The sequence below is a fragment of the Podarcis tiliguerta genome (assembly GCF_965153285.1).
Source record: "Podarcis tiliguerta genome assembly, chromosome: 3".
In the NCBI taxonomy this organism is placed as follows: Eukaryota; Metazoa; Chordata; class Lepidosauria; order Squamata; family Lacertidae; genus Podarcis; species Podarcis tiliguerta.
The window spans coordinates 73,725,755-73,869,933 of NC_139536.1; the positions used below are offsets into that span (position 1 = coordinate 73,725,755).

The window sequence follows — 144,179 nt, forward strand, 5'->3', positions numbered from 1 at the left end:
AGTCAGTCAAGTCCACATTTTGCACTGGAAGTGAACCAACTTGATTTGCAGAATATGCTTTTCTTTATCTGCCTTTCTCAAGGCCTGCTTTAGGGAGAAGGATGCCATTTTTGAGGCATTTGCATTTAGCACTGGATCCCGGTATGCACTGCAGTATGTTAAATACACCCACTTAGCGCCGAGTCGCTGTGAAAGGACTCACAATGAAATGCAATTCATAAGCACTCCAGATTTTGTAAGGTGAGCCTTGATTTCATTTGTCACTTTGTTCCACTTTGGAAAATGAAGGAAAAGCCTTAACCCTTTCCACATCGGATGCTCTTTTATATAAGGGGGAGTAAAAAGCAACAACGCTGTTTCAAAATCTAACCCTGGTGCACAGCACTGGGATTATATCTTCAGGGGATAAGTAACAGCATGGTGGTTTTTGAAAAACAGCCCTCGCCAAATCCCTGTCCAAATAAAAATATTTCTTCTTTCTGAAATTTATAAAACTATTTTCTCTCTTTTAAAAAGATCACTGTGGTATACAATAAATGAAATATAACAATAGCATAAAATACAACAGAAACAGTCAATGCCTGTTTAATATCTAGGGGACAAGTGTTTTATAAAGACAACGCTATAACCCTGAAGCTGCTACCCATGTGACCACAAGCATGCACCACTACTAAGAAGGTGTTATGGGCTGGCTGGAGGCCAAGGAGCCCCAAAGGAAGAAAGCTCAGAGCCCGGGATTGGTGGTAGGACAATGATGAGTAGTCAGAAGGAGAAGAAGGAGCAGACTGGGGGGGGGGGAGGAGTTGGAAGCTGAAGAGGTAACTAGGTTTAGTGAGCAGGAAGAGTCTGTGGCAGAGAGTAGTCCAGAAGCAGAGACAGAAATAGAGAATGGGGGAGGGGCAAGAGGCAGAGATGAGTCAGGCTGCTGAAGAAGCTGCTGCTGTGACCAGCTCCCCTCCCCACCCCCCCGTCACCCAGAAACAGAAGAGGTATGAAGTGGGAGGGAGCAAAGACAGGCACGGCGACAGAACCTCATATTGCTTGGGAAGAACCTGGGGGAGGAGGAGACTTAGACAATGGTGGGGAGGCGGTGTCCTTCAGTCTCCACAACTGCTTCATAGGGGCAAGCTCTACTGAGACAATTTGCAGTGCTCACTAGGCCTGGCTTTCTGAGTCAACTTCTTTCCTTGAATAAAGAGTTAAGTACACTGATGCTGTGTGATGTACTGCTGCCATGCTCCTGGCACCTGCTCCTGGCAGAAGTCTTCTTCTGTTGACTTCAGTGACTGAATGGGAAAAGGTGGCCTTTTATGTATCCCAGTCATGAGTTGTTTAGGACTTTATAACCTAATAAAATAACCTTAAACTTGGCAAGTTCACATCTGTTTGTTGACTCGTGTATCACTTGCAAGAGAAGGAAAAAGATGACCTCCTTCCTCTTTCATGAAACTGCAAACCTCTCTAGTGTTCTCTGCCAGTCTGGAGAAAACCTTCATAGTTCTAAATATGCAGTTTGAATATTACAGCTAAGCATAATGTGTCAGTTCGGTCCCAGTATCTCCCATCAGTCACATACAAGGAATAGATGGATAGAGAACGGAAGCTATGCTGCTGCCCTCCCCTTTTAAAAAAACAACAAGCTTTGTACTCTCATGCAGAAGCTACCAAGAAAACACTGCATCTAAATATAAAATAAAGGTTTGTTTGTTTTTTAAAAAGGGTTCATAAAAAAGGCAGGTCACAGCCATAGGAAAGGAGCAGCTATTCTGGTGTTTGGTATTTTAGAAAGATATTACTGTATGAAGTGCTCTTACACTGGCCTTCTAGAGTAGAAGACTCCAGAGACTTCACAGAACCTCCCGTTCATAAAATAGTGCAGTTGTGTACAGAGAAGTTGTGACAACCATCATTAACGATGTCGCAATGTCTAATGCATGCCAGTGACACTTCCACCATTATGTACCACAAAGTAGTCACGAGAGGAACAAATGCTTCCCCATCTGGGTGAAACTTTGCATTTTTTGATACAAAATGTTGCAGTTTGATTTCTTTGAATATGTGAAATGCCTGCAGTGCAAACGAAGCCTTGATGGAGAATGTGAGATCTGTGTGAAACAATAAGAAACGGGATGTAGAGCTTATGCAGAGCCAACTGGCACAGAGCGTAATGCACGTCTGCAAAGCATTTTGAGGATGAAATCACTTGCATTTGCTGGGACCTTGGTGCTACTGTTACAGCAGATGAATCTCAAGAGGTGTCCAGAGCACTGTCGAGTCTGTTGGATAAGTTTCAGTTAATAAGGCTTGAGGATGTGGATGTGCTTGGATCAATCAAGGTGACCACTTGCACTCTGGACTCTTGCCCCTCTTGGGTAATAGAAACAAGCAGGGAAGGGACAGCTGGCTAGGCCAGAGAGGTGATTAATGCCTCATTTCAACAGTAGGTTGGTCCTTGCCTGCCTGAAGGAGGCAGTGGTAACACCACTCCTCAGGAAACCCTCCCTGGATTTGGAAAATCTAAGTAATCACTAGCAAGTGGCCAACCTCCCTTTCTTGAGCAAGGTTCTTGAGTGGTCGGTTGTGGACCAGATCCAGGTGCTCTTGGAGGAAACTGATTTTCTAGATCCATTTCAATAGGGGTTAAGGCCCAGTTTTGGCACAGCAACTGTTTCGATCAACCTGTATGATGACCTCTATTAGGAGAGATACAAGGGCTTTCTATACCATCAACCATGGTATCCTTCTGGAGTGGCTTTCTGAGTTGAGGGTGGGTGGCACCATTTTGCAGTGGTTCTGGTCTTATTTGGTTGGTAGTTCCAGAGAGTGGTGCTTAGGAACCTTCAATGTGGGGTTCCTCAGGGCTCAATTTTATCCCCCACGCTATTTAACATCTACATGAAACTGCTGAGTGGGGTCATCTGGAGTTTGGGAGTATGATGTCAGCAATATGCTGATGAGACACAGCTCCTTTACATCTGCAGGTATAACAGTGGATGTACTGGACCACTCTCTTTCCTTGGTAATGGACTAGATGAGAGCCAATAAACTGAAGCTCAATACAGATAAACTGAGACATGGTTAGTGGGTGGTTCCCTAACCTGCTCATGCTGAGGTTACACTCCCTTTGAAGAAGCGGGTCTGCAGCTTGGGGGTCTTTCTGGGTCCATTATTGTTGTTTGAGACTAAGGTGGCCTTGGTGGCATGGAGTGCCTTCCAGCAGCTTAGGCTGTTGGCTCAGCTGTGCCCCTATCTGGACACAAGCAAACATAATTCACAATTGGTGGTTTTGTACATATATTGCCTTTAAACCTGGGCACTTTTTGCCCTAAAGTTCAAGAAACATGAACTGTCTCTACTTTAAATATTCTGGTGGATCTGTATGTCAAATTGAGAGCATAAACGAACACATCAGAGGTAGGGTTCCATTGGTGTAAATGGTCCAGGATCATTCAATGCACAGTGGTGTGCTCACAGCTTTTCTGTAGCAATGCTATGTGTTTAGGATGAGAATAGGAGGCAAAATAGGGTTTGGGCTCACTTGTCACAGGGCCTTTGTTGAAATTAGTCAATGTACCCAGTTTACAATTGTAAAGCAGGAATCACACACACACACACACACACACACACACACACACACCTCTCTTCTGAATGTTGCTCCAATCTTTTGCTTTCATTCAATAGGACCTCCTGAAACTAAATCAGAACACAGCTACAGGTCCTAGTGATGAGTATAATACAGGGTGAATTCCTCCCACGGACTCAAAATGGGGTGGGTGGGTTTTGAGTCCTATACCAGAAAAACTGCCAATATAGTTAAATAGATTTTGAAAAAATTAGAAAGAGGGGGAAGGAAGATTAGTTTTTATATAAATCATGTGAGTCACTTACCTGCATACAGACACACAAAATTGATCAAGGTCACTCACTGAGCATGCAATTTGTAAACTCTGCCATGTAAGTTAAGAAGCTGAATCCCAATTCATGTGCGGGCACAATGAAATATTTATAAGGGTGAGCAGACAAATATTCATGTAGGGAAAACATGGGGTATAGACTAATGTTGATATTCAGATTGTGTGTGTGTGTTTCTTATGGTCAGATTCTACTTGGGTTTTTCCACTTGGACTTATTTTAAATGGCTCATATTTATACGTAACAGCTTTATATTTATGTTCTGCCTGGTTTGCAGCTGAATTTAAAATGTCATCTTGAATTTTCAACACATGCTGATTGAGTCAGGTGGCAATCTTTCCCTAAGAAAATCCCATTCTGAGTAACACTAAGACTACTGAGAATGTTGTTCTAACTTTTTAATATGTAACACTGTGTTGTCGGTTCCCCCCTGCCCCCCCGTAGTGTGTACCCTAATATATTTCAATAACTTCACTGGTAATGTGGTTTATCAAGAGAATTTCAATGAATATCCTGCCCAGATTTTCTGCTCATGTTATGTGTGATGCTCCAGTAACTTTAATAGAGTTATGCATTTTTCACCCAATACTAGCACTCTGGCCTTTGCTCCCTTCCTGATCCTTCAGATTACAGAGACTGAAATAAATCTGTGCCTCGCAGCGCCATGTATCATGAAGCGAAGTGAGGCAAACAGTAGAAGAAGTAGCCAAAAAAAGAGTTGCATTCTTTTGAATGTTGTATAGTTTTGTAAAGCAACAAACCAAAATACATAGGCAGCCTGCTGTATGGATTTGTGCAGCAACAGCTACAGAGACTTCTTACGCAAATCAAGAAGGGCACAGATCTGATCAGCTCCCATAATCAGACCTTTCACCTGCTGCAAGTGTTTGCACTGATGCCATTCGCCACTACATGTAGCGCTGGGGTCAGTGGTAGATAAAGGGAACCGCCAATTGTGATGCTGTCTGTGAAGGAGAGGGAATGGCTGCCGTGGTTGGAAGGGAAGGCAGCACTTTCCACTGCCTCAGTGTCCTGTGCTCCTAGAGAGCTTCTTGGACATTGCTGGACTTGTGGGCAAAGCCTCACAGTGTGAGGCCGGGATTTCTGGCCATTGTATGGCGGTGTGTCAGATTTGTAGCCTTTTTCTGCACTGGTGAGCAGTGTGATCTGTGTTCTACCAACAACATATGGTAACCCAAGACTGAGGCTCATTGCTCTCTTGGGTTTCTTTCACATCCTCCTGAGTAACCGGAGAATAGGCATGTTTTTCACCCTTATTGGACCTAACATTTCTACATCTCAGTAGTCATTTGCATATAATAACACTCTGCTAGTGGGACAGAGCGGGAGGTAGAGAAGTAAGCCCCATGGCTGATGAGTTTAGCCACCTGTCTGAATGCTATAAGCACAGGGACTGAACAATTTCCCCAGGGCTGGGAGATTTCCGTATTCAGCCTACTGGTAGGGCAGGGTAGGAGGTGCCCAGAAGATCTGGGGGGCTGTTGGAGAAGGGGCATGCCCTCAGACTAGCCAATGCCTCAAAAACCAATGCTTACATTTCACTGGTTACTTCCACACGAAACATTTAAAGCACAATTAACGCACATGGCTTCCCCTTAAGAATCCTGGCACCCTGAACAAACTACAGTTTCCTGGATTCTTTGGGAATAGTGATGTGCTTTAAATGTATGGTGTGGATCTGCCCTCAGTGCATTGTTCCTACAATGGAAAGGTGAGCTATACATAATTGAAATAATTAAATACAATTTCTCCTCTATGCTTCAGTCATTGGACTGAAACTTCAAATCCATTTAAAACCTAACAGGGAATATACTATTGTGTTTTGCATGAATCAAGTGGCAGGCAAAATAAATACTGCCAATTTTCCCATCATTCTTAGGGATATTCCCTCCCCCCCCCCCACACATTGTGCCCTGAATTGCATTCAAAATATTGAATGCAACTTGAGGTTTTTGTAACAATTTGGGCTTAATGATCTCAAAATGTAGTTCGTATAATAGTGTTCCATCGTTTAAGAACAAGGTAAAGTGATGCAGTTCCTACTGACTTTGGCAATGGTGGGTTCAAAAGAGACATTTGCACAAATCCTTGAATCTTTGTTCCAGTTCATAAAGTTGGCCTGCCTCCATGTCTGCTCCAGACAGTGAGATCATACGGTTTATTGTCTGAACATCCTCCCACATTAATATTACGTTGTTCGTTCTCACTATAGTACTTGATCTACTATGAATTTTTAAGTGTTCTATGCATTAGCCACAACAAAGGATGTATATATTATGGACTGTAAAATTGCACATCAGCAAACTTGAGTGCTACTTAACCAAAGAAAGGTGAAAGAAGAAAATATAACATACTTATTTACCTAACTTCCTAGTGAATTTAGTGCTATGAGTTTGGGTTTTTAAGCTGGGTGCCAGACCCTTCTAAACCCTGGATCCAGCAAGTGTCAGAATTCAATCAAGGCTTCTAATTCTTGGAATAGCCAGGCTAGCCTTCTGGTGAGGTGATAACTTAATGGGGATTAAGGGGCTCAGTGCTAGATGGCAAATGGGTAGGGCCCCTTCCCTCCACAGATAAAGCCAGAGTTTAGAGCAGAAGGTTTGGGGGAGTGTTGTGACCTAGAGATGGGGCAGCAAGTTGGAGAGAGAGTCAGAGCAACATTTGAAAGCAATGTTTGAATCCAAGGCTGCAACTATGGGAGAAATTATGTTAAAGAGTATTTAGATATTGGTGGGGGTTGGATAAATATTAGCAAGAAAACTTTTTGGTCATTTAGCATTCTATTTACGTGTAAGTGGACAACGTTCTCTTTCTAAGCATTTGAAATAATAGAGATGCATTCAGAGGTCCAAAATCTACTTAGAAGCCCTTGAAACAAAGAAGTGGACTTTAACATATTGTGGCAGAACTGAACTGCATAACTACAAGGCAGTAAATGGTCTTAAGTGGAACATAAATAAATAAAGCCACAGCATACAGCTCATGTTGGTTTTTTGCTTAAGGATGGATTTCACCTTGAGTGAGCATTAAATACAAGCAAAGAAATTTAGGCAGCTGAACACACTTGAATACATCCTAGTTTCAGCAGATTCCAGCTAAACTCTACTGACATTCTTTTTAAATCCAAACAGTATCCTCACAAACCCCTTGCAGGGCCCTGCTGGTATTTTACAGCACAATCCTATGCATATTGGCTTGGAAGTAAGTTCTGGTGAGATCCATGAGGCTTACACTCAAGTAAGGCTGCAATCCTAATGCCATTTACCTAGGAGGTAGCTCCATGGGACTTTCTTCTGAGTAGACCAGACTAGGAGAATATCAAGATCCCCACTGTATTAGACAAAAACCTTATCTCACCCAGTATCATGTTTTCCACATTGGCCAACCAGATATCTATGTGAAGCCCACAAGCAGGGCATGAATTGCCCCTAATATTACTTTGACTACTGTGAGGTACCACTTTAGGCATATCATCAGAGTGATGGGCCTGGCCATATAAATCAAGATGGCCAAACTCATGGCAAAATAATCTGTACTGTTGAAGAAAGACTTGGGTAATATCATGCTAACCCTTGGGCTTAACGGCACCTTTGTCTTTCTTCAACCAGAAGGGCATTCCCCAGGAGATTTGTGTGCGCTCAGTGACACTTACTTCCAAAGAAACATGCTAAGGATAAGATTTAGAGTATTTTCCCACCAGCTATTTTTCACGCTATAAGAGACAAACTATTAGCATCAGAGGGTGGTTTTGAAAGAAGTAGAATGGTTTCAAGGTGGGAAGAAAGAAGGCGAGGATTTCAGGTAGGATTCTCTCCCACACCTTCCTGGAGCTACTGGGGATTGAACCTGGGAACTTCTGCATGCAAAGGCAGGTGTTCTACCACTGAGCTACAGCCCTTCCCCAGTTACAGTAACTATGAAGATTTGTATTCAAGGTGAATGTTCCATCAGTGCAAGGGTTTCTCCTTGTGCAGTGAAGCATTCTCATCCTCCACCTGTGCAACCCTACCTACACTTGTTCTGGGTATCCTCTCAACCGTCTGGAGCAGATGTGGGGATGGTGTAGAGAAGGAGAGTAGGGGAAATAAAACAATAGGATCTTGGATTTTTTCTGGGAGACATGCACCACATTGAAATAGAAGTGGTTGTTAATAATAAAGCTTTTTATGTATATTCATTTAAGCAGTGTTCAATATGGGGTGGTATGTCATACAGCTGCTTCTTAGGTGAATCTATAACCGTCTGACTTCTTTTCAAGCCTAGATAGCTGTGTCTGGCCTATCTGCCTTGCTTCTTCCCATCTTGAAACCATTCCAATTCTTTCAAAACTACCCCAATTACTTCCTCCCCCAGCTCATTTTGGACACTGCATATAATTGTTTATTACTGTCTAGTACCTTTGAGGGGCTATGTAGAAGATTCAGCTAAGATCACATGCACCTCAAATTCATTTTTTATTGAGAGGGAAATGTAATTCAATGTAAACCATTTTGTCTTGGACAATATGTCAAGTAAGCCTTGACATGGCTAAGAACAGGCAATATAAGTTCTGCAAATATACATGAGCACTGTTTAGATATTTTGCACAGCAGCCTAATAACAAAAAACTTATTTTATTGTACATCCAGTATTGACTTTTATCTGTACTCCCTTTGTGGCCTTTAAACTTTTCAGAAGAATTTTTTTTCCACAATGAAAAATAACCAAAAGGCCTTTCATTCATGAAAATATGAGCGGCATCTGAAAGTCTGGAATATGTAGGAGTAATGTCCTGTTGCTCTATTTGCTTTTTGAAATATCCCATTTAACCCATTTTCCTACTGAATAGAAGGAAGCATGTCCAGAAAACCATGGAAGATATGGAGCCATATTTTGAATGCCTGAACAACTAAGCACTGGATGTCAACGATTCAATGACAACTTTAGAGTTTAAGTTATTACACTAGGTGTAAGTTATTAAACACTAGGCAAACACATAGACTTGCGCACATTTTACTAATCTGATGTGTCATGTATTGCCCTGACATTGCATATTAAATAGACATGTGACAAGATGGGGATAGGCTGGGAGGGCTCCTGAGCATACAGTGGTACCTCGGGTTATGTACTTAATTCGTTCCGGAGGTCTGTACTTAACCTGAAACTATTCTTAAACCGGAGGAACCACTTTACCTAATGGGGCCACCTGCTGCTGCCGCGACACCGGAGCACAATTTGTGTTCTCATCCTGAAGCAAAGTTCTTAACCTGAAGCAATCTTTCTGGGTTAGCGGAGTCTGTAACCTGAAGCGTATGTAACCTGAAGCGTATGTAACCCGAGGTACCACTGTATACAATCAATGCAGACAGAAAAAAATGAATATCAGATACTGCAGAAGATATCACTGCATCCCACTTTTTGTAAACGTTAGTTGCGGTTTTATAATTATATATATATTAGGTAAAGGTAAAGGGACCCCTGACCGTTAGGTCCAGCCGCAGACGACTCTGGGGTTGCGGCGCTCATCTCCCTTTATTGGCCAAGGGAGCCAGCGTACAGTTTCCGGGTCATGTGGCCAGCATGACTAAGCAGTTTATGGCAACCAGAGCAGTGCACAGAAACGTTGTTTACCTTCCCGCTGGGGCGGTACCTATTTATCTACTTGCACTTTGACGTGCTTTCTTACTGCTAGGTTGGCAGGAGCAGGGACCGAGCAACAGGAGCTCACCCCGTCATGGGGATTCGAACCGCCGACCTTCTGATCAGCAAGCCCTGTGGTTTAGTTAATGCAGTTAATTAGTATATATTAATTAACTGTTTGTATTGCAATATTACCCCTACATATGAAAAGCACTGACTGAAAACTGTTGCCTTTAGGTAAGTCACATGTTAAAAATCTTGACACATTGGATATTTGATTAATTGATATTTGATTTTGTATTGTGATTTGATAGGGATATAATGAGGTGTATTTTGGATTTTTGTAATTGGAAACTAATAAAAATTATTGTAAAATAAAATAAAATCTTGGCACAGGATATATAAATATAAAGTTTGATCATAATATTAATTGGCCCAGTAACTGAAGAAGTTGGTCTATATCAACTTTTTGGAGGGGATTTTAGAGAATAGCCTACCACCGTTCCAACAAGCCGGATAGTTTCAAATGAAATTCAGTGACAGAAATTCATGAAAGATACCAGCTTTGCACTAGTGCAAAACACTTTCACTTGCATAAGGGCACAGCACCTGATTTTGCTGGTTTTGCACTATACAGCCTTATGTGGTTCAGGATCCAAATAACTCAAGGACTACCTTTTCCCACATGAGCCAACATGAACCTGGAACGTCTTACCTGACACCGTCCTCTGTGTGCCCCCTCTGAGGGAGTGTGAAGGGTTTCAGCACAAGAATGGGCCTTTTCATTGGTGGATCCCCACTTGTAGAATACCCTACTCATGGAGGCATGCCTGGTGCCAAATCAACAATTTTTAGGCAAGAGCTTTTCTTTTTACGCAAGCTTTTGGCCCATCTTTTGTGGGGGTTTGTTGTTGTAGACTTTCCTTTTTTATATATACTATGGATGTGTTTTTAGGTTTTTGATCTTGGTTTGGTTTTTTTAATAGTTGGCTTTAATGTCTGTATGATCTTGTAAGTCGCTTTGGGTCATGTTTGTGTTTGGGGGAAGGCTACTAAAAATGCAGTAAAGCAACAGTGGCCCTTCAAAAGTACAAGGAGGAAGATGACATCTGGGCTGTGTGAGGAGAATTCCATTTTATTTTGCAGTGGAGGCAGCAATGGTACATGGTTAAGAAATGCTACCTCCTGTTCAAAGGCAACCTTTGTCTCAAAATCTTTGAATTGCAAAGATTGGCCTCCTGACAGATCAGTTTGGGGGCAATATTGTGTACACCCAAAGCATCACTGCTGGTATGTATATTTTATTTGCCTTGACTGACACCTGCAGTTTGGCATCTGCCGTCTTCATGACTGTACTCTTCTCTCTCCATCCCTCCTGCCCAGAAATGCTGCAAAGTCATTCCTTAAAGGTATTGTGTGAAGATCAAGATGCTATGAGCCATGATGGAAAAGTTGTGTTGCCTGCACAGAGACATGTTGTGTAGTTATTTCTTTCAGGTGTCAGCATGTAGAACTTTTGCACTGCTTAATTCCACTTTGGGGGTACACCAACTTTGGTTCACAAGTACATTGCCTGACATATATAATAATTTGCCAGGATAACATTTGGTGGAGGATTATCGGCTTTGGCTCTCCATTCTAGTTTTAGCAACAAAAACCCAGCTTATGTTTAAACTGCGGTGAGTATCAATCCCTCTTTGCAGGGGCTCTGAAGTAGAAATGTGCAGCTGCGCTCCAGGCCCCCAAACCCCAGCATAACCTTTGGCATTCCAAGGTATCTCTGCATGTGTGGAGTTCCACAGCTGTTACTGAGGTTCTTTCACAAGGGCAAGCCTTAAGGGCTGGAAGGAACATTGACCAATCCTATCTCACAACAAGCGCAGCATTTCAGAACCTAACAGCTCCCTATGCTGCAGATTACCAAGCCACTGAAACATGTACAAAACCCACATTGGTATGCATACCCAGCATAGATCTCCCCAGAGGACGTCCATCTTCACAGTGCTCCCTGTACATCAGTTTTGCTCCAGGTGGACCCTTCTCATGGTCATGCTGTGTGTCTGCCTGAGCTCTTGATTGCTTGTTGCATAAAAGGTTCCCTTCTACAGTACAGAATGTGTGTTGCGGAGGGTGGGTGCGGGTATCGGCAGTACTGCATACCTAGTCCTGTGTCTGCTTGTCTGCATGGAGACCACCTGCCCCTTGCCTTCACATGCATGTCAAACCATTCTTCCTAAATCACATCACAGGTACTATGAAGATTCATCTATTGTTAAGTGAATAAACCATCTTCCCAGTTTCCTTTGTTAGTCCACTTCTGCACTGGACTCCATTGGACCATGCCACCTTGCTTGCTCATTGACTTTCTGAAGTCCAACCTGTCCTCACAAAGTGTCCCTGGACTGTCACATTTGTTCATATGAAAAGCCTTGCATATTTTGAGGCTCACCGTCAGTTGTATAGTCTGAGCACTGAGAGGCGCAGCCAGTTCTATTTGTCACATAATTTCACAAACACCAAATTGGATGAGACATTTAAAATATATATCTGCCAAATCTGAACTATTAATGGGATTTTTCATCTCCTCCTGATGTTGGTCTTGACAAGCCAAAGAATTAAATGAAAAATAGACTTGGCACTGACAAAGAGTTAGAAAAGACAATGTTTTTTGGTAGGTTTTTTTTTAAGAGTTAAAGGGAAAATATTAGATTGAACTTTATTCCTTTGACTGTAGGGGGAAAGTATTGATATTGCATTTCCCCACCCTTTACTGGGATTGATTATCACTTTTGCTATGGTTGTTTTGAACAGTTCCCTCAGACCCATACTACATGTTACACCTAGAGATCTGCAACTGATACTTTCCTTCTGAGTGCAGCTGTGAGAAAGACAAGGCTGATAATTTGATCAGGAAAGTGTGCAGGGGTGAGTGGCATTAAACCAGTTTCCCCCTGCACAATTTTCCTGACCTAAATTATCCCCAACGAGCTGCTATTTGCTGTGTGTTTGTGTGTGTGTGTGTGTGTATGTAACACAGGGACTTGATCATGAAGCAAATAGGTGTTGGAGAAGGTGGCAAATAGATTGGAAATATAGTGTTGGTTGCTGCTTTCCAAATTAAATTAGCATCCCTTTCCCAAGGCTGCAATTTTTGTGTGGGGAAGGAACCCATTTGAAGATAAGTCCTGGATTTCTCAGGGCAATATGTAGCTTGGCCCACAATGCCAATAATGTCATTTGTGAGATCATTTTAAATTCACAGTGCTCCTCCCATTGCTCTATGGGATTGACATATGTATTTTTTACAATGTAGTATCTCTTATTTTCCAAGACTTACAATATTTTTTTTCACTGAGCAAACACGACTCTCAGTATTTTGTGGTTATGCCCATATCAGATCTAGCTCTGGTGCACCCAAAGCTGAACAAGTCATTTTGCCATCTGAGGTAGAAAATGTTACAGGTGCCTTTTAACATTTTTACTCCATGGAAATAAAAATGCAACAATAAATGGTAGGTATGGATTTGCTGAGCTTTCATGACATCCAAAACCATCAGCTTCCTAATCAGCCATCACTTTCTGCCTAATAGTAGTACTGGCCCTGCTCTCCTTTCTGTATCTTGTTCTCCATTTGCACAATAATTTCTGTTTAATAATAACAGTAATATGTAAAAATCAGTATACCTGAGTAGATCAATGAAGTTTCGATATATTGGTTGCTTTAGTAATCCACTGCCATTGCCATTTTGTTTGTGCTGGAATTTTATAATGTTTTGGTTTTACTATATGATTTTGAAATTTTTGCTTTGGAACTTTTTGGTGAAGGCCATGTTATAAATTTAAGTTTTTTAAAAAGAGTAATCGCTCTTGTAATTGCTGACACATTGAATACAGCCAGGTTTCAAAGTGGGTGCAAAGCAAAGAGGAAATGTATGAAGTGACAGAGAAATCCTTGCCCTTTCTTTGCTTAATGCTTTTCCTCACAGCTGCGGAAGACTTAAATTAACACCATCCTGTTTTGTCCTGATTAAGCAGTCCTTCTGGTACATTTCAGGTATTTTCACACTTACATTTACACACAATAATGAAGGGTTAGGCAAGTTCATGAATACTCTCTCGCCACCTAAAGAAGCTTCAGCTTAATAACACTTTCAAAATTACGTGCGGCAGAGTGGATGTTAAAAAGATGGTAACAGGAACTGATAGCGTGCTGCTATTATGCCATTGCCATGGACTAGCAAAGATTATAACAAGGTATAATTGTTGCTTGCTCATTTGTTTGAACTCAAGCAAACTATATCAAATGGCATCTAATTATACCCATCGAATACCATTACAGAAGGCAGCATACGCAGCGGTTGCTCAGTGTAAACAAAGGCCCATATTCGAGGTGTAAACAGACAAGAAGTTGTTGCTGCTGCTAATTAGCTTGGCATTTTGGTGCTTACAACATCAGAAGCAAATTGCACGAAAATTTGTTTGGAGCCCGAGCACACAGTTTACTGCAGCTCCATCTGGTGCATGCCCTCTGATTACCCAGAGTGTTTGGCTGGTGGACTGAAGGACCCCATTTGATAGTGGGCCAAGTTGAAAGGTCTACTGGTGGTAAAACAATGGCCAGCCTTTTACAAGTGGGTCATTGTTGCCAAACAATAAAGCTTTCTGGCTGATTTGAATGTCAACAATTCAGAAAAGTTGATGTTTTGGAGCCATCAAATAAAATGTTTTTTGTGAAACAGTTTATTATTTCAGGGGTAATTATTTGAATCATTCATGGCAAAGGATGTTTACTAATGAGAGCTTGGCGGCTGCAAATTCCAAAGAGACTGAATGCTCTTTGTGCTGACAAAGAGGCCCAAATCACAAGAGAGCAACTGACTGGACAAATCATTCATCTATGCAAATGCCAGCTGAAATGGTCAGATGCATTTATTACCCTCCTCATTATAGTAAACAAGGCAGGAATCGTGACTGGCAGTTATCAACTTGCCCTGAAGTATGATTTGTTCTCCTACTACTATTTAAATGAGAGGAAAAAAGGCAGGCCACCAGGGACTTTGTCGGTGTATAAAAGAGTAAATGTCACATAGCCCAGTGCTTAAAGACTCTTGATTGACAAATGTTTTATTTGACATATCAAACAATGATGGTTTTCATATCAAACAGCCCACATTTCTGAGCCAGAACTTAACCCCTTGCAGGGTGATCTAATACGAAAGTGGGGCCTACAAAGTAGGGAGTTACAATGAAAATAGACGCAAACAATTCCACTCCTAAGGAACTAAAAATATATTGTACATCAAGTGACAGGAAGGACAAAATGTTTTTATCACAGCGCATGCACGCACACATCACACAAACTACAGTGCAAAATATTGGATTTTTCCCCCTCCCAGTGGCTCCGAGTGACCTACTTGCATTCTGTCGCTGTGATGTTGCTATTTAATGGTGGAAGAGCTAACTAGTAAAGAACTGATAAAGTCAGAATAAAAATTTGCTCCTTTGGGAGAAAGGGTGGGAAAGAAATAGAATAAAAATAAACATTCAAATTAAAGTCTAATGCAACTCGTATTATCTCAAGGTGAAATTGCTTTTTCAAGCAAGGCTAAGGCTCCCATGTGTGAAGATTAAGGCCCTTGCAGCCAGTTCAGCACTTCATTTATGAAGCATACAGGATTTGGCCTAAAAGCCCCTCTGCTGGTGCCATGTTACATGTGGCTGACTCCCTTGTCAAAGACATTGCCAAAACAGATGCCGTTTGTGTCACTGCTCTTGTGTGTCTTCCCAGCCCTTGCTTGGCATACCACTGCTATGAAAAACGGTAAATCCCATCCTGCCTCCTGCAATGGTTTCTTATTGGCAATTCTAACTCACTGAGGCTAGCTTCCCCCCCCCCCCCAAAAAAAGAGAAAGATTTGGAGGGTGTGGATGTCATGTGTGATTCAAATCACATCTTCCAGTAATCATGTTCTAGCACTTTACCTCCTGGTACCAACAGAGCTCTGGTTTTTCTGCAAGCCTGTCCAATAGAGTGGGATAGCATCTGCAGTTCAATGATGCTACTTAGGCTGCAGTTCTCCTGGACCATTGTCAGATGACCTTCTTGTCCACTAAGTTCTAACTGTAAAACTTGCTCCTGTCTGAGTACATTGTCTCTAGAATGATGATGCTAAGCCCCTGCTTCCTTTTTCTTGACCTCTGCCTAGGATCTTGGTGTCTGCCTGGTTCTGACTCCCTGATCTGACCCCTCTAAGCCTCGTTTGCTGCACTGGAACCCAACTCCTGCATCTTTTGCATTATATTTCTGCCTCTGTTCCTCTCAGACAGCCTGCTCTACGCAGTCTCAGCCCTGAAACCTTTCCTCTGATGAGACCTGACAGAAGGACATAGGGTGTAGAGTTATGCTTCAGTTGTATACGTCAATGCTTGTGTGTCTTGCAGCTTAAAATAGCTCTTTGCCATGTCAGACTTGGCAATTTTCAACGCTAAGTAACACGAACCATTTTAGGAAATGTGACACAGCAGATAAGAGCCTGGACCTCTTTTTGCCTGCCTTATGAAGGAAACAAAGCTGGGGGAAAAACGGAATTGCCATGAAGCTAGTGAGGCTGCACTTATTACATCAAAATATTTAGCTGATGGGTTAGTACAGAGGAGGGGAACTGTTATTTCTATCAAGGCCCAAGAAAGAAAGAAAAACAGTCAGGACCTGCACAGTGTTATTACTTAATTGCATAAATTAATTTTTACAATCCAGAAATAAATAAATAATAAATATTTGTATTGTCTCGGAAGCTACTGTTGCCATCTCCTGAAACTCTGCAAACTCAGCGCTTCTGGGATCCACTGACCAAGAGGAACAATTCTATGGCTATCCCTGGAGAGCAAAGTGAGCGAAGACACAGATCTGCTTTCAAGGAGACAGGAAACAGAGTGAGAAGGATGGGTACGGGAGGATTGGACACTGCTGCTGAAAACTGTACGGATAGCCTTCCAGCAACAGCACCCAGCCATCTCCGCCTCTGGTCACTGCGGTGGATACACAACTGCGGGTGTCTGCAAGGGATTTTCATATGGTGGAGTTAATGTTGCCAGCCTTCATGTCATGTTTCTTCTTTGTAATGCAGAGTTGGTCTGCCAGTGGGTCTGGTGCCTGAATCTAGCTCCTCACAGAGCACATCCTTTGGGATTCTGTCATCTTCCATTCTGTGCACATGACCAGGGCAGTGTGGATGTCACTGAAACAGGAGTGCAAACATGCTGGGAATGAGAGCACACCTTTGTCTGAGACTCTGTCCTGCCATGGGATGCCCAAAATCTTCCTGATGGAGCGCATGTGAAAGGTGTTGTGAATCCCACCATGTGGAACTGAGGAGAACCTATGAGAGCTTGCCTGCCTTCAGTCCCCTCATCACAGCCTTTTTCCTGGCTGTACCCAGATAACAAGAGCTTCTGCATACCCAAAAGTGTGTACAGTGGTACCTCGGGTTACATACGCTTCAGGTTACACACTCTGCTAACCCAGAAATAGTGCTTCAGGTTAAGAACTTTGCTTCAGGATAAGAACAGAAAACGGGCTCCGACGGCACGGCAGCAGCAGGAGGCCCAATTAGCTAAAGTGGTGCTTCAGGTTAAGTACAGTTTCAGGCTAAGAACGGACCTCCAGAACAAATTAAGTACTTAAGCTGAGGTACCACTGTACTGAAAAGTGAAAAGGACACATTCCAGCCAGGCAAAAACACCTGTAACCTGGGGCGAGGCCTAAGGTTTCCTCCCTCTCTGCACCAACCCCAACAACCACGGCTTCCAAATGTCCAGAAATCTTATAATTCTAATTCTGGATCTTGTGCTGTTAAAGTTTCTGCACACACCAACTATTACCTCAGCTAAGATAGCCCAGTCACACTTTGGCTTTCTCCTTCAGCTCCATATCTCTCAGGGAACCTGAGCTCCCTGAGTGGTGAAGGAAGATGCAAGCAAGCTGGCCAAGCTGTCTGCCATTGATGCTCCTCCATGGGGGTTGAGAACAAGGGTAGAAGATGTGCTTTGCAGGTGATCGCTTCAGAGCCCAGAGCATCTGAGTGCCAGACCCCTTCTGGGATGTTGCTTCAACAAAGTTGGAGAAGCCAGAAGTGGGAAATGTGAGCGAGCGGCTGCCTGCATCATCCCACAGCTCTAGTGAGCAAGCCCTATGACTCCTCTAAGGGAGGAAGGGAAGATGAGCAAAAGGCTCATTTCCCAAGCAGCATCCAGAGAGCAGCACCTAACCAGACCAAAAAGCAATAGGAGAGCTATTTGCTTTTCTTGCTCCTTCAGTATTACGCTTTTGAAAGGAAGGTGGGGGATATATATTGTATAAGGACAGAACCCGTTTAATGGTTTTAAGAAGGCAGCTGCTTAATCTTGGACTAAGAACCAAGTAAGGCTAAGTAATAAGCGTTATTAATAGCCCTAATTGCAGTTCATTAGTATATACCAAATCAAAACCAGTGACAAGAAGAAATGAACATTTAAAGACCTATTACTCCAGACAAGATTCGGTCTCTTAGTTAATGGGTTTATAATGATTTGATTGGGATAAAAGTTAAACTCAATCAAACAGGAATCTATAACGATGCTGAAGTTGGTTACTAGTTTCCAGTTCTGTACTGCTCAGAAGTTCCAAACCCTAAGGGAGAAAGTTCATGTATCCATGAACGCAGAAGTTTATATGTCCCCAAATCCTAAACTAATTGTTGGGTTGCCCTATCTCATGTATCTTTATGATCGGAAGATATTTGATCCCAATGATAATGTTACTTACTCAAAATTAACACCTTTGTTAGACAGGATCCAGTGGCATCTCACAGAGGACCCTGCCCCCTTTGCTTGAGTGTATGATTTGCTGTGGTCCTGATATATATTGGTGTGGGCACCCCACAATTTTTGTCAACATATTTTAACATATTTGGTGTGCATAGATACACCTTGAGTGTGCCATGCATCCACAAGATTCAGCAAAAACAACTCCCTAGTCATAAAGGCTGCCTTTGAATTATCACCAACTAATGATATGCCCTGGTTGGATAGTGTTCTCGAAGCTACCAGCATGAGTTTGACCAAACTGCAGGAGGCAGTGGAAGACAGAAGTGCTCTGGTCCATGGGGTCACGTCTAAAAGCATCCTGGTGGCCAACCAGATGCCCATGGCAAGCCTGGAAGCTGGACATTAGTGCAACAACACTCTGCCCACCTCTAATTCCCAGCAACTGGTATTCAGAGACATAATGCTTCTGGCAGTGGATGCAGAATATAGCCATCATGGCTCATAGCTGTTGTATAGTTCTTTTATCACCTTTTTCTTCCTAAAATTCCTGTGAGGTAGGTGAGACTTTGAGACAGTTACCTGTACAAACCCATTCAGAAAGATTCACAAGTGAGTAGGAATTCTGGATTTAGGCCTAATTGATCCCAAACCAACATTTAAATCAGTGGACCATGCTAGCTTTACTCACAGTATTTGCAGGGGAGGGGGGATATTGTGTGATTTGTGTTTTTATCTTGTATTTTTATGCTGTGAGCCGCCCTGAGATCTTCAAATAAAGGGTGGCATACAAATTTAATAAATAATAAATAAATGCTATTTTTATATGGACTTTGATTTTCTTATTTGTTGAATCACCTGAAATAGAAGGGACAATTAAGTAGAAAGGAGAAACCCTTCAAATAGCCCTCAGACTAATTCCTCGAGTCAAGCTCCCCATCCATGCATCATTTAGATGTTTTAGATTACAAGTCTCACCAGGCCTGGCTAACATGGTATATAGTCCAAAACATCTAAAGCCTGGGAAGACTACCTTAAACAATCTAAAACTGTAGTCAACGTGAAGATATTAATGCCAGACTTTTTATTATTCTAAAATGTTCCAGGAACAGCATCCAAATTTACATAGCCATTTATTTCTATGGTAGCTGGAATTCATGCTAATTGTACATTAATTCCTGGGATGAATAATTGAGATATCAGACGCAACACCTCAAAAACAAAACAAAAAAAACAGCCCTTAAATCTTGTTTAGTACTCAAAGTAACAAGTTCTAAGCCATGAGTTAATCAAGAAAACTATACATAGGTCTTCATTAGCATACCAGGAATCAATCCACAAATGATAAAATCACAGAACATGCAGACTTAATGGTGCATAATTCAATCATGCTTAACTCATTCTGAACACATCAGTATCTTCAGGTTTCATAGAAATGGTAATTTTGTAGATGGGGTATAACAATCATCTGCCTCAGGGGAAACATTCCATATACTTATGTTTTGAGAAGGTTTGTTTTAATTTTCTTGATATTTATAGGGTATGAGTGGATGTGTACATTCAGTCCATAGGAGCCAACTTCCAGGGACTTCAGCCCCCACAATAAAATATTTGAGGGGACCGGACTCCCACAAAGTTGATGGGCATTTCCATTCAAATGGTATGTGTGCCCTGTGTCATGTGATCAGTTATGGGGGGTGGGGCTTCCCTGGGCTCCCACAATATTTTATTCAAGTTGGCACCCCTGATTCCGCCTAAGGCCTTCCATAGTTCTGTTACAAAGAGAAGTTAACAACTACTAATTGGAACATATTATTATTATGACTCATGTTAAGTAAGACAGAACCAGGGAGTCAATCTGAATTAGAATAGGACATGTAAACTCAGTCTGAACCTTTATTTCCCCTCCCTCTCAAAAATTGGAACAGAAAGTGATCTGAAGTTCTAGGCTGAACTGAAATAAGAATTGAACTTAAAATGAATAATTCAGGATACCCCTTCATAATCAGAATATAATTGGGGGGAAACTGACACAGTAATTCAGTGACTAGGTCCAAAAATAATGAATCGAGCCAATGGCTGGGAATTTTGCCCAGACTTCTGCACTTCCCCCTTTGATGACTGTAGGAAATTCCAGGTATTTAATTCCTCAAAGGATAGCTGTGCAGGCTACTTCTTGTTCTTTGTTCTACTCCTATGCTCTCCCTCTGGGCTGCATGTAGCCTGAATCCCTTTTACCACGCCTTCCAAAGGCAGAGAATAAGCAAAATATTGATTTCAGTGGTGGCTGTTCCTTGCAACTACCAGTCTCCTGGAGGCACTGGAGCATCAGCAGTTTCTGGACAGAATGAACCCCTGTTCATTCTGCATAAAGGTAAAGGTAAAGGGACCCCTGGCCATTAGGTCCAGTCGTGACTGACTCTGGGGTTGTGGCGAACCAGAGCAGCGCATGGAAACGCCGTTTACCTTCCCACTGGAGCTTTCGAACTGCTAGGTTGGCAGGAGCAGGGACCAAGCAACGGGAGCTCACCTCGTCACGGGGATTCGAACCGCCGACCTTCTGATCAGCAAGTCCTAGGCTCTGTGGTTTAACCCATAGCGCCACCCTGCCACCAAAAAGCTGAGTTGTCATTAGTCATCCATGGCCATATCCTGCAGCTGTCTGCCTGACGGATGGCCATGACACCCACCCCATCAGACATTTAGACATTAAACTGAACTTGATAAAGGCATCGTCTTCTCTCTGCTTATCTACCACTAGTTTTGTACCCAGCATAAAGCCTTGTGCCAAGCTGCAAATGTTATGTCAGGCCGTTGGCACATGGGCAGCATCCCTTGCCAGTCAGAAATAGTGCCTATTTTCCCTCTCAAAAAGCTAGGCCCGTTTGGTCTCTGTTTTGTGTCAGGTTGCTTTATATAATTCAATCCTTTTTTACAGTTGCGCCGTTGCTGATATCAACATTATCCACAGCTAAGGATGAATCAAGGCTCTGGGTATGGGCAGTCAAAAAGAGCAGGGTGCCTTCTGAGGCCTTGAGGCACAGAATCGAAGACTGCACAAAATGTGGATTTCAAAATAAATTGCAGTGGCAATGCAACATGAAGCGTAGCTGAGGAAATAGTTGAATGGCTGCTTAATGTAGTTACGAAATCCAATATTTGGATTGTGCAGGATTGGAGGGCAAGGACAAACTATCCAGAGAGCAGCCCAGAAAAGGCGATAAAAGGCCAAGGGAAAAGCTTAAAGCTCCTAGAAGAGGGGGGGGGGGGGTGCATTGCCACGGCTGCCCAAGCACGGCAAAACCCGTCACAAAACGTTTAAGAAACGCTGTTTGGGAGAGCTCTGCAAACGAAGTCCAGCCTGGGCTCCAGCTGCCAGCAGATGAACTGAGCGGGAAGGAGGAGCGAGCGAGCCAAACCCTGCCCTCCCGGAGCCCCGCCCGGCGTCATGGCGCGTCGCGTGAGCTGCGCCCGCCAGCTTCAAAGATGGCGGCGGTAGCTTCGGCGCCGGTCGCGAACGTGTCCCGCTGCCCAGAGCTGGCTCGGGCAGCGGAGCGAAGATTATCTGAACAGTAAGCATGAAAATGGGTGGGCAGCCTTTTCCTTTCTGGCCGAGGGCGAGGCTGGAGCCAGCACCTGGCGGCCGCCCCCTGTTGCTCAGAGGTCTGCCCTGGTAGCTTGCATGGGGGTTTTGGAAGCCAGGGGCGAGGGCTTCGAGGCCACTAGTTGTCTTATCTCTGGCCGCATCAGAAGACTTGAGAAAAGGCCAACGGATGGCAGAGTCCCCCTCCCCCCTCTCTTTTGCAAATAATGCAGTGTTTTTCCCTTGGCGGAATAAATCCCTTTTGCGAAGGAGCTCTTTTTAATTCCACAGCGGACAAGATCTTGGCGAAGGAATAAGTTATTTGTGATTGTTAACACGTGTCTCCAAAACTACCTTGTGATTAGGTTTTCAATAAGGCCTACCCTTGAGTCCTCATGATTTAAAAATTGCGTGTAGTTTTTCCCTATTGGAGGTCATTCCTGCGTTTATTTTAAATGATGTGGCAGTGCTTTATTATTATTATTGAGCTGCAAGTGTGTGTGAGAGGGAGAGAGGTTAGGCTTCCGGGAAAGCAATAGAGTAGGAGTGGTTAGAAGCAGGTCGGGATCTACACGCAGCGTTTAGGGGTGGTGATTTATAGTAGATCACCAAAGGTTACCTCCTTGACATTTGGCAACAGCAGGAAAGGTTTTCATTAGGCTTCTGTAGTGAAGAAAACATAAGGTAGCCAGGAGTGGACTTTGTGTTAAAAGGACTGTTAGCTTTATTCAATTCTGATACTGTAAACGAACCCTTAGTTTCCAGATGTGCTCAAAAGACACTCTGTTCTTTAATGGTGTGCCATTTGCACTTTACTGGTTGAATTTCTAGTAAACAACAACAACCAACAAACCCAAACTACTGTAGATCCAAGAAGCCTGAAAACCTGCCCCACCCTGCAGTAGCATGAGTGAGATGGTTGTGCAAAGCCTTGAATTTGATGAGGTTTGGAATGAATGCAGGGAGTGAGAGAATACCAATGGAGAGAAGTGGAAAAGGCAGTGACAAAGTGTTGGGAGGAAGATAATTTCAGCAGTTACTTTGTACCGTGTGGAGAACAAAGACATGGTAAATGGTCTATGAAGAAGAGGTTGAAGTTGTGCAAATGACACATGTTAGGGACAGTTCTACAGGACCTGAACATACAGGAATGTTTTGAATTGTTGAAATTGAGAAGAAACTAATGTCTCGGGATGGGGGGGAACAGATATAGTGAGGATTTAGTAGCCTTTAATTTAGATTGATAGGGGAATTTATAAGGGGAAACGGGAAGTTCAGGCTCTTCTTATTTGATCCTCGCAACAACCCCGTCAAGTTGGTTCGGCTGAGAGACAGTGACTGTCCCAAAGTCAGCCACTGAGTTTTATAACTGAATTGGGGTTTTGAACTCGAGTATCACAGGTTACAGTCTGACACCTTAACCACTATACCATACCTTATTACAAGTAATCAAATAACTTCCACTGGGTTGAATCTGAACTCTTGGGCGATGTCCAACTCACTTTCTCTATAGCATGTTCCGGAGGGGAAAACAAGGTGTAAATAAGAGACATTTGTGGGAGTCATTTTGGAGGCTTTGACATTTCCTAGTAGAAGTGGCCCTCCAGCAGAGTGGGTTACTGGCAAGTGTACTGTTTTGCATGATGCACGTTATGTAAAATAAATAAAGCATCTAGTTTGAAGCAGAAGATGATGGAGTAGACTGTTGGCACTGGTGAAATCTCTGCTCAGCTACTGAATGGAGTGCAAGCATCCCAGTTGCTGGATATCAGGTGGGAGAGTTCTCTTGCGCTCATGCCTGGATTGTGAAGTTTGCACCGGGGTTTTGCTTGGCTACTGTGAAAACAGAAAATACCCTGAACTACAGAGGTTTTGGGTGCAGTGGGCTCATCTTATGTTCTTGAGCATGAACAGATAAATTTGTAGAACAGTGGAGTTTTACTCGTCATTCTGGAGCTGTCAAAACAAAAAAAGTTCTCTCTGAGAAAATAGATTAAATATCTTTTAAAAATTTATAGCGTTGAAATGAATTAAGCTATCTCTACCTTCTTGGCTTTGTTTTCCAGCAAAATAAATAGTTTGCCTTTGAAATGCAGGCAACATTTAGGTTTGTGTTGTGCATGTTCGAGTAAATGTCTGTTACACAAATACTGCATCTATTTTAAGAAGTATTTCATCATCCCTGTTGCAGATTCAACAGGTTATAGGCACTTCTCTTTGCCGCTGAAGATAAACAGCTAAGAGCAGAGACAAGGAGATTAATTTGGGGGTCATCTTGGCTCATAAGTCTGTACATAAGTATATTTGTCAAGGTTAATACAATTCTGGGATTACTAAGGCACTTTGAACACATAACTTTTTGTTCTTTTTATTAAAATGTAGCTTCATTCCCTCCTTATGTTAATGTAGTAATTATGTATTTGAAACTAATATTATGTATAAATTATCTTTTTTAAGTGCTTCAATTATATTAACATTGCTTTAAGTTAATATTTCTGGGCAATGGCAAAGCAATTTTTATTCATTTATCTTTTATACTTTTATTTTGGGGTACAAAATTTTAATTAAATTTATTGTATATTGAATTTATAAAGTGTTTTTTAATTTTTTCTAGGTTTTGATTTACTAAGTGTGACTCTATTGGGTGTTTGAAATGTGTGACAACTTGATATATTTGTTCAGTATGGCCTCCATTCTGTGCATCTCATATTTATATACTTTGCCTGCTTTCAGATGCAAATTCTCCTCCTCCTCCTCCTTCTGCTTCTTCTAATAACGCACACTTCACCCTAAGGTCCCAAGGTGGACTACAATATGAAAACACCATATTGAAAACAGCTTTTAAAAACTGACAATTACAAAATTAAGGTGAATCCTAAAAATATACACCTCGTGTGTCAAAACATGGTGTGTGACATTGGGGATGCACTGCAAGATCTGGTTAGCACAGAAGATGCTTTCAAAATTAAAGTTACCCATGAAAGGAACTCTTGCAGAGCATGTTAACTAATGCCATCAGTAGGGTGTATTTGGTCAGCTGCATTATTCTTACCTCAAAAGATGCTGATTTCTAATATAAGACATTTACATTAGCAAAGAGATTCATGCGGAACAATAGACTTGCTTGCTTTAATTCAATAATGTGTGGAGAATAGTTATTTCTAGAGTCAGACATAAATAAAAAGAGGATGGGGTTTCGGTACCTTTTAATAGTTACATAGAAGGGGGATTTCAGCAGATGTAGCTTGCCGTGAAGCCTGTTAGCATTTACTGCAACAATTATAGCATCTCTCTAATTTTGGGGGTTTTATTCATGCTTTTGGCAGATTTGATCAATGTAGCCTAATGTCATTTGGACCACAGTGATCTGCTACTCCATATGGTGAATGAGGTGTGAGATTGCAGGGCAGCATAGCTATATAACCTGTCCATGTTCGGTGATGCTGCCTTTTCATGCAAAATGATGTTATTTTGAGTACAGCGGCCAAGGTTATGATTATGAAATTAATTGGATGCCTTTTCACTATTACTACTGCAAAAAATGAAGTGAAAACTAAGATTTGTCTGCAAGCTTTGTTTTTAAGGCAACATGAGACATTTTGTTAGACAATAATATTTTAATGAAACTTTTACTAACTTGTTTTTCCCAAATGTTGCAGTGGCAACTTAAGGCTGGCCAACTCAAACTAGTAAAAGCAATTTTGTTTCTTGAATAGTTTTCGTATTGACTGTTCTTTGTTTTTGTTTTGATTTAGGTGCCTGTTGGTTTTTCCAAACGTCCCACAAAGAAGCAATGCATGTCTCTTGAGGATCCCTGACCTTTAGCAACTTGATAATAGCTATCTGGATATCACCAGCATTTCCCATGTTAACAGTTCTGAGCATGTTTTACTACATTTGCCTTCGACGCCGAGCCAGGACAGCTACAAGGGGCGAACCTATGAACAATCGGAGAGCTATTGAATCAAACAGAGCCTTACCTATCAATGTCGAAGTGGTCCAGTATGCCAAAGAAGTGTTGGATTTCAGTTCCCATTATGGTAGTGAAAACAGCATGTCATACACCATGTGGAATTTGGCTGGAACTCCTAATGTGTACCCTAGCTCTGGTGACTTCACGCAGACTGCTGTATTTCGAACTTACGGAACATGGTGGGAAGTCTGTCCTAGCGCACGGTCACCTTTCACAAGGACACCACCCAATTTCCATAGTCATGACTATGTAGAGCTTGCTTTTGATGAACCAGTTTATCCCACCGCAATACATGTCCTGGAAACCTATCACCCTGGTGCTGTTGTTAGGATTTTGGCATGTTCTGCAAGTCCTTATTCCCAAACGCTGCCTGCTGAAGTAAGGTAATTCAACTTATTAATTTACTTTTCATTTCCTTGAAATGAGATGTGATACACACACACACACGCAAATTTATTAATGAAAGAGTAGGGGAACACAACACAAAGAGAGTGGGGGAAGAAAACAAAACAGTCAGCTCATATTCACAATACAATAAACATAAGTAAGGTAAAGGTAAAGGTACCCCTGCCCGTACGGGCCAGTCTTGACAGACTCTAGGGTTGTGCGCCCATCTCACTCAAGAGGCCGGGGGCCAGCGCTGTCCGGAGACACTTCCGGGTCACGTGGCCAGCGTTACATCGCTGCTCTGGCGAGCCAGAGCCGCACACGGAACGCCGTTTACCTTCCCGCTAGTAAGCGGTCCTTATTTATCTACTTGCCCCCGGGGGTGCTTTCGAACTGCTAGGTTGGCAGGCACTGGGACCGAGCAACAGGAGCGCACCCCGCCGCGGGGATTCGAACCGCCGACCTTTCGATCGGCAAGCCCTAGGCGCTGAGGCTTTTACCCACAGCGCCACCCGCGTCCCTTTAAACATAAGTACATCAATCTTAATTTACACATACAGTGCAACATATGCCCTCCAAATGTCCGAATAGGTATCCAGACAAAGTTGATGTTTAGTCACCATGCTTTGAAGGGTTGTTTTTTTTTAAGCAATATGTATGTAGACATGTTTCATACAGGGTCCAATGATGCTGAGACCCACCAACAAGGTGTGGGGTTAGCGGAACAGAGGACACAAACCCTTCCTTGGCTGGTCTTCAACAGGTCCTGAAGATTATAAGAAGATCTCTGTAGGAAGATCCACCTACTCCCTCTTCTTTATTTCCCCAGTGACTAACCAGTTGCCTCCATAAAGCCCACCATCAGGTCTTTAAGGCAATAAACTTTTCCAGCAAATGATATTCAGTGTCCCATACCATATCTGAACATGGAGCTTCCATATAACCATTATCCCAAATAGCTTTTGGGGCCAGGGTAGAATTAGGCAATGATAGTCCTGTAATCTTCTGTCTTAGGTGGCATCTCAATATATTCAGCATGTGACCTATAGTTGTTGTGCTGTAAAAACTTCTCTGCTGCTATAGGTGACAAGGAGCTGAACAGTAGCTCTTAAGAATGACAACATTGCATCACATGTTATTATTCATCATTATTTACTAAATTTGAACACCATCCTTCATCCATAGATCTCAAGGCAGAAGAACTTTGGATTTCAACATAATCTTCTCAACCTAATGGTGGGCATTTGTGTGTTACCATAGTGGACTACCAATGGCTTCTTCATTATAAAGCCAGTCCTTGGGCAAAATACTCTTGAAATGGCTTCAGAATTCCATCTTTTTGAGCTATCACAATATCTTTAAAGTTTTATTTCCAAAATAGTGGATTGCATAAACTGGGCATGTACTAGTTGGCATCCCAAGGAGACCATTTCTTCTTCATCAAGGCTCAGAAAAATCTTCTGCCATAAAATGTGTGCTGTCTGTACAGCCATTGTTGGTTATCACTTCATCTGCAATTACCTTCAATTTTTTAAATAGCCCCTTTAATTGTTCACTTATTGAAATGCATGTTCACTGTGCATTCTCAGTTTTCCCTCCTAAACCTGTGTAAATTGTGCTATATTAAGAAGAAATCAACATCGGAGTCAGTGAATAATGTTAGTATATTATCTAACCTTTTTATTTTGTGAGATACTTATTAAGTTTTATGAGATAGAAGAGTTAAGAGTATTTTATATCAGCCCCCTTTTAGTCTTCTTCATGCTGTATTTTTTATCAACTTAATTTCATTACCAATACTAAAAAATTTTTTTTTGTCTAATAATGGTGTTACATGTATATTTTTATTTTTGTAGATGGGAAATCCTTTGGTCAGAGCCACCCACCAAGGTAAATTCACCTCAGGCACGTCGGTTTGCACCTAGTATCAAACGGATAAACTTTCCTACAAACCTAATTCGTCTAGAAGTGAATAGTTCTCTTCTTGATTACTACACTGAGTTGGATGCAGTAGTACTACATGGTTTGAGAGAGAGGCCTGTGCTTTCTCTTAATACGTCATTGATTGATATGAATGATCTGGATGATGATGATGAAGAAGAAGATGGAGAGCAAGACAGCTGCAGCATGGACATCCTTAATAAGCAGTTTAGTGCGGTTGCCTTCAAGGAATGGACAACTAATGGATACTTTGATAAATTGCCTTATGAGGTAAAGGAGTGGGGATTCTTACTTTAAAGCAGAATTGCCATAACCAATTAGGATACAAGGGTACAAGATAGCTTCATATCCATGATTAGTAATGGCTTCACTCATAGTCCTTTGGAATCTGCCCATAATTTTTAAAAACAAAATCCCATTTTCTTGATATGTTTTAAATAAATGATGAGTTCTTCTCAAAGTGGTATTAAACAAATCCAAATAATATTTTGTAAAAATACCAAAATCCAACAAAAAGCTAGCTGAAATTCTGTTGTTAATGGAACTCCACCCCCGCCCCCAATGAAAATAGCTTTCTTCTTTTGTTCTGTTACGGAAAATAACCTTTGCAAGCATAGTTTATCCTTGCTGGTTATACTATGCAAAATAATTTTTGAAATTATTCAAATACAATGCTTGTTGTATACAATGTTTGTTGTACAGTATTGATTATGGAGAAAACTGATTGATAGATATTCATACTAAACCAAATCAAGGGGATGTATATTTTCCCCCCTTGTAAAGAGAAAGGTAGTCACTCTAAATCAGGGGTCACTGAGGTTTACCTTGCCTGGGCCGGTTCACTCCAACAGAGATCCCTCCATGGGCCGAATTGCGTGCAGACATGTTTTCGGCGCCTGCACATGTGCAGATGTGATTTCTGGTTTAGCGCAGCATGTGGGGGCTCGGTGAGCGACTCGGTTTGGGGGCAGCTCGTGGGCCAGTTAAACGACCCCCTTGGGCCGCTTGTGGCCCACGGGCCTTAGGTTGCTGACCCCTGCTCCAAATCCCTGCCATTTGTTAAGGCTATAACACCAGTCTCACTTTGGGAACTATTACTCTTCAATTTCTTCCTTTTCTTTATACAAGTCTTAGAAATATTTCAAAATTCCCTCCACAGTTCTTTTCTTTTATGTAAACTGACTTTTAAAAGAAAAGCCGTCAGAAACGGACAACAGCTGCCATTTTTCTTCAGTAATGCATAATAACCACAGTGGTTTGAAAGAGACTCTGCATGTTATAGGATTAGTTTTTAAAAGCGGATATTCAACAGCATTCTGGGAGTCGTTCTGAACACATCATGTCTCCTCACTTATTCATTATAGTATCAAATTGTGCTTTATGCTAGGGCGCACGTGCGCACACACACACACACAGAGCAAATTTCTGACAAGACACCAGACTCTAAAGTAGTAATGATTAATGGCTATTAGCCTGTAGGCTTGGAAGCTGTTATCTTTGTTTAATCAAAAGCAAAAAAAGTACTTCAGTTACATCTTAATGTCATAATCTTACTGACATTTCATTATACCCTTTTCATTTCAGGTATCATGAAGTGTAATTTTAGTCTAAAGTGGGATTAACTTTTCTGGTGTTGATACTGACATGTTAAAAGATTTTTTTATCTCTAACGCAGAGTTAGTGATGTGTAGATTATCAGATACATTAAAAATGAAATTAGTTAAAGGGGACATTATTGAGTTTTTCATATCCTTATTAACCATGCTATAGTAGAGAAATATGAGAAGCATAATTTTGTTCTCTTTAAAAGAACACTATTTTCCTTTTAAACCTTCCTTTACAATTTTCACTGCAATAGCAAGGAATGTCGTCAGTTTAGCAGTCTGAAAATTCACTTTGTACTTCTTTGACTAGCTGGTGTGTGGGCTCACAAATAACAGCATACAAAGCATTTCAGCCTCATCCTATTTTTGTAACAAACAAAAAATACTAACAGTGCAATCTACGTGAACCACAATAACACATAGTATGGAAGAAAACTTGCCCCTTGCACAGGACTGACTTGATTCCTACTCCATCACCAGCGCAGCTATTGGATATTATGCTGTCATTGTAAAATAAGTCAGTCTGCAATTCTGAAAATCCTATATTTCTGTTTTGCTTACAATACAACGAAAACCATCATGTATCTCTGACAGCATTTGGAGCAAACAGTTCAGTGTGGATTTTGGTTCTTTTATATTAATGTCAAACTTGATTTTTCTGTTCATATGAACTTGAGTTGTTATACTTGACTCTTGTTTTGGCTATGTGACAAAATATAAGTCATGTGGCTAAATTCTGAATAACTAGTAGAATATTTCTAATATTTATATCCCATGTATCTTAATTTATAGGGTTTCAAGAGATCTAACTTTTATTTTATTTTATTTATTTTATATCCCACCCTTCATCCAAAGATCTCAGGGCATTTGCATTTTTTGGTGGACACAATCAAGCCCCATTTAGTTCAATGGAAGGGAGTTAACAATGTGCTTCACTCTCTGATAGAAATTAAAAAGAACATAATCATGCCAAATAATGAAATAGCTGATTTTGTATGTTTGTGTTGGGCAAGCTGTGTGTGTGTGTGTGTGTGTGTGTGAGAGAGAGAGAGAGAGAGAGAGAGAGAGAGAGAAGGACTCAACTGATGTTGTTTTTTTAATCTTGAAAGCAGAAATACCTTCTGTTATGTTAATGCATGGTTTTAAAAACCCTTAAAGAGAGAAAAGCAGGTGGTTTTTTTAAAATGAAGTTTAATCATGTAAAGTATTTTAAAAAGCAAGGTAGAGAGGAACAAAAGAAGCACTAAATAGAAAAATTACTAGGAACAGGAAATGTTTTTCTCCTTAAGTGTATTCAGTTTTTTAAAATCAGTGAACTAATGGGATATATCATCAAATGCAGTGGAAATTGTAATTTTAAGGACAGTGGTGTGATGTTCTTTTCTGTGTTTTCAATTCAGCTTATCCAGTTGATTTTGAGTCACCTTGCAGTCCCAGATCTGTGTAGACTATCGCAGACATGTAAGCTACTTTATCAGCACTGCTGTGATCCTCTACAGTACATTCACCTCAGTTTGCAACCTTATTGGGCAAGAATAAACGACACAGCTCTAGAATACCTACAGTCTCGCTGTATCCTTGTCCAGTGGCTGAATTTATCTTGGACTGGAAACAGAGGAACCATTTCTCTATCTGCTTTTAGCAGGTCAGTGCTCTGAATCATGATGTATCACATATTTGAGAATCATCCCCATACCCCTGCTTGCCACTCCTTTCAGGTAGGACAGGAAACCACCTCTTGTTTCTTTTTCACATGGCCCTAATCCAGCAACAGTAATTCAAACTCGGTTTCTACACATGGATTTGCAGCAGCAGAGGGGGAATGGAATTTGACACATAACTACATTTCTAACAACTGGCTTTTGTGTGTGTCAGAGGCAGTGTTGCTCTCTCCTTGGAGTGAAGGTTGAGGGTAAGTTCAGCCTAATTCTCTGCAGTCTCTGCCATTTTATCCCATATCATTTCCCTCCCACCTGTCAAACAGTTGGCCACTAAACCCGTATTTGACAATGGTAGAGATGTAAGTGGACCCATAACTAAAGCAGCGAGGCCTGTGACTTGCCACTGCTGTGTTTATGGATCCCTATATCATGGCAACAATTACCTATCTGAGAGAAATGAGGAATGTTTACTGGGTCAGAGAAGGTAGGCTTCACTGAAGAATTGGGAACATAATATCATTTCTAAAAGATTAGCAGTAACAGAGAAGCTAGCGAGAAGAGTTCCATAATATCGCAGTTCCACATATTAGTGCCAGGATTTGGGTGGGTTTTGATCTTGCTCAGCCTTTTGTGATAGGCAATCTAGCCAGGACAGCAGAACTTGAGTTCCCAACCTTTAACCCAGTCAAGCAAAATACTGGCTTTCATATTAGTTTTGATTCATATACCTTTATTTACAGATATTCAACATCATTTATACAACATCCTCATGGTCAGTTCAATAATAGTAGTAGCCTCGCGCCCTTGGAGCTTCTCTACTAGATTGGGAAGTCAGGTTAAGGAATTACGATGACCCAAGATGCTTATAGACAGAGCAGAAAAATATTATTTGATGCTTAGTGGAGAATGGAAACCCATGAAAGACTGGGCTATAATCGTTTGTATGGTACTGATTTAAAAGTGTGGTTTGCTATTTTTAACCTAATTTTTTAATATTAGCAAATTTTATGTCAGACATATTTTTTTAAAAAAGGAATTGTTCATCTAGAAGTTATTGGGCTGGATGTAGACCTACCTTTTGCAAATGAAAGACACGTGGAAGGGCTCAATGGGAGAAGGGAGCAGAAGCAATTCCCTCCCCCTTTCCCCTGCAGTTCCCCACATCACCTCCCATATGGTTTCTGAAGGTCCCTCAGCCTGCTGGTCCAGGTTTTCAAGGTCTATATGGGCAGAGCTCCTCTTGTGGCTAGCCTACATCCAGTCCATTGGTTGAACACTGTTAGGCTGCAATCCTCAGCCCATCTTATTACAGTATATTGATGCTTGTGGACCCATGAGTAAGTTGTCCAGGGTTTTAGTTTTTAGGTAGAAAAAAAATCAAGAGGTAGCTTTGCCTAGTATCTCTATCCTTTGGGGGCCAAACTTTAGATTATGCTTATAGTCCTTTAAAGATATAGCTGGGTAGCTATTTGTTTATATTTCTGAAAATGTTGAGTATCAGTAGAATATGTATTAACTCCAAGGAAATAGAACAGATTAGAATAGTGATCTAAGAAATCTGACAAGCAAAGGATATATTACCATGAGAGGACAGAATGCTTCAGGCATGTGAACAACCTGAGGCAAAGCTGAAGGTAATTTAACTTATTGATAATGTCCATCTCCTTAGGGCTATATAAGAATGTCATCATGTTTTACTTTTGAGAATTACTAAGTTTGCTAAACTTCTGTGCTTGAGCTAAAAAGGGAGTTTGGGAAATACTGATTGGGACAATAAATCAAATTTAGTAAGATATATTTGGATAAGTTTATATTGCTCTGTCAGTGAAAGCATGGCATGTGAATCGAGAAAATGGTGCGCATAATCATATTATATACGGATAATTCTGATTTGGCATCAGAAGAGCAGTAGAGTTTTTAACACTGCTTGCTAATGTCAATTGTAGCAGGATAAGGTTTGTGCTGCTGCAGAATATTTGAGTGTATTAGGAGCAAGAAATTATATTTTAAAGAAATTATACTTTAAAAGTTGAGATTTCAATCCCTTTCTTACATGTAACATTGTAAATTGTGAAGACAATGAAACAAATCTATTTACATTTATTCTGTGTGGGGGTTTTTTTGGGGGAGTGAAAATTAAAGGAATGCTTATGTAAGAATTTGTCTAGGATGTTCACATTACTTGAATAAAGTTGGCTTGGTGTCTTATGGTCTTAAATTTTGCAGTACAATAATGTTACAAAAATTAGCCTCTACAGTATGCTTCTTATGTATGTAAAATGTGTATGAAATAATGTGATGCCAAAATTCTAGGGTTTGATGTGTTTCAAAATTTCAATTGCATGGTATAATTGATACTAATAATATTTAATGAAAAAAATCTATGTTAGCACTTCTAGAGGATTCTTCTTCTGATCAATGGAAAACTGCATTAGAATAAATTCAGTAATAAATACAGATCCTAAGAAAATTTGCTTTTACTCTATGTGAATGTGATCTGGTCTGCAAATAAGCTTAGATGTGTACGAGCCTTGTGCCTGTACTCACTTGTCCCGACATTGTCCCTTCCTTACTGACACAATTAATCTAGAGACCGTAGTTTCTGCCATCATCATTCTCTTGTTTCCCGGGTTGTGTACACACCATATTTTAAGGCACATTTTCCTCCAAAACACCCTGGGAACTGTAGCCTAACTCTCACAGAACTAGAATTCCCAAAACACATTTTTAAAAACTACAGTTCCCAGGATTCCTGAGGGGGGTGCTTTAAATGTGCAGTGTGCATGCAGTTTGGGTCTCCCTGACACTTCTGTCCCTCGCAGAGGCAAGCATATCAGTGCATTTAGGCTTAGGGCACATGCTATGCTGTGAGGATATATGGGAAACCTTTGGAACACAAATAACTGCATCACAAGTTACAAAATGCTTTCAGAGGAAACATTTTGGTGTAGAAATTAACTTAAAACCCAAGCGTGAACCCAGTGACCTGTAATGTGTGATGATTACATGTCTGTGTGGTTATTTGCATATACTGTCAAACCTCGGCTGTCGAACGTAATCTGTTCAGGAAGACCGTTCGACTTCCAAAACGTTCGACAACCGAGGCGTGGCTTCTGATTGGTTGCAAGAGTTTCTTGTACTCACGCGGAAGCCATGTCGGACGTTCGGGTTCCGAAAGACGTTCGAAAACCGGAGCATTTCTGGGTTTTTAGCATTCAGGAGCTGAAACGTTCGAAAACGGAGCCGTTTGAGAACCGAGGCTTGATTGTACATACATCAGAAGCTACAATTGAATTCCCACAGTATGCACACATTGCAGCATTTCTGAGTACCAATTTTGTAATTTACAAAATGGGCTCTAGCTTTCTGGTTTAGGTGTATCATGATGCTTCCATGATGCTTCTTTTCTTGTTGAATTAACCCACCTGACAATGTGCTTTTTACAGATTCTTGAAGGTTTGTGGTTCAGAACTAGTGCGCCTGGAGTTGTCTTGTGGTCATTTCCTCAATGAGGCTTGCTTGGAGGTCATTGCTGAGACATGTCTGAATCTTCAAGAATTAAATCTCTCCTCCTGTGATAAGCTACCACCTCAGGCTTTCAATCACATTGCCAAGTTGTGCAACCTTACACGTCTAATTCTCTACCGAACGAAAGTAGAGGTAAAGTTTCTCTTCTTCTTTTATCAGAGATGATAAGACTTAAGCCTCAGAAACAGAATAGAGTGTAACCTCTGTGAAGTACTCCTGTTTGAAAAATTCAGGAAAAATATATATCTTAGGGCAGTATCCAGCAATCCAGTATCACACATAGGATTTCCCCTCCCTCCCAGATCTGTCCCAAGGATCCCTCAATGCTCCAGAGCAGATTTTGAGGGAACACAAAGGAAAATATGGTCTATCAACAGTGTCAGTTTTGTTGGTTGACAGCCATCACTTGATTTCATACTTAAGACTGTAGCTAATAAATACAGCTTGCATCTGCTAGTATAGATACATTCCTAGTTTACTGCATTTCTCTGCTCCCTAATCCCTCAGGATTTTTAATGTGTATGGTGGGAATTCAATACCATCCATTCTATCATGTGTAACTTAACTTGCTCTCTCCTGGAATGCTGATTGCTCCTATGATGTCCTGAGAGTCATCTAAGTGAAAGTTGGGGGGGGGGGGATGCCGTAAGTTTCCTCCATCCTGAGTCAGTGACTGCCAAAGCATCAGCCACAATAATTTTGTTTAAAGTTTCAATTTCAACAATAGCACATCTTTCTCTTAGTAACCGAAGGTTTAGTAAATTTAGTGTTAGTAAAATATTTTTTTCCTGATCTGTTTTGTGAGTTACTTACACACAGATGTAACAACAGCTTGCGTTCTGCAAGCGTAAATAACTTCCTTGCTGCCAATGGAAAATACACCTGTTGTAGTCTATGGGTTATTAAAGTATGTGCAGGCAGAAGATCCACATGTGCACATGTTTCATTTTCAGGCTCAAATTATTGGCTGCAATTGCAGCCAGTTTTATTGCAAACTTACTTCACTACATGTTTATTCAATGAACATGGCTAGTTATCTCTGTGTTGGGCCAATAGTGGAACAACTTTACCATTTGAAAATGCCTTTTAGAAGAGACCTAGCCTTCTGCTTAAACAATCCAGCGGTAGTTTCCCTTCATGAAATGCAACCAACTGTGTAGAAAACCAAGATGTAATAAATTTCCTAATTATAAATAATTACAACTTAGATATTCTTACTTTTTGAAAGCACTTATTACAAGTTATAATTCTGCTTCAGTCATCTAAGTAATCTTTAAGTTATACTAAATTAAGACTGCAGTTATGGTCAAAAGAGTTTTGTGCTGGTGGTCTTAGTATTTGCTGACTCTTTAATCCTTTATTCATTCAATATGCATTCACAGCATACTTCCAGAATTTGTTGGCATTGATGCATTTGAGGTGCACAATGGACAATAAAAGTACTTTGTTCATAGTAACTTGACAATACACATCATTATTTTGGCTTGTATATGTATGTTATCTTGATTTGATTCTTATCTTGATTTTCTGTTTCCACTTCTGTGTTGGAGCCAACATGATATCTTGATGAAGCTATCAAATCTATGATTCTAGTGCTTTTACATTCAAAAGCATCAGGATGTCATGTTTTTAAAAATAAAGTATCAATTCATATGTTGTGTAACTAACTGCCCGACCATTTCAAACTTTTTTATGCTGTTGTTGCATTTGAATGTACGTAATAGGAATTATAATTTAGAACTTGTTGCAAACCTATGTTTGTATAATTATATATTTTGTACAACATGGTAACATCTTAGAACTGGCATTGAACAGTGTTTAATGGGGAATAGATTTGCAATCTGTTTGCAATCTAGTATCTTAAGGAATCTGGAATATGGGTACATATTCATCTTCTCCCTGCCACCTTTAAAGTCCTTCTTGCTGCACCCAAAAAAGGTGGTGCAGTGGTACCTCAGGTTAAGTACTTAATTCGTTCCAGAGGTCCGTATTTAACCTAAAACTGTTCTTAACCTGAAGCACCGCTTTAGCTAATGGGGCCTCCTCCTGCTGCTGCACTGCCGGAGCACGATTTCTGTTCTCATCCTGAAGCAAAGTTCTTAACCTGAAGCACTATTTCTGGGTTAGCGGAGTCTGTAACCTGAAGCGTATGTAACCTGAAGCGTATGTAACCCGAGGTACCACTGTATATCCCCTGTAGTATAAAAGTTGCCTGAAGCAACAAAATACTTCTTTCAGTTTTCCCAAACATACATGCAATTCCCCCCCCCCAAAGCACAGTACATTTTGTCCTAATTTGCACCAAAAAAACTCACTTCTCAATATGTCTTAAAGTGGCCCTGTTTAAATAGAATCATACAACTTGTTTATTTTCATTTCAATTGCATGTCCAGGCATTGTGCTCCCCAGTCCCCAACCCGCAGACAAATAAAGGACCACATAGACTAGTTTGGATCGAAACAGGCCACAACTGTATTGAACGCAGATGAAAGAGGTTTGGCACGTAGGTCACTCCAGGCAGGGAATTATATCAAATAGGGTGACCCCCGCAGGGACCGCAATCTGGGGGAATTCCCTTGGCCCTGGCCCCACCAGGGCACATGGACATGGCCACTCCCCCCGGATCACTTTAACAGGATACATTTGGAGGGGCAGACAGAGACTACAACCTGCCCTCCATCCAAGACAAAGGATTGCTGCAATGCCCAACGCAGTTGTGACAGTTGCTATGAGGTAGGCAAAACAAAGAATAGAAATATATTTGAAGCCTAACCAAGGCAGAGCGTACAAGATTAAAATAAATACTGTAAAACACATGCAAGCATTAAACAAACATCCTGAAGTGCAAAAAGCTATAGTTATGATAATCCCAATATATCTCCAGTAGATTAGGCAGGGGAGCGGCGGCGTGAGTGTTTTCAAACAATACATACAATATAAGTAAAAATGTGAAAGTCACAACATATCACTCCATTTGAAAATTCAAATAAAATAATTACAGGAGCCAGGTTTGAGGAGGAACATGGGATTTTTTTTTTATGTTGGCTAAGGGGGCGTGTGTTACAAAAGCTTGATAAATACTTCAGTAGAATAAGGCATGTCCAACTATATTTGATTAGTCTGGCTTTCATTTTCTTTCACCATTAAATAAATGGACTCGTGCAGCATTGTGAAAGCTGCACTTTGCCCTTTCCATTATTTTCTCCATCTCCCCTTATGTTGTAGAAATATTCCTTTGAAGACTAAACCTATTGAGTCATCAGGTCTGTATATTAAAGTAAGCCTGATTAGGACTCATTTGTGCCATTAATAATTGATAATAATCAATTGTCCATAAAGACTACAGTACCAAAGAGGTTATCAAACATATGTTTGAATGCTGAGAATCAGTATTTGCTTACAGAAATATTAAAAGTTATGTAGCAATTTACTAACGTTAAATGTATCAACCACTGTGGCGGTTACATTTTAATAGTAACTAACTTTTGTGCAATATTGCCAATTGTTATATTAATCTTACATTGCAGGCAGATAATTAGTGATTAGATAAGATTTACTCACTATTCATCAATGCTTAACTATGATATGCATTTATGCATTTTTTTCCTTCAGTAAAAATCCTGGAAAAGTCTTTTTCAAGCCTCAAGTTAAAGAAATACACCAAACTTATTATGTTACATTAAAATATAACATTTTTAATGTTTTTACTCTACTAGAAGTAAATAATTCAGAATTTTTATTTAATTATGTTGGTCCCCAGTTTATTTTCCTGTCAAGCCTATTTCTAAACTAAATATCACACTTCAGACTAAGATACGAAATACAGAAAACTACACCTCAGGACAACTTGGACTACTAATTTAGAATATGTGTTTGTGATTATTTTGTGTGAGATGTGTATTATATGCCTAAAGTGGTAATGCTGACTGCAACCTCAAAAAATAATAATGGCCATTTCGCAAGGTGCATCTGATATTCTGGTGGAGTCCCTCTTGCTGTGTTTTAATGATGTGGCACCTCACCATAAGCATGTTTAAAATAGCAGCAACATGACTGTAAAGTGCACGTTGTATTTGTTTCCATCTGTATGTTGCTAGTGACAGGAGCTCGATGATTGTCAGTACCCTTGTCAGCAAGAGCATCCTGTGACATTAAAGTCACCAGCTCGGTCCTGATGCTGTGTGACTCTATTGGCAGTTCCATCAGGCTGCAGCCGATCAGTGAATGTCAGAGATGCTGTACTTTTCTGGGATGTCACCAGCCCTCTGTGTTTTTGGTGTGGCCTTGCTTGTTGTTTGAATTTGCCAGACTTCTAAGAGCTTTCCTAAGGGAAAGGAACTGATAGGTCATGGGAATAAAGGTGTCTTCAGGGCATGCAAAACCACATCCAGAGTGACTTATTATATAAAGGCTTGTAATGATTACCTTGACTCTAAGCCAATCAATGGTTAGAGCATCTGGGGACTCATTAAATGGCATTTGTGGTGTCTGTTACCTAGGTTTTGAGCTGAATTTCAGGGAAAGTGGTGACAGCCTTTAATGTCTAATTGACCCTTTCTCTTTGTGTTTGCTTTCTATATTTGCTTCTGATGTGTTCCCCAATGGCAGCAAACAGCACTGCTCAGCATTCTGAACTTCTGTTCAGATCTTCAGCACCTCAGCCTGGGTAGCTGTGTAATGGTAAGTTTTAAAAGTCCAGGCTCAGTGTATGTTATCAGAATTTAGACTTCCCAGCTCACTTGCAGAAAAATCTAACCGCCTGTTTTCATCCTTTCATCTAATACCTATGCACTTCTTATAAAAATAAAAAAATTAATGTTTGCTTGAATTTACATCTGTCCATCTGCCAAGCTTCTATTTCATCACTTGGGCTACTTTGTAGGAATTGCAGAAATCCTCCTGTGTATAGTCATAGGTGGGTAGAATTAATTTATGTATTTAGTTCAAGTCATGGAAATCCCTGTTGTGGTGTTTCCCATACGATGATGTCGCTTGTCACGTGCATGTGTATATTCAAAAATATAGCTTCCAGATTTTTAAAGGTTAATTTCCTTCTACTTATGCACCTTTAGGATTATGAGCTAGACTGCATATGTTTTTGAGTTGTAGATTCCCCCCTCCCAAGCTCAAATTATAATTATTCATCAGATTCCACTGCAGAAGCCAAAATCTGCCATGGAAAACCATTTTGTGTGTGGTGTGGAGTGGAGTGGACATTATATAGTTTACATCCCAACCCTATTTCGCCCTCTGCTTTCCAGTGTCACCCACAGCCAGATTGCAGCAGCCATGACTGCGTTTTGCAAGTACTCCCCCCCCCAAAAAAAAGTATAGGAAATAACTATACAGTGTTATCGGTGATTGGCCCATGATTTGCAGCTTCCTTGCTCCTATGTATCACAATTCTTCTGCAGAACAGACATTGTATTATTACTACTATTCATTGACTTATATACCACTTACATGCCAAAATGGCTTCTAAGCAGTTTGCAAGTATAAAATCAATTATAAAGTGTCTACACTTAATTCAAATACACAATAAAACAATTCTGTCAAAACATTAAAAATGCAATATATATATATATATATAGGGATATATATATATATATATCCCGTTAAAATATATATATATAAAACAAACCCATTAAAAAGCATAGCACTTAAAGCAAAGCAGTTTAAAAATAGGAGCATGCTTAATTTTGTCGCAGTTTCATTTGAGTAATAATCCTCTATAGTTGAAGAATATTCATGGTGCCACTCATGACTGACTCATAGCCTAAGTGACATTATCAAGATGGTTGCCACCCATATACTATGCCATGAAACAGGTTTTTAAACATTGTGTTCCCTGAGTATATGGAATTGCTTCAATAGAATTTACCACATGGTGTATCCCAAATAGTCACAAAATGAAGGTGAGGGGGTCCCTGGGGGCCACCCATGACCTCTTGGCAAACTGGCCATCCCTATTTAGGAGACCTGAAGTGTGTGATGTTGCACAGAATAATGTTTGCAGGCTGCATATGGGTATTAAAGACAATTTGCTTATAAACACGCTTGAAATTTGTGGTACTTGTGTCCAACCTCCAACTAACAGGTTCATAATTTTAAATGCAAAATTGAGGGTATAAATACCAGTATCCTCCAAATGAGTGTTATTTCTTCACAGATTGAAGACTATGACACAATAGCTAGCATGATGGGAGCCAAGTGCAAAAAACTTCGTACGCTGGATTTATGGCGATGTAAAAACATTACTGAAAATGGAATAGCAGAGCTAGCTTCCGGCTGTCCACTGTTGGAGGAGCTGGATCTTGGCTGGTGCCCAACCCTTCAGAGCAGCACCGGCTGCTTTGCGCACCTTGCGCGTAAACTCCCAAACTTGCAAAAGCTCTTTCTGACAGCCAACAGGTCTGTGTGTGACTCCGACATAGATGAACTTGCTGCAAATTGTACTAATCTCCGGCAGCTTGATATTTTGGGTGAGTAGCCATAAAAACACTTGGATCTTCTTTAAATCGATTGGTTGTATCAACAGCAGAAGATAAACTGTATGTGTTGTATAAAAGAAGATGTGGTCTTGAAAGTAAATACTGGGTTCATGATTCACATATAAAAAGTTTCCGGGAGAATGCTCTCACGGGTTCAAAGCGTAATGGATTATGGGGTTAGACCAGTTTAATTCCAGATTCTTTGATTTACTGGATTGTGAAGCAGGCAGCAACTTTGTTTAATCGTTTATCCTTTGCTGCTAAAGGGACTAGTTTTCTGATGATTTCCTGAAAATGTTTTAACTGCAATTGCCGGTTTTCAAAAGCTCTTGGAATTTGAATAGTGTGTGACAGGATATATTTATAAAGTGTGAACCTTATGATCAAACAGTTTCTTGCAGAGCACATAATAGAGTGCTCTGTTGGGCTTCTTTCTTCAAAAAGAAACCAAATTTTTATTTTTTGAAAAAGAAATCAGCATAATTTTTCATTTCCTATTGCAATTGGTATAAGAGACTGTCTCCGCACACTGCCCCCCAGCCCCAAAAGCTTAAAACTTAAACTACAGCTTAAAACCATAGAAAGCTTTTGCTAGTCAAAATGAAAGCTTTTTCATGAAGGTTAAAAAGGAGTTGTTTTTATAGGTTACACATCATGTTAACTTTCTTAGCCAAAAGTACAATAATAATGGAAAGCTTTGTGTTCTGATACGCAGTCTTGAAATATCCATACTAAATAGTTCATATGAATGTTCCTGTGTTTGTGGCATGTAAAGAGGAAGCCAAAAGAAGCTAATTCATTGACATATAAAATCAAAGCACTAGTTCTGGGTATTCCAGGCCTAGAAAAAATGCTGCTCCAGTATAATGTGGTAAGAAGGGAGTTGTTCATTTACATAAGTGTCATGCTGTGTGACTGCATAGACAGCAGGATTCTTCCATCTTTGCTGGTATTACAGAAGCCCATCTATACAGATGGATTGATCTCAAACTTTCATACAGCAAAAGAAAACAATACACCAAACCCCTTGTATAAAGTTAAAATATACGCTTCCACCAATTTTTCCATGGCAGTGGTTAATAAAGCCTCCCCAGTTCTATGTGTTTCCTCAGAAATAAGTCCCATTGTGTTCAAGTGTGTGTTTAGGATCGAAGCCCGAGGCATTTTTCTATTTAGTCATGCTGTTTAGTGTTCCAATAGAATAAGGATTTGAAATTTTGTTTCCAAAGAAAGGACTCTTTTGCACATTTCAGGAGATCAATCAAGACCTTACTTTTTAGAACGGATATGGTTTGTTGGATTAGTGATGCTTTGGGTGTTTTCTAAGCTGTGTGGTAAATCTTAGGTAAAGGTAAAGGGACCCCTGACCATTAGGTCCCGTCGCGGACAACTCTGGGGTTGCCGCGCTCATCTCGCTTTATTGGCATACAGCTTCCGGGTCATGTGGCCAGCATGACTAAGCTGCTTCTGGCAAACCAGAGCAGTGCACGGAAACGAGCAGGGACCAAGCAACGGGAGCTCACCCCATCGCGGGGATTCGAACCGCCGACCTTCTGATCGGCAAGCCCTAGGCTCTGTGGTTTAACCCACAGTGCCACCGGTATCCCATGGTAAATCTTAGGCTTTAACATATTGTTTTTATTCATCTTAAAATGTTTCTTGCAAGCTGCTGCTACTACTGAGGTGCTTGGGAGGCAGCCATGAGATATAAGTATTTTTTAACTTTTAAATTCCAAACTCTTCAAGGCTGAAGATGTCTTACAACAATAACTGAATCCATAAAAATGCAGATTGATTTGCCTTCACTACTTTTGAGTGCTTCAGTTCACTCCCATCTCCCACACCTGTATGTACTTCCTTCTTGAGCTCAGTCTCTGCCTAAATCTCTGCAATCTCTTCCGTAGGGAGAACTTTAATCCCTTCTTTTGGAAAGTTAGTTTTGCCCCCTTTCCCATCTAGCTCCCTTGTTCACAACAAAATGTTTAGTTTCTCTACTGTATAAATTTTCATTCAGGAATCAGTGCAGTTACTGAATTTGAGAGGCACAGCTAAAAGGACTTAACGTATTTGCAAGTCTGCAACTTGGTCACCCTGTTGGATGATGTTGTTTTTCTTCGATCCACGAAGAAATGCCAGGTTTAGTGGACTGATTAAAGTATGAAAATGGGTAATATGTGAAAGTGGAATACATAGTTTTGTTCCTTGCCTGCAGGGCACCATATGCAGTGCCATTGTGTGATCACATAAACTGCAGCATATGTGTGGATTATGCTTAAATAAGGGCAAAGAACATGCTCCAGAAAAACAAACTCCCTTTTGATATTTTGACTGCAGCCAGGCAGCATAAAGTACAGCTTAGAAGAATGTGGTGGGTTTAAGCCATCTGTATGCACAATACATCAGTTGCTATCCAAACTCGTTGAATTAAAATCTGTAATTCTAGGTAAGTTCACACAAATTTAAAAGCTCTATTTTCAAGTATGTAAAACCACCCGGGCATAAAAGGAGGAATAACAATGTGTTTCCCCCTTGTACAAGAATGTTTCACTACCTCATACATGCTGTAAACCCCCCCCCCCCAAAAAAAACCCTCCCACATCTTCCTAGAATGCCAAAAGCTCCAACTGTCCCCTTCATGGCTGTCAAAATCATCAGCTTTCCTTGACAGTTTCAAAATGCAGTTACTCAGTTTCTGTACAGAAATAAGCAGCACATTAAAAACATAGTCCCCCCTCCAGAAAGGCATCTTGCTCCTGAATTTCTAAGAGCTTCCCTTCAAAAGGTCTCCACAGAACTCCCAGGCCACTCTTTAACCCTTCCACCACCATTTCAATGCAGTATTCCCTGTCTTGGGAGCTGTCGGGTTCCAAGAACATTTTAGAGAACAATCGGAAGATACTTGTTCTAACTTCTTTCCCCACTGGGTAGTAATCAATGCTAGTCCTACTCCTGTGCAAACCTATTGGAGGTTAATGAGCGTGACTAAGGTTTATTCATTTCTGTGGGTCTACTCTGAATAGGGCTTAGCCAAATACAACCCACTGTTCAGATTTTTGAATAGATATGCACATGGTAAATAAAGCAAAGGAATGAAATTCTGCTTGTTGGCAACAAGGTGGTCTCAAGCACACCTTAACATGCCTGTATCAAATAATTTGTACAAGGAAAAAATCGACTGTTTCTATCCGTGATTATTTAAAACTAACTGTGGGTAGGTAGCCCAATGAGAGCAACTATCAAAAATTCAGAACGAGCCCTGTGAAATGTTATATTAATACCTTTTGATGGTTAATGCCATGAAGCTTGGAGGAAAGTATATGATGTATGATTTCTTCTGACCTGTTTTCTAAGTGATGTCCCTCTCTAAATATTCACGAGAACACAGCGGGTGCATCTGGGGAGTTGTGGATGGAACACAGATTGACAAGGCATGCTTTTGTTTTAATTAAACCACATTTCTGCACGCTGCAAAGATTGTGCAGAGCGTGTTTTGATTTCTGTAGTTAGTGCTTTGGGCTAGTCTCAACTGGGCCATTTTACTGATAGAAGACTTATCGAGTACGGTACATAGAACTGGTTTTCCAGTATGTGTCAGAGAGGATAATAGGAAAGGAGGCAGTTAGTGTGAAACTAATGACTATTATGTGACTTCCTGCTAATTCCCCACCACCACACATTTTATTCTACCTTTCTCAAAGAAGATTAGCTCTTTTATCATTACAGCAACCTTATAAAGACCATCCAGTGAGTTTCGGGGGTGAACAAAATCTTCTGGGTTCACTGTGCCACACTGCCCTTTAAGCCTGTGTTTGGATGTCAGAGAGGCTTCAGTTTATACTATTGATTTGGATAAGGGAAAGCCCCATTAAAATGAAATCTTTTTACTGACAATAAACATTGCACTTCCTCACCTTCCCAACAGCACGTTGTACTCTGTTTATTTATGTAACTTTCAACTGGTTTCTTTTCCCTTTTGTCCCCTCCCTTTCTTTTCTAGGCACAAGAATGGTGAGCCCTGCTTCTTTAAGAAAATTGCTGGAGTCTTGCAAAGATCTTTCCTTACTTGACGTGTCCTTCTGTTCACAAATTGATAATAGAGTTGTCCTAGAACTGAATGCCAATTTTCCTAATGTGCTCATCAAGAAGAGTTTCACTCAGTGACTCACTTCATATGCTGCTATATGGAATTGATTTGACAATTCCGTTTCCTGTGAATTTGTGCTGACTTTTTTCAAAGAAAAATATTCTGTGAATAATGGGGAAAAGTTAACTCTTCTTGACATGAAGGTTAAACTTCAAATCAAAGATTTGAAATGTGATAAGCCATTATTCCGTGTACACTTTCCAGTTACTGTACTTCACAAGTGGACCTCCATATTTGAACTAGAAAGAATCATGTGAATATAAGGCAGCATACGTTTAAATGCATATTATGGAGCATTCAAGACTGCTTGGATTTTAACAGTGAAATAAGCTTGTAGCAAAAACTAAGCAAGAAATAAAAGAGAGACCTCAATTTTTAAGTTTTAGCATTAGTCTTTTAAGTTGTCTCTCATTGCTTCTACCTTCCTTCTTGCTACAAGAAAGTTCTATGGTCCCCAGGGATTGTAGGATTGCACCCTAATAAACTAAACTTTTAGTTACACATAAAAATCTGTGACCTTCTTAGTTAATCAAAGAGCTGACAAACACTAAAGATCCTGCATTACATGATACAAGTTCTATCGATGTCTCTTGCTTTTAGGAATCCTAGCAACTTAAGCATTGGGCTGTTGCCAGCCTTCCTCATTGATGGTTTCTCTCTCCACTTATGCTACTAGGTTGAGCCTAAGGATGGGGGAACCAGAGATGGTGCAGAAGAAAAGACTTTGAAAGACAAAGTAGATACAAAGCAAGCCAGGAGAAGCTGACCCATCACTAATTGTCAATCCTACATTTACATATCTGATTTTCAGATGTACAATTAAACTATTTCTGTAGCTAAATAAGAATCCCTTTCAATTAGACAAAGACTTCCAAGTTTAAAAACACAACAAGTATTAATCCGATAGATTATGATTGAAACAATGATAATAAAATATTACAATTTAAGAGGAGACAAAGGAGAAACCCCATGCATGGACTCAACCTTGTTTTTTTCAGTTTCTGCATGTTTTATGCATCTAGCAAGCGCATCTCTTTAGGATTTATTGCAGAGTGGGGGGACACTTCATGCTATAGAGTCCCATGTGATTGGAAGCAAAGGTTCCTTCCTTGGTAGGATTATTCTGTTGGAGTAAGCCAACTTTTGGAAGCAAATGAAAATGAATATGATTTATTAGTGTAGCTGAAGCCATTACAAAAAACAAAATTTGTAAAACATATTACACACTTAAAACAATGATTTAAACCAATACTGAAATCAGTAAGCGTGAGATGGTATAAAATAGCTGTATCTCTTTTATTTCAATGAGTCTTTAGCATGCGTAAGTTTCTCTGGATTGCATGCTTATTCTGCTGATGTTGCTTCTTATAGAAAATAAGACAACAGGATTTCTATTCCAAGAAGTCTGCTGCAGCAGTGAATAGTACCCAAAAACCCACTGAAATTTAAACTGTAAAAGGAGGGACTCTTGGAGAAGGATATGATTTCAACCAGAAATAAATCTCAGCTGTCAGTTCAGTCATAAATTAAGGCTCATATTTTTACTCAACTATTTTTACTAAAAATGGGCAGGTGGAACCACTTGGTTCATTTCTACCACTTTTCCTGAAACTTTTCTACAAGCCTGCAGAAAATGCTAAGTAGGGTGTGTTGGTCTGCACTCCTACACAGAGATCACCCTTTTTTTTTAGGGAATTGGAGATAGCAGGATTGCTTAGCTGATGAAATCCTTGGTTGTGTCTCTTCCCCCAACCCTGTTGTGAGGTCAAGTATGTGAGTACACAATCATGTGTACCTGCCTATAGAGGAATGCTACTGATATCCAAGAGGTATATAGAGAGAACTACAGCATTCTTTGTGATCATGGTCGCTGGAGAATTTGTTGCCACAATCATGGAAATCGCCGCTGGCTGCTTTACGTGCTATGCAGCTGACATTAAAGTACCAACATATATAGTCACACGTGGATACAATAAATACGCCATGCATGTGTGAACCAGGCTTTAAAACATTGTACTTTGCTGACAGATAGCTATCCTAAAGTTGTTCTGTAAAGATATTTTTTATTTTGCATTTTTAAAAATGTAACTTTATAAATTATATCCAGTGTAATTAAGAATTATATATGTACATACCTGTGACAGAAGAGTGCTTCTTTGGACTCTGTATATTTGCAGATGTTAACCTTCTAAAATAAGCCTTGTCTTATGTAGTTCGGGATATGCATGTTTATGTTTTCTTTGCAGTTAGATAAACACAGTTTTGTTTAAATATTGTTATCACTATAGTGTTTAAAACGTGTGCCTTCTGTTTTTACAATCAGTAATATGTCTAAAAACAATGGATTATTTTCTTCATGAAAATTAGGCTAGGAATGCAAGACTTGTCCAAGAACAAATTAAACTCTTTATTCAGACTTCCGCAGCCTTGTCAGATAATATTCACTGGTACCGTTCAAATGATTCGTAGACTGACATTGACTGGAATGTTCAGAAAAGACTTAAGGGTGCCACCAGACTGACACTATTTTGCTCAAGGGAACTTCGTGAAGCTAAAGTGGATTAAAAGGCTGTGTTGCCCTAGTGCAACATATCCACTGTAAAAAATAACAATAATCTGACATTTTGTAGCATGAAAAGTGACAAGGAAATGCAATGAAAGTGTAGGATGATGCTTGTTATATAACTGCTCCTCAAACAAATCAGAATGAATTCACAGCAAAGATTAGATTCAGTCTAACCTCTGCATAAGCTTTGTGCAAGCAAACTAGGATGAATAAACAGGTGGTCTGGAGGTGACTTGAGGTTCAAATTAGATCCTACTTTGGCTTCACATCTGTGCTCTTCTAAGTGTAGGTTTTTACAACTCAAATTGCCAGCACAGAAATCCTGGCTACACCCATGGAAACCATCCATCTAAGATAACATTTATAAGCATAGCCTAGAGGAATTTTCCAACACAGTCGAACTGTTGATTGATTGATTGATTGATTGATTATTAGGCAGCATCCCTTCTACCACTATTAGTTTTTTTGAAAGACTAATTTGTCCATATTCTTCTAACTCAAAAAAAAAAAAAAAAAGAAAGGAAAGAGTATTCCACATCCGTTGAGGATCATGTTTTGCTTCAGAGTGTTGGAGAGTAGATAGTGGTGGTGGAGGGTTCGTTTTATTTTCAGTTTGGTCCTATCCCATATAAAAGATCTAGTGCTTTAGAGGGATTTTTTGAAATGAAAAAACATTATGTCTTAAAGTAAAGCATGGTGTTTGTAAAGAAGATTCTTTTCTGTAAATTTGAACACTCTAATCCTTACGGAAATACAAGATTGGTAATTTTTGAAAGAAGTGCAATCACACCAGTATGGAATAAGAACCGCAAGAATTGAAGAAAAAATAAATTAGTTACCTTTTTACTGGTCTGAAAACTAAAGGTTTAGACAGAGTGCTACCACAGCATATATTTTTCCTGGATCCTTCCCCAAATCCTCATGTTATATCCATTTCCCACACAGCAATATGTTTTTAGATGAGAATGCCCATTGCAGATCTTCACCTATTTTCACCAAATGGAGAAAACCTTCATTAAAAAATATATTTTTTAAAAAAGGTTTGTGACATACAGTACAAGGTAGCAGGGAACAGCTTTATTAGAATACACCATTTATTATCCCAAAAAGTTAGATGAGTGCTTTGGGGCTTAAGCAGTGCACTTGGCCTTGAACCTCTTCCTAAAAAGGACAAATGTCTCTAAAGCCGGAAAGGGAACATTCTTCAGCTGGATGGCCACATTGCCTTCAAAGAACCTTTCAGGAACCACATACTAGAGGTGGGCAGAGTCAGGAGTGAAAGTGTGTGGAACAATGGAAGTGACTCTTACCGTAGTTATATGTGGCGGAAATGTGGTTTACTGTAAGTCAGAAGTTTCTACCCACACATTTTTCATTTCTCTAGCCATGCAAGCAAGAGGCATAATTTATGGTTCAGGGACACAGTTCACCTGGGCAAAAGCACTCCGTGAAGGACTGGAGAAGGGCTAGTGAGAGACATGGCTTGGAGAGGGGACGGGAGAAGTCTGAAGACTGCATTTGGCCCCTGGATCAGAAGTTCCTCATCCCTGTTTTCAGGAAGCCCAAATGCCACAGACACAAGGGAAAGGCATTCCACGAATAAGGGACAGGACGTAGGAGCAGCTACTGTCTTTTTCTTGCTTACATGATTCTCTATCCCCCATCACCAGGAATGGTAGACCTCAGACGATATGCCTCGGAAGGAGGTTAGGAGGCTTCTTGACTGCAGCTGCACTCACATGACTGTTTATTCCATTTTCACAACTTTTCTCTAGCTGTTAAGTTATGCATTATATACAGTGGTACCTCAGGTTAAGAACAGTTTCAGGTTAAGAATGGACCTCCAGAACGAATTAAGTTCTTAACCCTAGGTATCACTGTACAGTGGTACCTCGGATTACATACTCTTCAGGTTACATACTCTTCAGGTTACAGACTCCGCTAATCCAGAAATAGTACCTTGGGTTAAGAACTTTGCTTCAGGATGAGACCAGAAATCATGTTCCAGCAGCGCAGCAGCAGCAGGAGGCCCCATTAGCTAAAGTAGTGCTTCAGGTTAAGAACAGTTTCAGGTTAAGAACGGACCTCCGGAACGAATTAAGTACTTAACCCAAGATACCACTGTATGAGCTTTCACATGTGATGTGAAAGCTACTTCTGGAACGGTGGAAGTTTAGTGCTCATTTTTGTGTTCTTTGCTTCCAGAAAACAAAAAACAAATCCGTTTGCAAATAATAATTGAAATGAGTGCTAAACTTGTGCTGTATTTCACTACAGGCCCATTAAAGCTCACTATAGTTCTGGAAGTGACTTTTATATCATGTGGAAGCTCAAACTAACAGCAGGGCTTGTGTGAATACATGGAAGCAAACAACAGAAAGCGATGGAGAGAACTTGAAGAGGCGTATATCCCAAGATGGATGGGAGATGGGAGAGAAAGAAAGATAAAATACAATGCGGAAATTAACAGGGAAATATCATGAAAATGGAATTAACTGCCATGGGAATGCAGCTTGGGTGTCCCTCTGCCACCCACTTTTCCAGCCTCAGCTGCAAGGCAGGAGAAAGGCAGAGAAATTACTATTTATGGCTTACTGCGTGAACACAACTCACCAGCAGCAGCTATTAATTGGCAGCTTTTCCTTCAAAATAAAAATGGCAATGTTGGAGCACACTTTGTTTTGAAGTGCGCTTAACAGAAACACTGGTACCATCTTGCTGCTCTCCGGTGAACTCATTCCAATGTGTCTTCAATCTTAAAGTGTGGGTTTCTGCATCATTTCCCAGGACCGTTGGTCATTACTGAAGTTTGGAGGAGAGAGCAACAAAGGAGTTTTCAACAACAAAAGTTTGGATAGAATATTTGTTCTTCAGGTAAAGGTTGGGTTCTTTATGTTGTATGATTCTATTTGTGGCATTTATTTGCATATTAGAAGCTGGAAAATGTTAAAACTATCATCAGAATCATTAGCATTGCAAGGGCTGGTATTACATAAAACACAAAGGAACAGGAATAACAAAAAACATGTTAAGTGCACATTTAAGGGCTAAAAAGCAGAGTTGATATTAATGAGTGGAGAAGTGAAATTGAACTGAAATTTTGTTTCATGCAATTGATAGCCACAATTAAATTCAAAGTTAAGCACTCCTGAGCCGTTTAATTTGAGAGGCTTAAAATATGTTTACTTCTGAGTTGGGTTGTGGCCATTTCTATGGAAAGACTGAAGAAAATAAAATTTATTTTGGAATAGTTTCTAAGCAAGAATGTATTTCAGTGTTCAAGTTTTAAAGCAGTATTAGTTTTCCTGCCTGCTGACCAGCTTGGGGGGAAATGATTAAAATCTATATTTTTATTTGATTGTGGGTTTCATATTTTTTTTATTGAGATAAGTAACACGGGAAAGTGCCTGTTAATGCAGCACTAAGAACATTTTTTTTCATATTCCCTAGGAAATAATAGGTATCTCAGATAATATTGTAAATGTTTCAGTTTCATTACTAATTGTTTCACCATTTTGGTCTCTCTGCTGCTTGTATAAGATAGCTATTGAAATATTATTCTGACTGGCTGGTTTGGGGTGGGCTTTTTTTGCTAAATTAATTCATCTTTCTCTTTTGACTGAATTTATTGTGAAGTGCTTAGTGTGCAGATCAGAATAAATGGTGTGCCTCTGTTCACTAGCCCCTCTTACATGTTTTTAGAAACACTTAATAAAGCCAAACTGTGGTGCAGAATTGTGATTACAGAATGGTTTGAACTTAATTGCTATTACATAATGCCTTTTTATTAGTTGCTGGTTTGTGTTTTACACACACACACACACACACACACACACTCCTTCAAAGAGAGTTTGTGAAGCAGAATATGGAAATAGCCAAGATAGCTTAAGGATTCCTTTGAAGAAAAAGCCAGTGGTGAAGTACTTGCAAAAGTTAGATGTTAATGGCTGTTGTAGTTTGCACACAGCCTATAAAATCATTATTACTAATATATTCTTTAAAAAATTAAGGGGGTAGGCAATTTTATTTTGTTAAAGAGAAAACTCAAACAACTCCATTTTATTATTATTGTTAGGTCATATCCTAACAATGAGGGAGGCCTGGGAATGAGGTCTCTAGAGTGATGCTCAACACAGCCCTCTCTCCCTATGCAAAGAGCCTGTCGAAGACTCTTATATCCATTGGTAATACCTTTTCTACCCCTGGGTGATTTGCTGGGTATGAGAGAAGAAAATGAAATATTGAACTAAGGCTTTCTTTTTTAAAAATTAAAAAGTCAGATGCTTTGTCAGAAAATTAGGTATGTGTTGAATTGAAGCAGGGACCCCTGAAGTATTTCAGGACACCTTGGCAATTCAGGCATTTTATTTAATGCAGAATACAAGTGCATTCTGAAAGCAAAGAGAGTATCTCTAAGGTGGCCATAACACTACTGGACAAGGGTGTGTTGATGTGAGAAGGGCAAGCAAACACCAGAGAGGGAAGAGAGCACGTAGGAAGACCTCTTCTGTGACTCACAGGTCAATCCTGTAATCAAGGCCAGCCCTCCCATGAGGCAAAGTGAGAAGACCACCTCAGGCAGCAGGATCCACAGGGACGGCAGATCCAACTCCAATGGATGCATCACTTGCTGCCACCGCCACCACTGCAGTGTCAGCAATGGCTGTGATGTGCTCCTTGGAGGCTAGATCTGCCTCCTTCTGAGTAGCTTCACCCCCATACTTTCTCTACAGCGGTGTATTGGCTACTGGTTTCCTCCCACCCTTGCTCCAAAAGTAGTTTTGGGTTCCTGGTGTAGATCTTCACTCACCCCTTCTTCCCTGGTGGGTGGTTCGCCTCAGGTCTTGGACTGGCCCTGCCTGTAATCCAGGGTAGCTGGATATTCAGCCACCCCTTCAAGAGCCACGTGGCAGTGGACCTGTGCATTCACACATAGAATAGTCATACAAACCATACACTCATACACATAGATTCGCTACATCAAACAGAACACAAGCACATATTTAGCACATATGCAGACATGCAGGCACACATAAAGGTAAAGGTACCCCTGCCCGTACGGGCCAGTCTTGCCAGACTCTAGGGTTGTGCGCCCATCTCACTCAAAGAGGCCGGGGGCCAGCGCTGTCCAAAGACACTTCCGGGTCACGTGGCCAGCGTGACATCGCTGCTCTGGCGAGCCAGAGCCGCAAACGGAAACGCCGTTTACCTTCCCGCTAGTAAGCGGTCCCTATTTATCTACTTGCACCCGGGGGTGCTTTCGAACTGCTAGGTTGGCAGGCGCTGGGACCGAACGACGGGAGCGCACCCCGCCGCGGGGATTCGAACCGCCGACCTTTCGATCGGCAAGCCCTAGGCGCTGAGGCTTTAACCCACAGCGCTACCCGTGTCCCCCCCGCAGGCACACATACACTCGCACAAACACACAAGCAGCATTTCAGCAATGCGACTGACAAAGAAAGCATGTTGTCTGTTCTTTAGCAATCACTCTCTAAAGTGATAAAATCACTTTATCTTCTGATCAGATCAAGAGTGGCTGAAAGGCCACTTCCTGCAGCTTCCTAGATCAGATCCAACCAATGGGCTGTGGTTAGCCTGTAAGTATAATGAACTAGTTTACCTGGAAAGTGTTTCCCTCAATTCTTCCTTTTCCAAAATCAACCTTAAAGGTGTCTAGCGCAAACACCCCAGAGCTATTTGCATTTGGCAGGTTTTCCTAGGGGCACCTCTCTCACATTTGCAATTTTCACACTACTTACCCATGATACACTAGGAGAGATTTAAGTAGTTCTCATCTTAAAATGGTAATGGCTGCCCTTGCAGGAAAACCACTGCATCTATCGTTCTGAGATTTAACAGGATTCATACCCTCAGAATGTGCATCTTTGCCTTCAAATTTCATCTATTCTGCCACTAAATCTAAATTTTATATGTTTCCTTTAAAAAGAAAACAAACTTTTAAGATGGCTCTATCAACCATTGAGAGTCTGCTTTACTGGCAAATTTCATCCATTTCTGTCAAAAGGGAAATGTTATAGCTAATTTTTGACATCCCAATAATAAATGTGGGTAGGGAGGATGAAACGGACTTGGACACCTAGGGGAAACTGAGGAGCCTCTGAATTGTTCTGGGCCAAATCAGGTGGTTTTACAAAGCATCAAATCTGGATCTGAACCAAATCTTATGGTTGGTGCATACTTTTACCTAGGTAGCCAGACGCTTGCATTCAACCTGTGGTTAACAGTCAGTTTCTTGTGCACTTTCCCAGAGAGCAAAGGCAACCAAGTTACTTATTAACTAGAAAGAAATGGTGAATCCCTCATAGCTTGCAAGTCCACAATAAGACTTAATGCACCTGCTTCCATTAATTATTCAAAGAATTTCAAGAGCAGTTTAAAGTTAAGCTTTGCATTGTTTTGTTTTATCTCAAAGGAGGCATTTTAAAACAAAATTTTAATTGCTAATGTGCTACAATCATGTTGAGCTTGGCTTGTGTGCTTTTTTCTCAGTATTTGGCCTCAGGCCAACATCTTTTCAAAGATCATCTAAAATGTATTGTCCTGTTTCTATTGTTTCCAATGGGGCTAGTTTTTATGCAATATCAACCTATGTCTCTGCGTGTGTTACTCAGGCAAGATCATGTCTCTGATATCCTTAAAATCATAGTAGAATGGTAAGGACAATTAGTGTTTCTGCAATGCAAATTATACAATATAATGAATTGTATCTTGGGCGGGGGGAAATATTTGGAGGTATATTTGTATGTTCCTTTTCTGTGTTGGGAAGAAAACAAATTCATATTTACTATGGGGTTTTTTGGGGTGGGGTGGGGGTGGGATTCTGCCAAAAAAAGATACAAATGGAACTGAGAAGAATAAAACATTTCTGTCCAGTGTTTAACACTGCATGAATAGCGGGAACAAAAGTCACTTAAACTGATGCAGTTACATTGATTGTAGTTAGAAAATACCCAAGTCCAGGGTGATTGAATCTAGCCCACAAAAATGAAGGGAAACTAGCAGTCTATTTATGTATACGTTCATGGCATCATTTGTGTACACACTACAGTTTAGTGTGTGTTCAGTGTGCTCCATGTGCTGTTTTTGTTTGTTTATTTGTTATTTGTTTGTTTGTTTTAGCATTGTACATACAATGTCAGCCCCAATTCAGACGTACTGTTTCTTTCAATTAGTTAATCTATATTTTTCACAAGCCTCTTTTGATGCAAAAAGATATCTTAAAACTGAATAAATTCACACATCAGCACAAATGAAAGGTGTGAATATTACCTTTCTTGCCGGGATGGTTCCCCCCCCCCCCACAGTGATGTTTCAGTGGGTGTGTACCACAGCAGAGCATCTGCTCTGAGTAAAACTTGGTTGAATACCACCAAATAATAATGATGTGATCAGTGCAATTAATTGTGATTTTGTCATTTCAGTTTCTGGTTGCAGAATTTGAAGGTTTAAAATATCGGAGATGTAGAAAAACATTGTTTATATAGTACAATTGAAGTACATGGCCTCTTACAAAAGAAAAAAAAAGAAAAAAAGAATACTGTATCTGTGCATTTTCCTAATGACCACAATTTATTATTACAGTACAGTGGTGCCTCGCAAGACGAAATTAATTCATTCTGCGAGTTTTTGTCGTCTTGTGAGCTTTTTCGTCTTGCGAAGCACCGCTGTGTATTGACGGTTTCCCATAGGAATGCATTGGCGGTATTTTTAAAAAAGGCGCAAGACGTTACGTCTTGCGAAGCAAGCCCATAGGGAAATCCGTCTTGCAAAGCAACTCAGAAAACGAAAAACTCTTTCGTCTTGCGAGTTTTTCGTCTTCCGAGGCATTCGTCTTGCGAGGTACCACTGTACTCTGAAGTTGACTACCCTTAATGCAAAAATTTGTATCTTCCCCCTTTGCGTGCGTGAATGTACTGTGTCTAATAGAAAGTACACAACACTTGGCATTTAACTTTTTATTGACTTGTGCACACGCACACACACACACATCCTTAGGTGCTTCCGAAAGACCAAGTCCTTGCTGGGAAACAATGACCATGGTGGGGATATGAGACAAATCTGTTTCCACCTCCTAGGTAGCTGTGTTGAGAGATGCTGTAGCTGAGCTGTAGTCGTACTGCACTTGGGGCAGAAACTGCTTGCTTTTTTATAGGAGTGACATAAATTAGGTCATTGCTAACTTCAAGTATCAGTTTCTCATGTTGTTGAGGGAAGAGAGTGTGTGTAACTAATATAGCACTATTACAGCTCATATCATGGGATGCCGTAGAGTACTGGTCTTCAGTTGGTGGGTCACAGCAGCAGGAGGGCTACTGCCATGCAAGTATGTGGTAAAAGATTAAGAAATGGGTTCCTAAATGCATGTCCTGGTTGAAAGTGGGTTCGAGGTCTGGAAACGTTGAATATACCTGCTGTTGACAATGGATAGAAGAACTACATTTCAGGACGAACATTTCTAACAGGTCGAGGGACAATGTTCGCTAACTGAAAGGCGGTTGTTTCATCTACCTAGTTTGCATGTCCTCCCCTTTGTGGGAGGATTATCAGGCTAAATATGTTATAGAAACATTTGGCACAGCTAAACTGAGATGTAAATTGCTGCGTAGTACAAACCTAAGGACTCTACTTACCCTACGGTGAAGCAATCATCAAACTCTTCCATATGGCGCAGTCGATGCTAATAATTGCGGTGGTCTTAGCACATGATTAGGCCTGTCTGTAACATTTCTTGGCCACCCAAGGCTTATATGGATTCTAGAAAGGTTTGGAATGTCTCTTTCACGTGTGTGTAAGGTAGCATGTTGATCCATATCAAGAATAAGTGATACCATAAAGAAAGGTGATATCTTTTTATTGGACAAATTTCTGAAGTTCAAGAGGGTCCCATTAAAAAGAAGAAGAAGAGTCGGCATCTTTTTGGCCATTATACATTTCACATTTTCCGATGCCTCCTTCAGGACGGATGGCATCACCTTGAACACTTATACTGGTTAATCCAGAGCAGTTTCAGAGCACACCATACATTTCCATGGAAATTTATTATCTCGAAAAAGTTGTCCCCAACTTCAGAGGCCGGCCACAGTTAGCCTCTAGCGAATCACCTTTGCCTGCTGACACTGATTTAGAAATAGGCTTGCAGCTATATGGTGGCAGGTGTGCCCTTTCTGCAGCAACCAGGCAAAAATGAAAAGAAAAGGTGATTTGTACACATAAGCTCAGTGAATACAGGAAACACTTCGAGAATTGAATGGGTCATAGCCCTTTGAGCAATTACTTTAGGGTGGCTCCACATAATTCCATTGGATTCTTCGGGGCGGGGGGGGGGTATTTAGAGGAGCCCATGTGTTTTCTAGGTGTCACCAACTTGCAATTATTCAAGGAAATGTATTTTAAAGTATTAAAAATTGTTTAGATGTCTGCTGGTAGTTTGTCTTCTTTGTGGAAGATTTCGTTAGGTGTTGGCTGCTTAATTGTTTAATAGTTCTTAGCTGAAAGTGCATTCCTGCCAAGTTCTTGTTATAAGAGCTTTAGGAAAGAAGAGCCAGAAATGATAGCGATCCTGCTTATGAGCAGCCTTTCCCCCTACCGTGTCTTAAACAGGAATGATTCACTCCATGGAGAAAACTGTACACCACCACTACCAGCAGTAACAACAATGAAAGAGAAAGAGAGAGATAAAGACATGATGTGGTGAGCAAAAACCCCACATAATCCAGAACCACCCCAGAGATAATAATAATAATAATAATAATAATAATATGAGAAAGCTAAAGCCCATTAGGGCTAGTTGAATAGATAGGGGAGCGTGTGGAATTTGGATGCCTTGTGAAGGGAAGGCCGCATTCTTCTATCCGACTATCAAGCAAGTTGTTCCGTAATTAAAGGCAGCTTTGAAGCAACGTTGTCAGGGGGTGGTTTGAAGGGAGGGGAAGAGCATCTCCCCAGTCTTCTTCCTGTAACAAGAAGGAAGAAACACAGGCTGCCTCTGAACCTTCATATGCTGCCAAAAATTTCCAACAAAGAGCATGTTTGTGAGAGGTTTTTTTTTTTTAAAAAAAGAAAACAAAAACGTGTACCCCATCAAGAGAAAGACAGACATACTGGCTGGCTAGGTACGCAATCATCAAACCACTTACACCAAAGTATCCCTCTGAAATCCGTGAGCCCATTCCTAGGACGAATGGTATAAGAACAGCAGCAGTTAGGTGCATGTTTAGTCATGTAGATTTGAGCATGTGTCTGTATTGGAAACACTGTGTGTGTGTATATGTGTGCACACTGATACACACATGCGTTATACTTCTATGCTTATACCCCAAATACTGAATGTACTTCATATTGTGTTGTGTAAGCCGTGTTGATAAAAATGTAGAGCGGGATATAATTTATTAATAAAAATAAAAATAATAAAAATAAATTATTTAAATAATCGCCACCACAAGATGAAAATACTCGGACCAGTATTTTCATCTCTGTTTTACTGATGGTGAGCTGAGTCTGAGTCACAGCAATTCGCCTAAGACAACTCTGAAGCTGTGTCTTGAACAGAAGGCATCTTTGCTTATAGTTTATGCTCTTATCCATCATGCTGCAGCTGCTAGATGAATGTGAATAAGTAACATCCAATATGTGCATAATGTGTGCATTACTGGGGTAAAATGGGAACTACTCAGAGAAAATAGCTAAAGTCAGAAAAGGCTTGCTTCTCCTTAGACCATATATGGTTTACGTAAAGATTCTCTACAGAAAAAAACGGTACAGGTGAAGAACGTGCCCATTACTTTGAAGGGTGCAGACAGACATACACATAGTGTGTGCTATTTGGTGTGCTGGGTAGGGTTCCAATCTACTGCTGTCGTACTGTATCTCAGATATAACAGACATTTTTAAAGAAACTTTTTTTTTCAAGAGGGCGGACTTAAACACTGGTGTTTTTTTTTAAAAAAAGATTTCTCCTGGCCCCGAGTTTGTGTCTGAGCGTGTTCATACGCATATGAAGAAGACAGCATAGGTGATAAGAGAGCTACATTTTGCCAGTCCTGAAAACAAAGTCAACATTTCTGGGCACATTCCTGATTATCAAGACAAGAAGGATAAGCATCACAACTTGAAACGGGCATTTCTGTGCTTAGAAAATCTGTTTCACGCCAATTCTGAATCCTAAATTATCTGGGTAACATCCCCACCTTTTCATCCTGTGAACTCTTCCATTCTTAATGTATTTCTAAACACAGATTGCATAATACAGTGAAGTCATCATCAGTGATATGGAGAACAGGAAAATAGGAGGACACACACACAATTTATGTGTGAAGTCTTTTTCATGAACCTGGAGCTGTTTCTGATGCAAACATTTGTGATCTTTGTTGAATCTGGGAGGCTTGCTGTGCAATCCTAGGCATATTTACTCTGAAGAAAGTTCCAGTATGTCTAGTGGGGTTTGCTTTAAAGTAAGTGTGCGTCGGATTGCAGCCTTAGATTCTGATTACTACAGCTCTCATTTGAACTGTACTGAATCTTGATAGAGATTGTAGCAATTTTCAAGGATGGTAGAATTAGAATATCTCTCCAAAAAGAAGTAGTGGAACAAAGCATGCACGATCCGAGATAAGTGAATATCAGTGCAGCAAATGCCTCATCATGGAAATGAGAGCAAACTTGGATTTAAAAAATAGATTAGACTATAAATATCAACATAGGGACATGCCACTTGAAAATTCTTATTTAAGTTGAAACCTAGACAGCTGCTGTTCATATACCACATCAACCTCCCTAAGGCGACAACTCAGTCTCATATGCCAAAGGAGCATCAACACATCTCAAAGGCTACAATATTCTTTTTAAGCTACACCAACTGGAAAGTCACTACAACAGTTCTTTTGCTGGATGAGGATCAGGGAAGGATTTTTGGGAGCTGTAAAATGATAGAAATAGCTACTGTGGGACAGGCACACACAGCTCCTATTTCGGGGACTTGATTGTTTCAAGGCAGTACTTCAGCCTCTGCTGATCCCCAGGTATCAACTTTGTGGACAGGTATCATTGCAGAGATGTGGGTGGCGCTGTGGTCTAAACCACTGAGCCTTGGGCTTGCAGATCAAAAGGTCGGCGGTTCAAATTCCCTCAACATGGTGAGCTCCCGTTGCTCGGTCCCAGCTCCTGCCAACCTAGCAGTTTGAAAGCATGCCAAAAGTACAAGTAGATTAATAGGTACCACTCTGGCAGGAAGGTAAATGGTGTTTCTGTGCACTGCTCTGGTGTCAGTGTTCCATTGCGCTAGAAGCGGCTTAGTCATGCTGGCCACATGACCCAGAAAAACTGTTTGTGGAAGCGGACAAACGCCAGCTGCCTCGGCCTGTAAAGCGAGATAAGCGCCGCAACCCCAGAGTCGTCGGCAACTGGACTTAATGGTCGGGGGTCCCTTTACCTTTTTTATCATTGCAGAGCAGCTGAGTGAGGTTGTGGCGGCTAGAATACCAGAAGCTGCTTTGTGGAGGTATGCAGAGGCTGAGAAGAAAGGGAAACACATGCTGGGAAACTGGCTTGAGCTCCGATTCATGCATCAGGAACACTGATTGCGGAATGACCCAACACCAATACTCTTCCTGACTCCGCTGCAGACAGCGGAACAGCAAACTCGCCTATCTACTGTGCACGCTATGTGATATGCAAACTTGGATGAATAGTAACTTCTCCCACTGCTGGTTTAGAAGATTGGGGCAAACTACCTAATAGGTAACACAAGGCAGAGGAGAATTCCCACACCTGCTTGCACCGCACAGCTTTCTGTGCTTAATGTATGTATGATTTCAAGGGTTGGTCTGTCTGACTACCTGAAAAAAAGCTATCTGCAAGTGAGCTCTCGCTAGAAATGGGCACACATCTGCTGTGTATGTCTCTGCCTTACGTTGTGAGTACATTGGGCTTTCGTAGGGCATATCTGCTGTCAGGTTGAGACATACCTGCCTTGGATAAACTTCGGCATTAAAAAATGGGATATAAATTATTTAAGTAAACTACAAAATCCCTACATGGAATCAGCATCCATACAGGAAATTCTACAACCCTGATAGGTGAATCATAGCACATGTAGAAATGACTGCATGCAGGCATTGTGTGTACAAGCTGAAGCACAACTGACTGCCAACTATGGCTTCTTAGGGCACATAGGATCATGCATCATACTTCAGAAATAGGATCTGAATTACACTTCTCTGTGGGCATTTGGTGATGTGTAAAATGGTGCCATGAAAGCCTGAACATTACTATAAAGGCTTTTGCATATTTTCCTATATTGCCTGTTAAAGTAGCTAGTCTGGTTCCGTCCAAATGTTTTAGACTACAACTTCCACCATAGTCATGCTGGCAGGGGCTGATTGGAGTTGTGGTCCAAAACATCTGGAAAGAACCCAGCTGACGAAGGTTGTCTTGTGTCATTAACACGTGCAGCCATAAAACAAAGAGCTGTGCTATGCAATCTTATCTATCCTTACTCTGATTTTTTTTTTTTGTTTTGTTTTTTTGTATTTAACAAAATCGATATGCTGCTTGATTGTAGGTGAAAACTCTAAGTGGTCTATAATAAATTATTTCAAAACAAGTCCTGTTGTATTAAATGGTCAGCATATGTAGGATTGAAACCTTAACAGGGGAAATGATTGTTTTCTGTTGCAGGCCCAAATACATCGCATGACCCACCAATGTGTGGCAGGGCTCGATGCTGGGACATATTAAGTAAAAAAAAAAAAAAGTGTATAAAAGTGATCCAGAATATGAGTTGAGGAACATTGCCCTCACCACTGAATAACTGCAGACAGTTTCTATATCTACCTTGAACAAATGCATAATTAACTTATGGAATCTGCTGTCGCAATATGTAGTGATGATCTCTGGCTTAGACAGCTTTCCTATACAGGATAAGACTGTCAACAGTTTCAACAGCTATTAGTTAAATGGAACATTCCTGTTCAGAGCCAGTATACCTCTGAAAAATACCATTTGCAGGCACCTAGCAACAGTAACAGTTTGGGTTTTGGGGTGGAGAGGGGGATGGCAATTCTGGAAGTATCTGTCTGGTCCATGCTGCAAAGAGGATGCTTGCCTTGCTGAACCCTTGGTCCAATCCAGCACAGATTTTTCTCTTGTTGTTAAGGGGGTGGGGAGCTTTCAGATTCAAGAATATTTCTAGATATAAATGAGACCCAGTTTGAAAGAAAGAAAAAGGAAAAGGCACTGCATTGCGAAGGCTTCCACTGGAAGACTTTGGCCCAGATTCTAACACCCACTGCAGAAAGCTCTATGGATGAAAATCAGAAGAGATCTGTTTTGAAAACGAATATACCTTCTAGCCAATGTCACGATTTCGAATTACAAATGTGTGGGAATGCAAAGTCGAAAACAAAAAGAAGCTAAGAACTACTACATCTCTGAAAGCATTTTGAATTTGGACTTAAAAACAAAACAAAACCAACCTTTGACCTTGCTGGCTGTCTTTTAAAATTATACCAGATTTATAGGCAATTCAAATGAAACCAAAGGACTGAACCAATATCCTGCCCCGCTGCAATGTGAACTATGGAGGATGCATATGGCCTTAAAACAACAACAGAAATCCCTGATCTGTTCCAGATCTGTGGAGAGAAGCAAGAAATAAACAAGAGAAGGTGATGACGGGAGGGAGACGCTCTCCCCCCCCCCCCCTCTTCTTTTTTAAAACCACCTCATGTTTCTTCTCCTTTTAACCTTTCTGCTACAGGCTGGCTTCAGACATGAGCGGGCTTGTCTTGAAAAGCGATTATTCAAACCGACATATCCTAATCGGCAAGTTTATTTCCGAACTGGACAAGGCGCGGGAGGTTAGACGCCTGGATATATATATATTCTCTCCCCCCGCCCTCTCGGCCGCTGCCTCTGTTTGTTACCGCAAGTTACGCTCGTGTCCGCTGTGGGGCGCCCGAGTTCCACTCTTTTATTTCCCTGCAGTTAAGGAAGAGAAGAGCGCTCCCAGAACAGATGCTGTAGTGAAGGGAAAGAGGGGAGGGGGGCGTGAATCAAAAGGATGGGGAGGGGGGTGGGGAGAAAGAGGGCAGGGACGGGGTGGTGGTGGGGGAGGGAAGAGAGGCTTTATTCTCTAATACACTCGCTGGGGAGACTTTGTTACAAAACAGATTCATGCGAGAAGGGCAGGCGGGCTGTGTTGTACAATGAACTCCCCAGGGAAGGATAAATCCAGGGACGCAGAGAATGGTTATGGCAGAGAGGGGCATTTGGCTGGCTCAAAGCCTCCCACCCGCCCCTTCCTCCCGCCCTCGTCCTTTCCAGGCGCTCTCCCGCTCGCGATTCTGTTGGAGGAATATTTGATCTCCTCTGGAAAGTAGCCGCCAGACGGGCAAGCCACCCCAGCCGAATTCTCCCTTCCCTGCAACCCGGGGCCTCGCCTTGGCCGTCCTCTTCCCCTCGGCTGGGCTGCAGCGACTTCTACAAGGCCATCCCGCCCACCGCCCCCTTTTCCCTGGCGCTGGAAGCCTCTGGATCCCTTTCAGCGCAAACCCTCCCCTCTGTCTCCCTCCGCTCCCTCTCTTTGTGGGCCCGGTGGGATGAATGGGGAGGGTGGGGGGTGGACCAGAAGCTGAGAGCCTGTGGCTTGAGCTTCTCAAACCGTGGAGGGTCCACCTGGCTTTCAAAGCAACCCAGAGCTGCAGAATCAACCCCAAGCAGGCCCGAGCAAGCTTGAAAGGGAGTTCTCAGAGAACTCAAGGCTCCAGCCGCCTCCACACGCCTTCTCCTCCTCAGCCAAAGCCTCACAAAGGAGCTTAGGCGGGTGGTTTTTCCTGGTGTGCATTAAACACACGCACACACTCACACTCACGGCCGTTTATCCCTCACCTTTAGGTACAATCAGCGAAAGTGGGGGGTGTCAGTTTTTCATTAGGCTTCCCAGCTGATGGAAGGGATGGGGGTGAGGGGGTGGGCACGCTTGTAAGACACATGAGCAACTGGGTGATCTGCAAAAGTCAATCAGGAACTCTCTCCCTTTGCTCCACTGTAGAGAGGCGATGTATTAAGGGACAGAGAGTTAGCTAAAGTCTGGGTATGAGAAACACATCTACAAGATCGTTGCAAATCCACAGTTTTAAGAACTGTTGGAAGCACAAGCGGGCTAAGGAGAACATTTTTACTCGCCTAACCGCAAGCGCTTCTTTCAGGCAAGTTCCCCCAAGGTGGAGGTGGATGTAAGAATCAGCCGGATTTCCCAGGAAAAAGACAGACGAACACAGAAGGAAAGAATGTTTCTGCTGAATGAGAAGTATAAGCTTCGCAACAGTCCTGTTTTAAGAGAACCCTGTATTCGGCTGGTTAGTTAGACAACAAATTCATGCCTCTTCCGCAAAGACATTTTTCAATGCTGCTCATTTAAAAAAGAAAAAACAGGGAAAGAGGGAGTATTTTAAAAAATGTAAAATCTCTTTCCCAGACTCGGCTGTTGGCTTTTTTTGTGGGGGGCGGGGGAGGCAGGGGCAGGGAGAAGTCTCAAACAGGATTAAGAATTTAATTATAAGTCCCCTATAGATGTAACACGTTTGATGAACTGATATCAGATAATAATCACATTCATTTCAAGCTTATGAAACAGATTTCCAGAAATATATATACTTAAGATAGCTCTTTCTAAAGTGAGCGTTACAATAGCTGAGAGGAAAGGAGAGAACATGGGGAGGGGAGCAGGTAGTAGAAGCTGCAGATTGTTGGTCTGGAGGTTGGTTGAAATAATAATAATAATAATAATAATAATAATAATAATAATAATAGTGCAGAGGGATGGGACACGCACATACTATCTCTCTTGAGACTAGGCTCCGTATCCTTAAACATTCTACTGTATTCTGATGTCTCCTAAGGTTCTTTATGAATTTGGCCCATAATGTGATGCATTTTGAAGGCGTAAATGGAAGGAGTGAGAGAACCTGCTCACAGAGAGCGGTTTTCTTTTTTTCCAAAAGGACTAGCACGAATCCATGCCTCCTCAAATCAAATCGAAACCATTGCAATGCCCTAATTAGAGTAATTAGAATAATAAGGCTGCCTATATGTGGTAAGACAATGTGTACAAACAACTTTATTTAATGTATACTGCTAATCAGCGGTGCGTGCGTGCTTGAATGCTTTAGTGTAATAAAACTCACCCTCGTCCGCCCAAACAATCAAATACAAATTAGTTTAATGATTGTGCCTGCTTGAATGTCTTCGAAATCCACAGGCGGAGGGAAATAAATAGCACCATCCTTGTTTGTGCGTCTCCCCTACTGACCAAGGAGCTGGTGCCTCCGTGGACTTGGCAGTGAATGACTGGAGGAGCCATGAATGAAGCGAGCAGGGACGGGCAATTAATGAATGAGACGGGCTGCCGAAAACTTTCGCTTAGAAGTTCCTTGGGCCGGCTAGACTTGGAAACCAAGCCTGGAGGGAGGGGAGAGGCTGGGCCAGAATGGGTCTGTTCTCTTGGCGGGGGCGCGAGGAGGATAAAAGAAAGCTCTGCAATCGGGTGCACACTTTCTGGGGAGTAAGTGCCACTGAATAACATGGGACTGGCTTCGCAGTAAACTGGCAACAAGACCAGACTCGACCGTCGAGTCACTGGCAGGCGGACGTTGCATTAGGAATTTAGGAGACAATTTCTTTCCGGCCACAAAAGCCCAGCGATGCCTACACTTGTTTCTCCCTTGGTCCTAGATCCTGGCAACCAGTGGGCGCCCCCCACTCTCCTTCGCATGATTCAGTGCAGTTTTAGATCTAGCCAGTTCCTCGGGGTTGGCGCAAAAGCAGTGACAAGGGCGACAACACGGATATCGCGCACATTCTTGGCGCTCAAGACTGCAATCCTAAGCATACCTACTCGACAGTAAGGACCAGTGGCCCAAAACGCATTAATTAAAACATGGCGTGATTTTTAAGTTGGTCCTCTGTATTCACCCAGCGAGACCTATAACTCCCACCCCTTTTGCTGGTATCCTGCTAAATCCAGCAGTCAAGGCAAAGTATTTGGATGTCTACCACCCAAAAATGGATTCAGAGGAGTAGCAATTCAAAGAGTATTTACTTAGCAGTCCTGTCCGTAAGAATCCACGAGAGTCGCTTTCTAGTAGAATTCCAAATCCCACATTAGAATTCCAAATCCCACATTTATTACGTTAATAATTTTACTTCCCAATAAGTTTATGGGTCCAGGCGTCAGTTTTAACAGCTTTGCAGAAAAGTGTTCTGAAAGTATTTTTGGAAGACCCATTTCCACTCGTCTAGTCTTCATTGACTGACATTCAAGTTAAATTCGAAAGATATTTGCTTGGTACTACTAACTAGAGACATTAAGGTGCCTGTGGTAGTCTCATACACAAGAGCAGAGGTGTTTTGTTTATTGGCGATGCCATTAATAAACTCGTTGGGAGCTCAACAACGTCTTCCCTGTTCAGAACTGCCAGTTAGCCTACGATGAGGAACTAGTTTCAAGACAGTATTCAAAAACTATTCCCACGCGGGAGAAAGAAAGGAGGCCACGACATTTTAAGAGGTCCTCTTTAGAGATCTCCTTCACGATCCTTTCAGCTATTCCGCTTTTCTTTTCTTTTTTTAAAGCATAATTTCTTTGCTCACTTATTTCTCCCTATGGTTTTATGTTTCAGCTTTTCGCTTTGGCAAAACACATTACTCAAATGTGGCACCATATGAAGCTAGCTAAAACTCCAGATATTAGACACGCATTTGCTGAAAGAAATTCCCTTTGCAATTCAATGGTTTGTTGTTGCTCCCCCCCCCCATTGCAAGTGGAGAACAGGGTGTCAGATGATAAAATATAACCATTCTGAAAGACCTAGGAGTTCCGTAAGGATAGGTGAATCCTGCAAGGATGCCAATATAAGCAGAAGAAGCTGTTGCAAATCGACCTTTATCGTTCTAAGATACCCAGAGTGTATGGAAATCACCATGGTTTGCTGATTTGTGGCCGAGCCAGCACTGAGCTGGAATGTAACATAACAAATAAACGGCCAATAGACTTTAATGTTATTTACACTAATATTCCAGTTCTAAATTAGACAGAAATTCCATTGATTTAAAAAACCCTTTCTTTTCCAGCTGTGGCTTCGATCCAAGCCCTGTTTACTGTAATGGGACTTTCTCTGAAAAAGTGGGTTGAATCGCCAGTTACATTAATAGGAATTTAATTTTTTAACGGTTTCTTGATACTTAAGTATCAAGCATATTTTTTAAAATCATATAAAGAATAAGCTGTCAAGCTTAAGTATTTTTTTAAAAAGTGTGCTACAGACAGGGTGATTGTGGGTTTTTAAACATAAACATCTGCACACGTGTGTGTGTGTGTGTGTGTGTGTGTATTCGACCTTCAAGCTGGTTCACAAGCAGCCGAGTGCTATTCTGCTAGCGTTTGATCCAGCTGCTTAATTCTGTCTGAAGCATATTATTCTCTCAACTGTATCAACTCTCACCACAGAACTTTGTTTCCAATAAAAATGTGCTTTGCAGCACGATCCTACGCATGTTTATTTGTAAATGACTCCTACTGAGTTCAGTGAGATTTATTTCATTCATGGGATTTTAAATCCTGCATCTTAAACCTGAATTTCATAGAATTTGCATGTGATTGTAGTATTTCTGCCCGATACTATGCATTTTCCCTAGAAGTAATTCCCTACTGCGTTCAATGGGGCTTACACTCAAGTAAGGAGTGTAGTCTTAAAAATTCGAACACAATCTAGGGATTGAGAAACAAACTAAAATGCGGCCATTGTTACCTGCCCAGGAATGAGAAGCCTCTATCTTCCTCAAGCCTGCATTTAATTGCAAATTATGTTCATTTCCAGTGCAATCCTAAGGGTTTTATTTTTTTATTTAATTATTAGATTTATATACCGCCCTTCATCCAAGATCTCAGGGCGCTTCACACGAAGTAGGACCTATTGATCTCAATGGGACTTATATCCAGAAAAATATGGATTTGACTGCAGCCTTTATACTGAAATGCCAAGGCATTCTCCTTGCCTGGGTGATTTGTCATCGCTTGAGACATAATTACAGTATCCTGTTTAAAACCTTAAAATAAAAATATAAAATTCTGCATTCATAAAGGATATTTTACAAATAAGTTGTTTTCTCCAGTAATATGCAGTTAACTTACTGTTGTATGGTACACATAATGTAGCATACACACCTGCTAACTCTCAGTTATCACTTTCGTTAACGCTTTGGTGTCTGCCACATTTGACAAGTGAAAGTTACACCCGTTCACTTCCTGCAATCTTTCCCAGTTTCAAGATCCGTATCTATACCGCGTAACCTTTCTACTTTTACCAGGTGGGCAAAAGGCTGCAATCCTAAGCATACCTACCAGGAAGTAAAACCCTGGAGCTCTGTGGGTCCTACTTCCAAAGAAGCAAGTCTAAGATCCGAGCGGGGCGGGGAATTGTATTGAAAGACACTGAATAAAGTTTAAGAAAAGAGGCGGGTTTCTATTTGCCCGTGAGATGGCCTTTCTGTTCTCTTGTATTCAGAGAGGTCAGAGCAAATCCAATAGGATTTAGCTGAAAAATTCAAGTCAGGCTAGGAAGTTTAGAAACGGTGAGCCGTTTTTGTTGTTGTTGTTGTTGTTGTTGTTGTTGTTGTTATTCTAAAGCTGTGCCAAATTATTGCCAATATTCTTGCCTTCCAGGATTGATAGGTAAGTCAGAACCAGCAAATGGGAGAGAGGGCAGGAGGCAAGCAGCGGTAAGCGCCCGCGTTGCTTTCGACTCCGGATCGCAAGCAAATGAAGTGGGAGTATTTTTGACGGCAAGGAAGCTGAAATCCGCATGGAATGACAAGCAAGCAAATTGGCTTAATTAGTTTGTGGATCGAGGTGGTCAGTAGTCAGAAACAGGCTGCCTCCATACAAAGGCCTCGTGGGGGAAAAAACCCTTTCTTTAAAAAAAATAATCAGCAACGTTTACATATGCATTTATCACATGGCCCAGAAAATGTAAACATCAACCGTGGAACTTAGAGAAAGAAAGGAAGGAAGGAAGGAAAGAAAGAAAGACCATCTTGACGGAAAAGTTTCTCATTTGAACAACTAAAAACACTAGAATAAAAGAAACACTGGGAGAACATCTCCCTTTTTCTGCTATCCAAAAGAAAAGAAAGCAAAATATAAATACATCTCTTGTTCGCCACTACTCCTAGCACCTCCTTATTAGGCAAGGCATTGAAGCCAAACTGAAGCTCCGTCGAAGAATGAATCGATTTTCAACTATTATTGTTTGTAGAAAAGATTGTTATCACTGCAACTTCCCCATGCCTCTCTTTATTCAGATAAACTCTCTTCCTCTCTCTCAAGCCACTTTTGAAATTAGGATTTCAATGCCAAACACTGGGCCTTCTCGTCCACAGTTTGATACCAGATCTAACATCCTCGCGTCTCTGTCAATTCCTGCAAGAGATGAGGGCATGGCCTTATTTTGCTATTGTCTAGAGATGCTCAGAAGCTGTTCAGAAGCGTCGCTCACACCTTGACTAGCACCCAATACTTCCCACCGCTCTCCTGGTATTTATTGCTATTACTGGGACACCAGCTCCTCTTTCCACAAAACCTTGGTGACAGTCTTTTAGGAGGGGAGAGGGGAGCACAAAAGCAGAAAGTAACAACAGGACTTCCCTTGTTGACAGTTAATACAAGGTGACGGTGAAAGGGAACCTCGACGGTACCTGACCAGTTTCCTTCTCCTCGATTAAAGATATGCCCCTCAATATCCCTAATGCTAAATCCTTGGTTGAAGCGCCCTGGATGAGCTCCTCTCCCAAAGTAGTTTCTCTCTGTCCCAACGCTGTAACCATCACCCAGCAGTTCTATCAATATAGGCAGGAGGCTCAAATTCTTTAGCGGGGGAGGAAGGGAAAGGCTTCTTTCCAAACTAATCCTCCTTTCAGATATGAAAGCCAGGCGCTCAACTAAAAATCACACCTGGCCCAACCAAGCGTCGCGCACGTGATCCCACCACCACTCCAAACGCGCACACAAACTCGGGTGGCGCGCGCTCGCAGGGGGAAGAAGCAAAAGATTCCATTTCCAAGACCATTGAAATGTCCTGCAGAGGGCAGATGCTGCCCAGCTTTCCACTCCTCAAACAACCCCCCCCTCCACTATTAAAAAAAAATACAGACAATTCAGCGAGCTATTGACCAAGGGACATTCAATCTATACCCAGCTTAAACATTTTACCCATCAGCATATCTGCGGTCACAGAACACTCCTTCTTTCTGTCACTTCGTTTCCAGACTATTGATAAGATCATTTAGCTGAATCTGTTTGGGACGCGTGTAATATTGACTAGGAGTTAGAAAAGATGATTAAATCTAATAAGCCTGGAAACTATCGTTAAAAGGGGAAAGGCGGTGGTGGGAAGACTTAGGGCGGAGTGGCTGTGGCGTTGGTGGAGTTTTCTTCCAGAAACGCAAGAAACTAGGCAAGAAGGTGTTAGTATCCAAAACATGCTAACGCTGAAGATGCCATTCCCAGGAAATGGGCTATTGACGGGGATAGCGCCCAGTAACCTAGTCATGTCCACAAGGACCTAAACCGAAGCTCCGCAGAAATGTATAGCGGGATTATAGCCGCCCCCTGTAATGTTGTTCGTGTGCACACACTTTAGCAATCTGAACCACACCCAGCTTGGGCGAAAGCAATTTGATTTGAGCTGGCGTGCAATCTATCCAGTCTATGCATTGCTTAGTTGGAAAGTCCAGGGTCCATTGGAACTAAACTTCCACTTCCTGTATTCACTTTCCTGAGGGTAAAGTTCCATTGATTTCAAAGGAACTCACCTCCAAGAGACAACCTTCAGGGCCGCGGGTCCAGTTAGATTATAGCACTTCAGCTGAGCTGTTCCTCAGTTGGGGATCTGGCTGCATCTCTATTGTAGAACCTACATTGCAGCGTAGCGATTACTTCAAAAAAATAGTTTATTTGTTACTTGAAAGAACGAAAGCGTCGCATAGCCCACGGAAGCCTTTCAAATGTCTAAAGAAGAACTGGCAGTCTACCTGACAAAACTTTGATTTGGAAGGAGACAAAATGCACATGGCTAAGCAAGACTGACTAAGGAAGTCCAAGATAAACAACCGCATGTTTAGCGTCAAAAGAGCTTGATTAAAAATAGTAACAATGCCCTGTTCCTTTAAAAACACTTAGGCGTTAGGCTGCAGTTATCCATCCACCGGTTATCCCGTGGCGATAGTGCTGCAGTGAATCCCATGGACTGCAATGGGAAATCAACGAGCCTACTCTAGAGAAAGTGGTTTGCCCTTCAACTTAATATAGTCTTGGTGGTTTGAATGGAACTTTTTACTGCCAATAAGTGTGAGAGCTTATGATCGCAGCCCAAAGCGGCACACGCTACATCGAAAACCCCCGCCCAGCGATTGACAATGAGAACATGTAGATGCTTAGATTTTGTGTAGCCTCCAACCAGCTATATATTTCTTCGCACACGCCTTCCAAGAGAAACTGGTTCCCAGAGCATCAAAATATACACACTGCGGTGGCTTCCAGCATTAAAGGCCGAACCTTGGAAAGACAATTGTGCCTACCTAACAGTGTTCCTTCCCGGCCCACATTCCTCCTGCACTCTACCAGCTGCCAGAATTATACCAGCGAAATCTGTCAATAGATTAGGCATACATTTTATTCCAAAATGTCATGGAGTAAGAAGGAAGGACAGAGAATGCAAGGCAATAGAAAGGCTAGATTCTATTTCTTCCCACATATTTCCCATTTCCAAAGAACTATGTCGCCACTCTCAGTACTATTTCTTTTTTTTTAAAAAAAAAGGGAAATAAAAGATATGCCAATAACTCGAACAAACTATAAAGGTCTTGTGTATTTCTGTTTTATGTAGATAATAAAATATTACTTTAACATAAATATATAAGGATCTCTGCGCTTTTATTTTTCCCCACAAGCACATCCAAATGTACCAAAAAACAAAGTATTTCTTTAAAGAGACCGAACAAAAAAAAATATTACATCCCATATAGATTTTGTTTGCTTGTTCACCTACTCATTTAAAGCTACAGAAAAAACAGTTTCCAGAACCTGTTTGCTTTAAAAGAAATAAATATACATTGAGGCAGCCCACTTAAAAATGATATGAAAATATTTCCCTGGGTAGCATTAAAAAAAAAGAAAAAAGAAAAATAGACAAAGAAAACATTTAAACTATTTCTGCATTTCAAAGGACAAATATTAAACATATATACAGAGTGGTAAGGTTTGTGTGGTAACTTTCTTTTAAAATTTTAAGTAAACTTATTGGAGGGTTTAGAGGATCTGCTTCCCCCAAACTCCTTCTTTTGACCTTACCCAGATATTAATAAGTGTCACTGCCCCCCCATTTTGCCACTTCCACTGCCCCAACCTGAATATTTTTAAAGAAGTTTGTCCCCATACAATAATCAACAGCAGCTCAATACCATTAAAGAGAAACCAGTGTCCATATAGTTTTTTTAAGGGGGGGGGGCACTGTTGCAAAAATAGAATAAAGGCCCAATGAATAGGCTTCTCAGAAAGCTGTATTTGTCTTCTCAAGGGGAAGTGGGGAGGGGAAAAAAAATCTGATGCCAGACACTGGCGCTTAGAAAAACAGTTGAAGAATATAGTATTATTAAATCCCACCTACTTCCTCCAATGTTTATCTGCAAGTTTCTCTGAGAGAATATTTCATTGGCCTCAGAATTCTCAAACACTCCACTAGGCAAACTTTGTAAATATTATTTTTTAAAAAGTTATACAGACCACCCCCTTTTTGTGCTGAGTAGATGTTTCAAAATATGAATATGTCACTCTCACAGTTTCATGGGTTACTCCCTCCCCCTTTGCCCCAATATAGAATATAATATACAATTTCAACTTCCCCTTCCTGTCTTCCCTCTCTAGAGCCTTTTTGCTTTTTGGAAAGTTAACCATTTTCTACCAAGCAAAATGCAGCTATTAAATGACTAACACAAAGGGGACAGGAAAAAGACAAATTGAAAAATGGCATTTTGGTTGCTTTGTTTTCCCTTCATTTGGCTCCCTTTGGAGAAAAGAGAAAAGGCCGACAAAGTTAAACCGGTCCTTTTCATGCCACATGTTATGCTGAAGTCTCAAGAAAGGACGTGGGATGGATCTAAAATGTGAGAATAAACCTTAAAGAGAAATTCACCCAGCTGCATGTGGCCACAACTCCCACATACTGACCACTGAAAACCAAGTACAGTACTTGGATTTTTAAAGCAATCCCCATAGAAACATTTACTTGGAAATAAGTCCCATTGATTACAATGGGGGAAATCCTGGCTACCTTCTTAGACTTAACTTCACTGATTTCAGTGGGTTTAATCGTTGCTTTAAATTCCTCCACTCTCTTGTCCAGAGCGTACTTCATACAATCCCACATCTTTGCTGAAGTAAGTTGGAAACCTCCCATTGAGATGAATGGGACTGCAGTTCTTAGACCGCTTACATTCAATCCTGATTTTTTCAGCACATGATGTGAAAGCAAGTCCCACCTAAAGTGGGTGTCACTCTGGAACTGAGTGTTACCTTCTCCCAAATGGAAATGATGCATCTCAAGATCACAGCCCAGAGCTGCAACCTTGAGCACCTTTGCCTAGATCAGTGGAACTTACTTCCAAGTGACGATCTTAAGGATCAGAATGAATGTTCTTGAGCTGAATTTCTACCCCCACCCCATTCCAAATTTAAAAGCAGATGTCAGCATAGGGCAGGGCAGCGCTGGACAAGACATACAGAGAACTTTCTGTACAGGATCTGTGGAGCTAAGCATTAGTCTCTCTTTCTCTCTCTTTCTCCCATCTGACACTCCACCCCCCCCCAAAAAAAAACTTGGTAGTTTCTTTCAAAGTGCCACTTTCTGCTGGAAAAGCATGAATGGGTGTCCCCCCCCCCTCACACACACTTATAATCTTATTTCTGCGTGTTTCTAATTTTTCACGTCCCTTCCCCTAATCCTGCCCCCTTCTCCGTTTCACTCACTCACTCATTCACACACACAAACACCTACCTTGCCTTGCATCTGGGGGTGAAATACATATCCACAGCCACATTTCTCTGTGTGGGAAGTGGCAGTTCTTTCTTCCCCCACCTCCTTCTCGTCTCTGTCCTTTTCTTAACGCTTCCCCTCAAGATCTACTTAACCCTAAGGAGAGCCCAGCTTCCCCCACTCCGGAGGTTAATGATGGCAGAAAAAGCAAATTAAACATGACCTCCTCCGAAGGCTGACTCCAAAACTTCGCGTCCAACAACACAAAGAGGAAAGGCAAAGGCTTACACGGATTTTTGTACATTGTCCCACCGCTGGCCAGCAAACACATACACACAGGGAGCAAAATGCAAGTCACCTCCAGACAGAGGCAGGAAAGGGAGAGATCTGTAAACTTCTGTTTCCTTGCAGTGCAAATTCAGACGGTTTACTCTCTTTCTCTCTCACTCTCTCTCTCTCTTTACAAGAACGGCATAACCCTTCTAATGACACCTGCCTACCACATTTGCCTTTGTATCCGCGCCCCCCACCCCCAGCCAAAGCAACCAAACCTAAAGCGCGCTGCAGAGCATCAAAGCATCATCTTCCCTGCTTTCCTTCTAGGCGCCTTTGGCGAAGACCCCACGAAGTATTTAACGGGCAAGGCCCCCTGCTACAAAAGGCCGGCCGGCTTTCGCCTATACCCAGAGGGGGGAAGGTTTTGTGCAGCGCCTTGCAATGGGGCGTCTCTCTTATCTGCCTGCGCCTGGATGCAAGGAAGAGAGAGAGTGAGAGAGAGAGAAAGAGAGAGAGAGAGCGGGGGAGAGGTGGAAGGGGCCAACATGCACTCGCTTCTCTGACACACACATCCATATACTCACTGCACTTCATTGCCTGGTTACTCGCCTGTAAAGGTCAGAAACACACCATTCATTACACACTTTGCTACCGTTTCAAGGATAGTTCAGTGCATTCGCCTTCCTTCCTTTTTTTTGTTTTGTCTGCTTTTTTTTTTTAAAGGGGAATAGGGAGAAAACAATCGAAAGAGTTGGAGGAGTAAGGGGTTCGAGGGAAGGGGCCAGGCTCGGCCCCCCCAGTTCCCCCCTGCTCCTCCTCCCCCGCCGACGGCGGAGTTCACTGCACAGGAGTCTGTACCCCGTGGTGTGGCGGCGGCGTGTCCCTGCTGGCCCCATACACGTCCTCGGCTCCCGGCAGAGTCCCTCCCGGGGGAGTCATGCGTTTCTCTTTCTGTCTCCTGTTACAAAACCACACGCGGACCACCTCTTTCTCGAGCTGGAGGCTGTCCGCCAGCGAGGTGATCTCCTGGGCGGAAGGCTTGGGGCACTTGAGGAAATGGCTCTCGAGGGCGCCCTTGACGCTCACCTCGATGGAGGTGCGCTTTTTCCGCTTGCGCCCCTGCGCCGCGATCTTGTCTATGCTGGTGGGGCTGCCCGACGACGAGTCCGCCTCCTCCAGCCACTTGTTCAACAAAGGCTTCAACTTGCACATGTTCTTGAAGCTCAGCTGCAGGGCCTCGAACCTGCAGATCGTCGTCTGCGAGAAGACGTTGCCGTAGAGCGTGCCCAAGGCCAAGCCCACGTCCGCTTGGGTAAATCCCAGTTTGATCCGCCGCTGCTTGAACTGCTTGGCGAACTGCTCCAGGTCGTCCGAGGTCGGCGTGTCCTCGTCCGAGTGCGCCTCGTGGTGGTGGTGCGGGTGGTGGTGCTGCTGCTGCTGCTGCTGTTGCCCGTGCGGGTGCTGCTGCGGCTGCTGCTGCTGGGGGAGGTGGTCGGGGTGGTGAGGGGGCTGCTGCTGCTGCTGCGGCTCCTCGTGGGCGTCCCGCAGGCCGTGGTGGTGCATGCCCGGCTGCCCGGAGCCCAGCATGCCGTTGACCGTGAAGCCCGGCGGCTGCGAGTACAGGAGCCCGCCCTGGCCGCCGCCGTTGGACGCGGCCATGCCGGGCGGCAGGTGAGCCGCGCCGCCAGTCCTCCACGCCACGGCCGCGGCCACGGCGGCGTGGTGGCTCCCGGCGTGGTGCACCAGGTGCGGCGGTCTGCCTTGCTGCTGCTGCTGCTGCTGCTGGTGATGCTGCTGCTGCAGCTCGTCCCCCCGGCCGCTGGCCTGCACCACCGAGGGCTTGATGTCCTGCTGGCCCAGCGGGCTGGTGGACCAGGGCGAGTCCCCTCCGCCGCCGCCGCCGCCGCCTCCTCCGCCGCCGCCTCCCCCTCCGCCGCCGCCGTGGGACAGCGCCGTGATCCACTGGTGAGCGTGGCTGAGCGGGTGCCCGTTGCTCTGCAGCGCGTAGTCCGCCTGCACCAGCGCCTGGGCGTCCCTGTAGCCGGCGCCCGGCTGCATGCTCCCCGGCGGCTCGGCGTGCACCATGGGCGAGCTGGAGGTGAGCAGGCTGTAGTGGTTAGACGCTGTGGTCGCCATGACTCTCCGAGCCGGACTGAGGGCTCCGCTTAAAGGAGCCGCGCATTTGACAGCTACTTTTTCGCCTCGGGCTCCTCTCGCCGCTCGCTTCCCCCGCAAGTCCGCTTGGCAGAGCCCACTGCAAAGGCACGCGTCCCCGCTCCTCCCTCCCTCCGGCCCCCATTGGCTCCCTGCGCTTTGATTTACGTGGAGACCTCTAGCAACCGGCGCAGGGGGAGCCTCCCATTGGCCCCGGCCCTGGCGCTGACACCACGCCCCCCGCACAGCCTCCCTCTCGCTCGCTTTGTAATCAAACTCGGAGCAGGGAGAGAGGGAAGGAAGGAAGGAAGGGGGAAGGAACAGAAAAGAAGTGGCGGCGGGGGCGGGGAAGAGACACAAACACACACACGGAAGAAAGGGAATAATAATAATGATGATGATGATGGTGATGAAAAGTGTAGCTCCTTTGCTTGTAGCCACATGGGCTGAGTCCGGATAACGGGGGCTGTGTGTGTGAGACCCGATGATGCTCACCTCCTCTGTAAAACAGCAAGAACAACTGCAACAAGAAGAAGACACATAGGAAAACCACCTTTGTCTATGTTTACTGGAAAAGCAAGTAGGTCACAAACTGACCCTAGGCGCGCCGTGGTTAAGGCTACTGGTGGGGATGCTCTCCTGTTGCTCGCATTGTTTCCGAAACTTGGTTGGGTTCTTTTCAGGCGCAGGACGGCTTCGCTCTTTCGTTCCGCATCCCAACCCGCGCCCTCCCTTCCCCCTCACTCCGCCCCCGTCTGCCAGGCTACAAAGGAGGACTCGTCCTTTCAGGGGAAGGTATTCTTTGAAGGAAGCGGCAAGCAGCAGACTGGACGGGATCGGCCGAATCACGCCCTGCCAGAATCACAGGCTTCGTTGCGGGAGCCTCCCCTGTAAACTCCCGTCCAATGCCTTTCTTGACTTGGCTGACAGGCGGACTGGGTGCATCCACACACACACACGCCCGCACCGCTCCGTCACGTCCGTAGACCGACTCCCAACATTTCCCAGATACTGTTTAGCAGGAAAGGGCAACTTTATATATTAAACTTGAAAATATCAGCCTGCCAACTTTGCAGGGACTCTTGCTTTCCAGTTACTCAGTCTACATCATCAGAAGGAGAGGGACGGCCTCGCTTCCTCAATGCGCGCATGTTTACATGTTTACAGTAAGCGCCACTGGTGTCAGTGGGACCTGGTCCTAAAGAAGTGCATTTATAGAATTGCAGCCAGAGAAGGGGCTTCAAGCTTTCAATATCTCTTCTCTCCCAAACGTGTCTCCCCCCCCCCCCGCCCCGCTTGCGCTTCTCCTTGTGTTTGCACCCAGTAATCCGAGATAAACCTGCTGCTCCCTTCTCCACAATGGCTGGAAAAGAAAGATGACTGCATGGCGAAAGGGGCGAGGAGGGGAGGGCTGTATGTTGCTGCTGCTGCTGCTTCCTCGGGAGAGAGGCTCTGTCAAGTCCCCAAACTGTCCCAGTAGCAGGTGCTGCCTGAGAACAAAACTAGGATTCGCTAAGAATTTCAAGGCTTAACACTTTGCAAATCGCGCAGGCAAAGCCAACTGCTATTGTTCGCAGAATCGCCGAGGCTCTCACTCCCTGGGGATCACCAGTATGTTTACAGACCTGCAACTTTTCTTTTTCCTTTCTTTCTTTCTGTTGTTCGGGCAGGAGCTTACGAAAAGGCGAGAGGGAATGGGACAACCCCCGCCCCGCTATCGCCCCCTCCCCAGTTAAGCACATTTATGGAAACAAAACAAAATCCCATAAGTCCATCGATGTAGGTCTTAAGCCCATGTGTCGCCCCACAACTTTAGATGCATCGTGATGCTGATTGGCCCATCCTCCAGTGTGGTTCTCTTAAGAGTAAATAACATCCTTGCCAACATTTGCAAAAGCATTTTGCTAAAGCTATGCTGCTGCTTCTGAGCTGAGGTCTAAGGGGCCGGAATGTTTAGCAACGACAGAACCATACGTGGTGTTCTGTGACCACGCTGGGTTTCGCCTTAAAATAAGGGGCACTTGGCACCAGACTTCGCTGGAACTCCAAGTTAGAGCCCCAATTTGAGAAGCCAGAGCTTTGCTGTGCTACGACCAAACTCAACCAGGTTAGAGAATGGACTCAATGTACACTCTTACCCGAAATACCACACCAGGGCAGGAAGCGGAGGAGATTTACTAGCATCACTAGCGAGAAGTAGCTTTTCTCATAAGGTTTTTCTTTTCGTGATTCATTATCCTAGCGAAGGCTATTTGGCTGGAAACATTTCTCTGCGCGAGAGAGGCGTCTGCACACGCAAGCAAGAGGTTCCACAAACAGGATACACACGGACAGGAAGAGAGAGGTTCTGGACACAGCTAGGGTTGTAGGAAGGCTTCAGTACTTTCAGACCAACTAGCTGCCAGTTCACTTGGAAGCCAGTCAGTCATACTTTGTGTCAATGGCACATTGAATCATAAAATTGTAGAGTGGGAAGGGACCCCAAGTGTCATCTAGTCCAACCTCCTTTAATGCAAGAATCTCAGCTTGAACATAAATGACCGGATGGCCATCCAACCTTTGCTTAAAAACATTCAAGGAAGGAGAGCCCGCCACCTCTCCTGAGAGTCTGTTCCACTGTGGAACGTCTCACACTTTCGAGGAAGTGTGCAAGTCTCCTTCAATTTATGTATGTCTTAGGTAAGTCACCTTATACAAGTCAACGTACATAAATTACTCAAGGGGTTAGCTTGTTGCAGGAGTGAGCAAACCTTTTCAGCAGGGGGCCAGTCCACTGTCCCTCAGACCTTGTGGGGGGCAGGACTATATTTTTTTGGGGGAAATGAACGAATTCCTATGCCCCACAAATAACCCAGAAATGCATTTTAAATAAAAGCACACATTCTACTCATGTAACACCAGGCAGGCCCCACAAATAACCCAGAGATGCATTTTAAATACTACTCATGTTGATTCTACTCATTCTACTCATGCTGATTCCCGGACCGTCTGCGGGCCGGATTTAGTAGGCGATTGGACCGGATCTGCCCCCCGGGCCTTAGTCTGCCTACCCATGTTGTAAGGGGTGCACATCGCGGCTGTGGCCTGGCCCGGCCACTTGGCTAGATTCTAAGAAAGGGGAAGAAAAGAACTTACGAAGGTTGACGTCTTTATATGCACGTTATATGGGGGAAAGTCTTTACTCGAGACTTTTCAGGATTGCCAACGTTTGGTTTTCTTCGAACAAATTTAATGCAATCATATCTATACAATGCCATAACTTTCACCGCAGCCTTTCCACAGAATAGCAGTCTGTGTTACATCAACAACCAGATTAACCAGGCTGCTGTCCTCTACACACTCACCTGAGATTAAGTCCAACTGAACTGAAGGGCATTCAGACTGGACATGTATAGGATTACGCTGCAGCAGATTTATTATAGCATAAGGTTTGCTGGACCACTTTCATCCTGGATCCGGGGCATATCTCGCCCCACTCCAGTGTGTGTATAGCTGCCTGCCAATTTAGGGTTGTACTCTATGCATCTGATGAAGTGGAATCTAGCACAGGAAAGTTTATGCCATAGCCTTTTAGGCAACTTTAACGCTCCTTGCTGTTTCAGGAGCAATAGTTCGGAGCTGCGGTAGAATTTGACCGTATAGTTTAGGGGGGTTTAACAATAACAAGAATACACCGAAGTTCTCCCCCTCCCCCAGCTCGCCCCAGTTTACTTTGTTAACACTTATGTACTGTTTCTCATCAGCCCAAAGCAGCCGGACGCTGTGAACAACATACAGGAACAATGCAGTTGGGCAAGTGTCCCTCCCAAACACCATACTGAAGTGCTTTTAAGTGAACACGATGCGCAGTCTTGAACCACTGAAAGTCAGTGGAAACAAGCAAAGTGTGTTTGCGCAATTAAAGGAGTTTTGGAATAGGGAAGCACTCTTCTCAGTTCTGCCTGGTGTTTGCAAGGATTTCTTTCAGGGTTGAAAGCCAAGAAGGTGTGGGGGGTGAGTTTCTCCTTCCATGGCCTCTTATTAGGCGCATCTCCCACCGAGTTCTCTGACAGTCTACTTGAATAGAGAGATCTCCCAACAGGCCAACCCACCCCTGGCATTAGTGGAAAGCGGCCAGCGGCACCCCTCCTCCCCCCCCCCATTCCCGGTCAACACTTTAACTAGCCACGTGAAATTAGTCCTCCTCTTCCCGCTGAGGAGGAGGGAAGTCAGTCGTGTGCGTGCGTGTGCACATTTGTCTGCGTTGGAAGCAAAGAGGCAGCTGTTGCTGTTAGGAAGCCGGTCAAGCTGGGATGCCCGGGCAATAGGATCCTGTTTTCGTCCCAGGACAGGACGACTAAATTGTCAGGCTTAACTCCCCCCCCCCCCCTCCTGGAACAGCCCAGCTGCTGCAAATCCTTGGACGAGGCCACTTCGTGCCACACACACATACACACGTTAGAAAGAGCAGCTTAACACGGAATGGTAAAAGTAAATAAATAAAACAAGAGTATGTTGCCCAAAAAAGGGGAACGGGCGAACAAAAAGGTTCGTTTCCTTTTCCTTCATGCATCGTTATCCCCTCCTAGCCCCTTCCTGCCTCCCCCCATCCTACAGTACACCGACGAAATCAACATCTTCTATGAATTTCCCCAGCAGGGAAGTGCTCAGAGCGCAAGTGGGTGAAATTCGGGAGGCGCCAGAAGCAGAAGTCCCGCCTCCCCGTCTCCATCATTCTGCTTATCCCGGTCATGAATATTGTTTCTTATAAGCATCCTTCGCTCGCTTCTCCCTCTCCTTCCCTCCCTCCCTCCCTCCCTCTCTCTGTGTCCGCGGAGGAAGAAGCCGCCGCCGCTGGAAGCAGCAAAGGAGCTTCGGTTGTCTGACTGCCGGGCGGGGGAGGGCGCAGCAGCCGAGGGAGCGCAGAGCGCGGGCGGCGGGCAGGCGGGGAGGGGGCGGTTTCAAGAACCGGAGACTCCGTCGTTCAGTTCGGAACGGGCCGAGCGGGTCCTCGGAAGCGGTTTGGGTCCACGCGCTGGGAGTGTGAAAGAGACATTCATGTGCCTGTCCCTTTTGTCTCTGCGCTGACCCTGGATGGATTAGAGGTCCCCGGAGGCTTTCTTTCCTTTTCTCTGCCCACAGAAAAGCAGGTTGAAGGTGAGGCGATGTCTTGGGCAGAGACGCTGCAATGGGTTTTTCTCTCTCTCCCTTTCCCCTCTCTTTCTTTCTTTCTTTCTCTCTTTCTTTCTTTCTTCATTCAGTTCAGTCCTTCTTCTCCTTCCCGCCCATCACTGTTCAAAGCAGCTGTTCAAATACTAGGGCTGCTTACTTTGACGGGAAGAGGATTTTCAAACAAACCTTAAAAAGCTTTGAACTGACAGGCCTCCTTGATATCTCCTTCATTCCAGTATAGCTCCCTGAGAATATTCTCCATAGGAGGGGGAAAAAAGGATATACACAGAAAGATAGAGAGGGGGACGACGTCGAATGGTGTGTGTGTGTGTCTGCGCGCGTAGAAGGTCCCGTTCAAAGGTGGGCTCCAGGGGCTGATCCTACCGGGAGCGCAGGATCAAAATCAAAGCAGTTCCAGAGGTGGACCTTGTGTGGATTTCAGGCTCCTGTTGTCAGCTGGGGCTGTGAAATCTCCCATTGGTTAAGTGGGCAAACACTGAATCACTCACAGCAAACCCTAGATTTCTCTTGCAGGGAGAAGGAAGACACAGGATACAAAATGATTTCAGCCAACCAACCAACCAACCAACCAACCAAACAGAAAACACTCGAGACATTTCGAGCAAGATTTTGTGGTGGCTCAGGCACCCACGAACAGATTGGGATCCAACACGGTTCCCCTGCTCACTTGTCAACCATCCCAACAGGTCACCGACAATGAGTTTGTTAAGCTTTATCGATTCATCTGCTGATCACAGATAAATGCCATGAAAACTTTAATTGTACTTCTGGACTAACAGAAAACAAAAACAGCAATCCACTTGGGTTCAGGCAGTGCAATTTCCTAAGCAGCACACAGATTGAATTGATCCAGTTAGACCTTACCATCTTAAAAAGTCTTCCATATTGAGGCAGGCTGCCCCCTCAACCCTTCCCCCCTTCTCACAGCCCTTTCCTTCCACTAATGCACAGAAATGAAAACTTTGCAGCTGACACACGCTTCTTAGGGGGAAATGTATGAAATTCTGTGCCTACTTGCTTGGCGACTAAGCCCCGCTGAACTCCGTAGGACTAGCGCCCATTCGAACCTGCATAGGATCGTGCGACCTCCCCACTCTCCCACTCTCCCACGCCCGTTGCCCTGCCGCTTTTACCCCTTGATCCTAACATACATGGACATAGCACCCATACCATGGGCTTAAGGTGTGAAGAAGCTGTAATACAGCCCAGTACGGATGGACGCACACAGGCACTGCTGCTGCTCCTCCCTCCCCTCCCCTCCCCTCCCTTCTCCCCTCCCCTCCCCCCTCCAATTCAAAGGCCGAGCCTGGAGATGTGTGCACGCACATGTGCTAGCCTAGGACGCATTTAATGTAACTATTGTGAGCCTGGGCTGTTTTGATCTTGTTCCCTTTTAACCTTTCGATACGAGGAACCATTCAATCCTGCGCTTTGGCGGAGCTTTTTCCACTGGGGCTCGAATGAGCCTGATTTAGTGGAGAGCGAGAGACCCCAACAACACATGAATGAAACTTCAACTTTTAAGGGCCTACGCAGAAGGACCAGAAAAAGAAACGCGGGGGGCGGAGGGGGGGGTGAAGAGGAGGAAGGAAGGGGGAAGGGGAAAAAAGCGCCCCTCTCCGAAGCCGGGGCTTCACAAGTGATCGCTTGAAGAATCCGATCTGGCACAAAGAGGCAGCTGGGCTGTTTTAATGAAATCTGCCTTCAAGCCGCAAGAGCTGCAGCCTCAGGGATGCATTTATAAGATGACTGAAAAGCTACACTTTCAAGTCGGGGCTCCTTCGGGTGGCTGTAACAAACACATGATTTAACTAAGAAGCCTAAACAGAATGGACAGAAATTGATAACTCTGATTGCGCGCGGTCACACTTCCCACGCTCACCATTTGAACGGGCTTCTCCCTCCCTCAGACAAAAAGGCCAACTTACTTGCCACAGTATCGATATCCCCAGAAGATAGAAAAGAGAAGGATTCTTCCCCCTCCCGCCCAGCCCATGAAAAGTTTGAGAGGGGGAACGCTGAAGATTTATCACTTTCCCTCCTCCAACTAGTATTCCGCTGACAACTCCTAAGCTGACTGCCAAATTTTATCTGCCTCGCTGTTTCAAACAAGCAGGATAGAATGTTCTGCGTTCAGTACTTGAAATTAGTGATTTGAATTCCAGGATATTAGTCTCTTTTCCCCACCCTCCTCACCCCATCCCTGCTTCATCCTCCGGTTCTGAATCTTGTCATTAAAAATGATCCACCCTTTGTAGTCCGCAAGTGAATATTTTATAGGCAGATACCACTACGAACACTTCTAACAGAACGTCAACCAGTCAGACTTTAGCTGTTTCAGGGATTACTTTGAGTAATTTATCAAAGGAATGCTGCTAAATTTGGAGTGGTGAATATGAGGCCTTGGGGGGGGGGGGAGCGAAGGGAAGGGGGAAAATGAAGGGGGACAATTTCCATCAGGCTGGGAGGCGAATCCTGTACTCAGAACTAATGTCGCTTGTTTGTACTGAAATTTCAGACAGAAGACAAGATGCTATTTATTGGTGGAGAAGAGTTTATTTGTATGCGATGTCGTTTCCAAAGGCTTTGTTGTTAAAGTGACTCTTCCCTCTCCCCTTTAACAATGTGAGTTAAAGGGGATTTCTTTTGGCAGGCAAGTAGGTGAATAAGCTATAGAGGGACTGCAAGGATCACTCAAAGCTTCTGTTTAAGCTGGTGTAGGAAGATTTTCACGAGAAACCTTGTTCTTTTTTTAACAGACTGTTTGAAGATGTATGCCTCACACATCCATCTTCGGGTTTCATGAATCTTATTTCAAATTACCTGTGGCCCTTAAATTACCCTCGGAAACTTTCCCTAAAATTTGGAATGTTATAGATTGCGTCTGTCCCTAAAATTACTGGATGTATCCCAAATACTTCTGACAAAAGCAGACCTCAGTATATTCTGCCATTAGCAGAGTCTACCCAAGGCATTTGTGAAATCTACCCCGCTGCACGTGCACTTTTAAAAGGTTATAGTATAAAAACTTTATGCATTGTATTTAGGACGTCCTCCTTTCCACTCCTGATCGTGTGCGATGTGTGGTGGTGTGGGTGGTTGTGGGGGAGACTATTCCATCATGCCGGCTTCCCCCTGACAACTAAAGAAGTTGTTATTTTCCTAAGAGAGGATTAAAGAAGGAGGGGGGGGGATACATGCAGCTCAGAAAGGATTTCTTTCTTATTCTACATGACTCAGGGAAATTATTCTTCCTTGAACAGGTTACATGTTCTTATGTTTCCCTGAATGGCGAGTTGGGGGAAGGACGAAGACGCACAGAGAGACAAAATAAAGCAGCACTCAAGTGACTTGTTCTGTCTCCTGTGCTTCACGTTATCCAAGGGGAAAGGAGAAGGCAGCGGATTCCATGCTAGTGGTGTCAGGATTCCTCCCCAGAAAAGAACCGGGGCTCGATTTCAGCAACTGTAAACTCAGCTTATGCTTGGAAGGGGGTGGGGGGGGGGTGAGGGGAAGGACGAGGAAGGCCTAAAGCCAGCGACACTGAAACTTACGCATATTTGGCCGTATAATAATGATAATGATGATGCTAGGAATTCAAAAGGAAGATGCTGGCTACTCTTTTCTTGGGAGTGGGGCAAAATCTTGAACAGAAATGCAATCCACCGCACTTCTGTGATAGTGCAGCAGAAGTTAAATGCAAAAGCCAAGACGGGGCTACCGCACTCAAAGCTTTTAGTGGACAGTGGCAGCCCAGACAGCCCTAAACACGCTCACTGTGAAGACAGTTCCAATGAACTCGGTGGTGGGCGTCATTTATTTCTCCTCTCGCGCTCTCTCTGGCTTTTTTTTATGGCATGTGCCCCCTCGATCTCCTTTGTGAACCAAACAAAACAGAGACCGATGCGTAAATCATGTCACGTTAAAAGGAGGGGATGGCTCTGATCCTCTTGCAGCGCCCAAGTTTTTAAATGCAAACAGGACTGCGGCCCTTGTGCTTTCCATATAAACGCAAAACTCAGTGACTGGGCCAGTGGCCTACTTGAAGTCATATTACGCACGTAGAAGACTGGGAGAGATGCACAAAGTTGTCAAGTACAGCTAACTAGAACCGGTTAAACTGACTTTACCCTGCTGAGTATTACAGGAGGAACCAGCCTCATCTGGTCTGCGCACTGCGATTCTAAGCGTGGCTTCTCGAAGTTACTTTTCAGTACTGATTAGGATTGCAGCCTTAAGCACGTTTGGAGCCCGTTCAGTGTAACGAAGGGTCGAGGTTGCAAATCGCCGCAAAAGCCAACTGTACATTGCCTGAGTGTGTTACTCGCGGGTACTTTGCCACGGGTGTGCATCTCAGGTAGTGGGTGTGTTGATGATGAGAAAGAGACAGCCTGTAAAATTAGGAACACCCCCCCTTCCTCCCCTGCTCTGTTTCAGGAGCGCTGTGAAGATTGTTAAAATGGCTCGGGGACTGAGCGGAGGCGGGGGGGGGGAGTGTGTTTCTTCTTTGCTAGGATTTGGAAGAGGAGGAGGAGGACGCCGACGAAGGGAAGGGAGGCAAACACGGAGGCCGGCCCATTGTCCAGAGAGGGTGCATTTTTGTCAGCCCACTGTTGGTTGCTATAGTGAGGACGCAAAACCAAACAGAAGAGCACACACAGTTCGCCTCGCTCAGCTCTCCCCAGCTTCTGTGAGAGGGAGCCCACCCGCCCCCCACAACATAGTCCCAACCAAAATAAAAGCGCCAGCACTGACCCTAGAGGGGTCCGTGTCCTCAAACTAGAGATGGAGGAGAGGGCGCAGGTCAGGATTAGGGAAAAGCAGGAACCCGGCCAGCGGGGAGGATAAGTCCTCCTCCCCAGATGTTTTCAGTCTAAACCGGCTACATAAACCCAAAACCCGGTTAAAGCTGGTCACGCCAACACAATCCTATACATGTCAACTCAGAAGGAAGACCCAGGGGGCTTACTCCCAATAAAATGGGCATAGGATTGCAGCATCACCACCGACTAGTTTTAGAGGTCGAGGCTATCATCCGCTTTTCGTCAAGCGCATCATCTCAAAGTGGACTGGCGTTGTCCTCTGCAACAAATAAATAAAGCCTTGTTTCAACCTTCGTTCTTACTCCAAGCCACCAAACGAAATGCACTATTAACTGTCTACCTGGAAGCAATATTACTATATCGATCTTGTCTGAGTTCCGTGGAACTCAGCGAGACTTACTTCTTTGAAAACATACTAGATTGTGTTGCCAGATGCAAGCTAGAGAGCGCTACTTCTGGGCAGACAACAGAAGATGCCATAGAAACTTCCTCTTCCTCTCCCGAACTTGTACTGTCTCTGTTCCAGACCTCTTTGTCTTTTTATTATCTAATTAAGGAAAACAACAATAACACAACCCAGCAATCCTTTTCTTCTGGGGTAAGGATGAGAGCGGGAGAGCAGTAGAGCTCTTTACAGTTTTTTTTTTTTTTTAATAAGAGACTCTTATTTTGCAGAGGTGGGTTCTTTTCTTTCCTTTTCCCCTTTCTGTAGTTCTTGCCTTGCTATTCAGCTTCGAAAAATAGCGAGGAGGGAGAAGGCAATATAATGAAGGTTCTTGGCTCAAGATTTTTTAGTGAAGCGCGTGGTTCGAGGTGACAAGAAAGTTAGTTACTTAGTTAATTGGGAATTAGTTCACTGAGAATCTGTCCTGGTCCTTCCAGCAGTTTGTTTTAATGGCGTGCGTTTTTTGTTTTGGTAGCTTCCCTCTCCCCCTATATGTCACCCCCTCCCCAGGAGAATTAAAGAAAAGAGGTCAGTATGTTTTCAAATGGATCTGTCTGTCTGTCTGACTGTCTGTCTATCCTCCCCTGAAAAAGGAGGATGGGTCTGTCATAACTTGCTTCCCCCTCCCCTTCATCTGCTCTGTGTGATCTAAACCCGACAAGGTTTAGAATTTTGTAGATGTGAAACTTTATAGCTAGAAACTCGAGGCACTTGAAACGAGAAATAAAGAACTCCTAATTAATTATACTGGACAGTCATTATCTTATCCAATGCGGTGTGTGTGTGAGAGAGATAGTACACGTGTATGCGGGCGCGCGCATGCATCTAGTCTGTGTAGTTTTCCAACGGCAGTTGACGAATGTTATTGGTACAGAGGGTGGGGGGAATTTTTACAGGCCGTCATTTAATGCATTATTCACATTTTAATAAAAACGCTTGAAAGAAATCATCTTAATGAAGAGAACATTTGTAGTAATTTGGTGATAATTATCAGAATCACCCAATATTCGCAGAGGCTGTATCATTACGTGTTGGGAGAAAAGCAAAGCACATTATTTTAATAGTCTGATATGCAAACTATGGACCATTCAATTACATGGCTTAATAATGCATACATGATGTGATCTTGTTATTGGGATAGGGAGGTCTGCGGTAATACACTCCAAAGACCAAGTTGTGCTCTTACATCCAGTAAAATCCATTGCTATGGATCAGGGGGCCTTGCCAAACTACATTTAAGAGAATAAAAATTAATGACTGAGAATCTGAGCGTTAAATTAACATTAATTATATGACCTGCTTGCTGGAAAGATTAAATTTCTTACGCCCTAATTAGATAACATCTTCTAGTACATCAAACAATTTCCTTTCCCAGATTTTGGTGTTAGGGAAAAAAAACACCCCACCCCAAAGAAACAAACAGGCAGAATGAATCAGGGAGGGGTGGGGGCATGCTGTTCTTTCCTCTGAGCCTTGGCAAGATCTAGCAGTCCCCAGGCTGCCTTCCTTGGCTTCTTCCGGAGTTGGTGGTGGCGGGCGGTGGGGGCGGGGAGTGGGCGCGCGGCAGGGAACGGGAGTCCAGGGAATACTCTCGGGTCAACCTGTTCTTACAGCTGGATTTCTTTAAGCAATTCCACTGCAAGTGCCTGGCAAATTAGCAGATGCAAGCTGCCAGCCCAAGGTAATAATCAAAACGCAGAAGGCTCTCTTCCCAGTACCAAATCACTCCACTAGGTGCCGAGAGTCTCTCCCCTTCTTTCAGAAACGACACAGTAGGGCTCTCGCAGGGAGCAAGTGGTCAGGTTCAGGCTTACGGGGCAGCCCTCCTCCTCTTCCCCTCCCCCTGCCCAGCTCCATGCTCCTCCTCAGGGACACACAAACTGTCTATAGGGGCAGAGACGCGGAGCAACCCCCATCCCCCCCGGGCTCCTCCGCAGTTTATTTACAATGACCCTTCAAAGAATCCGGCAGGACGGCGACCTCCCTTCTGCCAGCCCGCTCATAAAACCCACAGACAATCTTGCCGGCCTTTCGCAGCGGTGGCGATTGAGACACGCTCCTTGCCCTGCACCGCCCCGCCTACCAGAGGAGCCTCGGCCCATCTCTCTCTCTCTCTGCCCTCAGGCGGTTTGAACAACGCGCGCAGAACTCTCCGCTCCTCCAGACGGAGTTTTCCCTCCAGTCAGTCGCCAAAGCCTCGGAGGCACAGGCGACCACTGATTTTGCCAAGCGCTGTGGCAAATTGGGAATATTGATTAAAATATTGGTGGGGGGGGGAGGGGGGAGATAAGCCCCGCCCTGCATAATCGGTCACGTGACACAGCGCGCGCGCACTCTTTGAATGGCGATGCCCTCAAGTTTGGGGAGACAAAGATTTGGGGGCAGGAAGGAGAAGGCGCTTGTGGGGAGGAAATGACGGGACTCTCTCTCTCTCACCCAACTCAAAGGGACTCGTCCTCTTGTGTTTTTAACTCCTTCAGTTGGGGTGAAGGTTTCTAGTCCTCATGGTAGGACTGGCTCTCGCCCAGCCCGCTCTCCTAAGTTCGTGACTCCTTCACTCCAGATAACTGCGGGGAAAACGCAGCAAGACTTTCGTTTGGGTTACTCCACACAGCATTCAACGGACCTATATGTGACCCTTTGATCCAGTTCACCTCTAGAAAACATACTTTACATCCATCTCTCGCCTTTAGCGAGGTTGCTTTCTAAAGCTCCTTCGGGCCACGTCCTGAGCGCACTATATGCTACATATGCATGTTTTTTAACCCAAACAGAGCTTTCTAACAAAGGTTCGGCAAGCAGACTGTCATTGACGAGTTTTAGGGACCGCGCTGTGACCGCTTTCAGCTTTGGCAGCCACAAGGACAGCAGCCTCCGCCTCAGGGAAGGCGGGAAAGACCACGTGGGTTCGCGCGCTCCCGCAGGACAACAGGCGCGGAGTTTCCCAGGGCGTTGTAGCGGGGGGGGGGGGGGGCTGCCCTGTCACGTGGGCTCAGCGGACAGCGAAGAGGGGTTTGCGCAGGCCAGAGTCAGACCCGCTTCCCAGTGACTGAGCCTCCAGAGAGGCCAAGGAACAGGAGCTTAATTTAGCCTCGTCGTATTATTTCCACAACAACCTGCCTAGGGTAGCTTAGCTGAGTGATAGGGGCTGGTCGGAAGTTTATACCTCAGCCCCTTCTCCGATTCCACGTTCCCTCTCTTCACACAGGTTTTCTTTGGGGGGGGGGGGGGGCGGGACATGCGGTGAATATGGCCACAAGTTCAGACGGCTTGAAAAGAGGCTCAGTAAATCCATGGTGCTGGAGGAGACTCTTGAGAGTCCCATGGACTGCAAGAAGATCAAACATGTCCATTCTTAAGGAAATCAGCCCTGAGTGCTCACTGGAAGGACAGATCGTGAAGCTGAGGCTCCAATACTTTGGCCACCTCATGAGAAGAGAAGACTCCCTGGAAAAGACCCTGATGTTGGGAAAGATGGAGGGCACAAGGAGAAGGGGATGACAGAGGACGAGATGGTTGGACAGTGTTCTCGAAGCTACCAGCATGAGTTTGACCAAACTGCAGGAGGCAGTGGAAGACCGGAGTGCCTGGCATGCTCTGGTCCATGGGGTCATGAAGATGTGACTAAAAGACTAAACGACAACAACAAATCCATGGAGAAGAAGCCTACCACTTGCTCTTAATCGTGGGAGCCATTGTGGGTATAGGGTTTAGAATGCTGGATTAGGACCGGGCCAGGGTTGAAATCCCCACTTCTGCAGTGAAACTCACTTGGGTGACCTTGGGCCAGTCACAGTTTCTCAGCCTAACCTACCTCACAGGGTTGTTGTGAGGAAAACAACATGGGGAGGAAGAGAACCATGTACACCACCTTGCGCTGCCTGGAGGAGAGGCGGAATAGAAATGCAATAAAGCAAAATACCATCCAGGTTCAGAGGTGGTATGCTACTGAATGATGCCAGTTATTGGGCAGCAACAAGGGCAGAGGGCTGTTGTCTTCTTGCCCTGCCTGTGGGGACATCTGGTTGGCCTTTGGTTTGTTTCAGCAGGCCCCCCTCTACTTCGTATGGGAAAATAAGGTGCAGTCAAAACCAACAATTTTGCTAGATAGGCACATGATAGGAGCTGAAGCTCACAGCTTTCCTGTAAACTTGCTAGAGAGAACTCTCTAAGAGACATTCCCACTGTACTTTGACGGGGGGGGGGGGGAGTAGCCATATAAATTCTCCTACCTGCCTGAGCACACTCTCTTCCTCTTCCCATCTCTTCCACTCTTCCAGCAATGTGAGAACATTTGCTAAGTCTGAGCTCCCACGCTCAAACTTCCTGCTAAACTAGACCTAAGTATGTCTTTGCAACAAAATTACAAAATACAGCAAAGCTGCTGTATCTGTTACTCTTCAACAAGTATTCTTAGTGGGTAAACGTCATTTTTACCTTTTATATGACTGTGTAATTGTTATTTTAAGGGTGAGAAAAGGGGGGGGGGGGAATACTAGGAGAATCCAGTCTACCTTAAAGCATCCTGGATTACTTAAATGAAAAGGTTAAAACTAGCCTATCTGAGCTTCCTTTTATGTTGCAAATGGGTGGCAGTCTGTTGAAGTCACAAACGTGAGAAAGGAAGGATAATATCTAATAAATGTATCATCTGCTAGCATCTATTCACATTCCAACACTTGGAGGTACCTGGATGTGCTTGGTGTCTGGACTTTGCCCTGTGCTTACACACTGCTAAAGGTTTCCCACTCTTCTTCTGTGAAGGTCTTCTGTCCATGAGATGTCTAGAGTTTTGCACTCTGGTCACACAACAGATTCCAGGATTCCTTGGAGGAATCTGTTGTGACAGCTAAACTAGTTATAAACAGGATAATGGTGCCTTACCTAACCTGGTACCCACTAGATGGTTTGGGCCACAACTCCCACCATTCCTGATCTTTGGCCAAACTGGCTGGGCCTGAAACAAGTTGTAGTCAAAAAACATATGGAGAACACCAGATTGTGGAAAGCATCACAGTTACAGGTTTTTACAGTGTACAGGGCAACATGTACAAATACTATGCATGAGTATGTCTCTGTTTGAATTCCTAGGTGAATAAGTAGACAGAGTAACAGATAATCATCCTATACATGCATAATTTGGGCTGGAGTAAGCAGAACCGAAGTTTGTGGGTCTCAGTGGGGGCAGCACAAAAATATTGGGGGGCAGCAAAGTGCATTTCTTGGAGGACAACCTCTCTGAAAAGCACTTTTTCAAAAAAGTGGACAAGGTTCCAGCATGTGGAGTGGAGTGGACAGGTGGTCAGCTACTTGGCTGAGGAAGGACTTGCCTCTCTTCCCTCGGGGGACTCCAACTGGGATTTACCACCACACAAAGAGCAAATGCCTCCAGGCTAAGCAATGGATGTGAAGGGAAAGGCGTGTGATGAGAGAGCAATGTTTGCAGGGGAAGAGCATTTTATTGAAAATATTTTGTTATGCCTCCTTCGTGAGAATTTGATTCCTGCAGCAGCACCAGCCAGATATGAAACACATCACAAATAGAAACAATTAAAAGACCAGAAACGCGGGGTGGGGGGGCATGAGTGTGTGGACGAGGTGAAGAGTTTCAGCATGCACTTTGGGTGAGAACAATGAGGAACAGAGAAAAGGAGTGAGGTGGACTCAGGTCAGGACCTGAGGACACACGTGCAGCGAGATACTAGGCAGATGCTGGAGAAAGCAGAAGGAAGCTCGAGGAATAACAGTGTAGCTGCAATGCTTGCTGGGAAACACGGAGTATGTTGCCACCATCGTAGATCTGCACTGCAAGCATAAATCAGTCCAAGCTGGTCTCTCCGGGAAAGCTGTGATTTAAGTGGCATTCCTCCTTAGGAAAACCTACTTATTCCTTGCTGTTCAACACGCATTTAAACCACGGGACCTACTCACAAGAAAGACTGCATAGGTTTTTTCCCTAGCTTTTAAGACTTCCGCAGAATGGGCAACCACGTTTTGTCTAAAAAAGAAAGTTGAACAGCGCAACCCGCTAGGTATTTGCCTAGGAACCCCTCCTTCAGAGGAGTTTACTTTTGAGGAAGCGAGGGCAAGGACTGTGCTGTTAATGATGGCGTGAACTTTTCCAAGCATGGGGCATTCTGGTACAAAAGGATGCCCTCTGAATGAATTTGGCTGTAGCTGCCTTCTTCACGAAGACCTACTGGCACGGTGGGCGGGGGAGCCCCAAAACAAGGAAAACTAAGTCAGGGGCTTAGAAAACATTTGAGATTGGGTCTACACGTGCACCAGATAGGTGAAGTGTACAGCAGGTGGGAATGGGAAATCGTACTTTTGAACACTTCTCAGGTGAAAAAAAAGCGCCCTGCAAGTAACAGCATAGCCTTATCAGGAGGAAAGATTCTAGCCTAGTGCCTTCCTGGCTGGGGTCTCAACTAGGAGAACATTCAAAAATGTGATTCCTTCCTCCACTCGGAGTAAACAGTGGTGCGGTCCATTCTACCCCCACCCCCATCCCAAAAGTGGCCTAGGCGACCTACGTTACAGAGCGCGAGGTGCTGGATAGAAAGCACAGGCAGCAGGGCGCATGTTGGAGACGCTGCTGCCTGGTTTGCGGACACTGCCGAGGTTTGATCGCCGCAGGAAGGAGTTCCTACGGCAGCTGCATTTGGACGCCCCCGCGCCATGTGCCCTTCCAGCCAATGGACTTCAGGCTTCCTCGAAAGCAGCTTCTCTGGGCGGGTCCTCGTTTTCTTCACCCACGTGACTTCGGGCGCTGCGCAGACTCTGCGCTGCTGGTCAATTAAATGCGTTGCTCACGGTCAGCGGGACTACTTGCCGAGGACTAGGCGCGCGTAGAATCGAGATGCGCAAGGGCACCCTTGATTTCCAAGAAGCCATTTCTCCTCTTCTGCCTGCGCGGTTCAGCTCGTCTTCCCAGGCGAGGCAGGCACCCATTGTGTGCAGCGGGCTATGGCGCCTCCCGCTAGCTAGCGCTGCTGCTTTGATTTATTACAGGGAACCTTGCCGTGAAGTCGGAGACACTCGAGGCTTAAGAGCGCGTTTCCTGTGCGCATCCGCTGCAGAGTTTACTTCCCTGTCGCACTTGTGGTTTGAGCATCGAAATGCAAACGAGAAACCAAACTTTTCGCCGGCGGTTAAGCCCTATCTTAGAAGTGCTTTCTCTGGAGTAAATACCAGTCACTGTGTTCAGGGTGAGAGACAGGACCGCAGCTTTAGCTATAGGCATCATGGAGGGGCGGGGAGGCAGATAACTGCTTTCACGCATAAAGTAGACAGCCCCGCCCCCATTCCCCTCCCCCAGTGCCCGTCAGAGAGACTTCATATATCGATCTTTACCTCGATTACTGACAACGAGAGTGCAATCTTGTACCCATTTTCCTGGGAGTAAGCACCATTGTGGGCCTGACTTCCTAGTACGTATTTATGCTGAACTTTGTACCGAAAGTATCCTATTCATAAAACACTAACCACGCAGACGGTGCAATCCTATGCAAATTTATTGGAAAGGATAACCTATTGTATTCAATAGGGCTTTGTCCCAGGTAAGAGTCCATAGGATCGCATTGTTAGGTAATTAGCAAAGGTTTGGATGTCCCTTAGACAAAATAACTGCCAAGGTAAAGCTCTTCATCGCATGTGAAGGACAGCTGTGCGCCCCCCCCTCTAAAGTGCCATTCTCCAATCACCTGATTCCACCCATAAATCTTCACTATAATTTATTTTTGAAGGCGCATATAACACTCGCTGGTATTTCTGCCATGTCTTAGGTTTCATCTGATCTGCGTTGATAACTCTCCAGCCTTTTGGTTCAATGCTCGCTGGAGTAATTTGCCTCGAAGGTGAAAAGCGCTCCCAGGAGGGTAGGGATTGCTCAGGTGAATAACATTTTGTAGGATTGGTTGGTTCCTCTTCAGTTTCCATTTGTACAGAAACTCTGGAATATTGTAGTTGAAAATATGAAATAAGCAAGCACATTAACACGATGCTATTGCACAAGCCATCTTTGAAAGAAGAGCACTGCCACATGTTTAAAGGAACACCTAGTCTCACTCCATGTACACTGTCTTCAGGAGTGGGAAACTTATGCTCCCGCCATGCTGTTGCTCCAGCTCTCATTATCCTGTTGACTATGTTGATGGGGACTGGACTCCAGAAACATCTGGAGGGCTACAGGTCCCTGCTGTACCCCATTTGAGACCTCATGTCTCAAAATGAGTCCCAGAGGTAGAGCATATTACTCACAATCCTCTTACTTCAAGGCAGTCCCACTACTACTACTACTACTAAGATTCCTCTGGAGCAAAGAAGACCAGGCTCAGTTCTGGAGCTGTAGTTCATGGATAGGAAATGTGTGACCCTCTACATGTTGATGGACTACAGCTCCCATCACCCCTGAATATTGGCTCTGCTGGCTAGGGCTGAGGGGGTTGCAAACTATGGATGGCCACAGCTTTCCAACCCCTGCTGTCACTCAACCAGGCTGCAATTGTATACCCACCCAACTGGGAATGAGCCCCATTGAGCTCAGAGGGTGGTACTTCTGAGCAGACACATAGAGGACTGAGCTGTGAGTTTTGTTAACTGCACTTTCCATTGATTTCTCAAAACTTCCTGCTACTTCTTTCCTTTATATCTGGCAACACACTTCTGTAGTGGTCTTTATGTAAAGAAGAAGCTGTTCAGAAGGCAAGCAGGTATGGATAAACTATCACTAAGCAAATAGGCATGATAACTACATCCCATAAAGTCCTTATATCAATACTAAAATTTAACTCTACCTACCTGCCCAACCTTTGGCTGCAGTTCTATGGACTCTTGCTGTGAAGTAAGTCTTATTAACATAGTTCTGAGTAACCATGCACAAGGTTGCACTGTTAACATCCGACTTCTGCCTTAGTCTAGAAAAACAGCCCTTGACTTCAAGTGTAAAACACCAACCATGGCAAAGTCTTTGGTTTTTTTCTTTTTCTTTTGGTGTGCATTGAACTCCTTGCCACATATAAAACTGCATGCTCAAGGCATTTGTTTCAAGTATAACCCTATGCATCATTATGCAGGAGAAATTCAATTTTGTTCTGTCAGGCTTATTCCCAAGTAAAAAATACAAAAGGAATGGATTCTTAATACCATAGAGGGCTATTGTAACATTGAAAGCTAAGGTGAGAGGCAGTGATGGTCCATTGTGGGACATCAGGATATTAAAGTACCGCAGTCAAGGAAGCATTGTTGTAAGAAGGGTCATGTGCCTTTTTACGGTCTGCTAAAACCAGACCCACCATCCAGTCAGGATCAAGCACAGAGCAGGAGCAGCTATAATGTAATGTATAAGCAGTTCCTGCAGGGCAAGAAAATTAATGAAATTAACAGAGGGCATTAGGGAAACTCTCATTCACAGGGATGAGCTGGTTCCCCTTTAAAATTTCCAGGTTTCCAGTTTTAGATTGGGGTTCAACCCTATTGACTTCAGTGGATCTTTAGTTCCAAGTAGTATTTGGGATCACACACTAGAGAACAAAATATACACAGAAATCCTGACCATATTTACTAAGAAGTTTGTCACTGAGGTCCATGAGACTCATAGGAGTTATGCTATGGAATCCTGCCTTTGTCCTCTGCTTTTGTTGGTCCATAAAATGGAAATTGCTAAAGCAAAGCATCCAAAATACAAAAGTGAATAAAATAGCTCTAAAATAGCATTCATTCAAAGATGTTGTTGAGGATATTTGCGTCCTTTGTGAAAGTGCTGATTTTGATCAATTAATCACCTCTCCCCATTTAAAGCACTGGAACTACGTGCATGTGAGTAGGGCGGTAGAAATCAATTAGAAATCCTCCAATTTCTGCAATAAACAACACATTGTTTATGTATGCCTGGGGGTTAAGTTTCAAATCAGCACATGATTCCTCTTTAACACCAAGCCGGCTCTCCTGTCCTTCAGACCCTTAGATTTCTTCTAATTAATTACCGGTACTCCTCAGCACAATAGAGTTGGTGTGTATGATAGGCACCCTATTACTTAAAAATATGTTTGGGAACACTTCTAAGCATGTTGGCCTCTTCCAGCCACTCTTTTGTTCCTGGCCCAGAGTTCGTCATTGTGATGAGAGCAGCTGTGTGGTTGCTTCACCATGTGTCCACCTCCGATTGCCACTCACATTTACAACAGTGCTGTAAAGTAGTGTGGGGTAGAATTGCAAGCTGGTTGCATGGTGAAGCTGTCACAGATCTACCCAGATCCATTAAATGCAACTTAACTATCCAGCAACGTGGTTCTACAAAAATTACTCTGAGATTCTGTGGTATAATGGAATCTGATCTAGATGATGTAAAGCAACTGAAACAGCTGTTTCACTCCATGAGGACCACAGTGTTTGTGTGTGCTGGTGGGGGTGGGGGAAGCATGCCTAGAGCACCTCTGCATTCCTGTTATGCAGAAGGCTCTCTGACTCTAGATTGCTTGGCATGTCATTATTTGAATGTGCTCCAATTCATTCAAGGAAATATATATTTGTTAAATTTCCAGTTATTTCGGTGGTTTGGAAGAATGCAGTGTTATAAATTGTATGCAAGGCATACAAAGTATGCAAAGCATCGAATGCACAGTTGTATAAAACCATCGTTCCTATGCTCAAAATTAATCAAAAAATCAGCATTTCAGGAAATAGCAGGAACAATGTCTTTCAGTGGCAAGGAAATGATATTTCTCATTATGAAGCCAGTGGAAATTTGGAGCTCTTATTCATTCAATTTATGGGCTGCTCATTAGCATAGTTATCTGAGGGGTTTACAATAAATAACATAAAAAAATAACAAAGCATCATCATACCAATCTTATCACTAAAACCGATAAGATCAGATCTACATTTCGTAGATAATGGTAGGAAAAAAGCTGTCCCAGAATACACACACACACACACACACACACACACTGTTCCAGTTAGGACAACCACCAAGAAGGAATTATGGTATGACATGTGGAGGTTATCGCTTTTCAACAGTGTCTTGCTCCACTTGGCTTAAATAATTCAGGTTGCAAAAGTAAAAAGTAGATAGTGGCAAATTTCTTGCAATTATGTTGGTGAAGTGAAGTGAAAAGTGCATGACACGCTTGACTTCCATTTGAGGTAGGCCAACCAAGATGTACCATGCTACAAATTAGCTCAGGTGGGACGGAAGCAACAGCAAGGTTTTGTGGATTATTCACAAACTGGGTGGAACCCATTATCAGCCTGCCATGCGTTGACATGTCAGTATCCCCAGATGCAGGACATAAAGAAGGCACTACCTTACCCTCTCTAAAACCTGTAGGAGACCAGTGCTCATATCATTCGGATTTTCATTACATTTTACTTTTTCAGGAGATAATAAATTGTCATATGTGTTTTCTTCTTGAGACAGAAAAAGTTTCCACATGGCTAAGGGCTAAACACCACAGACCCATATTTCTCCCCTCTATACTTTTTCTGGGCTCTATATACCCTGCATTTTCAAAAGCAAAAACAAAGCTAAACGAAACTCTGTAGCAAGGCAACAATTAATATGGCGCCAAGAAAGGCTGAATATATTATAAATATTGAAGTAGCTTGAATGAGGAAGAAGGAAACTGTGGACAGCTGTTGCCCCAGCACCCCCTAAGAATCAAGAGTCATTTATGGGTCCAGTAATGGTGTAATAATTCATCTTATGCTTGAGCAGAACACATAGCGTTGAATTCATGCTGGAAGTTAGTTGTGCTTGGGTCTAACTGAAATCAGTGACATGTATCTTATGATAAGTCAATTGATGGATGCTCACGAGTGATTCTTAAGAATTCCTTGAGAGCCCCTCTGTGCTACATCACACATTGTTCAGAAGTCCACCCACTCCCAGGCCTCTGAAGAAGCAGTTTGGGGAGTATGGGAATCCAACCCACTATCTATTAACAAGGAGCATTTCTGTTATTTATCTTTCTGAAGAGCCATCTACTGAACCTCTTTGTAATATTCATGTAATGTCAAATTTTGTGAATCAGAATTGCTACAACTGCTGGGCCAGATTCTTAATTTATTTGCTGTGGACAACAAAGAAGATCTAGTTGAATGAGTTTTACTTTAGAGGTGTACATCAGATTCAGACAAATCCTGAATGCCAAAGCAAAGCAGAAGTTCTCAGAGGTATTTTGGTTTGTCAGAGGTGAAGTGGGGTTTCTAATATGTGGCACGAGTTGAATACAGAGTTAAATACTTTGTAGCAACCTTAGTGATTCAGATATCAAAAAATGCTGCAGACAGCATCTGCTGAAAGTGAAAGTAATGCCTCCAAGCTTACCATATCACTATAAATTCAGAATAGGATGGTGGTGAAAGGAGAGCAAAGTTCAGAGTGGGGAGAGGGACTGTTGCAATTGATGGGTCTAGCTTGTAATCAGAGGGAATGATTTCACCAGCTCTTTTCAGAGGGAGTAGTTCTGCAATAATAAGGAATGCTTTTACTCAGAAAGCAAACACCTTTTAGTTCTTCCCACCCCAACAGCAACTTTAAAGATGGATAGCCCAAAGCCCTTAGACCAGGGGTCTGCAACCCGTGGCTCCGAAGCCGCATGTGGCTCTTTTACACCTTTGCCGCAGCTCCGGAGCGGATACTAGCGAGGGGAGGAGGCGCATTGTGCGCCCCGACACTCCCCACTGTGGCGGGCGCTGTACTGGCTGTGACGTCGCATGGGGGCGATGCGTGCGTTAGTCACGCACCGTCCCGATGTCACCTTCCCTCCTGCCCGCTACATTGTAAGGGGCATGTATGCTGGTCACTACATTGTAAGGGGCATGTATGCAGGTCACTGCATTGAAAGGGGGCATGTACGCTGTCACTGTTTTGAAGGGGAGTGAAGAACACACACACACAAAAAGGTAACTTGTTAATTTAACGTTTATTTCTAAGAGGAGGAGTAATTCTGAGGGGTCAAACAAAGAAATAATAAAAAAGTGACAAAAAAGTTATTTTTATAATGACGAGGATGACATTGGGCCCTCATTATTAAATATTATTTACATCAGGCACTGATTATGATTTATGGTACACTGGGGCCCTGATTAATTTTCTATGTTGCAATGGTTTTGCAGCTCCCAGTTTTTTTTTCTTCGGAAACGGGTCCAAGTGGCTCTTTTTGTCTTAAAGGTTGCAGACCCCTGCCTTAGACCTATTTGTATAGACCAGGGGTGACTCTTCATTGTGTGCAATTTCAAGACCAATTGCCCACACACCCTGCACTAGGAGCAATTACATTATTCCTTTTTCACCACTCCCAAAATCTTGCAGGAAAACAGCTTTCAACCGAACAATTTATCCAATTCCAGTCAAATATCTAAAAAAGGCAATTCAACAGTAGTAGTAGTAGTAACGGTATCTAACACAAAGCCCTTAAATTTATTTGCCTGTAATTAGGCAAGTTTTATCCTCTCTGGAGGGTTTATTATGCCTGCAAATTTCATCCACTTTTGTTAAAAGGAAAGATATAGTCATTTTTTATTTGTCAGTAATGAATGAACATGGAGAAATGAAGCTGACTAGGACCCCTGTGCTGAATTGAAAGCCTGTGAATTGGTCTGAAAAGAACTGGCTATTATATAAATCTCCAAATTAGGTTCCAAACAAAATCTTGTTGTCAGTGCACAGCCCAACTTTAAATCTATTCCAAATAATCCTTTTCTTCAATAATAGTCTAATACCTCTGTGGTTCCACCATCATTTCTATTGTAATTTTGATCTCTTTTCTTTAACATTGCTGTTCTTTTTCTGTATTTCTGATGCCTACATCCATAGCTTTCATGCATTTTCTGATACGTTGCCACAATAAAAAAGGATTTGCTTTTATGGAGTCAGGGGATTTTTGTTGCCATAGCTTACCAGGACCCCAGACACCTGGATTTTTTAATATAATATTTTGTAACAATATATTGGTCTTGGAGTGTTTGATCATACATGTGAAAATACATATTTTTAAATAGCTGTCCATGCACCTTGCAAATACACCCAAGAGCTACATCTGTCTGAAAACTCATGAGATCATCTGTTAGCAAGTTGTATGGGCAACATATTTGGATCATATATAAATAGAAAAAGGACCACAACTTTGGTTTGCTGAGGTCTCCTGTTATAGTCATTCTTTGTTCATCCTAGCAAGTTGCTTGAATAAACATAATCTAGAGTGGCAAGAGATACAGAAAGTATAAGGAACAAAAATCACAGTAGTTGGAGATACTTGCTGCTTGAGTTTCTGCAGAAAGCATCTGGTTTTCTATAAGGCTAGAGTAATCTGTAGTGATTATAATTTCCATACCACATTACCCTCTAATATCCACTGTCACTAAATACAATTAGAAAACTAGTTATCCTGTTAGAGGTCATAAAGCTAAAGTTAATTGCTAACCTGTTTATCATACTCAAGGGAAAAAGCATATAAATACAGTGAGAATCAGCTTAAAACTTAACAGGCACATTACTGAAAATCTATCACAGGGCTAGTTTTTGCATCATAGCAGTTCAGGGACCTGACCTGCCAACCTTCTGTGTCTGAGTATTAGGTTGTGATCCTAAGCACAGTTCCTTGGATGTAAGTTCTTCTAAAGTCAGTTGAACTTTCCTACATGTTAAAAAGGACTAGAATTGGAAAGGAGCATATATACTGGGTTTGATAAGTCCCTTAAAAACAAAATGGCATCATGTTTTTAATGACCAAAGCAGACTACAGAGAATATGATGCCAAATAAGGCACACTGTAGAAACTTAGGCATGTCCTCTCAGAAGTAAGCCCTGTTGAGTTCAGTGGTTCTTTCTCCCAAGTAAGTGTAAACTTAGAAGGCTTACATTGTTTAGTTCCACTCCTTTATATTCTTCTATGTTGTATATACCTGATATCTCTATATATCCTTTTTAATAGAATCATAGAACTGTAGAGTTGGGAGAGGCCCTGAGGGCCATCAAGTCCAACCCTCTGCAATGCAGGAATCTCAACTAACGCATTCATGACAGATGGTCATCCAAACCTTGGTTAAAAACCTCCAGTGAAGAAGAGCCCACCACCATCTGAGGGAATCCATTCCACAGTTGAACAGCTCTTACCATCAGGAAGGTCTACTGATGTTTAGCTGGAATCTCCTTTATTGCAACTTGAAGCCATTTGTTCAAGTCCTACACTCCTGTTGGGTGAAGACTGAGGCAAAGTAGGAGTTGAGTAGTTCCACCTCCTCTGTCACCCAATAGCATTTCTCCGTCTTCTGCATGCAGAGGACCTACTACTTGCTTGTTCTTCTTCTTGCTTCAAATATAGTCAAATAAACCTTTTAAAAATTATAGTGGTACCTCGGGTTAAGAACTTAATTCGTTCTGGAGGTCCATTCTTAACCTGAAACTGTTCTTAACCTGAGGTACCATTTTAGCTAATGGGGCCTCCCTCTGCCACCACGCCATTGGTGCACGATTTCTGTTCTCATCCTGAGGTAAAGTTCTTAACCTGAGGTACTGTTTCTGGGTTAGCGGAATCTGTAACCTGAAGCGTCTGTAACCCGAGGTACTACTGTATTTTTAACTTCTTTTGAAAGCCTGAATTTATTCTGAGCTTTGGTCCACCTAACCTTCTCCCTGCAATGGTTGGCTAATTGTGTATACTCTTCCTTCATGATTTCCCCTTTCTTCTTTTTCTTATAAATGTCCTTTTAAAATCTCAGCTCACCTGTAAGCTCCCTATGCAGCCACACTGGTTTCTTTAGATGCCTCCCACTTTCCTTTCTTGCTGGAATTGTCTGCATTTGTGCCTTCAATATTTCACCTTTATGAAACTCCCATCCACCTTGGACTCTCTTTTCTTTGAGTAGTACCGAGCATGGGATCTTTTATAAGTCTTCTGATAAACTTCACGTTTCTGGAGCTACCATCTACTCCCAGGTGGATTCTGAACAGAAAAATTGTACATACAAACTTTGTCTTTCAATTCATGTTTGTGAAATCTTTCCCCAAGAGAGGAAATCTGGATAATTGCCATTTTTTATCCTTGTGTTGTTTGCATGTGTTATTTTTGAGCCACATCATGTGATTTTTTTTAAAAGCACAAGTTTAACAAAATACATTTTTAAAAAATTTAAAATATTTATTTTCCTACTTTTCACTATCAAGCCTTCTAGGCAGCATACAAAAGCAAAACACAACCATTAAGAATAAAATCCTGTTGAAAACTAAGTAGTTATTGGGCAATGTGCTCCTAAATAAATAGGGTAGGGATGGATATTCTGCAGCTTCTAAAGCCCTGCCAGCTTGCATTAGCCAGAGCAGAATATGTGTTAGTGTGTGGATATTTTCTTTCATTTAGGTGGTTCTTTTAAATTTTGAATAAGGACAAAACAGACAGGATCTCTAATGGGACACAAAAACTGAGCAGCCTAAGGAGACATTGGAACTGCATAAATTTGGGCTCCTGGGCTGCAGGTTGTCCACCTGTGTCCTACCATGACTGAGACCAGACATTGATGCACACCAGAATGCAAAAACAAACATTTAGGCACTGTACATAGGTGTTATCCTGCTGGGTCTTTTGTGGGGACTATTTTGTGTTTTGCATTCTCAGTGGGCCACTCTTTGCTTCTGTGATTGTATAGCCTTATTTTTGCTGAAGCATTGGGAGGAATTCCACCAGGGCAAGCATTTTGGGAGGCATTCTACCAGGGCATGCCAGGCAGAACAATTCACCTTCATCTCTCCCTGTGTGTTGTTCTGGAGTTCTTCCTACCCCCAAGGTGATTTCAGAGGGGATGGGGAATATGGGTGGAGGAAACAGGGGGTACATCTGTTGTGCAAGTGGAAGTCCCTGCACAGGGCATCAATTGATGGGACTCATTTGTTGAATCCCAGCCATTGTTCATGCTAGTTCCAGACCATTGCTGTCCTGTTTCTGAAAGTATGTGATTTGAGAATCCTAGGTTCTGACTCTTATTGCTTTGTGTTTTGTATTCTGAGGGACGCAGGTGGTGCTGTGGGTTAAACCACAGAGCCTAGGACTTCCCAATCAGAAGGCCGGTGGTTCGAATCCCCGCGACGGGGTGAGCTCCCGTTGCTCGGTCCCTGCTCCTGCCAACCTAGCACTTCGAAAGCATGTCAAAGTGCAAGTAGATAAATAGGTACCAGTCCGGCAGGAAGGTAAACGGTGTTTCTGTGCACTGCTCTGGTTCGCCAGAAGCGGCTTAGTCATGCTGGCCACATGACCTGGAAGCTGTACGCCGGCTCTCTCGGCCAAAAAAGCGAGATGAGCACCCAGAGTCGGTCACGACTGGACCTAATGGTCAAGGGTCCTTTACCTTTACCTTGTATTCTGAACCATGCTAAAACAAACCAACAGCCAGATGCTATAAAAAACGGCAATGCAATTGGACAGCATACCTAGGTATTTTAGAAATATTGATCATGCTTTATTGTTGATGATGTGTGTAGTTTTTAATTCTAAGATGAAATTGTTTTTCTCTTTTTTCAGCTGCCTTTAGCTTTTATACAGGCGATTTGGGCCTGGCTCATAGGCAAATATATCTACCCAGCTTGTCCATGACAGAATCTTGCCAGTAAAACATCCCACCAAATTCTAAGGCTTTCCCCAAGTTCTCAGATTTTTAAATGCAGAAACCATTATTCTCACAAAGTAATTCTGTTACCCAGGCCACAATTAATTCAGAAAGGGCTTCAAATGACTGTATGCATGTTGTATTGAATGTAGCATGGGCAGCAATCTGGCATCATTCCATGTTCCTGTAGAAACTGTACTTTGCAGGTAATTAATTGGTCAGATTTTGGCATGTGCCAGTGACTGTAGGGATAGGAGAGGATGGGAAATCCCAATTTTGCCATTGGAAGTCTGTTCCACTCATGCTGAACAGCGCTAGAAGTCACCTAAGGAGGAAGGGGGACCCCTGAAATGATGCCTCCAAGAACAACTTACTACTTGAAATGAAATGAACCCTACATATCTATATATCTATATATATATATACACACTGTATATATATACATACATTATATATATATATATATATATATATATGCAAATGAAATGTATGCTGCCCTGAGCTGAATATTAAAAACAATACAGCATCAAACATTAAAAGCTTCCCTAAACAGGGAAGTTGTCTTTTAAAAGTAAAATAGTTGCTTATTGCCTTGACATCTGCTAGGAGGGCATTCCACAGGGCAGGCGCCACTACCGAGAAGGCCCTCTGCCTGGTTCCCTGTAACCTCACTTCTCGCAGTGAGGGAACCACCAAAAGGCCTTTGGCACTGGACCTCAGTGTCCGGGAGGCTGAATGATGGGGGTGGAGATGCTCCTTCAGGTATACTGGGCTGAGGCCATTTAGGGCTTCAAAGGTCAGCACCAACACTTTGAATTGTGCTCAGAAACGTACTGGGAGCCAATGAAGATCTTTCAGGACCGGTGTTATATGGTCTCGGCAGCCACTCCCAGTCACCAGTGTAGCTGCCACATTCTGGATTAATTGCAGTTTCTGAGTCACCTTCAAAGGTAGCCCCACGTAGAACGCATTGCAGTAGCCCAAGCGGGAGATAACTAGAGCATGCACCACTCTGGCACTCTGGTTTGGCGTTGTTAACCTCTTTCAGCAGGTGTTTTGATCTACAACTCCTTATTAGCTCCAGCCAGAATGCGGAATAAGGTGGGACAAGTACTAGATGAAGCATGAAGTATTCTGGCCAGCCAAACCCTTTCCACTGGCACAATAATGTGAGCATGCTATGTAGTAATAATCCATTTAAATGGCTTTGCAAAAGTCATGTCAAGCAGTACAGCCTACATGGACAGATTTTTGTCTACTTGCCAAGGTTGCGACAGGCCCAGAGCTGCATCGGAGCAAGTCATTATGCATGACTTCACAACCATGCACATCTGTGTGCTTGGAGTTCCAGGCTACTGCTTACATCAGGGGTAGCCAACATGGAGCCTCAGATGTTTTAGACTACAAGTCATGCTGGTTGAGGCTGATGGGAGTTGTCCACAACATCTGGAAGATACCACATTGGCTTTCCCTGGCTTACATTATCCATCTCTTACATGGAATAGTGTTACTGCCAGTAGGTCCAATAGGTGAAGTGTGGTATAGGTTGCATTAACTAAGGGCAATATTTAATTCTTGCGAGTGAATTATTTATTTCTCTAAGCCTTAATTTTTTTTAAAAATACAAAATTTAAGATGATTAAAATTGCCCATTAAATCCTATTTGTTAGTGTCGATTGTATAAAACAACCCCATATTGCCAAGTCTATAATGGAGTGTTAAAACTACAGAAGGATTCCAGAATGCTAGGCAAGAGGGCAAAAATTGACAGATGAAATGCAGTGTTAATTAGCATAAAGATATGCATGTGGTAAAAATAAGCATAATGCACATATATATTTATTTGGTTTAACTCCAAAAATTCAACTCGACTCTCTGAAAATATAGGGCATGAAACAGCCGTACTTAAGCATTTTTAAGTCTCATCAATTTAAAGGGTGAGTCATGCCTGCAATCTTACATGCTTATCTTGGAGTAAGCACCATTAAACCCAATGGGGCTTCCTCCTGAGTACACATGTATAGGTTGCACAGTAATCTCTTCCACTGAAATGAATGGGACTTAAAACCTTAAAGCCGCACTATTTTCTGTCCACACATCCTTCCATAATCCCTTTCAGTGTAGAAAGAGTCTTAGATGCTTTCCCGTCACTCTTCTATCCTCTGGCCAATCAGCTCTCTGTCTTCAGACAGAAAAACCAAAATTTTAATCTTTCCAGAGAGTCTTGCTATTTGCCCTGGTCATGTAGTTTCTCCTTCCCTCCTGTTGTCAGCATCTTGATACCGTGAAATGTATCTAATGCTAACTGGTCTACCTTTTGGATTAGACCCAGGAGCTGTTCTGAGCATGCTCAGAGTTCTTTCCTTTTAAGACCATATCTCCAAACAGACCGAAGCACACTCTTTGCAGGCAGACAGCAGAAGGGAATGGAGTGGTTTTTAGTTTCAGCAGCTGCCGGTGGAAGCCACACAATTTTTCTCTTAGTGGAGGAACAATTGTGACATCAATGACCCCTTGTGAACCAAAGCAAGACATTATTAAGTTTAGTTAGGTGAAGTTTGCAAAAGCCCAGTGCTTAAGTGTCCCAAAGTCCAGTGCTTAAGTGCAAAGGAGGAGGAATGAGAGAAAACCGGATCTTGGCCACATACTCGTGACATCTTATTAGCACCCACCCCCATCTAGTAGCCACTAGCTGCTGATGGCTGTTTTCATCTCTAGCTTTGTCTTGAGCTTATTTTACAGACAATATGGCAGGAGGTTTGGCTTAATACCATCAGGGCCATTAATCAGCATATTATCTGAAGTGCTAGCAAGGTGGGTGTTTGTGACACTTCCTCTCCACTGGTTTCGGTTTGTTTTTATATTAACCACCCCCTTTCATGTTCAAAATGGTATTTCCATATTTGAGTGGAACTTTTTAACCATTTGAAATCTCTGCATATAACTGAAACCGTGAAATAGATGTTCATTATTAACCCCACATTTGAGCTTGCTTTTCTTGATTTTAAATCAACCCTTTGATATAAAACTAATCAGGATAAAGATGAATAGTAATCATGCTCTCGTAAGCCAGCCTGTTCTTTTGCATGGATATTTCTGCATCACAGTGGGGGGGGGGGGGATTCGCTGCTTGAAATGTCTGTCTAGAGGAAGAAAATTCATCTCTTCCACCAGCATTTCAGTTGCCCTTTATGACTGGAGCATACATCATTAACACTGAAAGCACTGGAAGATTCTTATATTCACACTGGTTTAGCAAAATACAGTACTGAGGAATTTCCTATTATTTCAGAGTGATGAAAACGTGACACAGAATAACAAAATGTATGGTGATTTTAAAATGACTGTTACTACCAAGGTTTCAGAATTTTGAGCTTTAGGGGGGAAAAAGTTCTGAAACAGGAATATTAAGGTTTTGCCACTGGAATAGAGTATGCAAAATGACAAATAGTATAGACGTAGGGATATTTTGTTGTAGCCCAGGGTGCTTCAGTGAAGCAAGTTTGCAGCATATTTTGGGGAAGGAACTTGAGTTGCTAGAGGGAAGGCTGTGATGGAGAAGAAAGTACCCTGGTAATGAAAAGGCCTGGAAGACACAAATGTTTGAGGTGCCCAGGGTCTTTCCAGACTGTTGCTGTTTGGGGATTCAATCACATACTGGCAAATTCAGTTTGCAATCATGCAGATGATTTAGAGCTGATTTAGAGCTTTAAAGATGATTTAGAGCTCTTGTGTGACAAACCTACTTCCTTCCCCAAGCTGGGCTTTATGCAGGAAGAAAAGTGATGGGGAATTGCACAGGAATGTGTGGGACAGCATGTGCTTGTTGTAGCATTGTTTAACTTCCCTGGAAATGAATCAGGATACATGCTCAGTAAATACTAAAGATGTCTAACCTCTCCACCAATTTTGTGCAAACAAGTCAGGATGAATTTTCAATAAATGGGTCACCTGGAAGCAGCCTTAGTGTGTCCGCCAGTAGATTCACAAATCCATCAGTAGATAACAACTCCTGAAGTGTCTGTTCCTTGCAACAATGTGGTACAAATACCTTCCTTTCTTTTAACATAAATGGTGGACATCATTTGAGTTCTGTCAAGGCATCATCCGAAAGGCTCTATCCATAATAATCACCTAAGGAGTTCACTGCAATAAAATGATCACAGGCAAAATATTAGCTTTCTCTGCAGGAGTATGAGCAGATCAATAGCAGGCAAGGAATGGGAAGGATGGGGTCTAGACACCAGACAAGGCTGCAAAGCAGAATAGAGGGAAGAAAGCAAGTTGATAAAATGTGGCAGGAGGGCAAAACATGAAGCAGCATATTTCTGTCTGCTTAGAGGAGGGGTAGACAGACTTTAGACTTGTGAGAATTTTTTTCCTGGAACCATAAGGTCTACCCATTGGAACCAGATGCAAAACCGTGACTCGGGAGACAGAGTCAATAACTCACTGCACCCCATGAGCTGGGATAACCTGCACACACAGACAAATTGAGTTACTACAGATTAGAGATTGTACTATAGCAATGCTTTCAGTGGCAGAACTGAGTTCACAAAGAAACAACTCCTGATTCCTGTCTCTCTTCCACTTTCTTTGTTTCAACAGTTTACCGTATTTTTCGCCCTATAGGACGCACTTTTCCCCCTCCAAAAATGAAGGGGAAATGTGTGTGCGTCCTATGCGGTGAATGCAGGCTTTTGCTGAAACCTGGAGAGTGAGAGGAATCGATGCGCACCGACCCCTCTCGCTCTCCAGGCTTCAGGAAGCTATCCGCAAGCCTTGCGAGCCCGGGGGAGTTCCCGTGGGCGCGCGAAGCTTAGGGCGGCAGCCTGCATCCCGAAGCACGGGGCGCCCTCCGGAGGATGCCCCGTGCTTTGGGAAGGTGTCCGCAAGCCTCCTGCGCACAGCGGGAGGTCCCGCCAGGCACGCGAGGCTTGGAGCGGCAGCCTGCATCCCAAAGCACGGGCGCCCTCCAGAGGACGCCCATGCTTCGGGAAGGTGTCCGCAAGCCTCCCGCGCAAGGTTTGGGGCGGCAGCCTGTTCTGGGGGTTGGGGTCGGGGGAAGCTTGGGCTTCCCCCACGCCAGCCCCGTGCCTGGGGGGGAAATAATTTTTTTTCTTTATCCCCCCCCAAAAAAACTAGGTGCGTCCTATGGGGCGGTGTGTCCTATGGGGCGAAAAATATGGTAATTTAGAATCTTGTCATTAAAGGGGAGTCAGAAATCTTTGCAGATGTACTGCAACTCATCTAGAAGTTTTTTGTGATATAAGGACCCACCACCCACTTGGGGATAAGAAAGACACATGGACACAGTATATTAGGTTAATGGGCTAAAAAAGGCCACAACTTTATTGATTACAGCATGTGAGAGGTATTGGCTTAGGCAATGGATAAAACAACAGAGCGTGACTCCACCCCCTTAGGGAGGGGTGCCAGGCCAGCTGGGCAGGGGGCTGGAACGCCCCCTGCCAATGTGGGAAATGGCTCCTGCTCACAACTCCTCTCCTCTGTAAGGAGGAGAGTACTAAAGCCTCTCCTAGTATAAGCCTACCTAGTATAAGGTAGACTTCTATTACTATCTACCTATCCTCAGGCAGAAGACCAGTCAGCAGAAAAATAGTTTGGAAAGTGAGAGTCAATGTCACTAATACAGGCAAACAGAAATGAAGATCTACCTTGCTTCTTCAAATGATGAGCCTAGTCTTGGTCCATTCTTTGTCTTTGGTTCAAGACTGGCAGAGTATATAGAACACTGCATTTGACTGCAATTCATTTTAGAGCTGATAATTATCCAAAAGTGTACAGTGGATGCTCGGGTTGCATCTGCGCAAGCGTGGGTTGCGATTCGGTGCTTCTGCACCTGCGCAAGTGCCGAAACCCGGAGGTAACCTGTTCTGGTACTTCCGGGTTCTGCACGGTACGCAACCCGAAATCGCGCAACCTGAAGCATCTGTAACCCAAGGTATGACTGTATTGTGATAGTGACATGTGTCATATCACATAAATCTTGCCAAATCAGCTATAACAAATATATGTAACATGGAAACATAGTTAAATATCTATCAATTTACCCAAATTTAGACATCTCTAAGGATCTCTAAGGATTCAGTTTTGCATCCTTCATCCTTCATCCGACAAAAGCCGCCATCCAGCCATTTATCTCCAACACCTCAGTTGCCATACTGCTTCAGTCTTGAAAAGGCACTCGTGTAAGATTTTAGCAAATCAATACTTCTGTATCAATAAAGCTAATTCCATTAGCTTGATATTAGATAGCAATCAGTATATTATCAGTATGGCAAAATATTTTCATTATCTCCTGACATGATACTAAATGAAAACTATTTTCATAGTGTCCGTCAAAATGTTTCAAGCTGTTGGAAGTCACAGAACAGGGAGACATCCACACATATAATGACATTTAAAACAATATTAAATGCAAGGGTTCTTTTATTTGCTTTGTTGGTTCTGGCCCCTTATGATATGCTGCAAGCACCAGTTAAAGCATTCATTCTTCTTGAGTTATTCAGCATTCTTTGGGTCCATTGAATATACCCTAACAATGTAGAGTCAGATTAAGTCGAACTTTTTATTTATTTAAACAGAATGGCCATCTAATAAGACAGATGTAAGTGTAGTAGTACAGACCTTCTAAGTGCCCCTGTTTTCCAGGTGCCATCCTGGTTTCTGATTTGATCCTGGAATGTCCCACTTTCCATTAGGACATTCCTATTTTCATCAGAGAAATGTTGGAGGGTATGATAATTATGTTTCCTTTATTTTCCTTTTTCTCCCGTCTGGATTTGCTCATCCCGGAATCAAGTTTGTTTGTTTGCTCATTTATTTATTAGGCTTGTATTCTTTCCTTCCTCCAAGGTACTGGAGGAGCTGACCCTGTTTTTATTCCAGTGATGTAGTACCCAGTGAGGTAGGTAAGGCAGAGAGATAGGGATTGCCCCAAGAGCACCAAGTGAGCTTCGTCTGCATAGGCTGAGAGGGCTTTTGTGTGCAGGCCTCCCTAACCATAGCTTCATAGTCTGACTGCTATACCACACTGGCTCCCGTGACCTGCTCCTTAAATCTCCCTCTTTCAAGAATGTTGTGTGTGGATGGGAAACCCACATTCAAATTCTCCTTCAAGACACAGTAAGTCACTCTCAACAGGGTTGTCATGAGACTAGAACACCGCCCTGAACTTCCTGTTTAACGGGAAGGGACCTATAGCATATGGTTGGCATGTAGAAGGTCCTAGGTTGAATTCCTTTCATGTTCAGGTAGGGTTGGGAAAAACATCAGCCTAAAAGCCCATAAGAGATGCTGTCAGTCATTGTAGACAATACTGAACTAAATAGACCAAAAGTCTGATTCTGCATAAGGCAGCTTCCAATGAAGGAATGGGAGGGACACAATAATATGCGTGGATGTGTAGTGCACTGATTGTCATCAAGACTACACTATTGTATTACAGGAGAATGCTTCAATTTCAGAGGAATTTTATACATATATATAGCCGCCTATCAATAAAATTCTCTAGGCAGCTTACAAAGCAGAAAGCAGGAAACATTGCATTAGCACTTAATCCTTCTCCTTAAGCCCCTGCACTTGGCTCCTTGTCGTTTTTTTCTCCACAGACTTGGAACTTGAGCTGAGAGGGGGGATTTGGGGTGGAAAATTGGTGTGAAGGGAAAAGGTTAAGAAGCCCCATGACTTCTTCCCTGTAAAGTTGAAGCCTCAACAGCTGTGGAATGTAAAAGACAAAATAAGTTTGCAAAAAGAACCACAAAACTACATGTAACGTGTACTTCCGTCCATCTGCTGGTGGTGTGGTACTCTTCCTATGGTCAAATGAAGCTCTTCCTACATTTGAGCAGTTGTTAAACACGATGGTTGCCACATGGGCCTGTGGGCATGCAGAAAAGCCATATAAACCAGTCATATATTCTTACAGAGACAGGGACCTTGTGGATCTCCAGATGTTGCTGGACTACAGTTCCAGTCATCAGTTCCATTGACCAAACTGACAGAGGTGATGGGAGTTGGTGTCCAACAACATCTGGAGATTCTACACCCCTGCTTAAAAATATTGACAAAGGGAGGCAACAGTGCCAGAACTTACAATCTCCATAAGAATAATCTCCACTGTTTATTCTTATGATATTTATTTTTTTAATGGTTTTTTTTTAAAAAGCATTGCAGGTCAATTTGTGTGTGTGTTTACCATTGCAGGTCAAAGAGCACCCCCAGGAAGCTCATATATGTAATACACTACCAGGATATTGTTGTCTCTCCTAAAGTTAGTCGAACAGATTGAATGACTGGAGACATTTTCCTGGCACAGACGTATAGTTATAGTGCAATATTGTGTGATGGTTAGAGTGTTATGCTAGGACCAGGGAGACTGTTTCAAAACCCCACATAGCCATGCAGCTCACTGGGTGACCCTGGCTCAGTCATTATTTCTCAACTGAACCTGAACAGGATTCAGGAACCTGAACCTGAACTTCACAGGATTATTGTGAGGCTAAAACAGATAGCGGTGGGTGGTGAAATAATACTGTATACTTCTTCAGGCTCCTTGGAGAGTAGGTGGGCTATACAAATAACCAGTGCTATTTTTCTATAAAAAGAGGTGCCGGAATTCACCATGAACACTTCCCTCCCTCTCTTAGAATAGCAATGGCACCCACTCAAGAGGTGCTGGAACTGAGTTCTGGTGAGTTCTGGATGAAGAAAAGCCCTGCAAATAACAAATGAAATAGAATGATAGGAAAAGCTTCAGCCTTTCCCCCTCTCCTTATACAGCTGGCTAAAGCACAAAGCCTTTGTCCTACAAGGTGACAAGACAATCCTTCAATAATGAAAATCATAGTTATCATCATCTCTTGGGGAAAATTCTGAGGTTTTGGAAATACTGGAATTCTGGTGGACCCTAACCTTAGAATTCAAATTGCAATGCAATAAAATACAATATAAGAAATAAAAGAAACAATTAAAACTGGACCCTCACCTTAGAATTCAAATTGCAATGCAATAAAATACAATATAAGAAATAAAAGAAACAATTAAATTTGCAATTTAAAAAACAACATGAATCTTTAATGTGGACACACCGTGGCCCACCTGAAGGAAGGACTTGGATCATTTGTGGTCTGCAGATCCAAGTTTGGGAACCTTTGCTTTAGACTGCCTTACTTACAACTCTGGTGAAATAAGTCTGATTATATTCTATGTGTATGTTATAAGTTCAGTTGAAGGGCTATTCTTTATTAAAGGAGGTGTTGAACTGCGCCAGAGTAATAGCAGAAAGTGGCAGTAATTAGTTTTATGTGGAATTAGCAGGAAAGGGGAAACTATTGCTGTGTGTGGATAATTCTGATTTTGTCTCAGTGTTCAAGATTTACAGCTGAGCATAAAATAAGCCTGACAGTAATTTTATTAAGTTGAACCCCATAAAGGATTTTTAAAATACATGGTTATTGCTAGTCCTGAAAACTGTCAGCCTATAACTTTGAAATGCTCTCTCTCTCTCTCTCTCTCTCTCTCTCTCTGTGTGTGTGTGTGAGAGAGAGAGAGAGAGAGAGAATGTTGAGGCTCAATGATAAGTTAATTTGAATAGAAATACTTTATAAATATATCAATATTCTGTGTTGTTTGATCTGTAATTTGCACACTTTATCCAACATCCATTTTTATAATCTGAAATGCTCACACTGGTCTCCCTTTAAGGTGAGATGGCTAATTTGTGGCCATCCATATGTTATTGGACCATAGCTCCAATAATCCTTGACCCTTATCCATGCTGACTGGGGCTGATGAAGTCTCACAAGGTCTGGAGGGCCACAGGTAAGTGAAATTTTTAATTTTAAAAATTCCCCATGAAAACTCATCAGCATGTTAGTGCAGCTTTATCCTATACATATATTTGTATGCAGTATTGCCTAAAAAACACATTTTTACAAAGCAATGTCCCCTAAAATAATGCATGATATATGATTCTTTTGGGGATGATGTTTACCCCAGTATATGCATTTTTGTATATATGACTTGGCTGGGAATTGCTTTGCAAAACTTGGAGAAGTATGACATTTGGAACATGGTTATGGTTTGGTTTTTGTGTTTTTTCAGAAATTAGGTTCCCCTCAAAATGAGATCTGTATTGAGTTTCTCCCCCTTCCTTAGCTACAGATTAGCACCCTCGTTTTAAACCTGGGTTGGTTTTATAGCATTGCAACCATCATGGTTTCTTCTAATGAATCCAGAGTATTGTAATTTGGGCATGCTGAAGATTGTCTGTTAGGTATCTATTGCCTCTCTGAGAACCACAGTTCCCTGGACTACTTTGCATAGGAATAATGACTACTTGATAAATATGACTGGAATATATATGCCCCGAGTCATAAGACACTCTGTGTGGAGGAACTGATTGACACCTTACTGACCAGTGAGTTTTGGATCATTTTGTCCACAGATCCTTGGCATGGGATTTGCCACCAAGGAAAGGATGACAAGCCAGAGAGTTGCTAATGGATTTTTTTTTAAAGGGAAGTTATTATATGATATATATTAAAATTCACTGAAAATCTATCTTTAAAAAAGACTGGATTTTTGGCTGGCATAATGCATTTCTTTGAGTCTCTGATATAGGCCAGTCGCCTCTTTATACAGGAAAACACAACTTACAATTGCGGCTTCCAGTTAGGAATCATTTCCAGAGAGAGGATAGAGAAAGTGAGCTCATTCTTTTTGTGGCACATCAGGGGGTTGATATATCTTTGAAGAAGCAGAAACCCTGTTGACTTTTGCCAAAAATAAGAGAAACTTTCACTGAGTGTTCAGTATTTTATAGAAAGCATGCCAGCATCCCATCAGGACTGTACAGTCGTTAGCCTAGTTGTAGAAAATGAGTGCATTGTAATAAAACTCAAAGGCTTTGAACTTCCTTCTATTGTCACTGGAGGTCTTTTCCTACCCATTTAGCAAAAGGCGAATGACTGTTACAATCAGATAATGCAAATCAAAGGAAACTTATCATGCAATTGCTCACCGGATAACTCTGCTAATATGATTTCCTCTCTTTAGCTATGTAACCAGAATCTACGATGACCTTTCCAGGGGAACAGAAAACCTACAATGTGTACTCTTACTAATGTATTCTAATGTGATTAGTTCACACGGAAAGCCTTGTTAAATGTGCAGTATCTGCTTTCACCTTTACAATAATTGCGGGTGATTCCAAACAAAAAGCCTGTCATTTTGCAGTTCTTTTCATACAGTAAACAACATGAAAATGAAGGATATAGATACAGATACAGATATAGATATAGATATAGATATAGATATAGATATAGATATAGATATAGATATAGATATAGATATAGATATAGATATAGATGATATAGATATAGATATAGATATAGATATAGATATAGATATAGATATAGATGATATAGATATATAGGGTATCATTATAAAGGCAGAGTTAGGTGTGCTCTGCATATGTTTTTGCCCACCCTGCAAACTTTGAATTCAGAATGGATGCTCCATGTTTACTGGTGTTTGATTTACATAAAAATGGAACCAGGTTTGAAGCTTTAAGTTTAAGAGTATCCAGAGTTGGGATTTTTTGGTAGACTGAAATGAAGAGAGCAAAGGCAGACCTCCATGGACACTGGGTTAAGGTGGTCAGGAAATTGGGAGGGTGAGAAACAGTTATCACAGTCACTGATGCACTATCCTGCTTTTGGCATCCCACAAAATAGCTGTGACTAATTAGTTTTATAGGCATGGCAGACTCCCAGTTTTATGCTTCTCTTTCTCCCTTCTGTCTGAGAATTGCTAGGATAAAGTGAAAAATGATTGTGGGCCTAAAAGTACTTCAGCTGCAATTGCAAGTCCTCGCTGCTCAAACAGGCTGGTGTGTGTATGTGTATAAAGTCCTGCTGGTAGCTTCAGCACTATGTTGTATGAGGTTTATTGAATTAGGATGAAGGCCTTGAACTATGGAGACTCTGTTGCGATGCCATTCTAATTGGCCTACTGCTATCATTAAGCCTAAAAGCCAGAGATTATAAACTTTTCCTCTACATCCTGAACAGATATTCAATTATTCTGTTTTGGAATCATTAGTTACACTTCTGAGCATACCCATTGGTGTTCGTCAGTCTTCACTCTCCATATGTTTTTGGACTACACCTCCCACACTTCCCACACTGCTTAGCCAATGGTTAGGAGCGACAGGAGTAATAGCCCAGCAATACATGATGACATCTAAAGCAAAATCAGAGTGAAGGTGCGACGTTAACATATGAGAGTGCTGGAGGTGAAATAGTTAAACAGGTTACCCAATCAGGACCCGGGGGTGGAGTCAGAGGGACTATAAAACCAGCTCTGGGAGGGGCAAAGGGAGGAGTTCATTGAGTTGGGTGGGAGTTGGGTAGTTGGTTGGAGTGGGAGTGAACTGGGATAGAGTTTGTGGGTAGGTTGAGTTAGTGTAGCGAAATAAGCTGAGTCAGGAATAGTTAGGGGCTAGGAAGACAAGTAAATATCTGAGAGGTGGTTTAGTGAGTGAGAGCAGGTAGCGGAAGTTATAGGTCTGGATAGGCACCCCATGATTGTAACTGACCAATACCGTTTATGAAACCACACACTTGTTAAACTGCCATAAATAAACAAAAGTTTATGTTCCAATTCAACCCTGACTGGACTCAGTATTGTACCATGTAGGGCCTGGGTGGTGGCAGAGAGAAATAAAGTGGTGGCACAGGGATCAATAGACAGCGAAATGTCCAGGGACCCTGTGTCATTACCACAGAAGGTATTGCTTTCTGCCCTCACTCTGCCTTCTTGATATTATTTTAACTGAATATTTTGATTGATTTTAATTGTATTTAAATGATTGCTTTGCTTTTAAAATTGTTGTAAGCCACCTTGGGAGGGTTTCTTGCCCTAAAAGGCAGCACATACATTTATAAAATCAATAAATAAGTTGTGGTTTCTTAAAAACAGACAGACAGACAGACAAACAAACAAACAATAATAGTAGCAGCAGAAAAGAGTGACAATTGGGGACAGCATTCTGCCACTGTTTAATGTTTGTGATCTTATGTGGGCTGAGCATGCTGTTCATTTATGGGTCACACCTATCCAAGACCTGATTTAACTCAGAGTATATATCACATTGTCATGTATCAGACAATGAAACGATGTGCACACAATGGGGAGTGTACTATAAAATCAAATGCGACTGCTTGCATCAGTTATGTTTAGGTTGTTTTAGGAAGAGCTCAGCCCTGAGACAGTATCCTGGGGTTCAGCCACAAGACTTTAATGGCTGGCTTCAGCCATGTAAAATGTAAAATAATTACTCAAACCAGGAAGACCCTGAGTAGGGTCAGTCAATCACCACTGAGTAACCATACTCTGTAGACCCAGAAAGCTTGGCTTATAGGACAGATGATGCGATGCCTTAGCCCCAACCCCTTTTCTCTTTTAAAATAAATTAAACACTACTTGTAATTTTTTTTAGTGAAACAGAATTGCTTTATTTCTTCTGAAAGTGAGTGCCTTCATAAACATTCCAACTACAATTACAAGAGTGAATAAACTTCTTGGTCTGAATTGCTACTATTATGCTAGTGTAATCTTCTTCTGTGAAAGTCACTTTTCCTACAGTAATTCTGCTCTAAGTAGTGCAGAATCACTATGAATAGCTATCTGAAAATCACTGAAATGACTCTAGACGCCTATTGTACACCCAAGGTTGTTTCTACCCTTGATACAAACCTTAAGTAATTTATTTTCTAACTGACCTGTTTGGACTGTATCACTTCTAGCTGGCCTGATTTTTTATCAGTGACCTATCAGGACAATTCTCATTTGAGTACTAATTTGGCAAAAGATGTACATACAACCTCTACTGTTGCCTGATAACCATAGCTGTCAACGTTTCCCTTTCTTTAAGGGAAATTCCCTTATTCTGAATAGGATTCCTCGCAAGAAAAGGAAAAAGTTGACAGCTATGCTGATAACCCAATGAGCAGGACATTTGCTGGAAAGAAAATGCCATTGATGTAAGAAGTCTTTACCTAGGAGCAGTGGTGGAGCTTCATGCTCTGGCACTGGGGGGCGGAGAGCAGGCAGGGGCGGGGCTGCCATCCACCCCGGGGGTGGGGTGTGGCGTGGCGCCCGCAGGGGCGTGGCATGCATCCTGGGGCATGGCGCCCAGCCGGGGGGGGGGTGTAGCCGCGATGGCACCCTACCGGGATCGCGCTGCACTCCTCTTCCTCCGCCAGTGCCTAGGAGTAAATGTTCTTGGAGATAGGGCCAATATTTACTTATGTACATATTATGTACAATATGTATTCATGACAGCTGGGTTATAGGCAGTTAATTTCTTGTGATTCAGTCTTGATCCCATTTGTTTGAGTTCTACGCTGTCCAAATTTCAAGTGCTGCATGATTTTGTTCAGTCGTCAGAAATACAAGTAGGCTCTGAAACAGGAGGCTTTTTCTAGACAAGTAAGGGGGATGTGATAGAGATATATAAAATTATGCATAATACTAGAATCTAGGGTCACTCGGAGAAACTGAATAGTGGGAGATTGTGGACAGACAAAGGAATTACTTTTTCACAAAATGTATAGCTAGAGTTCACTACCATGAGATGCAGTGATGGCTGCCAATTTGGACATCTTTGAAAGGTGATTAGACAGATTCATGGAGGATAAGGCTTTCTGTGGCTGCTTGCCATGATGCCTATATTATCCCAGTGTGACAAGTTGGCCGCTGTAGAGAAAGAGTGCTGGACTAGATAGTTCTTTGGTCTGATCTAACAGAGCTCTTCATATTTTCTTATTCTGAGCTATATTTTTTCTGTAGGGAATGCTGCTTTAGGTTTTCTTTGTACGTTTTGTTTTTTGTACTTCAAACCTCAGGGTTCCCATGAGCAGGCTACTACCTTATTTTTGTCTCTTAGTAGCTCTGCTATAGCTCCAAACCCTGTTGGCACTCACCAGCTGAGTTTAGAACTACTTCTCCGTTTCCTCTCTCTATATGCCAGTTTTTCAGGAACAGGAAAGTACAACAAATACATCCAGTAAACTTGCTATGCAGGTTTCTCTCAGGGCTTTCCCTGAAACCAATTTTCAACTCTGCAGATACTAGGCCTGATCCAAAGGGAGCCGAGTGCTTTCACATCCCATTTACTTCAGTAGGAGACATGAGACGTATATAGAGTTCAAGGCCTGCTCTTGGATACATTCACAATTAGATTGTGGATAAATGCCCGTATATTAAGAGCGTTTGCTCTGGTTACTTTTTAAATACTTCATAGCATAATTTATTCCACACAACTCAAAGAGACACACCTTTTTTTTAAATAAGCAGTTGCCTGTTTTACAGCATCCAGATGCACACCTAAGTTGCCAATGCACGCCAAAGGCACCAGTATTATATTTTAAGTGAGCTGGGCCCTTTCCCAATATATATGAAACTGGGTGGATCTCCCTTGATGGATTAAGTGTGTAGAACCAGTGAGAATGTTAGGGACTTCAGAGAAATAATCACAAATGGACTGAAATGTGACAGCATATTGGAGGCAGATGACCCTCTGAAGGGGGTCCCCCTCTGCTGTTCCTCTACATGGCGCCTCAGGGTTTTGGTGGTACCATGACCCATGAAATACCTATTGTTTATATGGAATACCTATTGCATATATGGAATACCTATTTTCGTCAGCACATTGGGGATTAATGAATTCAATGAGCAAATAGAACAAAAACGGGACTAGGAAACTGATGAGCAGTGATTAAAGGAATTAGTCCTGGTTAGCTTATAAAGAGGATGCCAGGGTATGATTTCTACAAGAATGTGATGGAAATTAACAAGATTCGCGGCAACTCTTTGAGTGAAACGTAGCAAATAAGGGCTGAGCAGGCCTCTCCTGTGAATGCCACACAAACCTCACAACGCAGGTACAAAACCCAAAAGTGGTGTTTCTGAGAAACAGGACTTATGCTGGCAGTTATAGACATTACGTCAAAACACTGGAATACATCTCCATCCTCGTAATGTAATGTGGCTAGGATTGTCATAGCTGGTATAAAATTGTCATTCCAATTTGCCCAAGTCATTAACTTTATGCAGTTGAATGGCCTTTACCCATTCTCATAACAGCAATGATGCTATCAGTGTGTGTGTGTGTGTGTGTGTGCGCGCGCGCGCTCTTTCTCTCTCTCTCACTGATTTGGGATATAATAACCTTAGTCTTGACCCTGCAGGAAAATAAAATAAAATCCCTAGGTAGAGTGAAAAATACCTGCTTGTCCATGCAGAATGCATATAACGGGAAGGACTGTCTAGTAAGGCAGCAAGAAGAGTCCAAGATGAGGCTGAAGGTATGTGATTAGATAGGACCCTGGGGTAAGTCAACTCCTAGGGGACATTATAAGTGAGTGAGTACTGCTGAAGCAGCAGACACGTTGCTGCACTCCACCGTAGGGAAGCCTGGATTGGCATTACTACACACATGCCCTGTGTGGATGTTGCTCCAGGCGCATAAGTCTCTTTTCAAAGCTGAGGAGAAGAAAGCAGGTGAGGACAGCAGGGAAGAGAATCAGGAGGGAAGAGGGAAAGCCACATCAAAATGCATGACATAAATTAGATGTGCTTCATGCGAAAGCCAAGCTGCCAAGTTTTCTTTAGAATTGTACGGGTTTGTATTGTCTTCCTTTGCTAAATTCCTGAAGGAGTGATAGATACAAGCAAATGATCAAAAATGAATAAATATTCTTGTAAAGGTGAACAACAACAAAAAGATACAACTTGTCTGCAGGAAAAAGGCTGAACGGTTCACCTTTGTTGATGAAAACAGAGTCTCTATACTCTGAGGCAGCTGCTAATTTGGGAGTTCCTGGGATGATGTTTTTGGAGAAATGCGTGTCATAAGTGGAGGAGATTGTCCCTATTGTCGTGGGCAGTTGAAGGCCAGAGGAACTGGCATGGATTACTCAGTGTCTAACGGTTTTGGCAGTGGCTTTGGGTGTTAAGTATCAGCTAACATGTTTACCCCTGGCCTTGAGATGTCCATTCACAAAGGCCCCTTTCTTTTCTTTCTGGCATGAATCCAGGACAACCTTGGAATATTCTCTCCCCTCCTCCCCTCCCTGCTCCTGACCCATCATTAGAGATAGGGGTTGTCTTGAAACTTCATCTGAGAAACAGCACAGCCCAAGAATGCTCACTGACCCATAACCTTCAGATGCTTATAAAATGGGACTTGTATCCCCATGAATGCAAGTCTTTCACAGCATAAATTAAATAGTAAAATAACTCCAGTTTACTTGTCACTTTGAAATACCTGGATTTGCAGGAACCCTGATGGGTAGGGTGGGGAGGGGGAGGAGAAAACCCCCAGTTATAACATTTCTTTTATAACTTTAAGAGAAAGATTCAAATGTTTTAGCTTCAAAATCAGATGGTACTTACTTCTCACTGATCACATGGGCATTAGTTTTGATTGATATTCAGAATGATTCTGAGTTGCACCTGCTACTGAATTAATGGAACATGGCACTTAACACAGAGAGAATAATATATATACTTTCATATATGAAAATATGTTTTACTGTTGCTTGCTTTTTAAAGAGGGGAATAGTGGTGATCATAAAAGGATTTTATGATGTTCTTTATTATAGGTCGTTACTCTTCTTTTCTGTTCAATTTCTGCTTCTGATGTTGCGGTGGCTTATACTTGTCTTGATGTGGTCCTGCTTATATGAATATTGCTCATATTCCCCCCCCCCCCGTGTTTTTCTTTTGCATGATCTTATAGTTCTGCTCACAAAAGCATTATAAGTTTTCTACTAGTTCCATAAATGTCACAGGACTCAAAGGTCTGGTTCTATATATAGTTGTAGATGTATATACAATTTGGTAAGAGATTTTTTTAAAAAAAATAAAAAGATTGTTTAAAATCAGATTTTATTTTTTTTAAACAATAGGCTATGTTTTGAATTTTGATTGTCATTTTATTAGGTGAACATCTGGAGTATCATGTGACTCAGCCTGGTGGTCAGCTGACTACAGAAACTTCATGTGGATAGACTTGGAGCATAGCTGTGTGACAGGCTGGATAAATGATGGGAAAATGTTTGGGGCCAGGGGTGAATTTTGGTTGTAGCTGCTAGGATGATATAGTCATTCAAGGGAGGAGAGATATGCCACTGCCGGACAGTGGCTAAGTAAAGAAGTGAGACTTTGCTTAACAACAACAAAAAACAGAGCTCTTCAGTGCTTTACAGACAACATATTGTACAGTCTCTCTTTAAAGCCCGTGGACCCAGAGAAACACAGAGATTAAGAAAACTTAGCTATTTGGCATTTAAAGGACAGAAAAAGAGAGTGGAAGGATGCTCTGCGGCTTGTCCTGATTTGATTTGGGAGGGTTTCCTGACTGTGCTTTGACTTGGGGAGGGGGGGAACCCCCAAATCACCCTGATTTTCCTCATTACTCAGCTCCCTATAGAGGCTGAAAAGGCATATATTTTTGGACTAAACAATAAAGAGAAACATAGACTGTGTGCATGTGCTTTTTATATATTTAACACTATAGGAAATAACCTGAGCTAATTGTAGGTTAAAGAAAAACCTCATCATACAAACAAACCTGGATCACTGTTGAAAGAATGCAGCCTGTTAGCAGTATTTCAGGGCCTCCCGCTTCACTCATCAGTGTGAATAGCAAATTTCTTATTGACTTCAAGGAGAACAGGATTAGGCCCTTAGGCTGTACACAAGAGTCGATGTTGGCAAAAAGAATGCACAGCGCTAGAAAACACATGATTAGATAAATCCTTTTGCTGCCCTGAAGCCTTTTTACTTTAATGCTGTAGTATATATCCGTGGCAGATAGCAAGTTGATGTCTGTCAGTAAAGCTCATCCTTCCCTTAATAATGTGCACTTCTCCTCTGCTAACATGTGTCTGCTTTTCCCATAATGAAAGAGTGTTAAAAACTTAGAGTGTGATACCAAAGTTATAATAAGGATTACATTTGCATCATCTTGGGTGTTTGTTTGTGTGTGTGCCTAAAACACTAACCATAAATATATTGCTGGTTTATCCTCCTGTAGCATCAATAAAACATTACATTTGTCAGGGGAGAAGCCAGTGCATACCTGCCTGCAGGAAGAACTCTTGTGGACCTGGCAAATCCGTTGCCTTTAATCCAGGCTAAAAATGTCCACCCCAGCCTTTTTGTTTTTTGTTTTTAACAGCTAAAGAGAAATTTAACCTGCAACAAGTCACTTTTACCATCACTACCATCTCCATGCTGACAAAAGCCATTCCTGCCAATTCATTACCTGCCACGTAGCTCTTTAAAGTACAACATCCTTGTAAGAAATAAGGGTGGGAGGGGGAGTAGGGTGACCACTTTATATGTGTGGTTCATCATCAGGACAAGCTGCAATTTTGTGTACACAAACCTTTCCAAAGTGGTTTGTGCTATGTCATGTACAATCAAAGTTTTTCTTGGGCTGAACCACTCATAAGATTAGTGTGAGCGCACTTTGAGCCTAAGCACTGCTTTGTTTTTTTCCAGAGTGAGAGTGTGTGTTTGTGGAGGATGTGACGCTGGCCTAGAACTTCATACCCTGAAATCTCAAATGTGAATGTGGGAATATGGTTGAAGTTACCTAGTGGTACGAGGAAAAGGCCACTCTGCAGATACTCAGAAGCACTCTCTTCAGTTATTATTGCACATATTCTAGAGTTTAGGTCTGCAGTTGAAAACCAGTTCAAAGCTAATTCCTCTGAGCTTGCATTGAAAGCAAGGAGCTTTTGCATAGAGTTATCATGACCATCAGGGCAATGTGAACTTTTCTTGAAGATACAGAGCTACTTTTCTGGCACAATATGGCACAGTACTGGTCTAGTAAGCACCACTTCAAAGCAACATATTCAGCTCATTATTGAGGAAGGATTTAATTCTTAGGAAATGTCAGCTGCGGTCAATATGCTGAAGGACATAAGAGAAAGAGGTGGTGCGGGTGTCCCATCTATATTTTTCAATATGCGCAGTAAGAGCAATATTACAGTTATCAGCTATGATTACAATAACCACCTGCACAAAAGCATAATAGCATCAGAAAGCAGCAGTTGTAGCAATGGTTCTTCCAAAACATTAGGAAGATGAATATTTGGAATGGGTTGTGGATGTAGCTGCAGTGGATTGTCTAATGATAGAAAAATTGCTTTTTTAGAATTTGAACATGAGACAGTTTCCTGTCTTTGTTTAGCATCAGCTCAGTAATTCACCAACATCTGGAAAAGATCAATCATCGCAGTGACTGTGACATTGCTGTTTGCCATCCATGTTCTTCATTAAGTCCAGTATCATCTAAACATAATTCTCTGTGTAGGTTTGCAGAGAAAGCACCAATCGCACAAGACCAGAGTGGTGCACTCTGTGTAGAAAAGCTAATCACAACCTGAAAATTAAGGTTGCCCAAATGATGTTCTATAGTCATAGCTATTTTGTGATTCAGGGAATGGAATCTGATGGTGGTTTTTGCCAAACAAAAGTTGGGAGAGAGGCTGTTGTTCACCTTCTTTTATGACCACTGCATAAAAAGATGTGTTCCATAATAATTACAATTCCTGTTCTCTGTTTCCTTGAATATCAGCTGGCAGTAAGCTTTGCTCATTTCCCTAAGCATGTACGTTGGGGTTTTTCTTTTTGAGTTCCAGAGTTACAGCTTTGATCACTTCTTGATCGCTTAAAGGCTGTGAGTCAGTTATATTTCCCAGTTTAGTTGTCACTTCAAAGGCATTTGAGGGGGTTTCTCCAACAGAAGGCAGCCAAGGTTTTCTTCTGACACAGTTCAACAACATAACATAGATATTTCACATCCATGCAGAAAAAGGGAGGAGGAATAATGCACAATATTTATCCATTTATATAATCATTCCAATAATAGGCACCAACTTTCTAGAAGGACAAGATGTTTTACAATATAATCTTTTCCTGTATAAATATTTGAAAACATAAAGGACCCAACACCAACCATGAAAGATAAAAATAAAAATATGGATATACAGAAAAATGAAAGCCAGCTTTTGCCACCCCTGTCTGCTGCCACCCATTTGCAGTTTCTCAGCTGCTTTGTCTGTTTTATGACAGATATAGTTCTGGCATGTACAAATTCATATTGTGAAGCAAAACTATATTTAATCAGTTAATATGTAAAGTGCAACAAAACTGTGACTAAAAAAAGAGTTTGTGACATTCTGGTAACATCATTGTTAAGCGACAGCCAACCACGAAAGATTAAACTGGTACTCAGTCATAGGTGGCTGCTGTTTCTCATGAGAAATAACCCTTAAGTTAAGGACTTGCTAACAGAACAGAGGAGAGAGAGAGAGAGAGAGAGAGAGAGAGAGAGAGAGAGAGAGAGAGAAGGGGTGGCACAAAGCAAGAGAGGGTGAGAGTGTAATAAAAAAGGTGACACTACCCATGTTTTACTCTTCTTCCTGCACACACCTGTCTCTCCTTCCTATACCCCACTCCTCAACAGCCCTGGATCATGCAACCTGACCCATTGCAATCTGTGGCTGCCTCAGCCCAACTGATGCCTGGATTCTCCTGAATCAACCCGATTTGGTTCTAGACTCAGCCGAATCCTCATGCAAGCTTATCTACTTGACCAGTGGCACATTGGTGTGTGAGATTTTTGATGGGCACCCGAAGAAAGGTTTAACATAATTGCTGTAAAGTGAAAATATAAGGAAAGGATCATATTTACAACTGTCAGGGTCTGTCAGGGTCTATCGAACAATGGGGAGGGAGGGAGTAAAACAGCAGGCATCTAGCTGGCCACTGTGGAAATGGAATAGTCTGCTCCAGGAAGGGTCCTTTCCAATGAGAAGTGTTAGGCTGAAGATGTAGCTCTGAGGCTGGGCTATTTTAAGGCTCTGTGGAGCCAGACTGATTCAAAGTGGTCAGTGGTCAGTAGCTTAGAATCATAGAATCATAGAGTTGGAACAGACCACAAGGGTCATCAAGTCCAACCCCCTGCCAAGCAGGAAACACCATCAGAGCACTCCTGACATATGGTTGTCAAGCCTCTGCTTAAAGACCTCCAAAGAAGGAGACTCCACCACACTCCCTGGCAGCAAATTCCACTGTCGAACAGCTCTTACTGTCAGGAAGTTCTTCCTAATGTTTAGGTGGAATCTTCTTTCTTGTAGTTTGGATCCATTGCTCCGTGTCCGCTTCTCTGGAGCAGCAGAAAACAACCTTTCTCCTTCCTCTATGTGACATCCTTTTATATATTTGAACATGGCTATCATATCACCCCTTAACCTCCTCTTCTCCAGGCTAAACATGCCTAGCTCCCTTAGCTGTTCCTCATAAGGCATCGTTTCCAGGCCTTTGACCATTTTGGTTGCCCTCCTCTGGACACGTTCCAGTTTGTCAGTGTTCTTCTTGAACTGTGGTGCCCAGAACTGGACACAATACTCCAGGTGAGTTCTGACCAGAGCAGAATACAGTGGCACTATTACTTCCCTTGATCTAGATGCTATACTCCTATTGATGCAGCCCAGAATTGCATTGGCCTTTTTAGCTGCCACATCACACTGTTGGCTCATGTCAAGTTTGTGGTCAACCAAGACTCCTAGATCCTTTTCACATGTACTGCTCTCAAGCCAGGTGTCACCCATCTTGTATTTCTGCCTCTAATTTTTTTTGCCCAAGTGCAATACTTTACATTTCTCCCTGTTAAAATTCATCTTGTTTGTTTTTGCCCAGTTCTCTAATCTGTCAAGATCATTTTGAAGTGTGATCCTGTCCTCTGGGGTGTTAGCCACCCCTCCCAGTTTGGTGTCATCTGCAAATTTGATCAGGATGCCCTTGAGTCCATCATCCAAGTTGTTGAAAAAGATGTTGAATATGACTGGGCCCAAGACAGAACCCTGTGGCACCCCACTAGTCACTCTTCTCCAGGATGAAGAGGAACCATTGATGAGCACCCTTTGGGTTCAGTCAGTCAGCCAGTTACAAATCCATTGAGTGGTAGCATAGTCAAGCCCACATTTTACCAGCTTGTCTTGCAGACTATGTGTCTTCCTTGATGGACAGTCTGCAAGGCTTATTATAGAAATGTAGCTGTTGACAGGAGTGCCAAATTGGCCCTGTGACCATGGGTGCCCAGGGCAATGGGTGCCATGCAGCGTGCATGGCCCTGGCACTGAAATTTGTGGATGCCCAGCCCCTTTATGGGGAATTTTGTAGGTGCTTGGGTGGCCAGGGCCACAGGGAGTTGGCACCTATGCCTGTGGATGTGGTAGGGTGTCAGATCCTAGCTGTTGAAAACACACACACCTTCACATTTGCAAAAGCTTTATCCTTTCATATATGCCGTCGACCAGTGAGTAGAAAGTAGGAATAGGGATAAATTCAATTCAGTTGCATTTTAACCAACCTAATTTACACTTCCCCAAACCAATATGTGGACTGAAACACATCTATCCTGCAAAATCTGTACTCCAAATTTTGTGATGCAGTTCGCCAACCATAAAATGCATACAATAATACATATATTAAGGGAAAATTATATGCAGAATGCATTATAGAAGGGAAAATTGCTTGCAAACATATTAGGGCACATTACATACAGAAATGTGCACTAGAACCCTGGCAAACTTTCTTGGGTTTTTTTAAAGAAAAAACCCCAAAACATCTCCAGCTGATGCAGAAATGTGGTAAACATACCTTAAGACCAGAAACATGAGAAATTGCTAGAAAAGGAAACTAATAGATTGGTGCATCCTGAGTGGAAAGGTCCCATGATTAGTATATTATATGGAATGTCTGATTGCAAGGAAAGCTGGTACAGTTGAATCTTGGATGATAATCATACTGTGTCAACAGCAGTGAAAGAACAAAGAATAAATCAAATCTTGCTCAGAACTCATATCATTAATATAATTGCTGTTATTTAATTAGACCAGGCTAGAACTTTGGGACAAGTGAGTATTCAAAGCAAGCATTGTGAGAGTGCCAACTAGCAATGTATTGAGTTCAGGTGTCTCATGAGTTTGTTAGAAGGATAAAAAGGTTCCTGTAGAAAGGGAGAGAGGGAGCCGGAGTGGGAGATTGGGAAGGAGGGAGGGAGTTAGTTAATTAATGGATATTGCTAAATGACTACAGCAACACCAACATAATTCATTTTATTTTTAGCAAAAGAGCAAAGAGGGCTAAAACAGGAAATGTAAAAAGGATGCTATGAAATAGCAAGAGAGTCCATTTGGAAGACGAAAGGGGAAAAAATGACTTGTGGGGTGAATTCCTGATCCTGTTTGTAAACCAGGCAATTTTGGGAGATGTCAGGAAGAATGAACGCACACACTCACTCTGCCTCCACTCAGAATTCCTCTCTTGTCCTTTTTCTTAGATCCAGAACAAGGGATGCTTCAGAAGAGCTTATAGGTAGATGACTGGGCTATTTCTTCTCTGTTCTGCTTAGAGGTCTCTGAAGACCTCTTATGACTTCACTTCATTGCCCGGATTGGAGAACAAGTGGAGGATTGAAAAGAATAAAGAAGTATTGCTTCACCGATTGTCATTCCCAGTAGTGCCCAGCAAGCTCAGCAACCAGTGGTAACTGGTGACCCTTGGGACTGGTGAGGTGGAAGGCGGGGAGACCACCTGTAGGCGGAGCCAGAGCCAATGAGAGGCACAGCCACTCATTGACTGGCTCTAAGACTGAGATTGGTGGGGCAGTGTCCCATTCACCCCAACAGACCAGCTTCTACTGCCAACATTTCCACTTGGTGACAATCTTCCTTAGCAACAGAGCAAAAGAAACGCTACTTTGATAAAGCTTCAAAGAAACCATGTTCGTCAGGACCACAGCTGGGGAGGGAAAACCTAATCTCCCTCTCCCAACTGCTGTGACCCAAATAATTGTCATCCCTCCACCACTACCCTTGATGATAAAAGATGCTAGCGCTGCTGCATCACACGTACTAAATGTTGAATGATCTCTAAGTGTTGCCTCTAGCAACCACAGTGAGCTGTCCCAGGTCCTGATGACAGACCACCACCAAATTCTACTCTATACTGGCTGCCCTCCTAGCTTTGCAGAGAGCCTGGTAAGGCAGGTAACTCATAATGAAAATGACCCCTCAAAAGTCTCCACATTATTTGTATGTGGTTAAATTGTGGGGGTGGAGGGCATGTCCCTGCATATTCTGAAAGGGGAAAGTAAAATTCTCCAACATTTTTTCCCTCTTTGAAGAAATTTCAGCACACTTTATGCTAAATGAAATTCTGTTGTTAGTTCATATTGGTGTTGAAGGAAAAGAAAGGCTAAGAGACTGGAAGGAGTAGAGACTAAGCCCATTGATTCCTTAAACAGTACTAAAATATTTTGGGTTGGATCCAAAGTGGATATTCTCTAGGGAAAGACTGACATTCTCCAGCCCAAGGAGTAGCTCGAGAAAGAAAAGGGGGGTGGGAAAGAATCAAACAATTGTCACAATAGAGATTTTATATCAATAACTTCATTACTGGGCAGTGATCCCATGACCAGCTTGTACCGACCTGTTCAGAATCTATACTTCAGTACAGAGCCCAGGAAGATGTCTTTTATAATAAATAATAATAATAATAATAATAATAATAATAATAATAATAATGATGATGTATACCCGGTCCATCTGGCTGGGTTTCCCCAGCCACTCTGGGTGGCTTCCAAGAAAATATTAAAATACAATAGTCTGTCAAACATTAAAAGCTTCCCTAAAGAGGGCTGCCTTCAGATGTCTTCTAAAAGTCTGGTAGTTGTTTTTCTCGTTAACATCTGGTGGGAGGGTGTTTCATGGGGCGGGTGACACTATCAAGAAGGCCCTCTGCCTGGTTCCCTATAACTTGGCTTTTCGCAGCGAGGGAACCACCAGAAGGCCCTTGGCACTGGACCTCAGTGTCCGGGCAGAACAATAGGGTGGAGACGCTCCTCTTTGGCTTAACACTACCACAGTGCTACCAAAGTGAGCCAGGGCTGGGTTGAGACATTTTGCTACTTGAGGTGAAGGATGATGGTATCCCTTCCCTATTCCACTGGTAATACGGTGGCATTTCCCACAACACCCAAGGCAGCAGGCTAGTTTAGGGGTGGGTAGGGCATGCCATGTATCATACATAGCTCTGACCTCTAATAGAGGGGAATGGTCAGGGGTTGTTGTTGTCAGCATCTGCTGCCTGAGGTGGCCAGGTCACTTTGCCTAATTGTAGAGCCAGCTCTGAGTGGTGGTCAGAATGGAAATGGTAGGCTAGGCCAAATTCAGAGACAATGCATAGCAATATGCTTCTGCTGCCACATGTACACACTCCCTGGTGACTAAGTCCCCTTCATCAGTGTATTCATGGGCCCATTTTGCTTGAAAAATAAAACAAATAATTAAAATGACAGAAAATTGCTAGACAGGTAAAGATAGGACAACTCATGGTTACCTCCTTTGTCCTGTAACTGGAGCTGCCCCCACAAATTGTCTGGGCCACTAGTTTGTTTTTGTTGGTTTCTCTATCATAAAAAACAACAACTAGCAAGCATGGGGAAATGGGTTTAGCCAATTCCTTTCCTTGCATGCTGGTTTTGTTTTTGTTTCTATGCTTTTATACTTCTAGGGAGCTTTTTACAGAAGAAAACATGCAAAAAAAAAGTCCTCCAGGACTTTATCACATTCAGCGAAATCTCTACTCCAAGCCAGGAGCATTTTAATTCAAAAGTATTGTGGGATTTTTGTTACAGCAACACCCATATCCACCCATCCACACCACCCTAGTTTTAGATGTGAAATGAGGAGAAACAATCAGGAAAAATTAGTCTTGAATGACCTTGATTTCCTCCTTATTAATTTCTCACTAGTCAAGCTAATTGGTCTTTACTGTTTCAAATTTGTCTGAAGCTATGAAACAAGATGAACTGCTGTGTGATGACTGTCATACTTTATCTTCTGATTAAATCATTGTGCTTTGCTTTTCTGCCTCTGTGATACATTTATTTACCTTTTACTTTGATGACCTGGAGGAATATCATCTGCATTAGATCCTTCTTCCCTCTCCATTAAAAAAATTGGTGTTAAAGATTTCCTGTTGCGAAAAGACATCCATTCTGGTTGTTTATCCATCTTCAAGGGATATATGTCCTTAGGTTTTGTGATCTAAATATAACCACAGTGTGACATAATTCTAAAGAGGTGTATTATAGAACGAGAACCACTATGTGGATAATCAATTGGATTTTAGACTTCCTCTGATGTTCACTCTTACTTGGGAAATATAGAGAAATCACTCAGCAGTGAAAACAACACTGTAGTCTGCTAGGAATGTCAAAGCTGCTCTTCATTCTATATAAGGATAAATAAATTTTTAAAACACAATTTTTAGCAATATGCTACAGACCACTACTCTGAATTATCTAATATGATCTAATCCAACATTACAGAAAATTCAAAAATTATGAAATGCACTATACTTTTTCCTAAAAGCAATATAGTGTGTGGGGGTATGGGGGGGGGGTGAGAGAGAGAGTGTTCAAAAAATGTTATGGCTTATATTTATTCATAAACCCTGAGAGGATTCTGAAGTTCTGGAGCTACAGGCATTTCTCACACAAAAAAATATGGCTTGTGTCAACTGTAGATTCCATACTTGGCAAAATGTTGCATTGGAGAATGTAGAATTTGGGAAATTAAGAATTTGCACACCCTCCAAGTTAAAATAGTGGAAAAACTTTCTAATATCAAAAGAATGATATCAGATAAATGACTTGGAAAATTTTACATAGATATTGTTAGAAATATTTGCCATTCAGAACCAGAATGTATGGCCAATTTTTTTCTTTTTGGCTGAAACTGAACACATGACTAATATTTCAACCTGTACATAGGCTCAGCCAAAGCTGAAATCCACACACCAGAACTTGACATTTGCTTGGCATTTCAATTTAAACCCTCACAATTGAAAGTTAGATTATAACACCTTGGGCAACTATGAGTAATGGGCCAGAATTTTCTCATGCATGTTTGAAATTTGAGACCCCCCCACAAATTGATGTCAAATCTCCTGGATGTCATTTAAATATCAGACTATAGTACAAATCAGATACTACTTGAGGGAGAAGCCATAGCTTAGTTGTAGAACACTTGCTTTGGAAGTGAATGATCCCTTTGCTCAGGTCCTGATGTCTCTACTTGAAAGCATCTTGGCTTACAGAGCTGGGAAAACTCGCTGCCTATGATACTTAAATTCTACTGTCAGTCAGAGAGTGAAATGCTGATCTAAATGGCTCACTGGAGCAGTATGACTGGCATAAGGCATCTTTATATTCAATGACCACTGGGTTGGTTCCAGGAAGGGGAGTGGGGATGAGTTATCAGGGAGTGGAGACTTCCAATCACAAGCTAGTCCTGAACGCATGGAAGTCTGTGCACGAGCAGCTGCTTGCACACAGAGTTCCTCATGCATTGGCACTGAGGGGATGGGCTAGTGATGTGACTGATACCAGGAATAGGGCTAGCAAAGCAGCAACATCTCCTGTCATCACATCTCCTCCATGCGCTTAATGCATGTAGGTTAATATTCCGCATCCATCCAGATCTTTCATTTCATTGGCCAGGACACCACCATCAGTGCTGATCGCTATTTGTTAAATTCTACCAAGTACTGCCCATGTGGCAGAAGGTCAGACTGAGATCACTGTTAATTAAACAGGTTGAGGCTTCCGTGGCAAAAGGAGAAAAGATGAAGATGAGGAAGAGAGTTGTAGATGCAGCAGATGTAAGAGCCAAGAGAGTTTGAGGAAAACATCTGGAGCCTGCTGAAAGTGCAAGGGATTTGCACATTTAATAAATTTATACTGGCCTTATGAGGCTTTGCCCTCGGGTGGGAAAAAGTATTGCACCCAGGAGAGGGAGATGGGAGTCAACAGACACTCAAGGAATAGTTTCAGAGAAAAAGCTTTATTTCTACCATCCATGAACTGGTAGAAGGAGCAAGTGTGATAGATTCACAAAACAAGCACGGTTTCACAGTCATTTGCACAGAGCACAGAGCATTCCCTCCCCTTTCTCCTCCTCTTCAGGAGTCCTGCCCCATGAGTTCCTCTGAGCATGAACAGAAAGCTCCTGTCTTGGGACTCTTTTGGACTCTTCCCAGGAAAGGGGGATGAGAAGCCAAGGGGGTCGAGGAGCCTTGTGGTTCAACATGTCCAAGATGTTGCAATTGAATGACATAAAAGTCAGTTCTCAGGCTTGCTTTGAACAGAGCCTATTCATTAGCCTTTTTGAAGCTCTCTCGTACTGATAAAAGTAACGGTTTGCCCTTGCACAGCATCTTGGGAGAAAACAGAGGAAAACTTTAGCTGTGGATTTTTAGAAGAGAGAAAAGGAATTTTGGACAGTTTTGAGGCCTGGTTGGGGGTGTGCGTGTGACTTCGGGCCTAGGTGGGGTCACCTGCCCTCACCTCCTTCATTCCCCCCTCTTAATCTTTGGACAGCCTTTCCAGGCTTGTCTCAAATGGGCCATTATCCTTTCCTGAGGATACTGATGTTTGCCCCAATTTTGGGAGCTGGGAGCTGCCTCCTGCAATTGTTGCTAGGTCAGCTGTCACCACACCAAGCATGTCAGTTAAGTTAAGACATTAATAAATGCATGTGATTGTATATTGATTCTCCTGCTTGCATTGGTCTGATGCCATTGGAATTGCATTAGCTTTTTTAGGTCAAAATATATTAAGCTGGTGCCAGTGACTATGGGTTCCACAGGATATTAAGCCAACCAGAGAAAAATTAAGCAATTTTCTTGGTCCAAAAACTGAAAACAAGTATGTGACCATGTCTCTTTTTTCACATTCTGGGTCTTGAGCTGGGCTGCATAGTTTCAGTTCTGTAAAACTGAGTGTAGCTTATTGGCTGGTTTTACAAGCGATAAGAGAAATGATTTTTGCTTTTAGATGTAAGTGCCATGTCTAGAGAACCATATGTGCTTCTGGGCAAGCAGATCTCTTCCATGTATGGTGGAAGAGAGATCTAATCCATGCCTTCAACCTAAGCCACATATGTAACATCTCTCTTGATTGAAATGAAGGAAAGAGCCATTCTAGGTAGGGAAGCTCAGTATATTCGTCAAAGTACTCACACTTGGAACAGATTGCTGACCTTGGATAAACAAAAATTGAATTTATAAAAAATAAATCTACCATGCTATTTCCCCATAGAAATTAATTGGACTTAAGTGCACAATGAATCACTTGAGGACGCAGCCCACAATTACCTGGGAAGAAGTACTATTGAGCACAGTGGGACTTAATTCTGAGTAAATGTGCATAGGACTGCACTTTTAAGACCCAATGATTTAATAAAAATTGACAGTAGGGAGGGACCTTGGAAGTCATCTTGGTCAACACTCTATTCAATGGAGGATCTCCAGTGCAGGATGCCCTCCAGCATCCTTGACAGATAACCATCCAGCTTCTAGTTAAATATCTCCAGAGATTTCCAGTTAACCGCCCACCCTTTGCTTCTGCCCATCCAACGCAATGTGTTCTGCTGTCAAATAGCTCTTATAGTTTGACGTTTCTCCCAATATTTAGCCAAAATCAGCATCCCTGCAGTTTCAGTCCATTAGTTCTAGTCCTGCCTTCTAGTGTAATGAACAACTGGGCTTATTTGCGCTCAGTTTTATCTGGGTTGTACCTTTTTTTAAAAAAAAATGTAGCTAGGACAAGATAATCTGATGTAGCCTTAAGTGAGGGACATGAGGCAGGAGTTGATAATGCAGGTGAGCTGTGCACAGGTGGGCTGCATGCAAGCTGCCGGCCAGCCCTGTGGAACCTCCTTTTATTGAGACAAATATGCAAACCAGGCAGATACATTTTGGGCTGTGACCTTTTCACATCTTCCGGTCCCAAGATCATGGGGTGGTACAAAGTTATTTTGGCACCTGTTTCCACTGCGTCATTTCCCCCTTGCACAGTGTATGACGAAGGAGACAAAAGGTCTCAGAGACAAAGGGCACCGCAGACTACTGAGACCGCAAAATGTTAGACAGAGGGAACGATGTTCAGACAGCCGTGGCTTTGTCTGTGAGGAGCGTGTGTGCTCCGCACCCCAAGGTCAGCGTGCAGGCAGGCTGAAGCTGCCTGCAGGTGGGGAGTGTGCTCCCTCCGGACCCCACTCCCCATTCCGCAATCATCCCTACAGTAGCCCAATTATGGGAAGGACCCTAGCTCAGTACAAGAGCACCTGAGTGCAGAAGGTTCCATGTTCAATCTCTGGCATCTCCAGGTGGGGCTGGGCGTGTCCCCCATCCGAAACCCAGAGAGCTACTGCCAGTCATCATGGACAGTACTAAACAAGATGGACCAATGGTCCAACTTGGTTTAAGGCAGCTATCTATGTTCTTATGTCTTAATAATACTGGGCCTGATGTTCTTATATCATGGTATGAAGCTATGGATGACCTCAAAATGCTCAATCCTTTCTCCAGGAAATCTTGGTGTGAAAAGAAAATACATTTCTTTCTAATGAAGCGAGAGATCAATTGTTTCTTTTCTTCCACCAACAATTGAGTTAGAGGTGGTGCATTTTCATATGCTTTCTTTAACAGCCTGACAGCAGGCATGTAGTGTGATCGTAGCAATGATAACAGTAGGTGGAAAGGTTTTGCTTTCTTCCCTGCGAAAACACACCTTGAAAAAATTATTTCATTATGTTCCAATAATGGGGGCGGGGAGGAGAATATGGATGTAAGAACCTTATGTTGTTATCAAAAAATATACAGTAATAGCACACCAATAATAATAATCTAGCTACAAAACTTCAAAATATAACCTCTGTGATTTCCCTTCCATTCCCCCCCCACCGTGTCAAAAGTTCCACAGACAATTAGCTTCAAATGCAGAACTACATCAGCTGCCTCTTCAAAGTCAAGCTGTAAACACTTTAGTGCTGTGTTCTTTTTGTCCTTAACCTATTTTTTTTCTTTTTGTAAAGGGAAGTCAGACTGTAAACATAACACAATTATTATTGAGTTTCAATGCATACAAAGCGCGTAAGATTTTCTCTTTTGAATGACTGGTTTGAAGCATTTTCATAGGGATATGTGAAAAAGGGAAGCATTTGCTATGTGGTTAAGTTGAGGCAATGTTTGGAGGGTACTGTCAGTAAAGAAAGACCAAAGCTGTAGTCTTAGGCATACTTACTAGGGAGTAGGCCCCACTGAATTCAATGAGACTTACTTATGGTGCAGGATTGCACTGTATTATTGTTATTATTTATTGAATTTATATACCACCCTATACCCACAGGTCTTAGGGTAAATCACACTGTAATCCATCAAATTTAGTGCACAAATATGCAGAGGATTACACTGCAAGACTGATTCCCCCCACTAAATATACTAGCCCTAAATGAGTGTTATCACTCTGTTAACTATTTTAAACATCTGATAATGACAATATCAAAAATATTTTTGATAAACATATCAAACTATAATATAACATGCAAAGAAAAGAAATATTCATTAAATAAACTGATAGAACAAGCCTATTCACTGTGTATTCCAAAGTGAGTCCCATTGACTTACTTCCACTATGTGTACCAGTGCTTTTAATATTAACTGAACAGACTTCATGGAAAATGTAGGAAAATGGCGCTAGAAGTAGAAATGTAGAAAGAGTCAGTATCATCAAGATCACTTTTTTTTTTTTTTTTACAGTATAGGATAAAAATGTCACATTTGTTGTAAGACATGAGTCAGAGGATCCCTTTTTAGTCTCAAACCCTTTTTGGGCACCACATGCCAATTCTTGTAATTTTAGGCTTCGTTAACTGAGAAAATGCATCACTACAAAAAGATATAATGACAAGGAGGTATAACAATTATCAGCTAACTTGTTCTGTCAGTGCAAGAATTTATGTTTGCCAAATGAAACTCCCCCATCCTCCCACAAATCTGTTCCGAAGAGTTGGGGATACCCCTAGAACAGATTTAGGAGGAGCATGGAAGAAGAGAGGGGAGAAGTTCCCTTGTTCAACTGGAAATCCTTGCACTGATGGAATGAGTTACCTGGATACTGCCTTGTAATAATAATACTTTTTGTTGGCAGCCATCTGTCTTGAGAGACAATGGAGTATGCCTCTGGGAGTAAAGTCAAGACAAGACCCTCCTCTCGGCCTCACTGTTGTGGTCCAAAGGAAAGCAGAGCAATATGTTTGGCACCAGCTTAGCTGCAGAAGTTGCCAGAATGAGGTGTACAAGGTGCCACCCAACCATTGTACGGACTTCACTCTGGACTTGTGTAGGTTTCCTCCTTAACCTTTTCATCTTCTGAAGATATCCCACAAGGCAGAGGAGGTTTAGGACCAGAGTTTTCCTTCTCCTAGATTGGCTGAAAAACCCCATCTGTTCCTCACTTCCCTCTACAGCACCTGCAGAAATTGCCTTCTTGACCATTGGACCCACTATTAGTTTCATCTGCTCCATCCACCAGAGCCTGTCTTCACATGTAGGAGAAGTCCCTAACTTACTTACTTGAGACCCATTGGCTACCCTCACCTGGTTTAGCTGGCCAGGGCGTGGTCTCTGTTGCATGGTGACAGCTTCTTGGAGCTACAGGTGAGAGTTAAGTGCAGGGCGGGGACCAAAGGTGGACAAACTACCTCAGAAGGAGCACAACATGCCCCCTACCAAAGGTACTACCCCTCCCCTAACACAATGCAGAATTTGGAACTAAAAACTCAAGGACATGGAGATGGTTCAAACTGTGCAGTTCATTTGTTTCCAAGATATAGGAGAAAGAAGACATTTCTTTCAAGGAAAGCATTTTCTTTTGCTGATGAAAGCCAAGGAAGGAACTGTGACTGGGTCAGCAACATGTCATACTTAATAGTATCAAAAACTGTAAGGTAATTAAAAAGCAATAGGTCAGTCACACTGTGGCAATCTGGTAACTTTTAAAACTAATTAATAATTCAAAAAAATGGATTTTAGGGAAATTTTTGCTGTGAGGTTATCAGGCAAATTACTATCTAACACTGTCCCCAAGGTCTTAGCCAGGCACAGAAGGAGAGAGTAAAGGTGATGATTTAAGTAATTAGGGGATAATGGTAATTTATTTATGATAAATGAATAATAACATCACAAATCAAGGCAGATAAAACAAAGTTTCAAACAAGACATAGGCTCACAGGTCTTCTGTAACTTGATTAAAAGCCTGATGCAGTTTTTAACAAATGCATTACAGCCTGTTCTGTGGATTTTAATATGTACTACAAAGTTTATGCACGCTTTAACCTTAAGTGTGTTGGGAATTTAAAAGCTACAGTTTAATCAGCATGGGAGGGAAATCTTCAAGATTTCAGACACCATGCAACTATGTGTTGGATATCCTGATGATCACAAATGGCCCTATTGCTATGGTTTTGTTTGATTAACCTGAGCGGTGATTGTGGGAATGTTCAGGGATGCAGGAGAGGATATATTGTTTGCTTATATCCTTTCCAACTTGTGTTAACAAGTTCTACAGTTTAGCAGAGTAACATTCCTCTTTTTAAACTTGCACAGCGGATGCGTTTGCTCAGGCTTGCTAAAGCCTCTAAAATACATTTTCCTTTTGGTAATTCCCCATTTAGTCCCTCATAAAAGGATAGACACGACACAGTCTTCTATAAAAGTATAAAAAGAGTTTACTCACACATTCTGTTCACAATTGGATCCCAGAAGGCAGACATATGTTAGAAACGTAATATACACCTGGAAACGATCCCATAAGAAGACAGAGAGCATCTTAGGCTAAGCAGATGTTGCTTCTTCGACGAATGTGGTCAGAGAGAGAGAGAGAGATGGCTGACCAGTCCTGCTCTTTTGTTACCTGGGCAGGTGAGGTCACGTCCACCTCTAGTCACATGCAGAGGAAGTCTGTCCCAGTCTAGGAGAAACAGGAAGTTCCGACTGGCTGATCCAGACATCGCCTTTTATGTCCACTCTAGGGACATTGTACTTGACTGCTCTTGTGTTTCACATCCCACAGTGATCAGAAAGTTAATTCAAGGTCAGAATGCTTCTTATTGGATCCAGACATGGGCATGTAACAGCCAGCGGAGTTTGAAGGAGGGGCAAAGAGATAGCTAGAAGCAATTTAAATCTTGTCAGAGAATTTGGAGTTTTTAAAGCAAAACTAGGATGCAATCTTTATGGCTGGAAGAGTTGCCCTTTGGACATCTGATGTAGAATTAGCTGCCTGCTTTAGGAGTCTGATTCCAGCAGTGTAACCCTAGAAATATCTACTCACTTATTTCCAGCAAAATGTGGACAGGATTGCAGCATAGAAGTATTTAACATTGGCTAGATGATGCCCAAAGTTATCTTTCAGTTTAAAAAAGTTTTTGAACTGTACTTCAACGGCACAGTAAAAAAAAATAGTTTTGAAAATGTGTTAGATTTATTGTGAGCCCTTCTAAGAGATAACTTTCTCACTTTTTAAAATAGAAAGCAGAAAATAGAAATGTTTTTTGTTTGTGAGTGTTTGCTGAATGATGAAAGGCTGCAGCTCGTCTGCCTTTTAGTTTTCACCTTTTTGAACTACTGTCATGTGTCTGTAAATTTGTTTGCACCATGAACGTAATGTGTAAGTGAAAGACCAAGTGTGAATAAAAGCCAAAGTCAGAGAAACTGTGCTGCACATCCCCACACCCTTGTATATAAATGACACCGGATGGCTTTAACTGCACCATGGAAAGTGAAGACTTTTTTTTGGGGGGGGGGGACACAACAGAGCTCAAAATACTGTAGCCTTCAATTTCATGATAATGAGAACGGATTCGTGTAAAGATGTAGGCATAGCCAGTTCTGTCATGTCATACTGTGGCCAAGAAACACAACGTAACAGTGTTTGTAAGTAAGTAAGTAAGTAAGTAAGTAAATTTTTATTTATACCCCGCCCTCCCTGGCCAAGACCAGGCTCAGGGCGGCTGATATCAAATGTCAGATACATTAAAACACAATCAAACAATTGATTAAAATACAGCTTAAAAATTAGAATCAGGATAAAATTAAATGACTGCCCATGAAATTATAACCATAGGGGTCGGGAACCTCAAGTATTCATCAGGGCCAGCTGTCCATGTTGGTCCCACATGAGTCAATAAAAGGGCCAAAGAGGTAACTTACAGGGTCCCACAGAGGGGGGTCAAACTGGGCCTGAACTGAAAGCCAGGCGGAATAGCTCCATCTTGCAGGCCCTGTGGAAGGATATCAAGTCCCACAGGCTCTGGTCTCCAGTGATAGAGCGTTCCACCAGGCTGGGGCCAAAGCCGAAAAGACCTTGGCCCTGGTTGAGGCCAGTTTAACCTCCTTGAGGCCCGGGACCTCGAAGATATTATTATTTGTGGACCATAAGGTCCTCCATGGGGCATACCAGGAGAGGCGGTCCCGTAAGTACGAGGGTCCTAGGCCGTATAGGGCTTTAAAGGTTAAAACCAGCACCCTAAACCTGACCATGTACTCCACCAGGAGCCAGTGCAGCTGGTATAGCACTGGATGAATGTGGTCCCGCAACAAGGACCCTGTAAGGAGCCTCGCATTCTGCACTGGCTGGAGTTTCTGGGTCAGCTTCAAGGGCAGCCCCGCGTAGAGTAAGTTACAACAATTGAACCTGGAGGTGAGCGTTGCATGGATCACCGTGGCTAGATCAGGGTGAGAAAGGTAAGGGACCAGCTGCTTAGCACAGCGAACGTGGAGAAATGTTGCCTTTGCTGTAGCTGCAACCTGCACCTCCACAGAGAGGGGGGCATCGAAGGTTACACCCAAACTCCTGCTGGAAGGCACTGACACTAACTGAGCCCCTGCAAGAGATGGGAGTTGGCTCCCCAACCCCATGTCGTTCCGACCCAGCCAGAGGACCTCTGTCTTCTAAGGATTTAACTTCAACTGGCTCCCATGCAGCCATCCAGCCACAGCTTCCAAGCATCTGGTCAGTGTGTCCAGGGCCGAGTCATGTGGTGGGTTTAGGTCCCACTCCAATGACATCCCTGAGTACTTTGTTCCATAAAAAATGGATGGAATGGCTGCCTTTTGATCCTATGGGGTAAAATGCTGCACTTGGTGTCACTGTTACAATGGGCTTATAAGCTATCCTGTACCATTTTATGGCCTGGCTTTCACTTATAAGAAACCCAAAGAGGATGTAAGAAAATAGGGACAGTTTCTAGAGGGGTGCGCAAAAGGTAAACTTTCCTGCCCTTCCCCCTTCAACACTAGAAATAAAATCGCTGATGTATTAGAAACTGAGTTTTGCAGCTCCAGCCCTCTGGAATCAATTCCCAGCTCAGAATAGGCAGGCACACAGCTTCCTGATATTTAGGTGCCTTCAGAATATTTTTTGTTTGTTTGTTTAAGAGGGATTTCTCTTAAGTGCAACCCAGTCACTAACAGAATATTAATTGTACATCTTGTTGTACACCACTCCAATGAATGAATGAATGAAAATGCAACACTGTACAAAGAACCAGAAGATGAAATCCCAGCATCTCAAACATTTTGGAAGAAAGGCAAACATCAGGTGGTGGAATAATTCAACCCTAATGAAAAGTCTGGCAGAAGAGGAAGCTGCAATGGAAAGAGCACTGTAATGGAAAGGGGCCTTCACAGCCTAAGTACCACTGTGTGCACACACAGAAATGCACTGCTTCACCAAGGGGGCCTTGCCTTATGTAAACCCCACCCATACCATGCCCATTGTTGCAATGGATGCTTTATATTTAGGACTGGGTGGAGTCAAACCTGCTCTGAAAGGATTGTGCAGAGAGAGGAAACAACGGATAGCTCAACTGGTTAGATCATGGTGCTGATAACCTCAAGGTTGCAGGGTTGATCCCCATATGGGGCAGCTGCACAGTTCTGCACATTGCAAGGGGTTGGACTAGATGAGCCTCAGGGTCCTTTCCAACTCTACAATTCTATGATCCATTCCACCAAAACTCAAGAGTGGACTGCAATATCTGGGATAGATGCCACAGGCCATACTAGGAAAGGACAGGTGGGGAGCTAGTACACACACACAACCTCTCTCTCTCTCAATTTATAGCATGCTGAAGGGGCAGCAATATGTCTGTCTGCTCAGTATGTAGAATATTTGGAACAGGCAAGGGAAGGCCTAGCACAATCTGGGAGAGAGCTCTGATATGCTGAGAAGGCGCAAGCCATTTTTATCAGCTGTGTGGGAAAGCGTAGGTACATTAGCTCTATAGGAACATGCATTCATATGCTGCTTTTGTGCAAAATTAAGCTTAAAACTCTCCAAGTCCCATGAGAAACTGGAAGTTAGAGCAGTTTAACATTCACATTTTGTGGTAACAATATTGTACCGTGAACCTCCACTGTTTCTCCTGTTTTGCTGAAAGCTTAGGGAAATGGATCTAAAAAGATTCTGCCTCACAAAGTCCATGTTCTGCATCTAGCAAAGCAAATAACATTTTATGGAAGGGCAAACATATTGTTTTGCTCTCCATTATATTCCTCCTGACCTCAGTTGCAGATGGGCTGTGTATGGGTTTCCTTAAGCAAAATAATGTGATTGGGATTTTTAATTCTGGGAACAATTAATAAAAGAACATGCTATACAGTCAGGGAATAGGAGCACAGATGTATTTTATTGGTACTGTAAACAAACCATTGACCCGGTGCTCCAACATGCCCTGCACTGCACCCAATTTGCTGCTGCTAGACCACCCACCATAAAAATTAAATGAGAAATTTTGAGGGCTGTTGAGCACTGTACATTTTCACCATCAATAAGCACACACAGTTATTTAGAACAGGTGTTTCTGTAATTGTGATACATTGGGAAAGTGGAAAGCATTCAATGGTTATTAAGTCTCTCGCACTTTCATCTCTGCGCTGCTGTGTCCTGATGTTAGCGCTCAGGCTGCAAGGCGCTCTGAAAGGAGACTGACGGAAAAATGCAACACCTGCAGCTGCAAAGTGCTTAATAGACTTTAGAATCAAGGTCACCTCCATTGTTATGATCACCACTCTATAAAAGGACTAAGAGGCCATTCCATATCCAACGCCCCCTCCCCATGAAATTACCATCTTATTTTGTGGGGTTATGATATATTTATAAAGTGGGACAATTTTTTAAAAGTCCCTAAAATGTGATATTGAAAATATAGGGATGGATCCAGGCTTAACTGAATTAAACTGAACTTAGGTTTGTTGTGACTAAAACTTTAAGTATGATGTAAGTCTGGATCCAACCCTTAGAAAGCAGATTCTTTAGGGTATGAATTAAAAAAAAAAAGTCC

At 42.6% G+C, this 144,179-nt stretch overlaps 2 protein-coding genes across 8 annotated transcripts; one reads left to right on the forward strand and one right to left on the reverse strand.

Moving 5' to 3' along the window:
• Positions 1 to 21,795: 21,795 nt before the first annotated feature.
• Positions 21,796 to 48,082, forward strand: FBXL4 (F-box and leucine rich repeat protein 4). 4 transcript variants are annotated; one of them, XM_083433510.1, is made up of 8 exons: positions 21,796 to 21,926; positions 25,693 to 26,293; positions 28,154 to 28,508; positions 31,243 to 31,487; positions 34,950 to 35,163; positions 39,640 to 39,711; positions 41,201 to 41,513; positions 45,520 to 48,082. In XM_083433510.1, exons 2-8 carry the CDS (start codon positions 25,803 to 25,805, stop codon positions 45,681 to 45,683), a joined length of 1,854 nt encoding a protein of 617 aa, XP_083289636.1. In that variant the 5' UTR covers positions 21,796 to 21,926; positions 25,693 to 25,802; the 3' UTR covers positions 45,684 to 48,082. The 4 variants fall into 4 exon arrangements, with proteins under 4 accessions (XP_083289636.1, XP_083289637.1, XP_083289639.1 ...); XM_083433511.1 differs by having other exon boundaries at positions 21,830 to 21,942; XM_083433513.1 differs by having other exon boundaries at positions 21,842 to 22,017.
• A 9,005-nt stretch (positions 48,083 to 57,087) lies between these two features.
• On the reverse strand, positions 57,088 to 76,865 carry POU3F2 (POU class 3 homeobox 2). 4 transcript variants are annotated; one of them, XM_083433565.1, is made up of 2 exons: positions 75,700 to 76,865; positions 57,088 to 58,206 (listed from the first exon to the last, which is right to left on the reverse strand). In XM_083433565.1, the coding sequence occupies exons 1-2, from the start codon at positions 76,747 to 76,749 to the stop codon at positions 58,132 to 58,134; spliced, it is 1,125 nt and encodes a 374-aa protein (XP_083289691.1). In that variant the 5' UTR covers positions 76,750 to 76,865; the 3' UTR covers positions 57,088 to 58,131. The 4 variants fall into 4 exon arrangements, with proteins under 4 accessions (XP_083289691.1, XP_083289692.1, XP_083289690.1 ...); XM_083433566.1 differs by having other exon boundaries at positions 57,088 to 60,760; XM_083433564.1 differs by having other exon boundaries at positions 75,472 to 76,865.
• Positions 76,866 to 144,179: the final 67,314 nt, after the last annotated feature.

Bases quoted from the DNA above. Each gene is read 5' to 3' on its own strand.
- FBXL4 (XM_083433510.1), top strand. From the start codon at position 25,803: ATGTTAACAGTTCTGAGCATGTTTTACTACATTTGCCTTCGACGCCGA. The intron at 28,509-31,242 runs GTAAAGGAGTGG...TTTTCAATTCAG, and splicing joins TTGATAAATTGCCTTATGAG to CTTATCCAGTTGATTTTGAG. The intron at 41,514-45,519 runs GTGAGTAGCCAT...TTTCTTTTCTAG, and splicing joins CCGGCAGCTTGATATTTTGG to GCACAAGAATGGTGAGCCCT.
- POU3F2 (XM_083433564.1), bottom strand. From the start codon at position 76,749: ATGGCGACCACAGCGTCTAACCACTACAGCCTGCTCACCTCCAGCTCG. The intron at 58,207-75,471 runs GTACAGACTCCT...TTCTTGTTACAG, and splicing joins CGCCGCCGCCACACCACGGG to GAAGAAGACTGGGGAGATGC.